This window comes from Salvelinus fontinalis, chromosome 32, assembly GCF_029448725.1.
Source record: "Salvelinus fontinalis isolate EN_2023a chromosome 32, ASM2944872v1, whole genome shotgun sequence".
In the NCBI taxonomy this organism is placed as follows: Eukaryota; Metazoa; Chordata; class Actinopteri; order Salmoniformes; family Salmonidae; genus Salvelinus; species Salvelinus fontinalis.
Window position 1 is genome coordinate 44,300,181 of NC_074696.1, and position 144,179 is coordinate 44,444,359.

Here is a 144,179-nt window from a genome sequence, read left to right on the forward strand (position 1 = left end):
CTGGGCCATGTACTGCGTTCCTCACTGAGTTCCGTGAATTCCTATCGGACCTTGTAGTCATGGCAGATAATATTCTAAGTTTTGGTGATATAGAACCCCAAAATGTGATCATATTTCTCCAGTGCTATCCTCTCTACACCTGCTTCCTTTTTAGGCAAGGGCTGATTTTAAGGTTTTACTGCTAACCTACTAAGCATTACATGGGCTTGTTCCTACCTATCTCTCCGATTTGGTCCTGCCGTACATACCTACACTGTGGTCACAAAACGCAGGCGTCCTTATTGTCCATCGAATTTCGAAACAAACTGGAAGCAGGGAAGCAGGGCTTTCTCCATTTTCATTGAATGGTCTGCCTATCCATGTGAGAGAAGCAGACTCGGTCTCGACCTTTAAGTCTTTATTGAAGACTCATCTCTTCAGTAGGTCCTATGATTGAGTGTAATCTGGCCCAGGGTGTGAAGGTAAACGGGAAGGCACTGGAGCGATAAACCGCCCTTGCTGTCTCTGCCTGGCCTGTTTCCCTCTCTCCACCGAGATTCTCTGGCTCTAACCCTATTACAGGGACTGAGTCCCTGGCTTACTGGTGCTCTTCCATCCCGTCACTAGGAGGGGTGTGTCACTTGAGTGGGCTGAGTCACTGACGTGATCTTCCTATCCAGGTTTGGCGACACCCCCTCGGGTTTGTGCCGTGCGGGAGATCTTTGTGGGCTATACTCGGCCTTGTCTCAGGACAGTAAGTTGGTGGTTTGACGATATCCCTCTAGTGGTGTGGGGGCTGTGCTTTGGCAAAGTGGGTGGAGTTATATCCTGCCTATATCCTGCCTGGTTGGCCCTGTGCGGGGGTATCGTGAGACGAGGCCACAGTGTCTCCCAACCCCTCCTGTCTCAGTCTTCAGTATTTATGCTGCAATAGTTTGTGTCGGGGGGCTAGGGTCAGTCTGTAATATCTGGAGTATTTCTCCTGTCTTATCCGGTGTCCTGTGTGAATTTAAGTATGCTCCCTCTAATTCTCTCTCCCTTTCACTCCCGGAGGACCTGAGCCCTGGGACCATGCCTCAGGACTACCTGGCCTGATGACTCCTTGCTGTCCCCAGTCCACCTGGTCGTCCACCTGGTCGTGCTGCTGCTCCAGTTTCAACTGTTCTGCCTGGGGCTATGGAACACTGACCTGTTCACCGGACGTGCTACCTTGTCCCGGACCTGCTGTTTTCGACTCTCTCTCTCTACCTCACCTGCTGTCTCTAACTCTGAATGCTCGGCTATGAAAAGCTGACCTGTCGCTGACCTGTTGCACCCTCTACAACCACTGTGATTATTATTATTATTTGACCCTGCTGGTCATTTATGAAGGTTTGAACATCTTGGCCATGTACTGTTATAATCTCAACCCGGCACAGCCAAAAGAGGACTGGCCACTCCTCATAGCCTGGTTCCTCTCTAGGTTTCTTCCTAGGTTCCGGCCTTTCTAGGGAGTTTTTCCATGCCACCGTGCTTTTATATCTGCATTGCTTGCTGTTTGGGGTTTTAGGCTGGGTTTCTGTATAGCACTTTGTGACATCGGCTGATGTAAAAAGGGCTTTATAAATAAATGTAATTGATTTTTAGAACGTTCTTGGAATGTTGTGTCATGGTCCCCTTGTGATTTTGTCTTGTTCCCGATTCGTCCTGCGGACGTCCCCAATGATGTTTAAAGGTGTTCTTGGGATGTTGTATCAGGGTCCCCTTGAGGTTTGTCTAGTTCCCAGTTTGTCCTTGGGGACATCTCCAAGGATGTTTTTTGTACGTTCTTGCAATGCTGTGTCATGGTCCCCTTGCGATTTTGTCTAGATCCCAGTTTGTTCAGGGAACATGCCAAGGACGTGTTTAGGCCGTTCTTGGAATATTGTGACATGATCCCCTGGAGGTTTTGTCTAGTTCCCGGTTTGTTCCGGGGACATCCCAAGGAATTGTTTTTAGGCCGTTCTTGGGATATTGTGACATGATCCCCTGGAGGTTCTGTCTAGTTCCCGGTTTGTTGTGGCAATGTCCTCAAGGGTGTATTTAATACATTATTGGGATGTTGTATCATGGTCCCCTGGAGGATTTGACTAGTTCCGTTTTTTCACTGAGAACATCACAGGGACATAAAAAAAATCATATTGATGTAATGGCTTTCGTCGGTAGAAGGAGAGGAGGACCAAAGCGCAGCGTGGTGCGTATCCATAATTTATTAGAATACTTCTCAATATGAACAAAAACAATAAACAGATGATAAACCAACGGAGCTACAGTCCCGAACTAGTGAACACAGAAAAAAACAGGAACACACAAACAGGAACAATCACCCACAAACCAACAGTGAAAACAGGCTACCTTAATATGGTTCCCAATCAGAGACAATGCAAAACACCTGCCTCTGATTGAGAACCATATCAGGCCAATTGACAAACCTCAACATAGAAACACATAACATAGACTGCCCACCCCAACTCACGCCCTGACCATACTAACTAAAGACAAAAACAAAGGAAAATAAAGGTCAGAACGTGACAATTGAATATTAAACCATACAATATACCTGCAGTGAAGCCGCTCTACATTTAAATTACATTCAGTCATCTAGGAGACTCCGATCCAGAGCAATCGACAGGAGTAACCAGGGTTAGCACCCCGCCCAAGGGCACATTGACAGACCTCCCACCAAGTCAAATCGGGGACTTGAACCAGCGACCTGCTGGCCCAAGCTCTCAACCGGGATGTAACAGTGTTCCCCCTCAATGTCATTCAAACATCCTTTTTTTGTTAATTTTGATATTATTTTGACTTTTATATTTCACTGTCATTCTATTCACTCCTACTTGTCTCCAGTTCCACATCCCAACCCTCAGTTTCCCTCAGCCCATCCCACCTATCTCTGCTGGTCACGCTTCGGATTCGGATTTCTACCCGCTATATATCAACTACACTGTGGCGTTTAACATACACTTTGAATCTATCTATTTGAATAGAATCCACAGATAGCAAATTGAAGATACAGTGTATACGGAAAGTATTCAGACCCCTTGACTTTTTTCCCATTTTGTGATGTTGCAGCCTTATTCTAAAATGGATTACATTGTTTTGTCTTACCTCATCAATCTACACACAATACCACATGATGACAAAGCAAACATTTGTTAAAAATAAAAAACTGAAATATTACATTTACATTAGTATTCAGACCCTTTACTCAGTACTTTGTTGAAGCACCTTTGGCAGCGATTACAGCCTCAAGTCTTCTTGGGTATGACGCTACAATCTTGGCACACCTATATTTGGGGTGTTTCTGCCATTCTTCTCATCAGATTATCTCAAGCTCTGTGAGGTTATATGGGAAGCATCGCTGCACAGCTATTGTCAGGTCTCTCCAGAGATGTTCGATCGGGCTCAAGTCCGGGCTCTGGCGGGACTACTCTAGGACATTCAGAGACTTGTGCCGAAGCAACTGCTGCGTTGTCTTGGCTGTGTGCTTCGAGTCGTTGTCCTGTTGGAAGGTGAACCTTTGCCCCCTGTCTGAGGTCCTGAGTGCTCTGGATCATCAAGGATCTCTTTGTACTTTGCTCCGTTCATCTTTCGCTCGATCCTGACTAGTCTCCAGTCCCTGCCGCTGAAAAACATCCCCACAGCATAATGCTCCCACCACCAGGCTTCACCGTAGTGATTGTGCTAGGTTTCCTCCAGACGTGACGCTTGGCATTTAGGTCAAAGAGTTCTATCTTGGTTTCATCAGACCAGAGAATCTTGTTTCTCATGGTCTGAGAGTCCTTTAGGTGCCTTTTGGCAAACTCCAAATGGGCTATCATGTGACTTTCACTGAGGAGAGGCTTCCGTCTGGCCACTCTACCATAAAGGCCTGATTGGTGGAGTGCTGCAGAGGCGGTTGTCCTTCTGGAAGGTTCTCCCATCTCCACATAGGAACTCTGTGACCCTTCTCCCCCGATTGCTCAGTTTGGCCGAGCGGCCAGCTCTAGGAAGAGTCTTGGTGGTTCCAAACTTCTTCCATTTATGAATGATGGAGGCCACTGTGTTCTTGGGGACATTCAATGCTGCTGACAGTTTTTGTTACCATTTCCCAGACCTGTGACTCGACACAATCCTGTCTCGGATTTCTTTGGACAAATCCTTCAACCTCATGGCTTGGTTTTTGCTCTGGCGTGCACTGTCAACTGTGTGATCTTATTTTGACAGGTGTGTGCCTTTCCAAACCATGTCCAATCAGTTGAATTTACCACAGGTGGAGTCCAGTCAAGTTGTAGAAACATCTCAAGGATGATCAATGGAAACAATATGCACCTGCGTTCAATATCGGGTCGCATAGCAAAGGGTCTGAATACTTATACATTTACAACAATAAAAAATAAAAACCTGTCGTCGCTTTGTCATTATGGGGTATTGTGTGTCGATCGATTAAGAAAAAAAGTTATTTAATCCATTTTAGAATAAGGCTGTAATGTAACAAAATGTGGAAAAAGTAAAGAGGTCTGAATACTTTCCAAATGCACTGTATCTACCCCCATCACTCCAGTATCCCTGCACATTGTAAATATGGTATTGGAACTGACCCTGTATATAGTATGCTTGCCTACTTATTGTGTTCTTCATTATTTCTTCTTATTTCTTGTTTCTTTTTTTATAGTATTATATTGTTATTGATTATTGCATTGTTGGGTTTTGAGTTTGCAAGACAGGCATTTCAATGTACTTGTGCATGTGACATTAAAACGTAAAACTTTAAACTTCGCCCTCCGTGACCCCTTGAACACATCAACCTATATCACCAGCGACAAGTTCATCTCTCCATCTAGTGCAGAGGTGTCAATGCACAGGTCAGGCAAATCCATTCTCCAAAAACAAATTATATCTATTTATTGGTAGCAGTTCTGAACACAGGCCCACAGCCCATTTGTTCCAGCTTTACTCAAACAGCCACTCAACAAATACAGAACAAAAGTCACTAAGGGAATACAGATAGCCTGCGTCCATGTCACAGTAAATGGGCTGTACAGATACCTCTTAATGTTTTTATCGCCACACAAATGAAGTCTCTGGTAACGGACACAGCTGAGGTGAGTAGTAGTACTTCTCAACTTTGTCATCCAGGAGAGAGGTACAGTCTCATTCTGAACGTCGCATAATTCATAAATCTGCACAAACCCGGGGTCTCCCTAAATCATTCCGTACCACACCAATTGAGTTGATTATTTACTAACAAGCTAAATTATAATATAAAGGTACACAAACACACAGTCTAGGCTATTGATTAGAACTTAGTACAATGAAACAGGTCCCTTGCGGACCAACACAATATGACAAGGGTTACACAAGATGGGGATTTAGAAAGAGAGTGCACTAGAGAAAAGCACACTTGCATACATGTATAAACTATGCTTAGTTTAGCCCTAACACCTTGCCCCAAACTGCTGCTCTTATGGGTCAGAATTATAATGATGTAATTACTTGTTGAAGGTCTCTGTTCGGGTATCTCTTCGTGGACCAAGTTCTGCCTTCTCCTCTGATGGTGGCACCTCGGTTACCGGGTGTAACTCTCTGATTGTCCACACGATGTCAGTGTCCTTTCTCTTAGTGGTCTGTTTCCTTGCCCTTGATCTGTAAGAGGGGTCTTCTGAGGACAGCTAATCAGCCGTGTAGATGGTTCCAGCGTGGGAATGAAAGCAGTGTAGACACACAATTCCTTTGGATAGAATAACCGGGTGGTCATGCTTGAATTCACCTTCTTAGATACAGATACTCAACTGTAGCGTTGATCGTTAAGGGGTTTCTTTGTCTTCGACATCGTGTTACGTTTTGGGGTGTGCGACTATCTTAGATCACGCTGCAGCTGTGGTCCGTGTGAGTCTGTATGTAAATTCTTAACTCACATGTTTTATACCCCAGGGTAGAAATGACAAGTTTATGACAAGTTGTCTGGGGCTTGTTACGAGGCAAGGCATCAGGATTTTACTCTGATCCAGTTTAGACAACTAAATTCACAGTTCATCTGTACAAAAACATTCTCTTTGATCTGGACATTTTCCACACACCGCACAGTATGTAAACATCATGTACATATTAGGAAAACATATGAAAAGTTACAATGTTTTCGTTATCACGGCATCATTTCACTTTTAATAACATAACAAAAACAATATTCATTTTCATATTCCATCTGTTGTTGTTGCCACCATTTTGGCTGATGAAAAATATTGTCCCAAAGTCCATTTATTGCATATTACCATTCTGAGGTAGATTCTCCATAGGGCCCACACAAACATTCAAATCCTCCACACTGAGAGGACAAAGGATTTTGTCTGCTGCCTTAAGATTTACATTGGGGATGAGGTGTCATAACACCCCCACCCCCCCAATCAATCCTCTATACCTCTTCTCCTCTGGTGGGAGTAAGAGATGTCTCTGTAGGACTGTGATCCACTGTATCCTGACCCGAACAGGCCAGTCATGACAACATTTATTTAAACCAATTTAACCAAAGAGCAGGTGAACAAGATTTAGCAAAGTTTAGGATGAGAGTGATAAAGACTTTGATGTTGTCTGGCACACCCTGGAAATGTGGGATTGTTGCCAACAGCAAATAAACTTCCCCTAATGTATCCTGGAGAGGAAGAGAGCATTTGGCAGTGGAGGGATCACTCAAATGATGTAAAAGGGACGCAGTATTCTAACACACAGATAACAAGTTCTATCCCTGATGTTACCTGACATGGACATCGATTCAGAGGCAAACTATGTGAAAGTGTCTAGGAGTCATGTATAGGCAATACCACACAACATGAGAAAGAGACACCTTGAGAGCATCATGCCAAACCGGAAGTGTAAAGAAGGGGGTTTCCTTGAAAGACGGGGAAGGAGAGGAGGGTCTCAGCTGAGGTCCAAGCATTCTGATAGGTTCTGCTCAGTTGTCCCTCAAACAGGCCTGTAGGTGCATCAGCCAGCCTACATACCATCTGAGTGAGTGAGCTGTAAGGATGGCAGAGAGAGATCAATAATCAATACTGTTCTAGTGTCAGATTGTCTCAGCACGGTAGGGTACAACAGGGTTAGAGAGATATCCACACTTATGGTCATGGGCCAGACTTTTTGCTTCTCGTCAGGGTGTTGGAGGAAGTAGTGTAGGACCATGAGATCTTCTGGATAGGGCTGAGTGACTGGACTGTGTGAATGGCCCTGTGAATGAGAGAGAGGGAGAGTACGCTTGGGGGGATTCATGCAATGAAGTAGTATCAGACTTTCCCTGTATCATTGATCATCAGCCCCCCTGAAAGGTTGTAGGTATACGCTCAGAAAAGTTTGTTTGCCAATTGTTGTAGCAATTCACGTAGTATCCTCACCATTATGGCTTTTCTACATCTGCCTTTCAGTAAGCAGGAAAGGAGGTTTGTGAATTATACAATAAAAGGCAATAAAAGGCTGATGTAACTGGATGAAGTTCATGAAGATCTACCCAGATGCCATACTGTGTCCTCTCCTGCGAGCATTCTGAACCTCCCCACACACACACACACAAATCAGCATTGACTGTAGCTTAACTGGATATTGTTGTATTGAATGTGTAAGAAATAGCTATGCGAAGTGCCAGATAGGTAACCATTTACAGTAACTGCAGTTCATTATTAGCCTACTCAGTCAATAAGCACCAGCCAGTCGATCGATCTAGATAGCTAGCTAAGTTAGCTACAGAAAGGAATGTAGAAATCTCACCTTTCTGCAACAGGTACCTCTGGCCGGGCCACTTCATCTTGTAGCAGGTTGAGGGACTAACGTTAACTTACTTCAAATAGGCAAGTCAGTTAGGAACAAATTATTTTTTACAATGATGGCCTACCCCAGCCAAACCCTAACCTAGACAACGCTGGGCCAATTGTGCACCACCCATTGGGACTCCCAATCACAGCCGGTTGTGATACAGCCTGGAATAGAACCAGGGTCTGTAGTAACACCTCTAGCTCTGAGATGCAGTGCCTTAGACAGCTGCACCACTCGGGAGCCCCTAAACATTTGTCTGTGTTTCTGTGTTGCTTTCTCAAATGAACATGACCTTTTTGTCCAGTTGTGAGCTCTCCAATCGGTTTTATTTGATTGTCACTGTCTCAGGACATCAGCCATGTGAACCCATTTTGCAGTTTACCATAATGCAGCCATATGTAGCCATAGGCCTACAGTATGATGACATAACTGGCCTAATTGCCATGAGCAATCAATGTGCCCCTTATCATTGTACATCTGAAGCAAAGAATAGCTAAGCCCACACATTTACATATTGATGAGCTAGCTATACAGTATGTTCTCAATACAAACGTTTTACCAGCAGATAATGCATATGAGGCTAACCATAAGCCACATTTTCTACCTGATTTTTCTGACATGAAATTATTCAGTGTAAATCAGTGTAAATCAGTGTAAATGTTTATGGATATTTCCTTTCATCTCGGCAAGGTCAAACATGAGAGAATTCATCATTTTATAATTTTTCTAGTTGAAAGCCAAAAAGAAAATGGAGTATCAACTTGTTTTCTCATTTATGGTTGACAAATTAGGCATAGAGTAACAAATAACAAAATGTATCAATTTTTTTTCTTCTTTTTGTTCATACCTGGAAGTATTTGCCCCCTAATATAATATTCAAGTTGCATAGCGGGTGTGTTTACAGTCTGGGTTGAGCTGCAATATGAGCAGACAAAGATTAGACATTTGTGTGACAGGAAGATAAAAATAGTAATGTTAGCTAAGATTCCTAACCTATCATGACGTTAGCATGCCAATAGAACGAACTCAACAACAACGTTAGCCGGCTAACGTTACTGCTAACTAGGGCTACTGCCTATAGTCATGCTAGCTAGTGGAAGTAAGTTAGTCCCCCATGCTAACTAGTAGTAGGTACATAGTTGAAGGTTAAATAAAAATTAGAGACAGATTCCATTCACATCTTTTTATTGCAGAATTGTGATCTGTGATGAATGAACATTGACACTAGTTCATCTTGAATAAATGTTTAAGTTAACAATTAAAACAAATTTAAACACTTCACTTAAATGAATCAAAATGTAACTAATCAATATAATTTCCAAACCTATTCACATCTGAGAAACAGGCTTAATTTTATTACAATTAGACAGCCCTGTCTATTGTCTCTTCATAGTTTTCCTTTCTAGGGACTAAAACTGGAAAATATTTTAATAATGTCATCCCACAACCTGCCCTATATAACTAGTACACCTACTTTCTTTTCTGACAGCTGGGGCAGAAAATCCTTTCACCCTCTTCCATTGCTACAAATGCATTTGGAGCATGAGTTTTTAATTTACAATGATAAATTGTCACGATCGTGTGGAGGATTGACGGACCAATACGCAGCACTTGGAAAATAAGCCATCTTCTTTTATTTTAAAAGATGACGAAAAATAAACACGAAACACTTAATACAAAAACAAAACAAGAAAACGATCGTGAAGCTAAAACAACGATGTGCACACACTGGCTACAAACGTATCACATAGACAATTACCCACAACCAATGAGAGCCTATGGCTACCCTAAATAAGGCTCCCAATCAGAGACAACCGAAATCAGCTGTCTCTAATTGGGAACTCATTCAGGTAACCATAGACTCTCCTAGACAACTAAACATACATAGACAACACTAGAAACATGTACTCCACACAAACCCATATACTATACACAACCCCTTTACCATAAACAACACCCAAAACCAACAAAACATAAACATTCCCCATGTCACCCCCTGACCTAACTAAAAAAAGAAAACAAAGAATATTAAGGCCAGGGCGTGACATAACCCCCCCCTTGAGGCGCGAACTCCGGGCGCACCATACACAGTCTAGGGGAGGGTCTGGGTGGGCTTCCCTCCACGGTGGCGGCTCCGGCTCTGGTCGTGGTCCCCACTTCACCACAGTCCCTAACCACCTCCTTATCTTCTTCAGAATGACCCCTCTCCACATTAACCCCATTGCATTAAGGGGCAGTTCTGGACTAAGGGGCAGCTCCGGACTAAGGGGCAGTACCAGGGTAAGGGGCAGTACCAGGGTAAGGGGCAGTACCAGGGTCAGGGGCAGTACCAGGGTAAGGGGCAGTACCAGGGTAAGGGGCAGCACCAGGGTAAGGGGCAGCACCAGGATAAGGGGCAGCTCCGGACTGAAGAATGGCAGCTCCGGACTGAGGGACTGCAGCTCCGGACTGAGGGACTGCAGCTCCGGACTGAGGGATGACCCATGGCTGGCTGACGGATCTGGCTGCTCATGGCTAGCTGACTGATCTGGCTGCTCATGGCTAGCTGACGGATCTGGCTGCTCATGGCTAGCTGACGGATCTGGCTGCTCATGGCTAGCTGACGGATCTGGCTGCTCATGGCTAGCTGACGGATCTGGCTGCTCATGGCTAGCTGACGGATCTGGCTGCTCATGGCTGGCTGACGGATCTGGCTGCTCATGGCTAGCTGACGGATCTGGCTGCTCATGGCTGGCTGACGGATCTGGCTGCTCATGGCTAGCTGACGGATCTGGCTGCTCATGGCTAGCTGACGGATCTGGCTGCTCATGGCTAGCTGACGGATCTGGCTGCTCATGGCTAGCTGACGGATCTGGCTGCTCATGGCTGGCTGACTGATCTGGCTGCTCCTGTCTGGTTGGCGGCTCTGGCAGATCCTGTCTGGTTGGCGGCTCTGGCAGATCCTGTCTGGTTGGCGGCTCTGGCAGATCCTGTCTGGTTGGCGGCTCTGGCAGATCCTGTCTGACGGACGGCTCTAGCGGCTCCTGTCTGACGGACGGCTCTAGCGGCTCCTGTCTGGCGGACGGCTCAGTAGGCTCATGGCAGACGGGCGGCTTTGCAGGCTCATGGCAGACGGGCGGCTTTACAGGCTCATGGCAGACGGATGGCTCAGATGGCGCTGGGGAGACGGATGGCTCAGATGGCGCTGGGGAGACGGATGGCTCAGATGGCGCTGGGGAGACGGATGGCTCAGATGGCGCTGGGGAGACGGGCAGTTCAGTCATCGCTGTGCAGACGGCAGACTCCTGCCGACTGAGGCGCACTGTAGGCCTGGTGCGTGGTGCCGGGACTGGTGGCACCGGGCTGGGGACACGCATCTCAGGGTTAGTGCGGGGGGAAGGAACAGGGCATACTGGACCCTGGGAGCGCACATTAGGCCTAGTGCGTGGTGCCGGAACTGGTGGTACCGGGCTGGGGACACGCATCTCAGGGCTAGTGCGGGGAGCAGGAACAGGGCATACTGGACCCTGGAGACGCACATTAGGCCTAGTGCGTGGGGCCGGAACTGGTGGTACCGGACTGGGGACACGCATCTCAGGGCTAATGCGGGGAGCAGCAACAGGGCACACTGGACTCTCAAGGCGTACTATAGGCCTTGTGCGTGGTACCGGTACTGGTGGTACCGGGCTGAGGACCCGCACATCAGGGCGAGTACGGGGAGAAGGAACAGTGCGTACAGGACTCTGGAAACACACAGAGGGCTTGGTGCGTGGTGTAGGCACTGGTGGTAATGGGCTGGAAACACGCACCTCAAAGCTAGTGCGGGGAGCAGGAACAGTGCGTAAAGGGCTCTGGAGACGCACCTTAGACCTAGTGCTTGGTGCCGGAACTAGTGGTACAGGGCTGGGGACATGCATCTCAGGATGAGTGAAAAAAGTAGGAACAGGACACACCGGGTTGTGACGGTGTACTGGAGACCTGGTGTGTATAGCCGGCATCAAATCTTCCGGAACTTTAACACGAGTTTCAGGCTGAGTACGAGGAACTGACACAGGTGGCATCGGACAGCTAATACGCTCCTCAGGAAGAATGCATTGCATACTCTGCCAAACCAACAGCTCTCTCTCTTCACTCTCCTCCAATTTCGTCAACAACTCTTCGAATGTCTCATAATCTCCCCTTCGTTCACTCTCCTCCAATCTGTCCAATAACTCCTCGACACACTCAGACTCACCCCTCAACTTCGCCGACTGCTCCAAGTGCCCCCCTCCAAAAATTTTTTTGTGCTGTCTCTTGGGCTTCCTCCCGTGTCGCCGTGCTGCCTCTATCTCTGCCTTGGGGCAGTGATATTCCCCTGGCTGTGACCAGGGTCCTCTCCCGTCTAGAATTTCCTCCCATCTCCAGAAATCCTGTGTAGGTAGGTCCTGTTTCCGCCTTCCATGCCGCTTGGTCCTATGGTGGGTAATTCTGTCACGATCGTGTGGAGGATTGACGGACCAATACGCAGCACTTGGAAAATAAGCCATCTTCTTTTATTTTAAAAGATGACGAAAAATAAACACGAAACACTTAATACAAAAACAAAACAAGAAAACGATCGTGAAGCTAAAACAACGATGTGCACACACTGGCTACAAACGTATCACATAGACAATTACCCACAACCAATGAGAGCCTATGGCTACCCTAAATAAGGCTCCCAATCAGAGACAACCGAAATCAGCTGTCTCTAATTGGGAACTCATTCAGGTAACCATAGACTCTCCTAGACAACTAAACATACATAGACAACACTAGAAACATGTACTCCACACAAACCCATATACTATACACAACCCCTTTACCATAAACAACACCCAAAACCAACAAAACATAAACATTCCCCATGTCACCCCCTGACCTAACTAAAAAAAGAAAACAAAGAATATTAAGGCCAGGGCGTGACATAAATAGGCCTACATCAACAACAAGCTAACATGACGTTAACTAGCTGATACATTGTTTTAACATTTTCAAAATGTATTTACTTGAATAGGTTCAGGCCTACACCCACAAGGCGAACAATCTTCTGGAGCAAAGAGTTGTCAAGCAGAGGCACCACTTCTGGTCAAAGCCTGCTGGAGAAGGACTTCCATCTCCAGCAGGCCCTGAACCATTGGCCACAGGCCCTGGACCATAGGCCCTGGACCTTTGCCTTTAATGGCCAGAACTGGTAACTGATAAGTTAGGGAAAAAGGTGCCTTTTAGAGAATAGTACCTGTAATGCAGTACAGAAGTTGTAACGGAAGTGCCCACGCACTAAACAGACTCAGAAGAACACAGTCTCAGAAGAAGACGAGACTTAAGTCTCGTGTAGCCTGAAATTAAGCTTAAGAAGACAATTAGTGAGGCCCATCGCAGGAGATGAAAAGCAGATACAGGGAGTGAACCATTTAATACAGACGGACAAGCAACGGAACAGGGACAGCGTCTGGCCATAGACACGACACAACAAACAATGCTACTACAGGGAACAACAGAGGAGCAGACATATATGCAGGGACAATCAACAAAGTGAGGGAGTCCAGGTGAGTCCAATGAGCGCAGCTGCGCGTAATGATGGTAACAGGTGCTTATGATGACGGGTAGCCTGGCGCCCTTGAGTCCCAGGGAGGGGGAGCGGGAGCAAGCGTGACACAATTAGATCACAGCCTCTGCAACTCAAACAAGCCAACAGAAGAGCAACAAGCATAATGACACTAACTCATGACCAAATGAGCAACCCCAACTCAACAAGAAAGGACACACAGCCATCTTCTTCCTTTGTTCTCGTCCATGCGGCCTGAACAATCAAGAAGCCACAACAGACGTTGATCACAGACATATTATAACATCATTTAATGTTCAGGATCTCCAGGTCTTCAATTCTTGTCTTTCATTCATTTTTCTACCTTTTGATGATCATTCTCATTATGTTTAAATATTTAGATTAGCGTTGATTGTATAAATCGATTGTTTGTCTTTTTATTCTACACTGTCACCACCTATGAATCGACTATAATTGAGAATTTCAATAAGCATTTTTCTACAGCTGGCCATGCTTTCCACCTGGCTACCCCTACCCCGGTCAACAGTACTGCACCTCCCACAGCTACTCGCCCAAAACTCCTCCATTTCTCCTTCTCCCAAATCCAGTCAGCTGATGTTCTGAAAGAGCTGCAAAATCTGGACCCCTACAAATCAGCCGGGCTAGATAATCTGGACCCTTTCTTTCTAAAATTATCTGCTGAAATTGTTGCCACCCCTATTACTAGCCTGTTCAACCTCTTTTTCGTGTTGTCTGAGATTCCCAAAGATTGGAAAGCAGCTGCGGTCATCCCCCTCTTCAAAGGGGGGGACACTCTTGACCCAAACTGCTACAGACCTATATCTATCCTACCCTGCCTTTCTAAGGTCTTCGAAAGCCAAGTCAACAAACAGATTTCCGCTATGCAATCTGGTTTCAGAGCTGGTCATGGGTGCACCTCAGCCACGCTCAAGGTCCTAAACGCCATCGATAAGAAACAATACTGTGCAGCCGTATTCAGTAACCTGGCCAAGGCTTTCGACTCTGTCAATCACCACATCCTCATCGGCAGACTCGACAGCCTTGGTTTCTCAAATGATTACCTCGCCTGGTTCACCAACTACTTCTCTGATAGAGTTCAGTGTGTCAAATCGGAGGGTCTGTTGTCCAGGCCTCTGGCAGTCTCTATGGGGGTGCCACAGGGTTCAATTCTTGGACCGACTCTCTTCTCTGTATACATCAATGATGTCGCTCTTGCTGCAGGTGAGTCTCTGATCCACCTCTACGCAGGCGTCACCATTCTGTATACTTCTGGCGCTTCTTTGGACACTGTTAACAACCCTCCAGGCGAGCTTCAATGCCATACAACTCTCCTTCCGTGGCTTCCAATTGCTCTTAAATACAATTAAAACTAAATGCATGCTTGTCAACCGATCACTGCCTGCACCTGCCCGCCTGTCCAACATCACTACTCTGGACGGCTCTGACTTAGAATATGTGGACAACTACAAATACCTAGGTATCTGGTTAGACTGTAAACTCTCCTTCCAGACTCACATCAAACATCTCCAATCCAAAGTTAAATCTAGAATTGGCTTCCTACTCCACAACAAAGCATCCTTCACTCATGCTGCCAAACATACCCTTGTAAAATTGACCATCCTACCAATCCTCGACTTCGGTGATGTCATTTACAAAATAGCCTCCAATACCCTACTCAATAAATTGGATGCAGTCTATCACAGTGCCATCCGTTTTGTCACCAAAGCCCCATATACTACCCACCACTGCGACCTGTACGCTCTCGTTGGCTGGCCCTCGCTTCATACTCGTTGCCAAACCCACTGGCTCCAGGTCATCTACAAGACCCTGCTAGGTAAAGTCCCCCCTTATCTCAGCTCGCTGGTGACCATAGCAGCACCCACCTGTAGCACGCGCTCCAGCAGGTATATCTCTCTAGTCACCCCCAAAACCAATTCTTCCTTGGGCCGCCTCTCCTTCCAGTTCTCTGCTGCCAATGACTGGAACGAACTACAAAATCTCTGAAACTGGAAACACTTCTCCCTCACTAGCTTTAAGCACCAGCTGTCAGAGCAGCTCACAGATCACTGCACCTGTACATAGCCCATCTATAATTTAGCCCAAACAACTAACTCTTTCCCTACTGTATTTATTTATTTTCCTCCTTTGCACCCCATTATTTCTCTCTACTTTGCACATTCTTCCACTGCAAATCAACCATTCCAGTGTTTTACTTGCTATATTGTATTTACTTCGCCACCATGGCCTTTTTTTTGCCTTCACCTCCCTTATCTCACCTCACTTGCTCACATTGTATATAGACTTATTTTTCTACTGTATTATTGACTGTATGTTTGTTTTACGCCATGTGTAACTCTGTGTTGTTGTATGTGTCGAACTGCTTTGCTTTATCTTGGCCAGGTCGCAATTGTAAATGAGAACTTGTTCTCAACTTGCCTACCTGGTTAAATAAAGGTAAAATAAAAAAATACAAAATAAAAGAAATCCTGGTAAAGAACTCCAATTCATTCTCAAAGAATTCATACCTTGAGATGAATCAATTTATTACTATTATTATAATTGTAGTCAGAGTTATTACTAAATAACTAATAAGTCAGGTCTTCTTAGAAGACCATTTTGTCCAATAACAGTAACTGGTACCCCGTTAATAAGTGTACATACTACACTAATTTACACCTTTCAAAACGTAGTCCTTTAGACTGAGTCAGATAATTCACAGAAAGACTGAGACGAGTATCACTTGTATAACATGAGGGAAATTAGGCTTTCAAAACTAACAAAAGATTCGCAGTCACCAAACATATTCTCGCATCCACATGCAAAGGAAAAAACAGATGTCAGATTATCAGTCCTGACAATATTAAGAATGGATGTATTGTACAAACTAGAGCCCTTGCCGTGGTACCTATTAAGACAAAAATCTAGTCTGAGTTCTGGTCAAATACACATTTACGGTATAGTAACCAGGGATAGAAATTAAGCAAGTGATTTTCAGCACCGATTTTGGACCCGGGCTAATATGATTTTGGTTGGTTTACAAGCCCAGCTGGCCAGCGCCCAAAATCCTGAAGTTACATAATTGAAAGTAACCTTACTGTAGCATCTCTAGACCACTTAGTTTCCTCCAGTTGTTGGTTAAAGAAATCCAGGCTGATGTGACATACGGGGATACGGTATATCTATAGGATACCTGGAAGATTATGGCTGTGATGGTTGTCTGGTGGTACCCATCTTAATCAGCCTCTGGCGCTGTATCTTTCTGCTTATCGGTCTTGTTATTCTTCAGAACCTTGTGCAGCCATTCTGTAATGTTGGCTGACGGAGGGGTGAGAGTGTAAACTGGCGCACAACACAACCTTGTTCATCTTTAATAACTATAATAATAATCACAGACAGATAAAGTATAGAAATGAGAGAACCATGTACAGTATGTGCTGTACTGTGGACGTTCACAAATACAGCAACGCACGGACGCACGCACACACACAACAATGCCTGAATCTTCATTTTACACACAAATAAACTCACAAACAGTCACGAGCACAGACTATTCATACCCATTCTATCAGAGGGTCCCTGGTTTGAGCCCAAGTTGGGGCAGGGAAAGGGACGAATGCAACCCGTTCACAGTACATACAGAAGCACACACCCATTCACGGAAAATCAAAGAGAATATCTATACATTTATCAGTGGTTCCCATTTAAACAAACAATACATTTCTGAGACAGAATTTAGACCCCTTCACTTTTTCCACATTTTGTTACATTACAGCTTTATTTAAAAAAAACCATGCAATTATTTTTCCCCCTCATCAATCTACACACAATACCCCATAATGACAAAGCAAAAACAGTTTTTTTTGTTAATGTATTAAAAACAAAAAACTGAAAAACCTTATATACATAAGTATTCAGACTCTTTGCTAGGAGACTCTAAATTGACAGCAGGTGCATCTTTGTTTCCATTGATCGTCCTTGAGATGTTTCCTCTGGGGTAAATTCAATTGTTTGAACATGATTTGGAAAGGCACACACCTGTCTGTATAAGGTCCCACAATGTACAGTGCATGTCAGAGCAAAGACCATGGCATGAGGTTGAAGGAATTGTCCATAGTGCTCCGAGACAGGATTGTGTCAAGGCACAGATCTGGGGAAGGGTATCAAAAAATGTTGGCAGCATTGAATGACCCCAAGAACACAGTGGCCTCCATCATTCTAAAATGGAAGAAGTTTGTACCCATCAAGACTCTTCCTAGAGCTGGCCGTCTGAGAAAACTGAGCAATCGGGGGAGAAGGACCTTGGTCAGGGAGGTCACCAAGAACCCAATGGTCACTCTGACAGAGTTCCCGAGAACCTTCCAGAAGGACAACCATCTCTGCAGCACTCCACCAATCAGACCTTTATGGTAAATCAAATCAAGTTTATTTTATATAGCCCTTCGTACATCAGCTAATATCTCAAAGTGCTGTACAGAAACCCAGCCTAAAACCCCAAACAGCAAGCAATGCAGATGTAGAAGCACGGTGGCTAGGAAAAACTCCCTAGAAAGGCCAAAACATAGGAAGAAACCTAAAGAGGAACCAGGCTATGAGGGGTGGTCAGTCCTCTTCTGGCTGTGCCGGGTGTAGATTATAACAGAACATGGCTAAGATGTTCAAATGTTCATAAATGACCAGCATGGTCAAATAATAATCAGGAGTAAATGTCAGTTGGCTTTTCATAGCTGATCATTATGAGTATCTCTACCGCTCCTGCGGTCTCTAGAGAGTTGAAAACAGCAGGTCTGGGACAGGTAGCACGTCCGGTGGACAGGTCAGGGTTCCATAGCCGCAGGCAGAACAGTTGAAACTGGAACAGCAGCAAGGCCAGGTGGACTGGGGACAGCAAGGAGTCATCATGCCCGGTAGTCCTGATGCATGGTCCTAGGGCTCAGGTCCTCCGAGAGAGAGAGAGAGAGAGAGAGAGAGAAGGAGAGAATTAGAGAGAGCATATTTAAATTCACACAGGACACCGGATAAGACAGGAGAAGTACTCCAGATATAACCAACTGACCCTAGCCCCCCAACACATAAACTACTGCAGCATAAATACTGGAGGCTGAGACAGGAGGGGTCAGGAGACACTGTGGCCCCATCCGATGATACCCCCGGACAGGGCCAAACAGGAAGGATATAACCCCACCCACTTTGCCAAAGCACAGCCCCTGCACCACTAGAGGGATATCTTCAACCACCAACTTACAATCCTGAGACAAGGCCGAGTATAGCCCACAAAGATCTCCACCACAGCACAAACCAAGGGGGGAGGCACCAACCCAGACAGGAAGATCACGTCAGTAACTCAACCCACTCAAGTGACGCACCCCTCCTAGGGACGGCATGAAAGAGCACCAGTAAGCCAGTGACTCAGCCCCTGTAATAGGGTTAGAGGCAAAGAATCCCAGTGGCGAGAGGGGAACCGGCCAGGCAGAGACAGCAAGGGTGGTTCGTTGCTCCAGAGCCTTTCTGTTCACCTTCACACTCCTGGGCCAGACTACATTCAATCATATGACCTACTGAAGAGATAAGTCTTCAGTAAAGACTTAAAGGTTGAGACCGAGTCTGCGTCTCTCACATGGGTAGGCAGACCATTCCATAAAAATGGAGATCTATAGGAGAAAGCCCTGCCTCCAGCTGTTTGTTAGAAATTCTAGGGACAATTGGGAGGCCTGCGTCTTGTGACCGTAGCATACGTGTAGGTATGTACGGCAGGACCAACTCGGAAAGATAGGTAGGAGCAAGCCCATGTAACGCTTTATAGGTTAACAGTAAAACCTTGAAATCAGCCCTTGCCTTAACAGGAAGCCAGTGTAGGGAAGCTAGCACTGGAGTAATATGATCAAATTTCTTGGTTCTAGTCAGGATTCTAGCAGCTGTATTTAGCACTAACTGAAGTTTATTTAGTGCTTTATCCGGGTAGCCGGAAAGTAGAGCATTGCAGTAGTCTAACCTAGAAGAAACAAAAGCATGGATACATTTTTCTGCTTGTTACGTATGTTACGTAGATGGAAAAAAGCTGTCCTTGAAACAGTCTTGATATGTTCGTCAAAAGAGAGATCAGGGCCCAGAGTAACGCCGAGGTCCTTCACAGTTTTATTTGAGACGACTGTACAACCATCAAGATTAATTGTCAGATTCAACAGAAGATGTCTTTGTTTCTTGGGACCTAGAACAAGCATCTCTGTTTTGTCCGTTTTCAGCCATCCACTTCCTTATGTCTGAAACACAGGCTTCTAGCGAGGGCAATTTTGGGGTTTCACCATGTTTCATTGAAATGTACAGCTGTGTGTCATCCGCATAGCAGTGAAAGTTAACATTATGTTTTCGAATGACATCACCAAGAGGTAAAATATATAGTGAAAACAATAGTGGTCCTAAAACGGAACCTTGAGGAACACCGAAATGTACAGTTGATTTGTCAGAGGACAAACCATTCACAGAGACAAACTGATATCTTTCCGACAGATAAGATCTAAACCAGGCCAGAACTTGTTCGTGTAGACCAATTTGGGTTTCCAGTCTCTCCAAAAGAATGTGGTGATCGATGTTATCAAAGGCAGCACTAAGGTCTAGTAGCACGAGGACAGATACAGAGCCTCGGCCTGACGCCATTAAAAGGTAATTTACCACCTTCACAAGTGCAGTCTCAGTGCTATGATGGGGTCTAAAACCAGACTGAAGCATTTCGTATACATTGTTTGTCTTCAGGAAGGCAGTGAGTTGCTTTTTCAGCTTTTTCTAACATTTTTGAGAGGAATGGAAGATTCGATATAGGCCGATAGTTCTTTATATTTTCTGGGTCAAGGTTTGGCTTTTTCAAAAGAGGCTTTATTACTGCCACTTTCAGTGAGTTTGGTACACATCCGGTGGATAGAGAGCCGTTTATTATGTTCAACATAGGAGGGCCAAGCACATGAAGCAGCTCTTTCAGTAGTTTAGTTGGAATAGGATCCAGTATGCAGCTTGAAGGTTTAGAGGCCATGATTATTAGTGGCCAGATGGAAGCCATTCCTCAGTAAAAAGGCACATGACAGCCCACTTGGAGCTTGCCAAAAGGCACCTAAAGGACTCTCAGACGATGAGAAACAAGATTGAACTCTTTGGCCTGAATGCCAAGCGTCACATCGGGAGGAAACCTGCCACCATCCCTACGGTGAAGCATGGTGGTGGCAGCATCATGCTGTGTGGATGTTTTTCAGCGGCAAAGACTGGGAGACTAGTCAGGATCGAGGCAAAGATGAACAGAGTAAAGTACAGAGATATCCTTGTTGAAAACCTTCTCCAGAGTGCTCAGGACCTCAGACTGGGGCTAAGGTTCACCTTCCAACAGGACAACGACCCTAAGCACACAGACAAGACAGCGCAGGAGTGGCTTCGGGACAAGTCTCTGGATGTCTTTGAGTGGCCCAGCCAGAGCCCGGACTTGAACCCGAACTAACATCCCTGGAGACACCTGAAAATAGCTGTTCAGTGACGCTCCCCATATAACCTGACAGAGCTTGAAAGGATTTGCAGAGAAAAATTGGAGAAACTCCCCAAATACAGGTGTGCCAAGCTGGTGTAAATGTGATATTAATGTTTTTTGTTTTTAATACATTTGCAAAAAAAAATCAAAAAACTTGTTTTTGCTTTGTCATTATGGGGTATTGTGTGTTGATTGATGAGGGAAAAACACTATTTAATCAATTTTAAAATAAGGCTGTAAGGTAACAAAATGTGGAAAAGGTGAAGGTTTCTGAATACATTCCGACTGTATTTGTTTACAACCTAGGATGATAGAAATGTATGATTGGACTGGTGCCCAGAAATCGCTAATGCAGCATGAGTCACAGAGAGGGCAGTGCAGACATACTTTTGTATTACTTGAGGACCCAGGTGAGGAGGGACACAATCTTGTTGGCCGTCAGGTCCTCTGCAGCCAGTTCCTGCACCCTCATGGACACAGTGTAATGAGTTGGGAAGCACTGCACTCACTGTGGCCTCCAGCTTGCCCGTGTACTATCCACAGTTGCTTGGCCAGGTCGTCCAACAGGTCATGCACCGTGCCAAAGTAGTTTCGATTGAGGTTCTTGTTGTGCGTGTTTATTGCTGTCCATGCGGAAGTGATCGTACATTAGGTAATTCCATGAGCACTCCAGGTTCATCAGCTTGTGGTGGCCCTCCAGCAGTTCGGCTTGCTCAAACATAAACGGAGTGTCGGCACTGCACAGGAAGGGAGGAGAAATATTAATACACAAATAGATTGGAACTGTACAGTGTCACATCAAATGCAATGCAAGCCAACAATAGGTTCCCAATCAAGTGACATGTAATGCTGCAGCTGAACATACCTGAAAATATTTTCTTCAGGTTCTACATGGCTGAGGCTAGCTGACTGTGTTCCATCCCAGCATATTTTACGTCCTTCGGGTTCTCAATATTGTTGATGCTTTGCCTCCATTCATTGCTGACTTCTGCCAGGAAGTTCTGGACGTCCTTCATGTCCACCACGGCATTGTGGAATTGACTAAAGCCTCAAAAGGGAGTGACGGAGGCCCGTCTAACTGTGAGTGGATTGCAGCCTGGAGAGTGGGGACAGACAAGTGTAAATGGTTTATCTAGAGGTTGAATCAAAGTGCAGTACAGGGTCACAGAATGCAGCCAATGTCAAAGCTAAAGAAATGATTTTCTACCTTCAGTCGTGCTTCTACTAAAACTCCCGATCTAACTGGGTGATCAATAAATCATGGGATTTATGTCACTTACTAGGTCTTAGCAGGTGAATGATTCATTTTCTAATGACTATGCTAGCTAGCTGTGGCTCCATACAGAATCAAGCTAAAATTAGCTAACTAGCTAGATTAAAATATAAGATAGCTTGACAAAAGTCTGATCATGCAAAATTGGCATGCGCTGGTGTACAGATGCAAATATTAATTTACCGTTTCGCAAAGGAAATTACAAATTAGTTTTTTTTCATGTTCACATGTTCACATCAGTTACAGTTTTAGAATGCGTTTACAACTGCAGATTATTCTTTCATGTTCACAACTCATCAGTTACACACTTGAAAATTGTGTTTACAACTATAAATATATCTTACACTCTCAAATCATTGACTATAGTTACATACACACAATAATGGGATTATTGTGGATAGTTAGATTAACATAATAGTTTGATTAAAACGTGTGCGTGCGCCATCGCGCGCAAGTTGATTTTGTCCACCCACACCAGACGCGATCAGGACACGGAGGTTCAAATATCAAAACAAGCTCTGAACCAATTATATTCATTTGGGGACAGGTCGAAAAGCATTAAACATTTATGGCAATTTAGCAAGCTAGCTTGCTGTTGCTAGCTAGTTTTTACTGGGAGATAAACATTGGGTTGTTGTTATTTTACCTGAAATCCACAAGGACCTCCACTCCGATAATTAATCAACAGATAAAATGGTCAACCAAGTTAGTTTCTAGTAATCTCTCCTCCTTCCTTCAGGCTTCTTCTTCATCTTCATCTTCTTCTTCTTCTTCGGACTGTATATGGCGGTTGGCAACCAACCTTAAGGTGCATTACCACAACCGACTGGAGTGTGGACCTCAGTTCATCTTTCAATCACCCACGTGAGTATATGCTCCTAAAAACCAAATGGGGAGATGGGAGAGGCAGGAGATGCAGCGCATCGAGTATCACAAATAGAATCAAGTTTTATTTCAGCGCCTGGCTACGCAGACGAGCAGTGCGGGTGCAATGATTGAATAACATGTATGTGTACATTTATTTTGCAACGCACGCGACGTGTCCGGTCTGGTCAACATGTTAATAATCCTGTTTACACATCTGAATTTGCTACCTGATGGCCCTCTGACAAATGCAGAAAATTGGCATTCGAAATAAACGTCCGACCATATTATTTTAAAGTTTGTATGTGAAAACGACCTTTAAAATACATACATTCAATTGTTCCAAATTCCCTTAACTCATGCTAAAGAGGGAGGCTGCCTCGGTTGGTGCTAGCACAAGTGCAGATCAAATACGGAATGCTGATTAAGGTGTATACATGTCTTAATAATTTGAAAGATTGCTCACGGGCCTCATTTATCAATCATGCGTAGGTACAAATCTGTGTGTAAACCACGTGTAGAATCCTTTCCATGCAAAATGTGAGATTTCTATTAACATTTGCTTGACAGTGCATACATTTTACGCCCAGCCATGACCATGCATACGCACAGTGCCAAGTGGTGTAATAAAGGAACCGCTTGTCAAGCCTATAGGTAAAATATACAGTGTCTTCAAAAAGTATTCACACCCCTTCACTTTTTACACATTTTGTTGTGTTACAAAGTGGAATTTAAATGGATTTAATTGTAATTTTTTGGTCAATGATCTACATAAAATACCCTGTAATGGCGGCAGGTAGCCTAGAGGTTAGAGTGTTGGGCCAGTAACCGAAAGGTTGCTAGATCGAATCCCAGAGCTGACAAGGTAAATTCTGTCTTTATGCCCCTGAACAAGGCAGTTAACCCACTGATCCTAGGCTGTCATTGTAAATAAGAATTTGTTCTTAACTGACTTGCCTAGTTAAATTAAGGTAAAAAAGTGGAAGGAAAAATGTATGGAAAATAAAACACTAATATCTCTTGATTAGATAACTATTCAACCCCCTTAGTCAATACATGTTAGAATCACCTTTTGCGGTGATTACAGCTGAGAGGCTTTCTGGTTAAGTCGTTATGAGCTTTGCACACCTGGATTGTACAATATTTGCCCTTAAGTTTGGGAAAGGCGTGCCGCTAGCGGGACACCTAGACAACATCCGGTGAAATTGCAGAGCGCCAAATTCAAATTAAATTACTATAAAAATTGTACTTTCATAAAATCACAAGTGTAATACATCGCAATAAAGCTTAACTTGTTGTTAATCCAGCCACGTCAGATTTCAAAAAGGCTTTACGGCGAAAGCAAACCATGCGATTATCTGAGGACAGCGCCCCGCATACAAACACATGAAAAACATATTTCAACCAGGCAGGTGCGACACGAAAGTCAGAAATAGCGATATAAAAAATGCTTTACCTTTGATGATCTTCTTCTGTTGGCACTCCAAAAGGTCCCAGTTACATCACAAATGGTCCTTTTGTTCGATAATGTCCTTCTTTATATCCATAAAAACCCAAAATAAAACATACTTTGCGCGCTTCAGTCAATTATCCATCCAGTTTCCCTCCATCAAAATGCATACAAAATGAATCCCAAACGTTACTAATAAACTTTGCCAAACAAGTCAAACAACGTTTATAATCAAACCTTAGGTATCCCAATACACAAATAAACGATAAAATTTAAGACGGAGAATTGAATGTTCATTACCGGAGATAAATAAGAAAGAACGCGCTTTCTTCCATGCGCTTGGACACACTACAGCCAAAATGGGAGCCACCTAGAATTAGTTTTTCTCCAAAAACCAGCCTGACATCTATTGGAAGCCCTAGGAACTGAAAATCTGGGAGGGCTTATAATTATAGTACTAGCCATTGAAAATAGTGGTAAGCTGAATTTTTTTTTTTGGGGGGGGTGGTTTGTCCTCGGGGTCTCGCCTGCCATATCAGTTCTGTTATATTCACAGACATAATTGTAACAGTTTTAGAAACTTTAGAATGCATATCCTAGCTTCTGGGCCTGAGTAACAGGCAGTTTACTTTAGGCACGCTTTTCATCCGGATGTGAAAATACTGCCCCCTATCCCTAGTTCTTTTCTAAATTCTTCAAGCTCTGTCTATGTAAGGACAGACGCTGGGAGACGAGAAGCAAGTACAGGGAGTGAAGATTTAAAGGATAAATGGACATGAAACAATGATGGGCAGCCTGGCGCCCTTGAGTGCCAGAGAGGAGGAGCGGGTGCAGGCGTGATAGTCTAGTTGGTTGTTGATCATTGCTAGACAGCTATTTTCAAGTCTCGCCATATTTTAACTAGGCCACTCAGGAACATTCAATGTAGTCTTGGTAAGAAACTACAGTGTATATTTGGCCTTGTGTTTTAGGTCATTGTCCTGCTGAAAGGTGAATTTGTCTCCCAGTGTCTGGTGGAAAACAGACAATCAAGTTTTCCACAATTTTGTCTGTGCTTAGTTTTATTCCGTTTATTTTTATTCCCAAAAATTCCCTAGTCCTTTCCGATGACAAGCAAACCCATAACATGATGCAGCCGCCACCATGTTTGGTACTCGGTGATGTGTTTGCATTTGCATTTGCATTTGCCCCAAACATAGTGCTTTGTGTGCAGGACAAAAAGTGTATTTCTTTGCCACATTTTTGCAGTGTTACTTTAGTGCCTTATTGCAAACAGGATGCATGTTTTGGAATATTTTTTATTCTGTACAGGCTTCTGTCACACTTGCTTCATCCCCTTGTCAGCACTACTGTTGTTTCCGTTTCCCCTGTGCAGACGCTGTCCGTATTCTGTTCCTGTCCGTGGTTATTAAATGTTCACTCCCTGTACCTGCTTCTCGTCTCCAGGCTCCCATCCCACGTCATGCCTCAGCCAGCTCATCAGGCTCCCACCCCACGTCATGCTTCAGCCGGCTCATCAGGCTCCCACGCCTCAACCGGCTCGTCGGGCTCCCACTCCTCAGAGGGATCGTCAGGCTTTCACGCCTCAGCCGGATCGTCAGACTCCCACGCCTCAGCCGGCTCGCCAGGATCCCATGCCTCTGCCGGCTTGTCGGGCTTCTACGCCCCCCAGCTGGCTTGTCCAGCGCCCATGCCTCGGCCGGCCCGTCAGGCTCGCCCAGGTGGGACGCCGGGTGGCGCCGCTAGAGGGGAGTACTGTCACGCCTGCTCACGGTCTCCCTCTTCGGCGCTCGAGGGCGCCAGGCTGCCTTTTATTACGCACACCAGTCACCATCATTACACGCATCAGCGCTCATTGGACTCCTTCACGTTTTAATTGCCTTCCCTATATCTGTCTGTTTCCTCTGTTTCATCCCCGTGTCAGCATTATTGTCGTTTCCGTTTCCCCTGTCCAGATGCTGTCCGTATTCTGTTCATATCCGTGGTTATTAAATGTTCACTCCCTGTACCTGCTTCTCGTCTCCAGTGTCGATTCTTAGAGGCTTCCTTATTTTCACTCTGTCATTTATGTTAGTATTGTGGAATAACTACAATGTTGTTGATCCATCCTCACCTATCTCTTATCACAGCCATTAAACTCTGTAACTGTTTTAAAATCACCATTGGCCTCATGGTGAAATCCTTGAGTGGTTTCCTTCTTCTCCGGCAACTGAGTTACGAAAGGTGCCTGTATATTTGTAGTGACTGGACGTATTGATACACCTGCCAAAGTGTAAATAATAAATGCACCATGCTCAAAGGGATTCAATGTCCGTTTTGTTTTTTTACCCATTTACCAATAAGTACCCTACTTTGTGAACCAATGGAAAACCTCCTTGGCTTTGTGGTTGAATATGTGCTTGAAATTCACTGCTCGACTGAGGGACCTTACAGATAATTGAATGTGTGGGGTACAGAGAAGGGGTATGTCACGACTTCCGCCGAGGTCGGGTCCTCTCCTTGTTCGGGCGGCGCTCGGCGTCGCCGGTCTTCTAGCCATCAATCACTTGTTGTGTATTTAACCCTCTTTTCCCCCCATGTCTTTGTGTGGGATTGTTTATTGTAAGTGCTTGTGCAAGTGTTGATTGGTGCACGACGGGTTTTTGTACCCATATCTTGTTATTTTTATGCCATTGGTTTTGCTATTAAACTGCTCCGGCTATTACCAAGTTCTGCTCTCCTGCGTCTGACTTCCCTGCCACCGGTTACGCACCCCTTACAGGGTAGTAATTTAAAAATCATGTTAAACACTATTGCATGCAGAGTGAGTCCTTGCAACTTTTTATGTGACTTGTTAAGCACATTTCTACTCCTGAACTTATTTAGCCTTACCATAAGAAAAGGGTTGACAAGACATTTCAGATTTTAATTTCTAATTAATTTGTATACATTTCTTAAACATAACTCCACTTTGACATTATGGGGTATTGTGTGTAGATCAGTGACACAAAATGTAAATGTAATCGATTTTAAATTCAGGGTGTAACACAACTAAATGTGGAAAAAGTCAAGGGATTTGAATACTTTCTGAAGGCACTGTATGTTCAAAATGTGTGAAATTGTGTGAGTTATATATATATTTTTCTTTTTTCGATTGAATTGTTTTTCCATTGTGAATCCCTTTGTGAATTTGTGTAACATATCTTGACAGGCTATATAATATAATGTAACCCAGGGGCACAACTTTCACTGGGGACGGGGACAATTGCCCTTATTTTAGCGCCCCAAAAACGTAATACTTCCAGATCAAATGTAATGTCAATACCATTGTAAAGCACAATTTCTCCCCTTTCCAACAGAATCAATTACATGACCTAAACGCTGCCCGTTTCTGCATAATTCAAGCAGGCAATGAGCCCCGTCGGGTCTTTTTAAAAATGGCGGGTGGGGAAGCGAAACTAATGTGTGATAGTGAGAAGGAGAGATGTTGTGAGGGCAAAATGCTTTTTTTCACTCGATCTGTCCAACTTATCACCTTATCACCTCTAAAATGTTAATAAAACACTATAAAGAGTTTATGTAATGTGTCATTACATACCTATTTGAAGGTTTGTGTCGAATTTGAATCGGGTTTTTAGGGCGGTGCTAAAGTGATCTTAGAAGTAAACAGCGTCTTTGAGAATGATGATCGCATGCAATGATGACGCAAAAAATGACTAGGTATCTCCCCCTACCCCCGTCACTGTCCATTTCTTGTTTTTAACCTGTTTGGGCTGAAGGGGCAGTATTGAGTAGCCAGATAAAAGGTGCCCATTTCAAACGGCCTCGTACTCAATTATTGCTCGTACAATATGCATATTATTATTACTATTGGATAGAAAACACTCTCTAGTTTCTAAAACCGTTTGAATTATATCTGTGAGAAAACTCGCCTCCCTGCGGACCTGGCATCCTTTCACTCCCTCCTCTCTACATTCGCCTCTTCTGTCTCTGCTGCTAAAGCCAATTTCTACCACTCTAAATTCCAAGCATCTGCCTCTAACCCTAGGAAGCTCTTTGCCACCTTCTCCTCCCTCCTGAATCCTCCTCCCCCTCCTCCCCCTCCTCCCTCTCTGCTGATGACTTCGTCAACCATTTTGAAAAGAAGGTCGACGACATCCGATCCTCGTTTGCTAAGTCAAACGACACCGCTGGTTCTGCTCACACTGCCCTACCCTGTGCTTTGACCTCTTTCTCCCCTCTCTCTCCAGATGAAATCTCGCGTCTTGTGACGGCCGGCCGCCCAACAACCTGCCCGCTTGACCCTATCCCCTCCTCTCTTCTCCAGACCATTTCCGGAGACCTTCTCCCTTACCTCACCTCGCTCATCAACTCATCCTTGACCGCTGGCTACGTCCCTTCCGTCTTCAAGAGAGCGAGAGTTGCACCCCTTCTGAAAAAACCTACACTCGATCCCTCCGATGTCAACAACTACAGACCAGTATCCCTTCTTTCTTTTCTCTCCAAAACTCTTGAACGTGCCGTCCTTGGCCAGCTCTCCTGCTATCTCTCTCAGAATGACCTTCTTGATCCAAATCAGTCAGGTTTCAAGACTAGTCATTCAACTGAGACTGCTCTTCTCTGTGTCACGGAGGCGCTCCGCACTGCTAAAGCTAACTCTCTCTCCTCTGCTCTCATCCTTCTAGACCTATCGGCTGCCTTTGATACTGTGAACCATCAGATCCTCCTCTCCACCCTCTCCGAGCTGGGCATCTCCGGCGCGGCCCACGCTTGGATTGCGTCCTACCTGACAGGTCGCTCCTACCAGGTGGCGTGGCGAGAATCTGTCTCCGCACCACGTGCTCTCACCACTGGTGTCCCCCAGGGCTCTGTTCTAGGCCCTCTCCTATTCTCGCTATACACCAAGTCACTTGGCTCTGTCATATCCTCACATGGTCTCTCCTATCATTGCTATGCAGACGACACACAATTAATCTTCTCCTTTCCCCCCTCTGATAACCAGGTGGTGAATCGCATCTCTGCATGTCTGGCAGACATATCAGTGTGGATGACGGATCACCACCTCAAGCTGAACCTCGGCAAAACGGAGCTGCTCTTCCTCCCGGGGAAGGACTGCCCGTTCCATGATCTCGCCATCACGGTTGACAACTCCATTGTGTCCTCCTCCCAGAGTGCTAAGAACCTTGGCGTGATCCTGGACAACACCCTGTCGTTCTCAACTAACATCAAGGCGGTGACCCGTTCCTGTAGGTTCATGCTCTACAACATTCGCAGAGTACGACCCTGCCTCACGCAGGAAGCGGCGCAGGTCCTAATCCAGGCACTTGTCATCTCCCGTCTGGATTACTGCAACTCGCTGTTGGCTGGGCTCCCTGCCTGTGCCATTAAACCCCTACAACTCATCCAGAACGCCGCAGCCCGTCTGGTGTTCAACTTTCCCAAGTTCTCTCACGTCACCCCGCTCCTCCGCTCTCTCCACTGGCTTCCAGTTGAAGCTCGCATCCGCTACAAGACCATGGTGCTTGCCTACGGAGCTGTGAGGGGAACGGCACCTCCGTACCTTCAGGCTCTGATCAGGCCCTACACCCAAACAAGGGCACTGCGTTCATCCACCTCTGGCCTGCTCGCCTCCCTGCCTCTGAGGAAGTACAGTTCCCGCTCAGCCCAGTCAAAACTGTTCGCTGCTCTGGCACCCCAATGGTGGAACAAACTCCCTCCCGACGCCAGGTCAGCGGAGTCAATCACCACCTTCCGGAGACACCTGAAACCCCACCTCTTTAAGGAATACCTAGGATAGGATAAAGTAATCCTTCTAACCCCCCCCCCTTAAAAGAGTTAGATGCACTATTGTAAAGTGGTTGTTCCACTGGATATCATAAGGTGAATGCACCAATTTGTAAGTCGCTCTGGATAAGAGCGTCTGCTAAATGACTTAAATGTAAATGTAAACAGAACTCATTTGGCACAAACTTCCTGACCAGGAAGTGGAAAGTCTGAAATTGGGGCTCTGTTCTACTTCCTGCCTATAAATGGGCATGATACGTAAGAGTATACGTGCACTTCATAGACCTTCCCCTGGATGTCAAGAGGCGGTGAGAGAAGAAATTTAGTGATTATCTTGGTCTGAAGTGGAATACAGGCTCTTTGTATGACGTGTCCGCCCATTTCCTGTTTTCTGGAGGCTCGAAAGGGGACTTGGATTTGCCTTCTGTTTAGCTGCCGTTATAGGCGACTAATATCTCCGGCTTTGATTTTATTTGATACATGTGACCATATCATCGTAAAGTATGTTTTTTCAATATAGTTTCATCAGATTATTTAAAATTTTTCGGGAGTTTTGCCGTGTTCCGTTCTCTTCCGTTTGTTGACATAGAAAGATTCGCTCCACTTGGCAAGTGCGCTTTCTAATTCAAGAGGGAAAATGAACATTCTAAATCCAAACAACGATTGTTCTTGACAAAGTACACCTTGTCCAACATTCTGATGGAAGATCACCAAAAGTAAGAAACATTTTATGATGCTATTTCATATATCTGTCGTGCATGTGAACTAGTCGTCGGCGCCCAACGTTTGGGTACTCAGCTATACCGAAGCTGGATGTCGTAATTAAGTTATTTTTTTTTATTCTAACACTGCGATTTCATTAAGAACTAATGGATCTATAATTTCCTATACAACATGTATTTTTTAGTTATGTTTATGAATAGCTATTTGGTCAGAATATGTGTGGCTTGTCTTTCTGGCTATTGTGGTAAGCTAATATAACGCTATATTGTGTTTTCGCTGTAAAACACTTAATAAATCGGAAATATTGGCTGGAATCACAAGATGCCTGTCTTTCATTTGCTGTACACTATGTATTTTTTAGAAATGTTTTATGATGAGTAATTAGGTATTTAACGTTGGTGCCTGTAATTATTATGGCTGCTTTCGGTGCAATTTCTGATTGTAGCTGCAATGTAAACTATGATTTATACCTGAAATATGCACATTTTTCGAACAAAACATAGATTTATTGTATAACATGTTATCAGACTGTCATCTGATGAAGTTGTTTGTTGGTTAGTTTGGTTGGTTCTTGGTTAGTTAGGTTGGCTTTGTGCATGCTACCTGTGCTGTGAAAAATGTCTGTCCTTTTTTTGTATTTGGTGGTGAGCTAACATAAATATATGTGCTGTTTTCGCTGTAAAACATTTTAAAAATCGGACATGTTGGCTGGGTTCACAAGATGTGTACCTTTCATTTGCTGTATTGGACTTGTTAATGTGTGAAAGTTAAATATTTAAAAAATATATATTTTGAATTTCGCGCCCTGCACTTGAAGTGGCTGTTGTCATAAGTGTACCGGCACCGCCCTGCAGCCATAAGAAGTTAAACGATGAGAGAAGTGCTACACCTGGTGGAGAGAGATTGTAAGACAGAAATAGTTGCTTTATGCGTGCTGTACGTTATGACATGACACGTCACGATGTAACGGAGGGTCCGTTTTTCAACTTTTCTCCACTACTATAGACCCATTACCATGTCGATCAACGCTTGAAGAAAAACCTAGTTCACACCCCCGATTTTGAAGTCAACACAGTCGCTACAGTCCCATTAGTTTTCTTTGTAGCCTCGTTTGAATGTTGCGGTTAGGCACATTTGTACAGAATGGGGTGAGTTTACGTTACTGTAACTGTTATTGCAGCTTTCTGTTTGTATGTAACGTTAGCTTGCACTTTAATGGCATCCCTCGAGGAGATTTTCTTTTATCTTTCTAACCAGGAGAAGTACTATGAAGACACCACGGATCTCGACAAGAGGCGCAACATTCCGAGAAATTCACAATTCAGTGTAACGTTAAGCAGTTAACTTCTATTAGATAACTGGACTGATTTAGCTATGTACAACCATTTTTCAACAGCATTTTCAATCTAACGTTGGCTGCTGAGGAGAGGATGGCTCATAATATGGATTAAATGGAATGGTATCAAACGCGTGGTTTCCATGTGGTTGATGCCATACAATTGACTCCATTCCAGCCATTATTATGAGCTGTCCTCCTCTCCCCTCACCCCCCCCCCACCCCCCCCTGACATGTCTGTCATATTGAGGTATCTAGCTATAAGTTAAACCTGATCAATCAAATGGAAAGGTGTAAGCAATTATGGTAATTACAAATGCCCTTAACTAGGTGTCTTTGCTAGACAGACACGGGGAGGATGAAAGTGAGAGACAGACAGACAGACAGACAGACAGACAGACAGAGAGAGAGAGGGAGAGAGAGAGAGAGAGAGAGAGAGAGAGAGAGAGAGAGAGAGAGAGAGAGAGAGAGAGAGAGCAAAAAACAGCAGTGCAAATGTACTTAGACTTGAATATTTCAACAACTCTTCTTCCAACTTGTTAGGCAATCACATCTACCTACGGGGGAAGGATGGCCAGCCACACAGGAGGGTGAATTTTACTAAGGAGGAGAAGGAGGCCATGCTGACCGAGATGCATGCTGGCCATTTCGGAGTGAAGAGCATGATTTCCAAAATCAACCTATGCTTCTTCTGACGGGGAATTGTCAAGGAGGTGTACACCTGGGAAAGTGAAATAACCATTTGTTTATTAATCACATTCTATTATATATGACATATTATGATTTCAATGAATGTCATATTAGAGAGCACACAATGTTTGAATGTGTTCCTTTTTGCGAAAAGTTCAGTACCCTATCTAGCCTGCCAGAAGTTTGAGAGGGAGCAGACTGTGGCGCCGGAGTTGAAGCTAATCAAAGTTATTTCACCATGGCACATGATCTGTAAGTGTCCAAATTCAAATTTTGCCCTGATAAGTTGTTTTGTAATGGTTGCTTTATTTGACCACAGCAAGTAAAAATTATAGTGTGTGTCCTTACGAATATGAAAATCTGCATATGGTATGACACAGATATGTGTATGAATAAAGTAATCCAGGAATGGCAACAGCTGGTGTCTGACAGCGACCGATCACTTTACCAAGTGGGTGGAGGCAAAACCCATTAAGGTCAGTAAAAGAAGAGTACGTGCTTAACTCTAATATCCCTTCTGTAACCAGTTAAAAAAGGTGCTTGGAACCAAAAATAGATTTTTGTTTCGTATGATACCCATCAAGGATGAGACTAACAAGGCCACCTCCAAGGCCATGGTGGACATCTTCAACACCTGCCCCCCAGGAGGTATCCCATCCACCAGAACCATTGAGTTCAGATCAGTCTGATTCGCTGTACTCTGAGTCAGAGGGGGACCAGCTTGAGGTAGGCTATACCTTCCAAAAGTGATGAAAAGTACATATCTCCCATTTATAACACTGCACTAATCCATTACATTTTCTCACAGTAAAGTGTAACCTGTGTGTTTGCTTGTTTACGTATCTGTTTCCTACCCTGTTCCCTTTACCTTTGCTCCTGTTCCAGGAACTAGGGGTTCTGCCCAACACCCAGACGTGGATCCAACTGATGTCAACCATTACCAACCACCCTCCAACTTTTCATTACATAATCTACAGCTACTGTTGTTGTTATGTTGTCATTATATGCTAAGAAAGTTTTCTTGCTCTATCATACCGGGCACATAATATGTGAGATACACAGATTAACTAAAAACACTGCACTGCAAACACTCAGAACAGAGAGAGCAGCAGTGCCTGGACTTTGCAGTCTCTCTCTTCAAGTCCCCCTTCTGAGACTGGCTGTCTGTTGAGAACAAGTGACAGGCAGAGCCTCGCAACCACCTCTATATTCCAAACACCAGAATTCATTATTTTAGTCCATGATTGCCATGTGAGTGCACAAAAAAGTCTGTTAAAATAAACGAATGACACAATTGTACCAAAAACTATCAAAGTTCATGTATTGAAATCTTAAATATTGCCAGGTTGGTTTTCACAGATGTTTCACAAGGTGTTCGTTATTGTAAGTTATCTTTTGTTTGTATTTATTTGCTCCACATTATTCATTGTTGTATCCTAGGACCTACAATAGATACATATATATTCAACTACAAGGGTGTACTAATGAGCTATGCGAGATAGAAAAAACAAATCATAAAATGACCACTGAAATTAGATTACAATAGATACATAGAGTGGGGCAAAAAAGTATTTAGTCAGCCACCAATTGTGCAACTTCTCCCACTTAAAAAGATGAGAGGCCTGTAATTTTCATCATAGGTACACTTCAACTATGACAGACAAAATGAGAAAAAAAAATCCAGAAAATCACATTGTAGGATTTTTTATGAATTTATTTGCAACTTATGGTGGAAAATAAGTATTTGGTCACCTACAAACAAGCAAGATTTCTGCAAATTCACCTAATGAACCACATATGGTAAAAATCATCCCTTTAAAGCGCGTGGGGAATATACAACGTCGCAACCCACAACTGCTAAGAGAAAAAAAGAGACTGAAATAGAAGTGCTAGTGTCAGAGATTGAGTACAACCAAAAGCATTTATTTGGCTCAAGCTACAAAAACAACGCTACAAAGAGATGATGAGGTAACGTTAGTTGCTTTAAGACAAATGAGTAGGCAACAGTCACCGATAAACCATCCATCCTCAACAGCTCCCTCCTGTAGGCATATATGCCAACATTGCTGTTCTGCAGAATGAACAAGTCCTGCGTACCACCTGGCTACCACGATACATCTCATTATTGTAATCTTGTTTAGAATATTCGATGAAGGTTGTTGACTTCAACTGCCTGTATTCATTAGACAGAGACGCTATGCTACTAGCCTCATGTCATGAATTTGCATAGTCAAATCGAGGCAACTTGGATATTAAGGGTTTTCTCCCACCCAGTCTCTCAACTAGCAGTGATTTGCCAAGCCCGTAAGATCCAGTGTCACGTGATATGGGTCAAGAGTTCACACAAAGACTTCATTTCATTGGACACTTTGGGTAAGCAACGGTTGAAGCTAACTAGCTAGCTTACGTATAAATGTTTACATAGATTTTGCCTTGGATTTTAGTGTGCAATCCCAAATTATATAAATACATTTGCATGAAAGCCGAATGCAACAATATAGCTAATGCAATTTCATAATTTTTGCGGAAATGTATGCTTTAGTTCCAGTTTGAATTCCCCCCTCCCTGTTTTCTGCATTGCCTGGCTAAATATATAACGTTATTTGTTTTCTTATATTTGTAGTTTTTCTGGGTGGTTATCAATGCATTTTTCTGTTCTGTAAAACGTATATCTGGTGGCAAAGGCTAAGCCCGCCAGCCTTCCTAGCTAGCTAGCATGTTAAATAATCATTAATCAAGTTCCTCAATCATTTGATCCACGGCGCATTTTGTTGGTTGTTGCTGGCTACGTTACCTAATTTAACGTTAGTTATCGAAACATACACACAGGTTCACATTGGCTTGCTATTAGTTGCCAATTAACATTAGAAAAATAAGACAATGCTGAAAATATGAATTTATTCCCACATCCGATGATGTCTATATTTTTGTTACAGCCCTATGTAAACTTGTGTTTGCATTGCTGGGTGGATTCAGACGTCAATGGAGTTGGGTAATGTTATGTTGGACATAGAGCAGGTCGTTCTGGGGGAAGAGGTGATGACCAGTGCCACAGCGTCCACCATCAAGCCACAGACTGTTCCTGCTATCCAACCCTGTAAGCACACATTTGTGTATATATATATATTTTTATATATATACATATTTTTTCACCTTTTATTTAACAAGTTCTCATTTGAAACTGCGACCTGGCCAAGATAAAGCAAAGCAGTGGGACAAAAAAACAACACAGTTACACATGGGATAAACAAAAGAACAGTCAATAACACAATAGAAAAATCTATATACAGTGTGCAAATGGAGTAAGGAGGTAAGGCAATAAATAGGCCAATAGTAGCGAAGTAATTACAATTTAGCAAATTAACACTGGAGTGATATATGTGCAGATGATGATGTGCAAGTAGAAATACTGGTGTGCAAAAAAGTAAATTAAAACAATATGGGGATGAGGTAGGTAGTTGGATGGGCTATTTACAGATGGGCTGTGTACAGCTGCAGCGATCGGTAAGATGCTCGGATAGCTGATGCTTAAAGCTAGTGAGGGAGATATACGTTTCCAACTTCAGCGATTTTTATTTTATTATTATTTTTATTTATTTTTATAAATTCGTTCCAGTCATTGGCAGCAGAGAACTGGAAGGAAAAGCGGTCAAAGGAGGAATTGGCTTTGGGGGTGACCAGTGAAATATACCTGCTGGAGGGCGTGCTACGGGTGGGTGTTGTTATGATGACCAGTGAGCTGAGATAAGGAGGAGCTTTAGCTAGCAAAGACTTATAGATGACCTGGAGCCAGTGGGTCTGGCGACAAATATGTAGCAAGGGCCAGCCGACAAGAGCATACAGATCGCAGTGGTGGGTGGTATATGGGGCTTTGGTAAAAAAAACGGATGGCACTGTGATAGACTGCATCCAGTTGTCTGAGTAGAGTGTTGGAGGCTATTTTGTAAATGACATCGCCAAAGTCAAAGATCGGTAGGATAGTCAGTTTTACGAGGGTATGTTTGGCAACATAAGTGAAGGAGGCTTTGTTGCGAAATAGGAAGCTGATTCTAGATTTAATATTGGATTGGAGATGCTTAATATGAGTATGGAAGGAGAGTTTACAGTCTAGCCAGACACCTAGAATATGTGGACAACTACAAATACCTAAGTCAGAACTGTCCAGAGTAGTGATGCTAATTGGGCGGTCGGGTGCAGGCAGCGATCGGTTGAAGAGCATGCATTTAGTTTTACTTGCGTTTAAGAGCAGATGGAGGCCACGGAAGGAGTATGGCATTGAAGCTTGTTTGGAGGTTTGTTAACACTGTCCAAAGAAGTGCCAGATGTGTACAGAATGGTGTCGTCTGCGTAGAAGTGGATCAAGGAATCACCCGCAGCATGAGCGACATCATTGATATATACAGAGAAGAGTCGGCCCGAGAATTGAACCCCGTGGTACCCCCGTAGACTGCCAGAGGTCCGAACAACAGGCCCTCCGATTTGACAACCTGAACTCTATCAGAGAAGTAGTTGGTGAACCAGGCGAGGCAGTCATTTGAGAAACCAAGGCTGTTGAGTTTGCCGATAAGAATACGGTGATTGACAGAGTCGAAAGCTTTGGCCAGGTCGATGAAGATGGCTGCACAGTACTGTCTTTTATCAATGATATCGTTTAGTACCTTGAGCGTTACCAGCTCGGAAACCAGATTGCACAGCGGAGAAGGTACGGTGGGATTCGAAATGGTCAGTGATCTGTTTGTTAACTTGGCTTTCGAAGACTTTAGAAAGGCAGGGCAGGATGGATATAGTTCTGTAACAGTTTGTGTCTAGAGTGTCTCCCCCTTTGAAGAGGGGGATGACCGCGGCAGCTTTCCAATCTTTATGAATCTCGGACGATACGAAAGAGAGGTTGAACAGACTTGTAATAGGGGTTGCAACAATGGCGGCGAATTATTTTAGAAAGCGAGGGTCCAGATTGTCTAGCCCTGCTGATTTGTACGGGTCCAGGTTTTGCAGCTCTTTCAGAACATCAGCTATCTGGATTTGGGTGAAGGAGAAGCTGGGGAGGCTTGGGCAAGTCACTGCGGGGGGTGCGGAGCTGTTGGCCGGGGTTGGGGTAGCCAGGAGGAAAGCATGGCCAGCCGTAGAGAAATGCTTATTGAAATTCTCGATTATAGTGGATTTATCGTTGGTGAGTGTTTCCTAGCCTCAGTGCAGTGTGCAGCTGGGAGGAGGTGCTCTTATTCTCCATGGACTTTACAGTGTCCCAGAACTTTTTGGAGGTAGAGCTACAGGATGCAAATTTCTGTTTGATTTCTGCAAAATGCTAGCCTTTGCTTTCCTAACTGACTGTGTGTATTAGTTCCTGACATCCCTGAAAAGTTGCATATCGCAGGGACTATTCGATGCTAGTGCAGTCCGCCACAGGGTGTTTTTGTGCTGGACGAGGGCAGTCAGGTCTGGAGTTAACCAAGGGCTATATCTGTTCTTAGTTCTACATTTTTTGAAAGGGGCATGCTTATTTAAGATGGTGAGGAAATTACTTTTAAAGAACAACCAAGCTTCCTCTACTGACGGGATGAGGTCAATATCCTTCCAGGATACCCGGGCCAGGTCGATTTAAAGGCCTGCTCACAGAAGTGTTTTAGGGAGCGTTTGATAGTGATTACAGATAGTTGTTAATGTGTTTGAATTTCAAGTGCAGTATCTCCTCTCCTTTTATTGCAGATCAGCATGACAGCCTACAGTGTTTTCAATGCTTCATTACATTTTGTAATGCCAAGGCCAAGGAGAGGCACATGAGAAAGAGCCATCGTGAGGAATACAAGCAGTCACTCCAACAGGTATGGAATGGATAAAAGAAATGCAAGATGCATTGCAGGAGTAGGGTGAAATTGCCCCTAGATGCTGATCTTGGGTAATTTTTTTGATTTTCTTTAGTAATGGTTAAGTTTAAAATTCAATCAAATTTCAATCAAATGTATTTATAAAGCCCTTCTTACATCAGCTTTTGTCACAAAGTGCTGTACAGAAACCCACCCTAAAACCCCAGACAGTAAGCAATGCAGGTGTAGAAGCATGGTGGCTGGGAAAAACTCCCTAGAAAGGCCAGAACCTAGGAAGAAACCTAGAGATGAACCAGGCTATGAGGGGTGGCCAGTCCTCTTCTGGCTGTGCCGGGTGGAGATTATAACAGAACATGGCCAAGATGTTCAAATGTTCATAAATGACCAGCAGGGTCAAATAGTAATTGTGGAGGGCAGGGGAGCTGATCGTAAATCTGTATGGTGTACCTATGGGAAACTTCACCCCGGAGCTGCAAAGCACACAGCTTAACAGCAGGATGCTGTAGCCCTATATGCACAGCATATATAATGATGTACATTACCTCTAACACTTAATTATTTGCTGTTTTGTGTTATTTTGCAGACCGATACGCTGTTCACCTGTTATGTGTGCGATCGTACCTTCTCCTCCTCTGAGGAGCTGACACAGCACCAGACCTCACACAGCCTGGAAGACAAGCCCTTCCGCTGCGCCCACTGCCAGGGAAGCTTCCGGACCTTCTCTGAGGTGAGACAACGGTCTTTCAATGAAAGTAGTAAAGTCTTTTGTCTCTAATGACTTTTAGTTGTGTGAAAGGACCCCAGTAATCTCAGTTAACCCAGAACTAAAATCGTTCCAAATTTGGTCAGATGCTCGAATAGGTTTTGGGGGTAAACGTGTAAGAAGTTGAGATTTCCGGTTTGCGACGTCTCCACCCTCGCAAAAGGAAACTCTTAGCCAAAGCCCTCCCTTCTGATATTTTCACCTGTGTTTATCATCCATCAAAGCAAAGTCATTTAACCCTTTTATACCCGTACTCGGGTTGAAAATGGCAGATTTGGGCACTGATAAGCTATAAATGACGTCAGAGCTCAGGCTCTGCGCTTCACAGTGCTGTATGGCTTTTGACTGACAGCCGTTCTGAACTTCAGCACCGCATGCGGCAAGAAGTTGCCCCCGTCCTTCCTGCTAATTGGGTAACTTTTGCTGTTTTTTTTTTTGTTGTTTGAGGGAATTCTATATATATGAAAAAGACTCAATGTATTTTGAAAGATGAGACATTGAAGATTAAAATAAATACCACTTTGATGTCATACAAGCCCAAAAGTCCAAATGTGCATATCACATTTCCATATCACAAAACTCATGTCATATACAGTGTCATTGTTTATAATCACTCTTTTATGTACAGTTACAAGATGACATGGTGTCAACCTGGGTTGTTCTGAACAGAATGAGCCTATGTTTGTCTATTGTGAAGAAAATTCACTGCAGAACACGCATCTGAAGGCACTCATGACTCCTTTCTAAGCGCACCAAAATTCTGATCTGTTTTGCTGAATTGCCTTGTGAAAACCTAACACTTATAACTTAGCTAGTCATGGGGCGGCAGGTAGCCTAGTGGTTAGAGCGTTGGGCCAGTAACCGAAAGGTTGCCTGATCGAATCCCCGAGCTGACAAGGTAAAAATCTGTCGTTCTGCCCCTGAACAAGGTAGGCCGTCATTGTAAATAATAATTTGTTCTTAACTGACTTGTATAGTTAAATAAAGGTTACATAAAAAAATACATGTTGGAACAACCTTTCAAACAACCTTTCAAATGATGCCCACCTGACCCAGATTACGATTTAAAATGGGCCGTTTGTGGATTATGTAAACAAAAGTAATTGTGCGATGGTGGGGATGCAGGGCTGTTCCAAACAACTACAAGTGTGCTCAGCTCAAGCACCTTATATTTGAAGACTTTTCTTTAGCCTTGTGCACACTGCTCCAATAAGTTTTGTTTTTCAAATTCCGTTTTAGATTACTGACTGTCCAAACAGCAAGTTACAAGTGACCAAATCAGACGTATGTGTTCAGGCATCAGTCATTTGCTGTCATGGCTACACTTGTTGTCATAGTACAGTGGTGTAGGCAGATTGGTGGTGGTGCTCATGCTTCCTATCACTCAGAAGTTATGTAGCAACAATGCCTGCCATGGAACTTTTCCCGGTTGCTTTGAATGTTCAAAATTATAGTGTAAGAACACTTTTTAAAGCTTCAAATGATAAGATGATACAACTTTCAGAAGGAGTCATTTTTGGCTAGTCACAGCAGTCAGCTATAGCTAGGTAGCTGTTCAGCTTTCTAGCACATTCACTAATTTTGTTTGTAAACAATTAACAAGCTAGTTAGCTACAACCTCCATGTTCTTGTCAAACTCAACAGAGTAGCTAGCAAGCAACAAGAAATGCCAAATGAGTCCAAAAACCACTTGACTGCAAATAAATCAGATTTGACCGTTTAGTCACAAGTCGCATGGCCAGGTATCGGATTTGTATCTGACTTCAAACCACCTATGAAGGTGGTTTGAAATGTGGCCTTTAGCTTTTTCAGACTGCAGGAAAAATAACAGATTTGAATCGGATATGCAAAAAAATTGGATTTGAGTCTCTTCAAACGGCTTGAAATGACTTAGGAACTGTGCACATTTAGGTGTGTGGCCACCTGGAGACTGCAGTTGTTGTTCCTCATTCAAACCATTGTAAATGCAGGAATATTCTTATGTTACTGAATGTATCCCGAGTATTTTCAGATTTTGTTATTAACAAATGCAGTGAAAAGTACATTAAATGTAAAATGCACATAAAATCAAGTGTAATGTTTGGATTTAGTCTTGAACTGTTATCAGCTTTGGTCTAATAATTTCCCTATATAACTTTTTACATCTCTTCTGTAAGAAACATTTGAATTTAGCCCTGTCCATATAGACCAATTCCCATGATTGTCAAGAGTTAAGCACTGCCTTCGCCCAATCCTGATGCGTCCAAATAACCAGTGACGAAAACACAAGATCCAGAATGTATTAGTGCTTCTCATTATCTCACGCATCCCATAGAATGCAGACAGATCTACGTTACCAGTTATGTTTACATAGTCTCTCCATTAGATATTAGGACCCCAGCAATATTAGCTGTGGTCATGGCATCAGCTAATGGGAATCCCAATAAAGATAAAGAACCAGTGGCTAGGCAGGTGCTCTGTAGTGCATCTGCCTTCTGTTGTCCAATGGGGACCAAGTCACCAAGTTTGTTTCCTCAAGATGCCCTAAGCCTCTTATAATTTTGTTTCTGTCTCTCATAGTTGACAGTCCACCGGCGACAGCTGTGCAAGGAGCGGCAGTGTGTGTGCAAGGAATGTGGCATGGTATTCCGGGGCCCAAACCAGTTACGCACCCACCGCCTCACCCAGCACCCCCAGCCACTGGAAGAGGAGGATGATGACACCAAGACTCACCGTTGTGGCAAGTGTGGCCGTGGGTTTGAGGCGGAGGTGGATCTTGTGCTGCATCAGGAGAACTTTGCGGGTGATCAGCATTGCGATGCAAAGGTCCCGGCCAAAAAACGTGGCCGACCTCCCAAGAAAGTGGCTGAGGCAGCAAACGGAGAGAAGAGCGGAGAATCTGAGGAGGGGGGAGACGAGTCTGTGGCAAAAAGAGGGAAAGGCCTGGGGCGACCCCCTAAGGAGGAGCTCCAAATTCCCTGTTCTGAAGCTGAGTGTGACCTCACCTTCTCCTCTGTTGCCCTTCTCCGGGCCCACAAGAAGAAGAAGCACGGGCGGCCGCCTCAACCTCGCAAGGCTCACCCCTGCTCTGAGTGTGAAGAGGGCTATGCCCGGCTGGAGCAGCTCAAAGCCCACATGGCCAGGGCTCACAGCTCTGGCCGACACAACTGCCCCACCTGCGGCAAGAGCTTTAGTCGGGAGAGCAACCTAAAGGCACACCAGAAGACCCACACTGAGGGAGAAGAGGCAACAGACAAAGAAAAGAGATAATCTCGGGAAAGGGAATATCATCATGAAAATGTAATGGATGGTTTAGGGGTTTGAAAATATAATTTTGGGTAAAACAGGCTTTGATGTGGGTGGGTTTTTTATGTTCAAGATGGGGGTATGGAATATGTGACATACCATACACAAAAGCACTCAGTTGGATCATTAGATTGTTCGTGGTTATTTTAAAGGGCTTTTAGAAAAAAAACAAAATGTACTGTGTATAAAACCCTTTATACAGATGTGTACATAATTGTGAATTACAACTGCCACCCAGAGTGGGAATCTATTTGTTTCCATATTGCCAACACCTTTAAAAAATTATAATTCTGTATTCATATTATGGATGTAGAGCTAGTCTAACGATTTGCCTCAAATGTGAGAAGTTTTTGTAACTTATAGTATTGATTTTAGTAGGTAATCAATGGGTTTTATGGTGTACCATTCCACTCATAATTTAGTTGTTCCTGTCAAGGCATCTTCTGATCATGTAAATTTATATTGGTCTGGGGAATCCATTGTTCCGTAAAGGATGTCATTGTTGTATTCAGGTGATCTTGTACTTTTTTTCATCCACAATGAAATAGTAATGGCATTAAACTAAGGAGTGATTTCAATTGCAGCCTGTAATCAATGTGAATTTAAGGTTACGGGAAATGTCACCCTGAAATGAATGGAAACTATAAGCACTGAATGATTGTATGGTGCTTATCTTTTCCATTCATTTGGGTTTGTTGTGGCAGAAGGAGCTAGTGAGGAGGAAATCTAAAGGCTTGTGGCAGGACAATATGAGGAGAGATCAAGGAGGTAGAAAGACAAAGGGATAGAGAATAACAGCCTCAAAGGCAAACGCTTGTAGTGGAGAAGGGGAGTAAGGATGAGAATAACACCTTGACCGAGCTAAAGCGTAAGCTGGAGCTTAACCTGGCTAATTGGAGAGGAGATGGGCTAAGGGGGAATGGGTCAAGGCCAGCCTGGAGATGTAGAGGAGCAGCAAAGAAATAGGAGAAATAGGGATGGTGCTGCTGAAGGAGATGATGTTTTGGAGAAGTCACTATACAAAAATACTCCATGAATATTGGCAGGTGGTGAGTCAAATGAAAATGAGCATCATGGAGAAGGAGTGCAGAGAGAGATGGATAGACAGATTTTTTTGTGGGTATTTTATATCATTGCTGTGCTCACCGCTTATAGTTGTCATTTCAAATAAGAATCTGTGGTTACCTACACAATTTTATACTGAACAAAAATATAAACTCAACATGCACCAATTTCAAAGATTTTACTGAGTTACAGTTCATATGAGGAAATCAGTCAATTTAAATATATTAATTTGGTCTTAATCTATGGATTTCACATGACTGGGAATACAGATATGCATCTGTTGGTCACAGATAACTTTAAAAATATGGGCCTCATGATCTTGTCACTGTATTTTTGTGCATTCAAATTGCCATCGATAAAACGCAATTGTGTTTGTCTGTAGCTTATGCCTTGCCATACCATAACCCCACCGCCACCATGCGGCACTGTTCACGACGTTGACATCAGCAAACCGCTCACATAACGTCATACACGTCTGCGGTTGTGAGGCCGGTTGGACGTACTGCCAAATTCTCTAAAACAACGGAGGTGGCTTATGTTAGAGAAATTAACATTACATTCGCTTATGTTAGAGAAATTAACATTACATTCTCTGGCAACAGCTCTGGTGGACATTCCTGCAGTCAGCATGCCAATTGCACGGCCCCCCAAAACTTGAGACATCTGTGTTGTCTGACAAAACTGCACGTTTGATAGTGGCCTTTTATTGTCCCCAGCACAAGGTGCACCTGTGTAATGATAATGCTGTTTAATCATCTTGATATATCATACCTGTTAGGTGGATGGACTATCTTGGCAGGAGAAGGATAAATGGTCACCAACAGGGATGTAAACTAATGTGTGCACAACATTTGAGAGAAATAAGCATTTTATGCATATGGAACATTTCTGGGATCTTTTACTTTAGCTCATGTAACGAACACCTTACATGTTGCGTTTATATTTTTGTTCAGTGTATAAACATACTGTAATGAAACAGGCAGGGAGCGTGTCTCGAACCCTCGACCTCCTAGCCCGAGGTCCGGCGCGCTATCGACTGTGCCGCAAAAGCATGCTCGAGCGGCAGAGTCGATTTCCGCGCTTATAAACACAGTGTCGTTACACTACTCCCTCCTTTCAAAGAGCGCGTCCTCGCGCTAGCTTGCGACTTTACGTCTTACAGGAACGCGCTCACCGGCCAAGCACACGCACTGTCGTGGATGCGAGGTCCGATCACTTCCGACACCAATGTAATGAAACAGGCAGGGAGCAGGTCTCGAACCCTCGACCTTCTAGCCCGAGGTCCGGCGCGCTATCGACTGTGCCGCAAAAGCATGCTCCAGCGGCAGAGTCGATTTCCGCGCTTATAAACCCAGGGTCGTTACAATACATATTATGGTCAATAGGAGAGGAACAAGTGGGCAGAAGGGAAAAAGGCTCAAAGTTACAAACATTTACTGAAGAATAACATTTTTAGATATTATTTTACTATAATTTATGTTTATTTGATTTCATTTTAATTATTTTCTATTCATTGAAATATAAAACACGAATAAAACAATCTGTCTATGTATGTACTCATTCACATTCACAAACACTCGAAAGGACGCTCAGAATTATGAAATACAACAAACTCGTTTTCCCATGATGCAACGGTATTTCCTTCCTATCTCGCGCCTTTCCATCTTGTTTTACCACAAAGCAACAGCGTACCACCACCGTCGTTGTTGTTGTAGTAGCAGCAGCAAGTGAATAATGGCGGCATCGGGAGGGGGATTAACATATCCTGCTAATGTGACTGGCTTTAACACTCCGGTCGTGGCCCGGTCTCGTTTCCCGGGCCGGCCATGGACATCTCGTAGTCGGCCACGGTCTGAGAAACGTCCGCAGCGGGGACGATTGGACACGGAAGGTGGAGAGGTAATCACTGGAGGCCCGAGGCCAATCAACATTGAACTAACGTTGTGCGAGGACCCGTCACTGCTACGCTTACTCGGGATTGCTGAGAAACATAGGCGCCAGAGCGACGCGGGTTTCTACTCAAGCGGGAGTGAGGTGAGTTTCCAAGCCATGCACTGCGTACCAGCCCCACACCACAGACCCAATTAAAACGTGCATGTTCCACAGCCCTTTCTGTAATATTGGTGATATTGAGAACCAAGTGTTCGCGATAACGTTCATTCCTGGGCTAGTAAACGTTAGCTAGCTATGTAGCTGTATCTAAATTATGCAATTGTTGAAACTTAAACGCTTGCTAACGTTAGCTACGTTAGCCACTAACGTTACTCAGTGGCAAGTTGACAAACTAGTCGATAACATTGTGACAACATATCCATGGTTGACAATCTCCTAGACTGACTAACTTTACCTTTGCCAGGATCTTCGACAATCGTTTACTTTAAGCGGTGAAATGTGCTGTACCCAACGTCACCTTGGCTGGATACAAGCTTGTTGTCTGCTTGCCTGGAAACCCGGCGTTGAATTATGTCTGGCAGAAATGAGAGTTTGAATCTGTAAAGTTTCTTCCCATGACACCTACAAGCCAGAATGTTGAATGCAATTACATTTTAGCGTACTAGTTGTCCGTGCGGTTTGTCCTTTTGGTGGTAGGATTGTGAGACTATCCACAGGAAAGCATAATTAAATAAAATTGTTAAAGGGCTGGTAGTGTGTTCAGATTTACAGTGTATTCGTAAAGTAGTCAGACCCCTTGACCTTTCCACGTTTTGTTACGTTACAGGCTTATTCTAAAATTGATTCAATTGTTACCATCAATCTACACACAATACCCCATATTGACAAAGCAAAAAGCATTCAATGTGAGCGCTCACATTTTTCAAAATGTTTTTTAGAAAAGGATAGATTTGGAGTTAGATAAACTTAATTAACCTGCGAGAGTAGTGCTACCAAAGTTTCCTTTTTCCAAGCATTAGAGGGTGCTCTAGTAAACAAACAGCAGAGACCTGAGGACACCATCTAACCTGGAACTGAGTGAGTAGTGTTTGGTCTGATGCTATTTTGAAAGCCAAAAATAAAAATAAAGTACATTACAATGACATATTTTACTTTATGGGGACTGAATGCTGAGTTAAAGCTGTCAGGCTTGCTAGGACAGACCAGATGCAACTTCAGTTAGCACTGAGGTGTGAAGTGAAAGGTGTTTAGGCCCAACAAGTGTCAGGAGTCTTTGAAGCCCCCTCCTTCTGTTCAAATACTATCCACAGGCATTTAATACAAGAAATATGCCTTCAGATATAAGAGCTTCTCCCAAGTGGGTGTGACACTTGCTCCCGTTGCCTGCTGCACTGCTGCTTGGATTATACCTGGTGATCTGTTCACTGTCTGCCCTGGCCTGTCTCCCCCTGTCTAGTACAGGTACCTCCACCACACTCCCTCTCCCGAGCTTTCGCTCGCCTCCAGCACACACACACTTTTGGGGTGAGTGACTCTGAACTTACAATGGCTAGCCCCAAGTTGTGTTGTTCATATTTATATATATATATATATATATATATATATATGTATATGTATATGTATATGTATATATGTATATATGTATATATATATATGTATGTATGTATGTATGTATGTATGTATGTATGTATGTATATATATATATATATGTATATATATATGTATATATATATATATGTCACTCGCTCAGACTTGGAGTAGTTGAAACACTGTGTGTGTGTGTATATATATATATATATATATTATATAAAAGCTTGTTAATTTTGACTACGAACTTTATTTACCCAACCGTGGGACAGGCTGTTTGTTCTAGAGGTCGACCGATTATGATTTTAACGCCGATACCGATTATTGGAGGACCAAAAAAGCAGATACCGATTATTGGAGGACCAAAAAAGCCGATACCGATTAATCTGACGATTTTTTTTATTTATAATTTTAATTGTATATTTATTTGTAATAATGACAATTACAACAATACTGAATGAACACTTATTTTAACCTAATATAATACATCAATAAAATCAATTTAGCCTCAAATAAATAATGAAACAGGTTCCATTTGGTTTAAATAATGCAAAAACACAGTGTTGGAGAAGAAAGTAAAAGTGCAATATGTGCCATGTAAAAAAGCTAATGTTTAAGTTCCTTGCTCAGAACATGAGAACATATGGAAGCTGGTGGTTCCTTTTAACATGAGTCTTCAATATTCCCAGGTAAGAAGTTTTAGGTTGTAGTTATTTATAGGAATTATAGGACTATTTCTCTCTATAGGATTTGTATTTCATATACCTTTGACTATTGGATGTTCTTATAGGCACTTTAGTATTGCCAGTGTAACAGTATAGCTTCCGTCCCTCTCCTCGCCCCTACCTGGGCTCGAACCAGAAACACATCGACAACAGCCACCCTCAAAGCAGCGTTACCCATGCAGAGCAAGGGGAACAACTACTCCAAGTCTGAGCGAGTGACGTTTGAAACGCTATTAGCGCGCACCCCGCTAACTAGCTAGCCATTTCACATCGGTTACACCAGCCTAATCTCGGGAGATGATAGGCTTGAAGTCATAAACAGCGCAATAGCTGCTGGCAAAAGCACGAAAGTGCTGTTTGAATGAATGCTTACGAGCCTGCTGCTGCCTACCATCTCTGTCAGACTGCTCTATCAAATCATAGACTTAATTATAACATACAGAAATACGAGCCTTTGGTCATTAAAATGGTAGAATCCGGAAACTATCATTTCGAAAACAAGACGTTTATTCTTTCAGTGAAATACGGAACCGTTCCGTATTTTATCTAACGGATGACATCCCTAAGTCTAAATATTGCTGTTACATTGTACAACCTTCAATGTTATGTCATACTTATGTACAATTCTGGCAAATTAATTACGGCCTTTGTTAGGAATAAATGGACTTCACACAGTTTGCAATGAGCCAGGCGGCCCAAACTGCTGCATATACCCTGACTGCTTGCACGGAACGCAAGAGAAGTGACACAATTTCCCTAATTATAAGAAATTCATGTTAGCAGGCAATATTAACTAAATATGCAGGTTTAAAAATATATACTTGTTTATTGATTTTAAAGAAAGGCATTGATGTTTATGGTTAGGTATTTTGGTGCAACGACAGTGCTTTTTTTTTTGCTAATGCGCTTGTTAAATCATCACCCGTTTGGCGAAGTAGGCGCATCGATTATATGCAACGCAGGACACGCTAGATAAACTAGTAATATCATCAACCATGTGTAGTTAACTAGTGATTATGTTAAAATTGATTGTCTTTTATAAGATACATTTAATGCTAGCTAGCAACTTACCTTGGCTTCTTGCTGCCCTCGCGTAACAGGTAGTCAGCCTGCCACGCAGGCTCCTTGTGGAGTGCAATGGTTAGAGCGTTGGACTAGTAACCGGAAGGTTGCAAAAACGAATCCCCGAGCTGACAAGGTAAAAGTCTGTCGTTCTGCCCCTGAACAAGGCAGTTAACCCACCGTTCATAGGCCGTCATTGAAAATAAGAATGTGTTCTTAACTGACTTGCCTAGTTAAATAAAGGTGTAAAATATATATATATATTTTTTTAATCTGCAAATCGGTGTTCAAAAATACCGATTGTTATAAACTTGAAATCGGCTCTAATTAATCGGCCATTCCGATTAATCGGTCGACCTCTAGTTTGTTCCCTCACTCGGGACTCTGACTCTATGGGTTACACAGACTTTTGGCCTCCCATTCTATTCTAACCACCGCTTGCTGGCTTTGTATTTATGTTACCTGATGAAATTGCTGTACAATATGATCTTGTTGCCATCTGATTGCACATTTATATTTCATAAATCAGCACTGCAGAGCTCTGCCTTTCCTATGCCGTGCCTTGATTGTATTACTGTTGATATCTGGAAATGTGCATGTTCACCCTGGCCCATCTACTGTTGCTAGCCCCAAATCAGAGCACAAGTCAGAAATATGCTTCACTGATTTCTGCTCTCATACAAGCCTGAGTTTTCTGCATTTTAACACCAAGGTTATTACCTAAAATGGATCAGTTGAAAGTGTGGTTTCACAGCTCCAATCCAGATGTGCTGGTCATTACTGAGACGTGGTTAAGGAAGAGTGTTTTGAATACTGATGTTAACCTTTCTGATGATTATAACCTTTTTCGGTGAGACCGATCTTCCAAAGGTGGGGGAGTGGCAGTCTTTTACCAAGGGTCACCTTCAGTGCTCGGTTGTCCCCTTCAAGTCTGTCCCCAAACAATTTGGTTTGCTGGTTTTAAGTATTAAACTTTCAAATTGCTCTTTGTTGATTGTTGCTGGGTACTATCGTCCTCCATCAGGACCAGCCTGTACCCTACTTACCCTAAGCGCTTTCCTGGCCCCTTACACGAAGTCTGAATTTGTCCTGCTAGGTGACCTAAACTGGGACATGCTTAAACCACCTGACAAAGTCCTAAAGCAATGGGACTCCCTAAATCTTTCTCAGATTATTACCAATCCCACAAGGTATGACTCCAAACACCCAGAAAAAGCTGCTCTCCTCGATGTTAACCTCACAAATAATCCTGATAGGTATCAGTCTGGCGTTTTCTGTAATGACCTTAGGGATCACTGTTTTACAACATGTGTTTGTAATTGCCCCTCAGTGAAACAACCTGTCCTGATTTGTCATAGATGCTTGTTGAACATTAATGAACAAGCCTTCCTTCATGAACTGGACTCTGTAAAATGGTATAGAATCTGCTTGATGCCCTCTGTCGAAGTCGCTTGGACCTTCTTTTTTGATATTTTAAGTGGTATTGTTAACAAACACACCCCCATAAAGAAAATTCGAATTAAAAACAGGTTCAGCCCTTGGTTCGACCATGATCTTGCAGAGTTGCTCCACTTCAAGAATTGCATTGGCGTGGCGAAAGGCTCGGCACACGCATACTCAGGCTGATTGGCTACCGTTCAGGCAAATGAGAAATAAGTGCGCTCAGGCTTTCCGGAAGGCCAAAGTTAGTTACTTTAAGGAGCCGTTCTCTCTCTGTGGGTCTAACCCAGGGGTGTCAAACTCATTTCGCATCGTGGGCCACATACGGCCTAGGGAGATGTCAAGTGGGCAGGACCATTAAAATTATACCATACTCTGCTATAAATAACCAAAATATCATGTCTTTCCTTTGTTTTGGTGTAAAGAAGCACAAGAACATTAGGAAAATATTGAAATTTAATGAACTATCCTTTTACAAAACATTTCATGAAACACCTCATATTTCCTTAGACAAATGTGCAATTTACTTTTATCATTCACAAATATGCATTGCAACTGATCCCACTGATTGTACAAAGGCACAAAACTTTAATTGGTACTGAAAAATATAGTAATGCACTTTAAGATTAAATGAGACTTTTAAAGAAAGGAATTTTTAAACCACTTACACATACGCATATAAAATCTAAATGTAATCCCTGCGTACACCTTACAAACTAAGGAGAGTGATTTTAAATGTGTAATGAAGAAAGTGTTCAATGCCTCCTGGTGCAAAATACAGTGAAATGTCCAGAAACGATCTCCTCCATTAAGGGCTTGTACTTTGTCTTTGAACTTTGTCGCGACACCTGCTTTCTTTCTGACCATGGATGGCGCGCCGTCTGTAGCCAGGCTGACAGCGCGGGACCAGTCCACTCCAACTCTGTCCAATGCAGCAACGACAGAGCCGAAAATGTCCTCAGCTGTTGTGGTGTCCATCATCACCAACTCAAGAAACTCTTCAGTAACAGTCAATGTCTCATCAACTCCTCGAATAAATATGGCCAGTTGGGCCACGTCTGTGATGTCAGTGCTCTCGTCAATTGCCACGGAAAATGCAATAAATGACTTGACTCTCTGTTTCAATTGACTGTCTAAATCTGCCGATAGTTCCGAAATCCTCTCTGTTATAGTATTCCTCGTCAGGCTAATATTGGCAAAAGCTTGTCGCTTCTCGGGACATACAAGTTCAGCCGCCTTCATCATGCATCGTTTAACAAAGTCACCGTCGGAATACGGCTTCGATGCTAATGCTATTTCGCTAGCAATTAGGTAGCTGGCTTTTATCGCTGCTTCACTGACTTCTCGGCTCTGGATGAAAGTTGACTGCTGTTTCCTCAGACCCGCCAGCAATTCGTTAATCTTATCTCTTCTCAGTTGTCCTTGCAAGCCGTCATATTTCTCGCTGTGATGAGTCTCGTAGTGGCGTCGAATATTATATTCCTTCAATACCGAAACTTGTTGCAAACACACCAAGCACGAAGGTTTTCCGTGCATCTCTGTAAATAAATAGGACGTGGTCCATTTTTCTTTGAAAATTCTACACTCCTTATCTAATTTTCTCCGTTTGGATAACGACATTTTGGCTAATGAGGGTGTAGCGGAGAGGTAGAGACCAAGGTATTAACAACGTCGTAACAAGCAGCAGATGGCGCATTGATACCGTTTGCTGTTTTCAGTCTGTCTCAGTGATGCGGCTTGTCTTCTACTCTGATGGAAAGAGTGCGCCCCTTAGCGGATAATCCATGAATTGCAGCGAATTAAAAATATTAATTCCATGTCTTTTATGCATTTTTTCCACTTTCAAATTATCCTGCGGGCCTGATCGAACCTCCTTGGGGGCCGGTTCCGGCCCGCGGGCCGTATGTTTGACACCCCTGGTCTAACCCCAAGAAGTTCTGCGAAACTGTTAAAGACCAGGAGAATAAACCCTCCTCACAGCTGCCCATGTTCCTTAATGTTGATGATGTGGTTGTTACTGACAAGAAGCACATGGCTGAGCTCATTAATCACCACTTCATTAAGTCAGAATTCCTATTTGACTCTGCCATGCCTCGTTGCCCGTCCAACATTTCCTCATCTCCCAACCCTTCTAATGCGACTATCCCCGATGCTTCTCCTGAAACTCCAAAAAAACATCTGGGTCAGATGCTTTAGACCCTTTAAGGTTGTTGCCTCTTATCATCGCCAAGCCTATCTCTGACCTTTTTAACCTGTCTCTCCTCTCTGGGGAGGTTCCCATTGCTTGGAAGGCAGCCACGATTTGTCCTTTTATTTAAATGGAGAGATCAACTTGATCCTAACTGTTATAGGCCTATTTCTATTTTGCCCTGTTTATCAAAAGTGTTGGAAAACTTGTCAATAATCAACCGACTGGCTTTCTTGATGTCTATAGTATTCTCTCTGGTATGCAGTCTGCTTTCTGCTCAGGTTGTGGATGTGTCACTGCTACTTTAAAGGTCTTCAATGATGTCACCATTGCCCTTGATTCTTAGCACTGTTGTGTTGCTTTTTTTATTGACTTGGCCAAAGCTTTTGATATGGTAGACCGTTCCATTCTTGTGGGCCGGCTAAGGAGTATTGGTGTCTCTGAAGGGTCATTGACCTGATTTGCTAACTACCTCAGAGTGCAGTGTATAAAGTCAGAAAATCTGCTTTCTCAGCCACTGCCTGTCACCTAGGGAGTACACCAAGGCTCGATCCTAGGCCTCACGCTCTTCTCAATTTACATCAACAACATAGCTCAGGAAGCTCTCTCGTCCATTTATATGCAGATGATGGCGTTATACTCAGCTGGCCTCTCCTCGGATTTTGTGTTAAATGCTCAACAACAAAGCTTTCTTAGTGTCCAACAAGCTTTCTCTACCCTTAACCTTGTTCTGAACACCTCTAAAACAAAGGTCATGTGGATTGGTAAGAAGAATGCCCCCCTCCCCACAGGTGTGATTACTACCTCTGAGGGTTTAGAGCTTGAGGTAGTCACTTCATACAAGTACTTGGGAGTATGGCTAGACGGTACACTGTCCTTCTCTCAGCACATATCAAAGCTGCAGGCAAAAGTTACATCTAAACTTGGTTTCCTCTATTGTAATTTCTCCTTTTTCATCCCAGCTGCCAAACTTACCTTGATTAAGATGACCATCCTACCCATGCTAGATTACGGAGACGTAATTTATAGATTGGCAGGTAAGGGTGTTCTCGAGCGGCTAGATGTTCTTTACCCTTCGGCCATCAGATTTGCCACCAATGCTCCTTATAGGACACATCATTGCACTCTATACTCCTCTGTAAACTGGTCATCTCTGTATACCTGTCACAAGACCCATTGGTTGATGCTTATTTATAAAACCCTTTAGGCCTCACTCCCCCCTATCTGAGATATCTACTGCAGCCCTCATCCTCCACATACAACACCCGTTCTGCCAGTCACATTCTGTTAACTTCTCTGGGATATGTGGGACGGTAGCGTCCCACCTAACCAACAGCCAGTGAAATTGTAGGGCGCCAAATTCAAAACAGAAATCCCATAATTTAAATTCCTCAAACATACAAGTTTTATACATCATTTTAAAGATAAACTTCTCGTTAATCCAGCCACAGTGGCTGATTTCAAAAAGGATTTACGGTGAAAGCACACCTTCCGATTATGTTAGGTCAGTACATAGCCACAGAAAAACAGCCATTTTTCCATCCAAAGAGAGGAGTAACAAAAAGCAGAAATAGAGATAAAATGAACCACTAACCTTTGATGATCTATATCAGATGACACTCATAGGACTTCATGTTACACAATACATGTATGTTTTGTTCGGTAGAGTTCATATTTATATCCAAAAATCTGAGTTTAGGCGGGACGCTACTGTCTCACTTGGCCAAAAGCCAGAGAAAATGCAGCGCGCCAAATTTCAAATAAATTACTATAAAAATCAAACTTTCATTAAATCACACATGAAAGATACCAAATTAAAGCTACACTGGTTGTGAATCCAGCCAACATGTCAGAATTCAAATAGGCTTTTCGGCGAAAGCAAACAATGCTATTATCTGAGGATAGCAATAGAGTAAACAAAGAGAGAGAAGCTTATTTCAACCCTGCAGGCGCGACACAAAACGCAGAAATAAAAAATATAATTCATGCTTTACCTTTTGATGAGCTTCTGTTGTTGGCACTCCAATATGTCCCATAAACATCACAAATGGTCCTTTTGTTCGATTAATTCCGTCAATATATATCCAAAATGTCAATTTATTTGGCGCGTTTAATCCAGACTAACACTGGTTCCAACTTGCTCAACGTGGCTACAAAATATCTCAAAGGTTACCTGTAAACTTTGCCAAAACATTTCAAACTACTTTTGTAATACAACTTTAGATATTTTTTTATGTAAATAATCGATAAAATTGAAGACGGGATGATCTGTGTTCAATACAGGATTAAAAGAAACTGTAGCTTGCTTTCTGGTCACGCGCCTCTAACAAACAGGACACTCCAAGTGACACTTGTTCAAGATGGCCGTACTTCTTCATTACACAAAGGAAAAAACAACCAATTTCTAAAGACTGTTAACATCCAGTGGAAGCGGTAGGAACTGCAAGAAGGTCCCTTAAAAATCCGGATTCCCAATGAAAACCCATTGAAGAGTGACCTCAAAAAAATAATAATTCTGAATGGTTTGTCCTCTGGGTTTCACCTGCTAAATAAGTTCTGTTATACTCAGACATGATTCAAACGATTTTAGAAACTTCAGACTGTTTTCTATCCAAATCTACTAACAATATGCATATCTTAGCTGGCAGTTGAATTTGGGTACGCTTTTCATCCAAACGTGAAAACGCTGCCCCCTATCTTAGAGAAGTTAACTGACTTGCCTAGTTAAATATAGGATAAATAAATGTGTAAAAAAAATCGGCGAAATCGGTGTCCAAAAATACAGATTATCGATTGTTATGAAAACTTGAAATCGGTCCTAATTAATCGTCCATTCCGATTTAATCGGTCGACCTCTAGTTTGGAGGCTACTATGGTGTTGAATGCTGAGCTATACTCAATTAACAGCATTCTTACATAGGTATTCCCCTTGTCCAAATGGGTTAGGGCAGTGTGGTTGTGATTGCGTTGTCTGTGGACCTATTGGGATGTTAGGCAAATTGGAGTGGGTCTGGAGTGTCGGGTAAGGTGGAGGTGATATGGTCCTTGACTAGTCTCTCAAAGCACTTCATGATGATGGAAGTGAGTGCTACGGGGCGATAGTCGTTTAGCTCAGTTACCTTAGCTTTCTTGGGAACAGGAACAATGGTGGCCCTCTTGAAGCATGTGGGAACAGCAGACTGGGATAGGGATTGATTGAATATGTCTAAACACACCAGCCAGCTGGTCTGCGCATGCTCTGAGGATGTGGCTAGGGATGCCGTCTGGGCAGCATTGCGAGGGTTAACACGTTTTAAATGTTTTACTCACGTTGGCTGTGGTGGAGAGCCCGCAGGTTTTGGTAGAGGGCCGTGTCGGTGGCACTGTATTGTCCTCAAAGCGAGCAAAGAAGCTCTTTAGTTTGTCTGGGAGCAAGACATTGTGGTCTTGCTCCTACTCCTACCTTGTCACAACACAGCGGATTGGCTCAAATGCATGAAGAAGGAAAGAAATTCCACAAATTAACTTTTAACGAGGCACACCTGTTAATTGAAATGCATTCCAGGTGACAACCGCATGAAGCTTGTTGAGAGAATGCCAAGAGTGACGCTGTCATCAAGGCAAAGGGTGGCTACTTTGAAGAACCTCAAATATATTTTGATATAACACTTTTTTTTGGTTACAACATGAGTTCATGTGTTATTTCATAGTTTTGATGTCTATACTGTACATAGTTTTGATGTCTACAATGTAGAATATAGTACATTCCTAAAAACCCTTCAATGAGTAGTTGTGTCCAAACCTTTGACTGGTACTGTATATAAGTGCTTTCGGAAAGTATTCAGACCCCTTGACTTTTTCAACATTTTGTTAGTTTACTTTTTTTTTTTTTATATATACATTTGCTAAAATATCAATGTTTTCGCTTTGTCATTATGGGATAATTATATGTAGATACCTATGGATTTTTTTTTAAATTTTATCGATTTTAGAATAAAGTCTGTTACGTAACAAAATGTGGAAAAAGTCAAGGGGTCTGAATACTTTCCGAAGGCAGTGTGTGTGTCTTTTTCCCCCCTATGTCCCTGGTGTATAACATTAGACCCAATTAATTTTGGTAGCTCTCGTGGTCGACCCCAAAACAAATTGTTTTGCCACACGATTCATGGTTGACCCTATACAGTCAATGGGTGAATCGGCTGCTGTCTTTAACTGAAAAGGAAATCTATAAAAAGTAAATAAACTAAGTATAATGTAAAACAACATTCTATTGCTTTAATGATTAATGTTTCCATCTGACTCCATTCCTCACTTAAACCTCATGTAAAGTGATGTGCTCTAAAATGCATGTCTTGTTTGTCTCTTTACAAGCAGACTCTCTCTCTACTCTCAGCTCATCATATGGACTGTCCCCACCTTCCCCCACCGTTTGCCAAATAAATCTGAAGGTTGGAACCCTGAGCCTGAGCTGACAAAAAAAATATTTTTGATTCTTCAAAGTAGCCACCCGTTGCCTTGATGACAGCTTTGCACTTGCACACTCTTGGCATTCTCTCAACCAGCATCACCTGGAATGCTTTTCCAACAGTCTTGAAGGAGTTCCCACAAATGCTGATCACTGCTTTTTATTTTTTTTAAATGAGAAACACTTGAATGGACACCTACTCAATCTTTTGACTGGTACCGTACATGTAAGGGATAAACACTGATGCTTCGTACATTATCTGGAAATAATGATGACTTGGTACTGCCCGAATGTATATACGGAATGGAGACATTTATCCTGCTTAAGCCACGATTGCCAAAGAAAGAAAACAAGCACACATTTACTGTTAATCTTAATTAAAACGTGATTGTTAACATTATTGATAAGTTAATTCGTGATTATATTTAATCCACCTGAACTTGGTTGTTAGGTTGCTAGAGAAGTTAGGTGGTTGAGAAGTGGACTTGTTATTCATTGTATTTGTTTGTTTGATTGCTATGCAAGCTGGCAATGTTCTTATCGCTTGCTTGCTTGCTTGCTTGCTTGCTAGCAGTCGCGTCAACTCTGCAGATGGAATAACATTGAAGTAGTTGCATTTGCGTTTTTATAAGCTGCTTTCTTGTGAAATGTATTTGGATGCATCCATGCTACATCCATACATAGTGCCTGTTGATGGATGACACCCACACAAAGTACATTTCATCAATTTTAAAAATAAGTTTGTGACTGAATGTATTTTTTGTTTGCCTTTCATAGTTCGGTTGATAGCTTCTATTACTACAGTACCTCCATTAAATATAAAATTACTACCTACATTTTAATATTTTTTTAGTAGTCGTGGGGGAGGGGGTAGAATTGCATGAATTTTGGCCATTGCTGGGCTGATTCTCACTTGTGCTACCTTGTTTACAGAGGGAGGGAACTGATCCTAGATCAGCACTCCTCTGAGATGCTTTCTGAATAGTAAAGTAAAAATAACTGTTTTGTCTTACCCGTGTGTATGGTCTGATATACCACGGCTCGCAGCCAATCAGCATTCGGGGCTCGAACCACCCAGTTTATAAGTAGCTTTATACACTCTCAGTAATGCCTCTTGCATATCACCCAGATCTTTGATCTGTCTATTTTCCTCTTCTAAATCTTGTCTGTTTTAACTCCCAGTAAAAAAAATGTAGTCTCTGGCCCCGATATCGTTTTTTTTGTCACACAGCTTGCCCTGTCGGCTAGTGAGCTGGTTGTAGTTTACTCAGTAGAGAATGTTTTGGGGCCTTGATATTTTTTATATTTCTCTTTTTCCTACACATCCTCAACTTCCGGTAATGCTGTAGAATAGAATTCAGATCTGTATTTTCTGTTGAAGTGGAGTTTGATCAATGATCACACTTTGCATTTGTACTAGCCTAGACCTAATTGAAATGACACATGTCCGTTTGCAGTTATCCCCCACTACATTGTGAATCCTGATCTCTCCAACCAGTTCAGTGTGATGGTTTATAAACAGATATCATCTGGGCTGCTGTCCATGGTTTCATCTAATCCCAACCCTGTGATTTTAAGATCGATTAGGGCTAAACATTTCATTATTAACTGTAAAGAAATATACATTGGTTGATTTATTAGGCCTTATGTGGTATACCTGCTAAGTATTCGTGTAGCCTATGGTGGTTGTTAGGGTCAGTATTACATTTTTTTGTTAAACACATTCCTACCCTGTGTTCCTGTGTTAGGATGAGGATTTCTCTGGATTTGGGACGGAATACCGGCCTACACTCTCAGCACGCAATATCTCTACAAGTAAGTAGGCTAATGAGGAACAGTAATGTGAGATCATCTGTGCTCAGGAATTATCACATTTCCTAGCAGAAATATGCAGTAGCCTTCATATTTGCTATGTATTGCTTTGGTAGCATACCTGATAATATGCATGATCAAGTTATTGTCTGACATTAGTCTATTCCTATCAACACATGTTTCCCTCTCTCGTTTCTAGACTGTCCTTTCCAAACATCATTATTGAAGCCAAAAAAGCCTCCCCTAGCTCCAGAACCTACAGCAAAGCTTAAGAAAAGTGGAGGCAAGGTCTCTGAAGAAGAGGTTGGAGAGGGTCGGGAAGAAAATGCTGTGAAACCCAAAATAATTACCAAACTGGCAGCCCAAAAGAAATCCATCAGTTCGGGGGTTAAGTCTACAGGAAAGCAGGCTATTGGGACAAAGGCCTCAAAAAGCAAGGGCAGTGCAAAATCAGATGGCTCTGACTTGAAAATGGGATGGAAAGCGGTGGAATCGTCTTCAACAGACAGAAAGGGGAACAGGCAGGAACAAACAACTAAGGGAGGCTCAGGGTCCAGCACAGCCCGACCACAAACCAGCAGAAACAAGCAGGGTAAACTGGTGTGGACCCTGACAGTGGTCAAGGGCAAAGGGAAGACTTCCAAGGTCAAAAAGGCTGGGGAGATAACAACAGACAAAGTTAAGCCACAGAGGTCTGGGAAGAGAAGAAAAGGATCCCAGCAAGGGGTTAAGGTTGAAGCTCAGTCTAGAAATGGACAGAAGACCACGAATCCCCACATCGCCTCTCAAGGAGTAGCACTGTCTCCTAAACCTGTGAATAAGCAGCAGAGGAAGAGGGTGTCCAGGGGAACTGGGGATTCCACTGAGGTTGGAGCTGAGCTGGGTCAGGAGCCATCAATACCCCTGGAAAGAAAGAAACCAGCACCATATACGCGTAAGTCCATATTTGGCTTCAGGAGGAAGCCCAGTAATGTGCACAAGCTTAGTCTGCCAGATTCTGTCGTGAAACGCTTCCGTCGTAAGGTTGTCTTCGACACCTACGTGCCAGAGTCGCTTCCAACCCCAGTGAAGCAGGTGGGACAGGAGGCGCAGTGGGAGAGAACCGGGACAGAGGGCAAACCTCTCCTGTCCCCTGGAGAGATCCAGCAAGGAGGCAGAAGTAACATCTCCTTGCCTGTGGTGAGCGCCAGGTCTTCACGTGTCATCAAGGCACCCAAGAGGTTCCTCCATGACGAGATCATATCCTTGCCGAGGGGCTCCCCGAAAAAAAAGTGCCAATACAAGGTGGAGGAGGATGCCATGAGCTTATCCTTTTATGATTCAGACAATGATGACATGGACAACTCGTCTCGAACTCAAGGTCAAAATGAGTTCAAACCTGAAGTTGACGGCTCAACTGGTAAAAAAACACATAAGACCAGCCTTTCCTCAAGCCCAGGCTCATCCCACCTCGAGGTCTACGAGAGACTCAAGAAGCTGACTCTCAGCCTGGCCCAGAAGAAGAAGAAAGGCCTTAGTGCTGCTGATCGTGAAACCACAGAAGAAGCCCAGGACTACCTAAGTTTGACCTCGCCGGTTAGGAAGAGGGGGAGGACCGATCTGAAGATGGAGGACCTCAACTCTCCTGGGGTTGTGAGGAAACTGGCGGTGATAGTCAGTGACGCTGCATCTCAAGCTGCTTCATCTGAGACTCTGGAGGAGGCAGCAAATGACACAAAAAATGTCCAAGGTAAGGCCCTAACTGTGCTCAGTTAAATGTATTAGTTCCTAAAGATCCATTAAGCAAACATCTATTTTCTTATTCCAGAAAATGATTTGGACTGTGATTTAAAGTAGAATTCTTAGATGTTGACATGCAAATACAGTTCATTCGGAAAAAATTCAGACCCCTTCACCTTTTCCACATTTTGTTACTTTACAGTATTATTCTAAAATTGATTAAATAAAAAAAATCCTCATCAATCTACACGGAATACCCCATAATGACCAAGTGAAAACAGTTTTTTTAAAGCAAATTTTATAAAATGTAGGTACCATATTTAAAAAACAGGTAGCATATTTACGTAAGTATTCAGACAACGCAGGACTGTCTTCGGGACAAGTCTCAATGTCCTTGAGTGGGCCAGCCAGAGCCCGGTCTTGATCCCCATCTAACATATCTGGAGAGACCTGAAAATAGCGGTGCAGTGACGCTCCCCATCCAACCTGACAGAGCTTGAGAGGATCTGCAAAGAAGAATGGGAGAAACTCCCCAGATACAGGTGTTCCAAGCTTGTAGCGTCATACCCTAAAAGACTCGAGGCTGCAATCGCTACCAAAGGTCCTTCAACAAAGTACAAAGTAAAGGGTCTGATTACTTATGTAAATGGTATATTTCAGTTTTGCAAACATTTAAAAAAAAAACTTTGCTTTGTCGTTATGAGGTATTGTGTGTAGATTGATGAGGGGGAAAAACAATTTAATCCATTGTAGAATAAGGCTCTAATGTAAAAATGTGGAAAAAGTCAAGGGGACTGAATTCTACATATTCCCATAGGATGGAGCTGTATAGCTTGCAGTGTAGCTTGTCAGAGGGCTCTGATAAAAAGTAGTGCACAATATAGGGAATAAGTTGCCATTTGCAGGTTTGATGTCAGCCTTTGCAAATTAGTCACTTGCCTGATTCTTCTCCCCAGGGGTGGAGGCTGCTGCTGATGGGGATTACGAAGGAGAAAGCCAGGCTGATGATGGGGTGGTGGTGGAACCGGAGGGCACCAGCCATCGGAGCAACCTCACCAGCATCAACAAGAGGATGTTCCATCTGCTGAAGAAGGCCAAGGTCCAACTCATTAAGATCGACCAGCTGAAGAGAGCTAGGCTGCAGCTTGTGAAGATCGACCAAGAAAAACCAATAAAGTCATCACAGGTGAGAATCTGTGACTTTGATTTAGCCTGTCTGTGTCGCAAATGGCACCCTATTCCCTAAATTGTGCCCTATGGGCTCTGGTCAAAAGTAGTGCACAACTTAGGGTGTCGTTCCAGATGCAGCCATTGATTCACCCTGAATAAGCAGGGTTGTTGCCATAGGAACTGTAATCTGGGCCCTAACCAATTACAAAGTCAATAGGCATTCAATGGAAAACCACTCACATAAAAAAGAAATCACACTTCCTGGATGGATTTCTTCTGTTTTTGCCCTCCATATCAGTTCTGTTATACTCGCAGACATTATTTGAACAGTTTTAGAAACTTCAGAGTGTTTTCTATCCAATTCTACCAAGTATATGCATATCCTACCTTCTGGGCCTGAGTAACAGGCAGTTTACTTTGGGCACGTCATTCATCTGAATTTCTGAATACTGCACCCTGTCACTAAAAAGTTAAACATCTCCAATCCAAAATTAAATATAGAATCGGTTTCCTATTTCGCAACAAAGCATCCTTCACTCATGCTGCCAAACATACCCTCGTAAAACTGACCATCCTACCGATCCTCAATTTTGGCGATGTCATTTACAAAATAGCCTCCAACACTCTACTCAGCTCTCGTTGGCTGGCCCTCGCTTCATACTCGTCGCCAAACCCGCTGGCTCCAGGTCATCTACAAGTCTCTGCTAGGTAAAGCCCCGCCTTATCTCATCTCACTGGTCACCATAGCAGCACCCACCCGTAGCACGCGCTCCAGCAGGTATATCTCACTGGTCACCCCCAAAGCCAATTCTTCCTTTGGCTGCCTTTCCTTCCAGTTCTCTGCTGCCAATGACTGGAATGAATTGCAAAAATCTCTGAAGCTGGAGACTCAGATCTCCCTCGATAGCTTTAAGCACCAGCTGTCAGAGCAGCTTACAGATCACTGCACTTGTACATAGTCCATCCAACTACCTCATCCCCATACTGTATTTATTTATTTTTCCTTCTCCTTTGCACCCCAGTATCTCTACTTGCACATTCATCTTCTGCACGTCTACCATTCCAGTGTTTCATTGCTATATTGTAATTACTTCGCCACCACGGCCTATTTATTGCCTTAACTCCCTTATCCTACCTCATTTTGCACACACTGTATATAGACTTTTGCTACTGTATTATTGACTGTATGTTTGTTTATTCCATGTGTAAATGAGAACTTGTTCTCAACTAGTCTACCTGGTTAAATAAAGGTGAAATAAATAAATAACTAACACAACTCTGCATTCAGGATAAAAAGTGAATGTCTTTGCCAAATGTTTTTGCAGTTCAGTGCCTTATTGCAAATAGGATGCATGTTTTAGGAAATGTACTTAGTCTCTACATGCTTCCTCCTTTTCACGCTGTCATTTAGGTTAGTATTGTGGAGTACCTACAATGTTAATTCATCCTCTATTTTCTCCGATCACAGACATGAAACTATAACTGTTTTGGTCACTATTGGCCTCATGGTGAAATCCCTGAGCGGTCTCCATTCTGTCCACCAACTGAGTTAGGGAAGGACGCTTTTATCTTTGTAGTGACTGGATGTATTGATTACACCAGCCAAAATGTAATTAATAACTTCACCATGCTCAAAGGAATATTCAATGTCAGATTTGTATTTTGTTTTTACCCATCTACCAATAGATGGCCTTGCTTTAAAAAAATATTATTAACCCATCCCTCTTCAGAGGACAAAAGTAGTTTTGTTTTTACTGTTTTTTAGTTATATAAACTCAGCAAAAAAAAGAAACGTCCTCTCACTGTCAACTGTGTTTATTTTCAGCAAACTTAACATGTGTAAATATTTGTATGAACATAACAAGCTTCATCAACTGAGAGACATAAACTGAACAAGTTTCACAGATGTGACTAACAGAAATTGAATAATGTGTCCCTGAACAAAGGGGGAGGCGGTGTGGTCAAAATCAAAAGTAAGTCAGTATCTGGTGTGGCCACCAGCTGCATTAAGTACTGCAGTGCATCTCTTCTTCATGGACTGCACCAGATTTGCCAGTTCTTGCTGTGAGATGTTACCCCACTCTTCCACCAAGGTCCGGGAACTTGCAGGTACATTTCTGTACAGCTCTTCGCTGGCTGTGGCAGAACACTGACATTCCTGTCTTGCAGGAAATCACGCACAGAACAAGCAGTATGGCTGGTGGCATTGTCATGCTATAGGGTCATGTCAGGATGAGCCTGCAGGAAGGGTACCACATGAGGTACCACATGAGGGAGGAGGATGTCTTCCCTGTAACGCACAGCATTGAGATTGCCTGCAATGACAACAAGCTCAGTTCGATGATGCTGTGACACACCCGCTCCAGAGTACAGGACTCGGTGAAACGCTCATTCCTTTGACGATAAACGCGAATCCAAACATCATCCCCGGTGAGACAAAACCGCGGCTCGTCAGTGAAGAGCACTTTTTGCCAGTCCTGTCTGGTCCATCTACAGTGGGTTTGTGCCCATAGGCGACGTCTGGTGAGGACCTGCCTTTACAACAGGCCTTACAAGCCCTCAGTCCAGCCTCTCTCAACCTATTGCCGACAGTCTGAACACTGATGGAGGGATTGTGCATCCCTGGTGTAACTTGGGCAGTTGTTGTTGCCATCCTGTACCTGTCTCGCTGGTGTGATGTTTGGATGTACCGATCCTTACACGTGGTCTGACACTGCGAGGACGATCAGCTGTCCGTCCTGTCTCCCTCTAGCGCTGTCTAAGGCATGTCACAGTACGGACATGGCAATTTATTGCCCTGGCCACATCTGCAGTCCTCATGCCTCCTTGCAGCATGCCTAAGGCACGTTCACGCAGATGAGCATGGACTCTGGGCATCTTTCTTTTGCTGTTTTTCAGAGTCAGTAGAAAGGCCTCTTTTTATTTGCCTACCATCTGTAAGCTGTTAGTGTCTAAACGACCGTTCCACAGGTGCATGTTCAATAATTGTTTATGGTTCATTGAGGGGGTTCCATGTAGTGAACCACCCCCCCCCCCCCCCAATGTCGTAGTCTTAAAATCAAAATGCTCCCTGGTATGATGTTCTTAAAACAATTCCATATAGCTTAGCAGTACCCCCCTCCTCCCCCGGAGTGAGTCCATGCAACTTATTATGTGACTTGTTAAGCACATTTTTACTGTTGAACTTATTTAGGTTTGCCAAAACAAAGAGGTTGAATACTTATTGATTGAAGACATTAAAGACCCCCCCCCCCCCTCAAAAAACATTAAAAATAATAACTACACTTTGACATTATAGGTTTGTGTGTGTGTAGGCCAGTGACAAATCTAATTGTAATCAATACAAAATCCAGCCTGTAACAACAAAGTGGAAAAAGTCAAGGGGTGTGAACTTTCTGAAGGCACTGTAGAATCATGAGAATCGCTGCTGCTACTCTCTGTTTATCCTATATGCCAAGTCACTTTAACTATACATTCATGTACATACTACCTCAATTGGGCCGACCAACCAGTGCTCCCGCACATTGGCTAACCGGGCTATCTGCACTGTGTCCTACCCACCAACCGCCAACCCCTCTTTTACGCTACTGCTACTCTCTGTTCATCATATTTGCATAGTCACTTTAACCATATCTGCATGTACATACTACCTCAATCAGCCTGACTAACCTGTCTATGTAGCCTCGCTACTGTATATAGCCTGTCTTTCTACTGTTGTTATATTTCTTTACCTACCTATTGTTCACCTAATACCTTTTTTGCACTATTGGTTAGAGCCTGTAAGTAAGCATTTCACTGTAAGGTCTACACCTGTTGTGTTCAGTGCACGTGACAAACTTTGATTTGCCATATCGTATCAGCACCTAAGTATCGTGAGCTTCCTGGGAATTCCCAGCCTAAGTTATTAGTCTGTTTTATTACTATGGCACTGAAAGGTCATAGTTTAATTGTTACACCCTTGTCTCTTTCAGCTCCTGTCTGGATCGGTAAAGCTTGGTCCCAGAGATTTAGGAGGGGGAAGGAGGAGGAGGAGGAGGAGGAGGAGGCTCGGCTCTGCTCAGGTGAGCCTGTGTTTCCTGACCGTGGCTGTGTTTTTTTTTCTAGCCGCCTGTGTCGCTCTCATTCTTTGTCTCTGTTTGATGCTTATGTATTGTTGATGTTTATAGTACAGTGTTTTATTTTTAATTGCATCCACATTTTACCAGGTAAGTTGACTGAACACATTCTCATTTACAGCAACGACCTGGGTAATAGTTACAGGGGAGATGAATGAGCCAATTGGACCCACACGACTTAAGTATAATGGCACCGGTGTGGATGGTTGCAGTTTTATTGTCTCTTAACCAACCGTGCTATTTTGTCAGTTTTTTCGCTTTGTTTAACTTATTTAGTACGTATTGTTGCTGCTACCGTCTCTTATGACCGAAATGAGCTTCTGGACATCAGAACAGCGATTGCTCACCTCGAATTGAACAAATCATTTTTCTTTAATGAGTCAGTTGGGAAGGATATATTCCAAACACCCGTGCAGCCCCTCATCCCTATCATTCGCTGGAGAAAGAAACAGAGATCTCGCGGGAAAGAGATCTGGGTGCCTTGTGAGGATCAGGCGACGAGTGGCTTATCTGCCTTTGCCATCTGTACTGTTAGCTTTCGTTCAATCTGGAAAATAAATGGGACGAACTGAAAGCACGTGTATCCTACCAACGGCACATTAAAAACTGTAATATCTTATGTTTCACAGTCTTGTGCTGAACGATGACATTAATAACTTACAGCTGGCAAGTTATACACTCTGCTGTTCTATCGGCAGGATAGAACAGCAGCCTCTGGTAAGACACGGGGCGGGGGCCTGTGCATATTTGTAAACAGCAGCTGTTGCACGATATCTAAGGAAGTCTCAAGTTTTTGCTCGCCTGAGGTAGTATCTCATGATAAGCTGTAGACCACACTATCTAGAGTTTATCTGTAATTTTTTGTAGCTGTCTACATACTACCATAGACCGATGCTGGCACTAAGACTGCACTCAATGAGCTGTATTCCGCCATAAGCAAACAGGAAAACGCAAATCGAGGCGGCGCTCCTAGTGACCGGAGACTTTAATGCAGGGAAACTTAAATCCGTTTTACCTCATTTCTATCAGCATGTTAAATGTGCAACCAGAAGGGAAAAACTTTAGACCACCTTTACTCCACACACAGAGATGCGTATAAAGCTCTCCCTCGCCCTCCATTTGGCAAATCTGACCATTAATTCTATCCTCCTGATTCCTGCTTACAAGCAAAAATGAAAGCAGCAAGCACCAGTGACTCAGGTCTATAAAAAAAGTGGTCAGATGAAGTAGATGCTAAACTACATGACTGTTTTGCTATCAGACTGGAATGTGTTGCGGGATTCTTCCAATGGCATTGAGCAGTACACCACATCAGTCACTGGCTTCATCAATAAGTGCATCGATGACGTCGTCCCCACTGACTGTTTGTACATACCCCAACCAGAAGCCATGGATTACAGGCAACATTCGCACTGAGCTAAAGGCTAGAGCTTCCGCTTTCAAGGAGCGGGACTCTAACCCGGAAGCTTATAAGAAATCCTGCTATGCCCTCCGATGACCCATCAAACAGGCAAAGCCTCAATACAGGACTAAGATCAAATTGTACTGCTCCGACGCACGTCGGATGTGGCAGGTCTTGCAAACTATTAGAATACAAAGGGAAGCACAACCGAGAGCTGCCCTGTGACACGAGCCTACCAGATGAGCTAAATAACTTCTATGCTGGCTTTGAGGCAAGTAACAATGAAACATGCATGAGAGCACACGGTTTCCCGAAAGAGCTGATGATCACGATCTCCGTGAGTAAGACCTTTAAACAGGTCAACATTCACAAGGCCGCAGGGCCAGACAGATTACCAGGGTCTGTACTCTGATCATGCACTGACCAACTGGCAAGTGTCTTCACTGACATGTTCAACCGCTCCCTGTCCGAGTCTGTAATACCAACATGTTTCAAGCAGACCACCATAGTCCCTGTGCCCAATAACACTAAGGTAACCTGCCTAAATGACTATCGACCCGTAGCACTCACGTCTGCCATGCCGTCTGCCATGAAATGCTTTGAAAGGCTGGTCATGGCTTAAATCAACACCGTTCTCCGAGAAACCCTAGACCCACTCCAGTTTGCATACTGCCCCAACAGATCCACAGATGATGCGATCTCTATTACACTCCACACTGCCCTTTCCCACCTGGACAAAAGGAACACCTATGCTATTCATTGACAACAGCTCAGCATTCAACACTATTTGTGCCCTCAAAGCTCTTCACTAAGCTAAGGACCCTGGGACTAAACACATCCCTCTGCAACTCAATCCTGGACTTCCTGACGGGCCGCCCCCAGGTGGTGAGGGTAGGCAACAACACATCCGCCACGCTAATCCTCAACACAAGGGCCCCTCGGGTGCATGCTCAGTCCCTTCCCGTACTCCCTGTTCATTAATGACTGCATGGACAGGCACGACTCCAACACCATTAAGTTTTCCAATGACACAGCAGTGGTAGGTCTGATCATCGACAACGATGAGACAGCCTATAGGGAGGTGGTCAGAGGCCTGACCGTGTGGTGCAAGGACCACAACCTTTCCCTCTGTGATGGAGACGATTGTGGACTGCAGGAAAAGGACCAAGCACACCCCTATTCTCATCGACGGGGCTGTAGTGGAGCAGGTTTAGAGCTTCATGGTCCTTGGCGTCCACATCACCAACAAAGTAACATGATCCAAGCACACCAAGACAGTCATGAAGAGGGCACGACAAAACCTATTCCCTCTCACGAGACTGAAAAGATTTGGTATGGGTCCTCAGATCCTCAAATGGTTTTAGAGCTGCACCATCAAGAGCATCCTGACGGGTTGCAATCACTGCCTGGTATGGCAACTACTCGGCATCCGACCGCAAGGCACTACAGAGGGTAGTGCGTACGGCCCAGTACATCACCAGTGCCAAGCTTCCTGCCATCCACAACTTTTATACCAAGTGGTGTCAGAGGAAGGCCCTAAAAATTGTCAGACTCCAGCCACCCTAGTCATAGACTTTTCTCTCTGCTACCGCACGGCAAGTGGTACCGGAGCGCCAAGTCTAGTTCCAAAAGGCTTCTAAACAGCTTCTACCCCCAAGCCATAAGACTCCTGAACATCTAATCAAATGGCTACCCAGACTATTTGCAATGAATTAGGCTTAGGCTATTTGTGCTGTGGCTGTGTTTAGGGTGGCATTTCTTTACGGTAGTTTAATTATAATATATGACAATGTTCCTGTTCCCATAGGACCAACTCCCTGGCGGCCCACGCATCAAGCACGTCTGTCGGGCAGCAGCGGTGGCGTTGGGGCAACCCCGTGCCATGGTGCCTGACGATATCCCCCGGCTTAGCGCTCTGCCCCTCCATGAGCGAGAGGGCATCACCACCTCACCAGCTGTAGAAGGTAACCTTTGTTTATGAAGCACGCTGATAAGAACGGTAGTTACCTCTTATGTTTTCTTGATTTTTTTTTTTAGCTTTGTCGATTTCAGGTATGTGACGTTAGCGCAGTGACCTATGTTTGCAAAGTCATTTAAGATAATTTTTTGGGATCTCGCTCTGTTTTTAGACATTGCGGATGACCCCTCTGACTGCACAGTCAGGCACAAGATGAGACAGAAGCACAAGTACAGCAAGCAGCGGAAGTTCAAGCGGAACTATAACGAGGTTGGTCCCGGGGGCCGCGCCACCCGCTGTAGGAACTGCCAGGGCTGCCTGCGTGAGGGTGACTGCAGCACCTGCCTCAACTGCCTAGACAAGCCCAAGTTTGGAGGGCCCAACACCAGACGCCAGTGCTGTGTGTAAGTGACTGTACCTAGAGTTGTGGCCGCTGCTCTCACTTTTCATCCGCTCATGGACACACACTCAGGCGCGCACACACGGTTTTTCATTTCTATAATCGGCTCTAGTTGTCTTGTGCACAAATTGAACACGGCACCTATTTTTAAATGGTGATGATAAATATGTCCCTGTGCCACCAGGTTAAAACGATGTGTTCGGATTGAGGCAAGGAAAGTAAAGCGCGGCATCAAGCCATTCACAGGTTTGTTGTGTTCTTATGTTCAATACGTCTGTAATATTTTGCATTTGTAATTTAGCAGACGCTCTTATGCAATTATTGCATTCTTCTTAAGATAGCTAGGTGAGACCACAACATATCACAATCGTATCAAGTACGTTTCCCCTCAAAGTATTTATCAGCAATGTCATGTGCTGGTAGGAAAATACATGCGCCTTTTTCTTGGGAGTGGGGCGTCGGGGGTGCCGTGAGTTATTTAAGGTACTTTTCAAGAGGTAGGGTTTCAGATGTTTTCAGAAGATGGGCAAGGGCCTTACTGTTCTGATTTTAGGGGGAAGCTTGTTCCTCCATTGGGGTGCCAGGACACAGAAGAGCTTTGACTGGGCTGAGCGGGAGCTGCACTCCCGTAGGGGTGGGAGGGCCAAGAGACCAGAGATGGCGGAACGGAGTGGTCGGGATGAGAGAGGTTAAGGAGGGGCATTTCCCCTTGCTGCTCCGTAGGCAAGCACCAGGGTCTTGAAGAGGGTGGATCATTTACTAATGAATAACGCCACTTGTTTGAATTTGCTGTTACTACCAAAAACATTGACACCGTTAACCGAAAGCCACACTAGAACACTGGCCTGCCTCATGGCCCAAATATTCAGCCAGTGTTTTTTTTTTAGCTTTAACAATGGGCTTCTCTTTGTCGTGCAGTCCTTTCGAGGCGGCGGCGCCAGACGTCAGCTAATGGCCTTCAGTTCAACAATGATGTGTCGGCGTGCTGGGGAGAGGCAGAGGAGATGTCGGCCCCTGCAACCCTTGGAGACTGCCTGAGGCTTTCCGCCAGGAAGCAGCCGAGGCGGAACGTGACGCCACGCTCCTACAGCAGCCTGCTGAAGTCTGACTCGGACGAGGACACAGGCGGCGAAGGCGTGGTCAATAGTCCTGTGAAGAATTCTGACGCTCCCAGCAGCCAAGGTAACGCCGTACACCGGGATAGGAGCCGTACTGTATGGATGAAAGTATAGGTCGATGCACATTCGGGCTTCTCCTTTTGAGTTGGACCACAACAAGATCCATTGAACTCCATCCTTGAAATGGAGTAATTTGACAGGTAGAGTTGAAGGATGTAAAGCCATTAGCCAAGCAGATCAGAAGATTAGTGGTGGATGTTGAAGTCCATAGTAATTGAGATTAAGGATTACAGTGATTGAGGATAGAAGTGCAGGTCATTTTTCTGAGTCGTTTTAGGGTATTGGTTTGAGTGGAGACTTTGTTATTCATTTTTATGCTTTAAAACCCCTTTGCTCTCTGACAGATGCTGCATCCTCTGACCTCCTAGCTTCTGAGGATGGCCCAGTGCCCAGTGAAGTTGTAAGGCGCCGCAGACCTGGTCCACCCAAAAGACTGCTGGGCCGATGCAGAGCCGACAAGGTAATGTCTCGTATAACTCTGTTCTCATGTTGGAAAATCTTACCCCTTTCACATTCATCCCTGATGCATGCATTACACCTTAAATTCCTGCTCCTCTGGAATCTTCCTTCATGTTTTTCTGGAACTTAATCGAATATTTTATAGTCCATAGATGCCGTGACTCTTTCCATGTTTCTCTTGACTGGCATGACCTATGATTTCTTTCTCGCTCTCTTTAACAACGTTTGACTACTGTTGGTGATTGGACCTCTTTCTTTTCCTCTGATTAGACTTGGCATGCCTTAACTCTGATCAGGCTTTTCTTAACCCTCTCTTAACTCTTCTCCGTCACTTCTCTTAACACTTTATTCTCAAAGCCAAAGGCAGTTTTGGTGGGTCTTCTTCTCCTTCTTTCCTCTGCCTTGGCCCGCCGCGTAGCATGTGACCGTGGTCGTGCTGTAATGCTGGTCCCCCACTCAATGGCTTAAGCAGTCCCCCCCCCCCCCCTTCACATGCACAGGGGAGCGTCTCAGAAGAGCACCGCCCAGGGCTGTTGGTTACAGAGGGCCACCTAACAAGGAGCCCCAGCGATTCCTGCCCTCCCAGGATCTCACTGCTGCGGTTACGGCGGCGCCTGCAGGTTCAGCTGCAGCGACTGCCCCCGTGTGTGGTGCAGTCGCTCATGCAGAGGGACGAGGAGTCGGATGACGAGTCTTCGCAGGAAGAGGAGATGACTGTTGTTAAAGAGGGAGAGCAACAACACAATCCCAGAATTGATCCCCACTATGTCCTTCATTCCCAGAATGCCGTGGAAAACACGTCAACTAACATCCTCACTGCGCTAACCAACAGACTCCCCCAAAGGGGCCACTTGAAGACCGGGACGCACAGGATCCGTGTGGACTTTAAGGTGTGTATCTCTCTCTCACACACTCACTCTTTCACTCCATCTCACTCCCATATAAACTTTCTTAAAAATGTGAAATTGTTTATTTTCTTATTAACTCATTGCCAACTGTCTTTCTCCTTTTCTTTGTCTGTCATATACTCTTAATGAATGACTGCAAAATCAAAGTTTATTTACTCACACTAACTTATTGTGTTTCTCTCCCAGGAGGACTGTGCCATCCAGAACGTGTGGTTGATGGGCGGTCTGAGTATCCTCACCTCTGTCCCCGTCACGCCTCAGCCTGTCTGTCTGCTCTGTGCCAGCAAAGGACACCATGAGGTAATCATGGAGAGGCATCCACAGATTATTCAGTGCCTGTGTTTGCAGTATTATCATTCGAATAATCACATTTCATTGTAGATAAGTATTACTCTGACCGTTTTGAGGGAAAGAAATGAACTAGGAAGCACACAGGAGACTCCATAGGTTTACTGAATAGCTACACTGGGTTGTATGTAAAACAGTAGGTTTAGTGCAATATGGTGTAATCCTGATTTTGAGAGTTGACTGCCTTCTGCCACCTTACCTCAGATGATCTACTGCCAGGTGTGCTGCGAACCCTTCCACAGCTTCTGCCTCTGGCCCGAAGAGCGCCCCCACGAGAAGAACAAGGAGAACTGGTGCTGCCGCCGCTGCAAGTTCTGCCACGTGTGCGGCCGTAAGAGCAAGAACAACAAGGTGTGTATGGTCAGCAGGATCTGAGGTTAAGTAGTCTAGTGTTTTGTTTTTTTTCACCCCCACTTTCACATTCTAAGTGTACTATTACTTCCTTTAGCCTGTGTTGCAGTGCAGGAGGTGTCAGAACTGCTACCACCCCTCCTGTCTGGGACCCACCTACCCAAAGCCCATCAACTGTAAGATGCCCTGGGTAAGTACCAGGAATTTAACATCTATTACTGTTTAGCTTCTCTTCTCCCCATTCTGATTTACGACTGTTTTTCACTGTAATGTGGGTCAATACCATACAATGCAAGTGTATTGTCCAGTTTGCATAAGTGCCTTGCTCAAGGGCACAACCATAGTGGATTCCAGTAATGATCTGAAACCAGCAATCCTCAGTTCTCAGACAGTTAATTTCCCATCTTTCTTCGCCCGGCCTGGGACAACCAGCGACCTTAAAGTTCTGGTCCATCTCTCTAACTTCTGGGCTACCTGCCCCCGTGTCCCAGGTGTGTATGACGTGTATCCGGTGTAAGAGCTGTGGAGTGACCCCAGGGAAGACCTGGGACATGGCCTGGAACCACGAGCAGGACCTATGTCCCGACTGCAGCACCCTCCACAGCAAAGGTAGGACCTCAGTGAGTCACACAGACACATCACAAGTCAACCAAGGCAAGGTATACACACTCCAGGAACAGGACAATTTTAAATCGAGAGGCCGCCTGGATCTTTAATTTAAGGACCCTTGGCCCCTCAGTCTCAACGTAGACTTTGAACTGAAGCCATTCTTGTGACTATTGTGTTTTTGCTCTCCATTGTAAATAATGTTTGTAGGCCTATGTAGCCAAATTGTATCTATGATCATATCGTATCCATTTATGCTTTTTATATGTTCTATTTAGATTTACAGATAATTTAATGAAATCAAGCGTGACTGTCGAAACGTTGGATAATAAATGATTGCATCTGAGCTCCTAGAGTGTGCTGGCGCTCTTTCTTTTTAAGAGTAAGGACCCACAACTGATTATGAATAGTATGTGTGTGGGTCTGTGTAATGTATTTACACACTGCGCTGTATGTGGATTCTTGTGTTCCCGTCAGTGTGTCACTGCCTGTTGAACGTGAGGGAGAGCATGTTAAAAAAAAAAAAAAAAAGCGTATTAGAAAGGGTGACCCGACCAAGGCTGGGTCTGAGGAACTATTTTGCGTAGCAGCCAGCTAGCTGCCTATTAAGCTATCAAGGTTTTCTTGAGGGCTTGAATGCAGCCCGTGATGCCGTTACCCATTGTGCCTGGGACTGCGGATTGTCCCGAGTTTGTGGCTGTCTTGATCCCCGCAGTTTGAAAACAAAACAATCTTCCCTGTGACCTCCCTTGTCTGGAGCTGCGAGGATAAACAGAGTATCCTAAGTGTTTTGTCCATTACTGGTGGATTCAACTAATAAAAGAATGGATGACCTGACCAGAGAGGTCCAGGACCTGAAGAATAGTTTGCAGTTCTCCCATGGTCAGCTCGATAGAAACAGGAGAATGGCAAGATGACAACAATCTAAGTCATTGAGAGAGGACATTAGTTCTGTGTGAATCCATAATAACAATGACGGAGAAATGACAATCAAGTGACAATCAAGGCTGAACAACATGGTTGAGGACGGAATAGCAGAATCTCCACATGAGACCTGGATGGAGTCTGAGAACAAGGTGAACGAAATGATCTCTGAGAAATTGAAGATGTATCAAATAAAAATGTATTTGTCACATACACGTGTTTATCAGATGTTATTTCGGGTTTCAGACATCACCGGCAACAACGTCGCCTATGGGCACAAATCCACCATAGCTGGACCAGACAAGACTGGTAAAAAGTGCTCTTCACTGACGAGTCGCGGTTTTGTCTCACCATGGATGATGTTTGGATTCACGTTTATCGTCGAAGGAATGAGCGTTACACCGAGTCCTGTACTCTGGAGCGGGATTGATTTGGAGGTGGAGGGTCCGTCATGGTCTGGGGCTGTGTGTCACAGCATCATCGAACTGAGCTTGTCATTGCAGGCAATCTCAATGATGTGCGTTACAGGGAAGACATCCTCCTCCCTCATGTGGTACCTTTCCTGCAGGCTCATCCTGACATGACCCTATAGCATGACAATGCCACCAGCCATACTGCTCATTCTGTGCGTGATTTCCTACAAGACATGAATGTCAGTGTTCTGCCACAGCCAGCGAAGAGCCCGGATCTCAATCCCATTGAGCACGTCTGGAGCTGTTGGATCGGGGGGTGGGGGCTAGGACCATTCCCCCCAGAAATGTCCAGAAACTTGCAGGTGGAAGATTGGGGCAACATCTCACGGCAAGAACTGGAAAATCTGGTGCAGTCCATGAGGAGATTCACTGCAGTACTTAACCTCTCTAGACGGGAGCGTCCCACCTCTTCAACAGCCAGTGAAACTGCAGGGCACCAAATTCAAAACAGAAATCTCATAATTAAAATTCCTGAAACATACATGTATTTTACACAATTTTAAAGATACACTTGTTGTAAATCCAGCCACAGTGTCCGATTTCAAAAAGGCTTTACGACGAAAGCAAACCAAACGATTGTTAGGTGAGTGCCTATTTACAGAATAACACAGCCATTTTTCCAGCCAAAGAGGATTCACAAAAAGCAGAAATATAGATAAAATGAATCACTAACCTTTGATGATCTTCATCAGATGACACTCCATAGGACTTCATGCTACACAATACATGTATGTTTTGTTTGGTAAAGTTCATATTTATATCCAAAAATCTGAGTTTTTACATTGGTGCCTTACGTTCAGAAGTTCCAAAACATCCTTTGATTTTGCAGAGAGCCACATCAATTTACAGGAATACTCATAATAAACATTGCTAAAAGACACAACTGTTATGCATGGAATTTTAGATGCACTTCTCCTTAATGCAACCGCTGTGTCAGATTTCAAAAAAGCTTTACGGAAAAAGCAAACCATGCAATAATCTGAGTCGGCGCTCAGAGCCCAATCAAGACACAAATATATCCGCCATATTATGCAGTCAACATAAGTCAGAAATAACATTCTAAACATTCACTTACCTTTGATCTTCATCAGAAGGCACTCCCAGGAATCCCAGTTCCACAATAAATGTTTGTTTTGTTCGATAATGTCCATTTATGTCCAAATTCCTCCTTGTTGTTCTAGCGTTCAGTACACTTTCCAAACTCGCGCAAGTCCAGCGGAAAGTACGGACGAAAAGTATTTTTTTTATATATTACAGTCTGTAAAAACATGACAAACGAAGTATTGAATCAATCTTTAGGATGTTTTTAACATTATTCAATAATGTTCCAACCGGCGTATTCCTTTAGTCTTTAGAATTGTGATTGAACAGAGCTCGCTCTCACATGAACGCACATGGTCAGCTCATGTTCAGGTCATGATAGACCTTACTCATTCCCCTCTCCTTCGGCCCCACTTCACAGTAGAAGCATCAGACAAGGTTCTAAAGACTGTTGACATCTAGTGGAAGCCTTAGGAAGTGCAACATTACCATATCCCACTGTATCTTCAATAGGAGCTGAGTTGAAAATCGACCAGCCTCAGATTTCCCACTTCCTGGTTGGATTTTTTCTCAGGTTTTTTGCCTGCCATATGAGTTCTGTTATACTCAGACATCATTCAAACAGTTTTAGAAACTTCAGTGTTTTCTATCCAAATCTACTAATAATATGCATATTCTAGCTTTTATGGCTTTGTAGCAGGCCGTTTACTCTCGGCATGCTTTTTTCATCCGGAATTGAAAATCCTGCCCCCTACCCCAAAGAACTTAACAAGAAATTTGGAGTGGTTGAAAAATTACTTTTAATGACTCTGACCTAAGTGCATGTAAACTTCCGACTTCAACTGTACATTCCTCCTACCATTAACCATTAACTTCTGGTGTAGAAACCAGGCCAAGGCACTCAATAGGGCTCCCGAGTGGCACAGCGGTCTAAGGCACTGCATCTCAGTGCAAGAGGTGTTCGACCCTTGTTCGATTCCAGGCTGTCACACATCCGGCCGTGATTGGCAGTTCTATAGGGCGGCGCACAATTGGCCCAGCGTCGTCCGGGTTTGGACAGAGTAGGCCGTCCTTGTAAATAAGAATTTGTTCTTAACTGACTTGCCTAGTTAAATAAAGGTTACAATTTCAATAGATTCCCTGATAATTAAGACTCAGACTCATCAATACTTATGTAAATGTACTTTTTCAGTTTTTTTTGTTATTTTTATACGTTTGCGAACATTTCTAAACTTTTTTACTTTGTCTTTTTTTAAATGTTGTTTTTAATACATTTTAGAATAAGGCTGTAATGTAACAATGTGGAAAAAGTAAAGTGGTCTTAATACTTTCCGAAAGCACTGTATAGGTTGATTTTATTTAAACTTTTTTTTCTTTTTCGTTAGGTCGAAAGACCAGATGACTCTGTCAACCCCCTACTGACATTTTTGAAATGTATTTAATCATTGATTACTTTAGGACATCTGATTTTGTTTCTTATTTGTTTTACAAGGGAACTTCTGCACCATCTGCTCCAAGTGTTACGAGGAGAAGGACCACAACAGCCAGATGATGGAGTGCTCCAGGTGTAGCCACTGGGTACATTCTAAATGTGAAGGACTCTCTGGTGAGTGACACTAATGTTTCAGCTTTAAAACTTTCTTTATCAAGGGGATGTACAACAGGGGTGGCCGACACTCATTAGTGTTACTGGGTATGCAGGCTTTTGCTCTCGCCCTATACAAACGCCTTATCCAGCTAATCAAGGTTCCAGGGAGCATCTCATTGGTAGAATCAGGTGTGTTGGATATAAGAGCTGGAACCAATTCCTGCAAGAGGGTAGTTCTCCAGGCGAAGGGGTGACCACCCCTGTTAGCAGTATGTGTAGGGGACGATGCCACCTCAAATATTTCACCTTATTTCACCTTTATTTAACTGGGCAAGTCAGTTAAAAACAAATTCTTATTTACAATGACGGCATGTGCTGGCCTAACCTGGACGACGCTGGGCCAATTGTTCAGGCGGGCCCTAACTTAAGGGATCAGAACAACTATCTCACTATAAACCCACTCCATTACATTGAAATTCTGCTTCTCTTCTGTCTCCCAGATGACCTGTATGAGATCATGTCCAGCCTGCCAGAGAGCGTAGTATATTCCTGTACACGCTGCAGCCAATCACAGCCCAGATTCTGGAAGGAGGCGCTGAAGGAAAGGCTGCGGGCGGGGCTAGAGAATGTGCTGACCAACCTCCTCTCTGACTCCTCCGCCCAGCACCTGATTACCTGCAGAGAGGTAATGTCTGCCGCCAGCACAGTAAAGACGTCAAGTAGTCACGAGTCAGATACTCGTAACATACTCTCTCACTTTCCTAACATGGCTTTTCTCTATATCCAAAATCAAGTATAAAAATATTTAACTTTTACATGTTTAGACTGTCTTGTGGATTGTATATCGCTGACCCTCTGACGGCGGTCTCCATTTTACGGTACTATGCTGTTCTTTTGTTTTCTGCAGTGTGAGGAATCCACGGAACTAAATGCTTTCAGGGACCAACAGCACCCCATCTGTGACCTACATGCCGTGGGTCAAAAATGTACAGGCGGCCAGTACACTTCACTGGTGAGAGACCCCAGTCCTTTATAAACATTTGAATTATGTCACATGAAAACTATATTAAGACCTAGAGGTTGGTAATTTTGCTTTCATGGCATCAATGTTCCACTGTGACTCACGTAGCTCTTTTCAGACCACAATCCGCTCACTTTATATACATTTTGGTCATTTAGCAGATGCTCTTATAGATGTTCTAATGGGAGGGAAGACTCCATACAGTAAATTTAATCTCACATATATTGTACAACAATACATCCGTCTCCTAAACTTGACACCTGTTTTTCCTGCTCTTGTCTACCAATCAGAAATCATTCCATGAGGATGTTGTCATGGTGATGAGGAAGTGGCTAAAGGAGGAGGAGTCTCTCCCTGAGGACCTGAGGCCCACCTGTTTGGCCAGGTCTCACTACCTGAAGGTTAGTAGAAAGACCTTTCCTCCATTAATGCTATAGACATTTGTTATGGGCCATACTGCGTCATATCTCTACATTATATAAATATTTGTATATTTACTCTGATATTTTAGTATAGTCCGCATAAAAAAATACTTTCTGGGCTCTTATGTTATTTTATTAATTGCCTCAATTAATAAAACCGAATAAAATAACTCTAAAATAATATTTTTGTTTATGAACTCCTTGCATATTGCCTCTCTTTAACGATGTATAAAGATCACACACTTGAGTGTGTTCGGAAAGTATTCAGACCCCTTCCCTTTTCCAAAATGTTACTTTACAGCCTTATTCTAAAATGTATTAAATACATTTACAATACCACATAATGACAAAGCGAAAACAGGTTTTTAGATTAAAAAGTAAATAAAAAATGTACCTAAGTATTCAGATCCTTTGCTATGAGGCTCGAAATTGAGCTCAGGGTGCATCCTGTCTCCATTGATCATCCTTGATGTTTCTACAACTTGATTGGTGTCCACATGTGATAAATTAAATTGATTGGACATGATTTGGAAAGGCACACCTGTCTATGTAAGGTCCCACTGTTGACAGTGCATGTCAGAAGCAAAAACCATGCCATGAGGTCGGAGGAATTGTCCGTAAAGCTCAGAGACAGGATCGTGTCGCGGCACAGATCTGGGGAAGGCTACCAAACATTTCTGCAGCTTTGAAGGTCCCAAAGAATACAGTGGCCTCCATCATTCTTAAATAGAAGAAGTTTGGCACCACCAACGATCTTCCTAGATCTGGCTACCTGCCCAAACTGAGCAATTGGGGGAGAAGGGCCTACAAGATCAAGATCCCGAAGGTCACTCTGACAGAGCTCCAGAGTTCCTCTGTGGAGATGGGAGAACCTTCCAGAAGGACAACCATCTCTGCAGCACTCCACCAATCAGGGCTTTGTGGTAGAGTGGCCAGACAGAAGCCACTCCTCAGTGAAAGGCACATGAGTGCCCGCTTGGAGTTTGCCAAAAGGCACCTAAAGGACTCTGTCCATGAGAAACAAGATTCTCTGATCTGATGAAACCAAGATTCAACTCTTTGGCCTGAATGCAAAGGGTCACGTCTAGAGGAAACCTGGCACCATCCCTACAGTGAAGCATGGTGGTGGCAGCATCATGCTGTGGGGATGTTTGTCAGCGGCGGAGACTAGTTAAGTACAGCGCAATCCTTGATGAAAACCTGCTCCAGAGCACTCAGGACCTCAGACTGGGGCGAAGGTTCACCTTCCAACAGGATAACAACCCTAAGTACACAGCCAAGACAACGCAGGAGTGGCTTTGGGACAAGTCTCTGAACGTCCTTGAGTGGCGTAGCCAGAGCCCGGACTTGAAACCGATTGAACATCTCTGGAGAGACCTGAAAATGGCTGTGCAGCGATGTTCCCCAGCCAACCTGACAGCTTGAGAGGATCTGCAGAGAAGAATGGGAGAAATTCCTGAAATACAGTTGTGCCAAACTTAGTGTCATACCCAAGAAAGGGAAAGGAAAGGGGGATACCTAGTCAGTTGTACAACTGAATGCATTCAACTGAAATGTGTCTTCCGCATTTAATTCAACCCCTCTCAATCAAAGACTCAAGACTGTAATCTCCGCCAAAGGTGCTTCAACAAAGTACTGAGTAAAAGGTCTGAATACTTATGTAAATGTGATATTTAAGTTTTATTTATTTATATATTTCTAAAAAACACTTTTTGCTTTGTCATTATGGGGTATTTTGTATAGATTGAGGAGGAAAAAACAATTTAATGAATTTTCGAATAATGCTTTAACGTAACAAAATGTGGGAAGAGTCAAGGTGTCTGAATACTCTCAGAATGCACTGTATCTGTCCTTTCAGTTGCTGGAGGAGACTTTCAGTTGGTTTCATAGCCAGGATCAGAAAATGTGGGACCCAATCTCCAAAGATTTCCCAAGGTAAATGGATACACTATGTGTAGACCGTATGACGGTGTATGTTATCGATTTTGACCGGTTTTTGATATTGTTGTTCTTACTCACATTTCCGCCAAGAAGACAAAAGGGAATCTCCCTGAACGAACCAACTATGACAATAAATAGTTTTGCCTTCAGAAAGATAAAGCAGGCATAGAATACTTATTTTTGAAAAGCTAGCAAAGAATACGTCAAAAAAAGCAACTCCTTGGCCTGAATGGAAAGCAAAGGCTTGCTTTTTCAAACAGAAATTTGCATCCTGTAGCACAAACTCCAAAAAGTTCTGGGACATTGTACATTGGACATTGAGTATAAGAGCACCTCCTCCCACTGCACTGAGGCTAGGAAACACTGTCACCACTGATAAATCTGCGATTATCGAGTATTTCAATAAGCATTTTTCTACGGCTGGCCTTGCTTTCCACCTGGCTACCCCTACCCCGGTTCAACAGCTCTGCACCCCCCACAGCAACTTGCCCTAGCCTCACCATTTCTCCTTCACCCAAATCCAGATAGCTGCAAAATCTGCACCCCTACAAATCAGCTGGGCTAGACAATCTGGACCCTCTCCTTCTAAAATGATCCGCTGTAATTTTTGCAACCCCTATTACTAGCCTGTTCAACCTCTTTCGTATCGTCTGAGATCCCCAGAGATTGGAAAGCTGCTGTGGTAATCCCCATCTTCAAAGGGGAAGACACTAGACCCAAACTGTTACAGACCTATATCTATCCTACCCTGCCTTTTCTAAGGTCTTCAAAGGCCAAGTTAACAAACAGATCACCGACCATTTCGAATCCCACCGTACCTTCTCCACTATGCAATCTGGTTTCCGAGCTGGTCATGGTCATGCACCTCAGCCACGCTCAAGGTCCTAAACGATATCATAATTGCCATCGACAATAGTCAATACTGTGACTCTGTCAATCACCGCTTTCTTATCGGCAGACTCAACAGCCTTGGTTTCTCAAATGACTGCCTCGCCTGGTTCACCACCTACTTCTCTGATCGAGTTCAGTGTGTCAAATCAGAGGGCCTGTTGTCCGGACCTTTGGCAGTCTCTATGGGGGTGCCACAGGGTTCAGTTCTCAGGCCGACTCTTTTCTCTGTATACATCAATGATGTCGCTCTTGCGGCTGGTGATTCTCTGATCCACCTCTACGCAGACGACACAATTCTGTATACTTCTGGCCCTTCTTTGGACACTGTTAAATAACCTGCAGATAAGCTTCAATGCCATACAACTCTCCTTCCGTGGCCTCCAACTGGTCTTAAATACAAGTAAAACTAAATGCATGCTCTTCAACCGATCGCCGCCCGCCCGCCTAGCATCACTACTCTGGACAGTTCTGACTTAGAATATGTGGACAACTACAAATACCTAGGTGTCTGGATAGACTGTAAACGCTCCTTCCAGACTCATATTAAGCATCTCCAGTACAAAATTAAATCTAGAATCAGCTTCCTATTTTGCCACAAAGCTTCCTTCACTCATGCTGCCAAACATACTCTCATAAAACTGACTATCCTACCGATCCTTGACTTCGGCGATGTCATTTACAAAATAGCCTCCAACACTCTACTCAGACTGCATCCCATTTGCTATCACAGTGCCATCCGTTTTGTCACCAAAGCCCCATATACTACCCACCACTGCGACCTGTATGCTCTCGTTGGCTGGCCCTCGCTTCATATTCGTCGCCAAACCCGCTGGCTCCAGGTCATCTATAAGTCCTTGCTAGGTAAAGTCCCGCCTTATCTCAGCTCACTGGTCACCATAGCAGCACCCACCCGTAGCACGAGCTCCAGCAGGTATATCTCATTGGTCACCCCCAAAGCCAATTCCTCCTTTGGCTGCCTTTCCTTTCAGTTCTCTGCTGCCAATGACTGGAACGAACTGCAAAAATCACTGAAGCTGGAGATCTCCCTCACTAACTTTAAGCATCAGCTATCAGAGCAGCTTACAGATCATTGCACATGTACATAGCCCATCTGTAAATAGCCCATCCAACTACCTCATCCCATATTGTTATTTATTTTATATTTTTTCATTTTTTTTGTTCCTTTGCACCCCAGTATCTACTTGCACATCTATCACTCCAGTGTTAATTTGCGAAATTGTAATTTTTCGCCACTACGGCCTATTTATTGCATTTCCTCTCTAATCTTACTTGATTTGCACACACTGTATATAGACTTTTCTATTGTGTTATTGACTGTACATTTATTTATTCCATGTGTAACTCTGTTTGTCACACTGCTTTGCTTTATCTTGGCCAGGTCGCAGTTGTAAATGAGAACTTGTTCTCAACTGGCTTACCTGGTTAAATAAATACAATTTAAAAGGCTCTGTTGCTGAACAGGTCTCCCCCCTTTTTCTTCTGTCTCAGTGGTATGCTCCCTGAGGCAGTTCTTCCACCCTCTAAGGAGCACAGCTATGCACAGTGGCTGGAGAGGACATACCAAGTTACCAGGGGCTCGGGGTGCCTCCAGCAGGAGAACAGCATCCCTTCCCTGTACTCAGTCACCACCCATCAGTCCCGGGCTCTGGAGAGACTCCCACTCAAATCCCAAGGTATGGAGTCTTTGGCTGTGTCTCAAATAGGGGGTCTGGTCATAGGCATAGGGCTCTGGTCAACAGTAGTGCATTATATTATATATCTATCACTTCCTCTGTAAGCCTATGTCCTGTCTCAAAGCAGACTTAGATTTAACCCCATTCACCGGCACAAGAAGATGTTTGTTGTGCGTAAAGTTATTGAGTACAAGGACTGATGGTGATCTAGCTTTTTACGTCATCCTAACAATGTGAATCAATTCAATGATTAATGAATGTGTTTGGTCTATCTTGAGTAGGTACACATTGTGCTCTAACCGGGGCCCTGGAACTCGACTGGACCAAAGATGAGAGGCAGTGTGCACTCTGCCAACAATGTGGAGACGCCACACCCAACGTGAGTTTCCCACCCACCTCTGTACTGATCCCACCCAGTAATTGTATTGATAAGGAGGCGGGACACCATTGTGTTGGCTTCAGAAACATCTTTACTAAGATAAAACCATAAATAGAGCATTATGGGTACTGTAGTACAGTGTTTCTCAACTTCGGTCCTTGAGTATCTCAAACAGAACGTAACTTGATGACTATAACTACTGTTCCATGAAGAAGGGAGACAAGGTACAACACACTATGGGGGAGTCGCACTCTCGTTACTTCGGTTGAAGGATCCACAACCGCCTGAAATCCACACCTTGCTGGAAGCTCCGCCTTCCACAGGTGATAAGCGTGAGGCTCGGATTCATTCCTTCACTCAGCGCAGGAACGGGCAGTGTGGGGCTAAACAGAAGTTGTATCTCGTTTCCCTCCTTCAGGGAACAGTAGTTATAGTCATAAAGTTATGTTCCCTTTCATTCAGTCAACTTCAGTACAACATACTATGGGGATATATAATCACACCCCTAGCTGAGCCCAACGGATACTAAATTAAACTGCCCGTGCCAGACCACCCAGACCTGACCCCGCCAGATGCGGCAGTCTGGGTATCGTGCACACTTTCCCCGTCCCAGCCGTAAGCACACTGGGCTGCACTGGGAGCAGTGACATCCAAGCAATAAAACATCACAAAAGTATGTGGTGAAGCCCAACTCGCTGCAGCACAAATGAATCCTACACTCAACCATTTAAACAACGCCCAAGATGCTGCCGGACCCCTGGCAGCATGTTTAGCCATGACCAAAGTCATGAGCAGGGAGATTTTGTAGTGGAGGATCAGGGCCAAGTGCCATGTGGGCGCAATTGGTTTAGAGACCAGTCTGAGACAACCGCACAACCAGGGTCCTGGATCTGACATAGAGGCTTCTCGGATTACCTGCGTCTGGAGACGGGAGGTTATTCCCTTCCTCAAAACGGGCTCTAAGGCCCCAGAAACAGTCGACCTGATGACGTCGTTGAAGTGTGGGGGATGCGCAAAAGTTGTAGCCTGTACCCCGACGTCACTGTTCGCATGATCCATGCACACCATTGTTTGGAGCCGACAGCGAGCCTCCCGTCAAGTGCCATCTGAAGGAGCTGGATGCCACCATATGGACTGGGAGTGATTGGTTCATTGTACTTTTTCATAGTTACCGGTGCCACAATCTTTCAGCCAAGCTGGAAAAGGGACAGACAGCTCTGAAAAATGGACCCCTTCTGTGGTAACAGACGGGGCAATTGGTAATTGAATGTAATTTCCAGGAATGCTACAGGCAGGAATCAGCAATGAATCCCAGTGATGAGCCTTCTTGTGGACTGAGAGCGAGTCGCCCAACTTATTACTCTCACCTTGGGGAGATTGATATACCCCTTGAACCCTGTGAACACCAAGGAAAGCGGGGTAACAGAGGAGGCTTTAAACATGGACAAGCTTCCAAGCTAAATTGTTCTTCTGTGAGATTATAGCCTGGATGAAGCCCTGCCACTTATGGACATGGGGCTCCAGTAAAGTCTAGCACCCCGTTTTGCTGTAACCAAACGTGGGGGGCACTGACGCCACAGTAATATGTTTGTGGTGGGGCTCACCGGTCGATCAGACCCGTGCTAAGATCCCTCGCTCTGGGGGTTACCCGAGCCAAGTGCTCGGCGGCTGCTTCCTCATCTGAGGTGCCTGCATGCCCCGCTTCCTCCACTCCCTCCAACTCCAAGAATTTGAAATGGGAATATGATTGCCGTATCACTGGCGGAAAGCTAATAAGCTTTATTTGCCGGAAGTTATGCATGCTAACTGAATTTAGCCATGCTAAGGCTTCTAGTTTAAGCTAGGCTAGCTAGCCTCTGACTGCAACACGGTCGGTTTAGAATAACCAAGCAACTTAATGCTGGCTACGTACACTAAACAGGAGGGTTACCCAAGCAATTCCACCATTAGGAAGCTGGAATGGCTAAAATCATATCTAAATTTATTTGTCACAGACATGGTTAGCAGATGTTAATGCGAGTGTAGCGAAATGCTTGTGCTTCTAGTTCTGACAGTGCAGTAATATCTAACAAGTAATCTTAACAATTCCCCAACAACTACCTAATACACACAAATCTAAAGGGGTGAATGAGAATATGTACATGTAAGTATATGGATGAGTGATGACCGAGAGGTGCAATAGATGGTATAAAATACAGTATATACATGTGATATGAGTAATGTAAGATATGTGAACATCATTATTTAGAGTGCATTGTATAAAGTGACTAGTGATCCATTTATTAAAGTGGCCAGTGATTGGGTCTCAATGTAGGGAGCAGCCTCTCTGAGTTAGTGATTGCTGTTTAGCAGTCTGATGGCTTTGAGATAGAAGCTGTTTTTCAGTCTCTCGGTCTTAACTTTGATGCACCTGTACTGACCTCGCCTTCTGGATGGTAGTAACTAGCTCGCTTTTACAAGTTAGCTAACCTGGCTAGCACGCTATGCAGCGCTTGTAAGCTAGCCTGGTCTCGAGTCGTAGGACTCACTGAGGTGGAACCCGGACACTTCTGAGAAGAGAGGCAAGCGGTGCTTAACCAAGGCAACAGACAGAACCTGGTCATCCTCTCTCTTCAAGTAGCCTCCTATAACTGGCAACAGAGCGCACAGGAGCCGGGAGACATTTGACCCGCCCAACGACCCAACCCATCTCCGTGTCCCGCAACTCCGACTTTGTCGAGGTACGGGCAGCCGGGAGAGGAAGTCATCTGAAACACCAAGCCCCAGCCGTCCCCTAGTCTCGCACACAAACTGATTAGAGCGAGGGCGGCCTGAGCATGCGCCAAGACACAAGACAACAAACCTGGATAGCTATTAATTAATTGGGGGCGTGGTCGCGAATCCAAACCCACCTTGTCGTTTCGGTCTCGTTAGCTATCTTACCTATTGCTGAAGTCAGGCCAAGCAATTAGAAGAATAACTCATTGTTTGTACTGTTCTCATAAGTTTCCTAATCATAAACCACAGCACACAACGTCCCGGGGGTGAGCACGCTCTGCAACCTAAGGGACAGTTAAGTTGGCGCAACATAAGACAGTCTCGTGTTCCAATTGTTTGTTTTAGTACTGTGAAATGTACCTGTTCACACCAAGGTGAAGAGTGGAATAATTGAAAGAATGAATCCGAGTCTCACGCTTATCACACGTGGAAGGAGGGGCTTCCAGCGAGCCGTGTATTTCATTGGCCTTGTCGAGCATGATTGTAGATCCTTCAACCGAAGTCGTGAGTGTGCGACTCCTCGATAGTGTGTTGTACCGAAGATGACTGACAAAGAGAAAGTATTTTTGTTGTGGCCATACACCCAATTCAATTAGTGAACTAATCAACAAGCACATGACTAGATGAGTTTGTTATTCTTTTCGGCTAAACCAAAAATGTATTCTGTTTGGGGTACTCAAGGATCGGAGTTGTGAAACACTTCTGTAATACATTATACCCACAGTAATGATATTAGCAGCTATTCAGACATCCCAGAATGTTGTCTCAGGTCCACTCTAAATCTGAATTTCCTCGTTTTTATTAAAGGACGCAGGCAGGATGCTGTTCCTGGGGCAGAACGAGTGGGCCCACGTCAACTGCTGCCTGTGGTCCGCTGAGGTGTACGAAGATAACGGAGCTCTACTCCAAGTACACAGTGCTGTCTCCAGGGGGCGCCACATGGTAAGAATGCATTGAACATCACCATAGATGCGCCTCAAATGGCACCCTGTTTCCTATAAAGTGCACTACTTTTGACCAGGGCCCATAGTGGACTATGTAGGGAATAGGGTGGTATTTGGGACACTTCCCACATATCAAAGCTGGAGTACATCCTTTCCCAATAGACTTTGTATTCAGGCATAGGTGTGCAGTTTCCTGTTTTTAACATTGCCGTAAAATAATAGCAGCTTTATTGTTCCAAAGATAGAATTGTTTTGTCAAGTCTGCTATGCCCATTTAGTTCAGTGAGTTTTCTGCTAGTCGTTCTCATTCTGTTTTCTTTTCTCTTCCTCATTGTACATATCTTCCCTACAGCGCTGTGAGCGTTGTGGCCAGGCGGGGGCGACGGTTGGCTGCTGTCTCTCGTCCTGTCAGAGTAACTACCACTTCATGTGCGCCCGCGCCCGCAACTGTGTCTTCCAGGAGGACAGGAAGGTCTTCTGCTCAAGGCACCGCGACCTCGTCAGTGAGAAGGTGAACTTTTAGAAATGGGCTGAGGCGCACACAAACAGAAACGGTCATCTATCCAACAGTGCGCACCACCACTTTCACTGTGACTTGTCAGCGGCATCCAAACTTATGTCTCAGGATTTGCATTCCCGTTTCCCCTCTCCAGATGGTGTCTGAGAATGGGTTTGAAGTTCTCCGGCGGGTCTACGTGGACTTCGAAGGGATCAGCCTCCGTAGGAAGTTTCTGACTGGCCTGGAGCCAGAGTCTATAAATATGACCATTGGTGAGTATGTGTACATCCCCAATGGCACCCTATTCCCTATGTAGTGCACTGCTTTTAACCCTTTACACTCTTGGGAATGAGCCTATATGGATAGGGCTAAATTGAAATGTTTTTTTACAGAAGAAATGTGGAAAGCATATGCATACCCATGGTAGCAATTAAAAGGGAACAGTTAGGAGATTGTGGGAAGATGAGGAGGACACAGCAGTTCACCTGACACAAGACTGAGTCTAAACATGACGCTGATTTTATGTACAGTTTACATTTACTGTGCCTTCCAATGCATTTGTTGAAATGAAATCTGAAAATACTCTGGATACATTCAGTAACAATATTATCGGAAAATTTGGGGTAGGTGCATCATTAAAAAAAATGGCAAAGGTTTGAGAGGTCAAACTGGTGTATCCAAGTGGCCACACAGCTCTCCAAAGTATGCACAGTAAGTAAATTCAATGCACTTTTATGACTCAAAGAAGAGTCTCCAACTGTAAGGTGCTTTTTTGAGCTCTCCTAGCTGTGCCGTTGATGAACTCGAGCAAGCACACTTATAGTTGTTTTGTTTGGAACACAGCCCTGCAACTCAATATTAGGTAAATGTTCTTCATGTTTTGTACACAGTGCATGTCACTCTACTATCCAAAATAGTAGGAAACTTGACATATGGTATTGAGAAACTTGTCGACAAAGAAATAGCTTATTCCAAGCAAACTCTGGGACAGTCGTGGGACGATAGATCCACATTGATTTGATTTTAAATTCATACAACCAGTAGGCTTAGGTTACATAAAAAATAAATATTCAAAAGCAAGGAGTTTGATGCAACAGATCAGAAAGTTTAGCTTAAGATGTTGATCAACTATTTCAAATCAAATTCTGTCACATGTGCCCTGAATACAACAGGTGTAGCAGACCTTAGAGAAATGCTTACTTACAATCCCTCAACCAACAATGCTTTAAGAAGTTAAATAGAAAATGTAAAGTTGAATAATTAAACAGCAGTAGTAAAATAACAAGAGAGGCTATATGCAGGGGGTACCGGTACAGAATCAATGTGCAGGGGGCACCGGTTATTGAGGTAATATGTACATGTATGTAGAGTTAAAGTGACTATGCATAGATTATAAACAGAGTTGCAGCAGCGCAAAAGAGCCCTTTGATTAGCTGTTCAGGAGTCCTATGGCTTGGGGGTAGAAGCTGTTAAGAAACCTTTTGGACCTAGACTTGGCGTTCCGCTACCGCTTGCCGTGCGGTAGAAGATTGTTGAAACATCATAAAATACCTGATTACTTCTTATCCCTTGCACAAATAGCCTACAGCTGTGTCTGTACTAGCTGTGTCTGTCGACCAATTATGACTTTTCAACACCGATACCAATTACGAAACGTTTATTCTTTCAGTGAAATACGGAACCGTTCCCTATTTTATCTAACAGGTGGCATCACTAAGTCTGAATATTGCTGTTACATTGCACAACCTTCAATGTTATGTCATAATTATGTAAAATTCTGCCAAATGAATGACGGTCTTTGTTAGGAAGAAATGGTCTTCACACAGTTCACAACAAGCCAGACGGCCCAAACTGCTGCATATACCGTGACTCTGCTTGCACAGAACGCAAGAGAAGTGACACAATTTCCCTAGTTAATATAGCCTGCTAGTATAAATGTATTTTAACTAAATTTAGGTTTAAAAATATATAGTTGTGTATTGATTTTAAGAAAGGCATTGATGTTTATGGTTACGTACACATTGGTGCAACGACAGTGCATTTTTTTGCGCATGTTAAATCATCACCCATTTGGCAAAGTAGGTTGTGATTCGGTGATAAATTAACAGGCACTGCATTGATTATATGACATGCAGGACAAGCGAGTAATATCATCAACCATGTGTAGTTAACTAGTGATTATGTTAAGAATTATTGTTTTTTTATAAGTTAAGTTTAATGCTAGCTAGCAACTTACCTTGGCTCCTTGCTGCACTCGCGTAACAGGTGGTCAGTCTGTCACACAGTCTCCTCGTTGAGTGCAATGTAATCGGCCATAATCGGCGTTCAAAAATGCTGATTACCGATTTGTTATGAAAATTTGAAATCGGCCCTAATTAATCGGCCATGCCGATTAATTGGTCGACCTCTAGTCTGTACTGAACTCACTGGCGCTGGAAACTCTGAGGGGCCCAGAATATTTTTTACAATGTTGCAAGTTTGCTAGCTTCGGCAGGACAAAATTGATAGTTGATAAATTGTTTCAAGTTCTTTGGCTAGGCATGTCCTGTCTGCAATGTGGTTTATAAGATATTTTCTACCTGCAGGCTGCAATGTTTTTATTTGTTGGCTTTATGTAGGCTATTTTTACATGGTTAGCAATAGAAGTTACTTTTAGATTTGCATCATCGTCATTTAGATTTAGAACCACATGACAATGATGATTTTGAGATACAAAGACTATTATAAATTAAATGAAACTGTTCCACGAAAATGTGCATATGAAAATCATAACTGGCACTCAGATTGTTAGAAATGGTAAGATAAATTGCAGAGGCTGGCTCTACCCACTAAGTAACACACAGGGGACAGGTTCTTACGTAGGACGGCGGACGTAAAGGTAACGTAAAGGTAATGGCGGACTGAACGAAGTTATGTAGAGCACCTCAAGATAAAACATAATATTCGAAATATCTGCTAAATTAGACTAAAATATTAGCACTAAATAATCTGGTGGGTGATAACCTTCAATCTGGATAATAACACAAAACAAATCCTAAGATTAGAGACATTTATCGACAAATATTACGAAAACAAGCAACACCCAAACATGACGGAGAGTAAGACAGGGGAACCGATTCAAAAACGAAAACGTGACTCCTCAACCGACACGGATGATTTAATATTCTCACCACCGGCAATGGTAAAGGTCGAAACCGATCTGTTAAAATCAATAAATGACAAACTGGGTATACTTGAATTAGTTAGTAAAGATATAAAAGAGTTGAAGGCAAGCCTAGAGATGAGTGATGAAAAAGCTGCGACATTGGAGAAGGAAACACGCGCTAAAAGGGACAGTCAATAAAATTGAAACCGAAATGAATGAAATTAAAAAGGAGAACACCGTTCTGAAGGAATGCTTACTAGACATACAAACTAGATCCATGAGAGAGAATTTGGTACTTACAGGTATCCAAGAGAAAGAAGGAGAGGTTCCTGAATCTGTAGTTAGAGAGTTCCTTTTTGCAGCGCTTCAGATTCCACGCGAAGTTATCGATAAGATCCAACCTGAACGTGTACACCGCCTCGGACAGAGAGGGCAGAGGTACGAACGCCCAATCGTTGCCAAATTTGCTTCATTTAAAGATAAAATAATGGTTAAAAGCCTGGGTAAAAGACTTGCTGGGACCAAAATTGGCATGAATGATCAGTTTCCGAAAGAAATTGCAGAACGGCGCAAAGTTCTGTATCCAATTTTCAAAGAAAATAGATTAAAAGCGAAACGAGTAGCTCTCGTCGTTGATAAACTATATATTGATAACCAGTTGTTCAGAGACACAAAGACTACTCCATGGTCATTTTAAAAATTACAAAGTTCTCATAGATGAGGAAAATAAACACAATTCAAGCCCGGTTATTGATTGTAACAATACAATACAAAATATAGCTTTTCTATAAATCTTCATATATAACTAATTGAACACAAGCACTATTTCTACATAGTGAAAATAAAAACTAAGTAAACAGAAGGCACAGTATGTGTGGATGGTGTGGTGTGTGTTTATTTTTATTTGTTATGTTTGGAAAGTTGAGTGAGTGAGTAATGAAATAGTTGCATATCCCAGAGCCAGTGTATTGCTGTGGGCCGGGTATGAGAGGGCTTTCAATGTTGTTCAGATGATGGATATACTTTTATAATGAATTATACGTCTTATTTATTTATTGTCCTATCATGGGGAACTACATTTTTAAAATAAATTATATCTAATTATTTATTATCCTATTTTAATGGTACGGTCCATGGCCCTATACCCTAGACACCCACATGAATGGCCCAGATACTAAGGAGAAGTCCCTAACTGTTTTATGTGCATGCTGTAAGCGGTCTGTATGCAGCCAAAATGAGGTCAGAGACCAAGAGCAGCACTGCCCCCTCAAGATTCTGAGCCTGCTTGGCAGGGTTGGTCCTGCAAAGCCAAAGCCCCCTAAAGGGAGAGCATAATAAACAAGGAAATTCTCAAAGCTGCTAATGAGAACCTTGACGACCTTGCACCTAGCCGGTGGGGATTCCGGTGGGGTGCCCCCACCCAGGCAGTGGCAGTGCTGGCAACACTAGCTGCAGTAACCCATGGGGAGGGGGTCACACTCGGACATTCAGAGAGGGGGTATATTATTGTGGCCCTGGTGGCACGAAATCAAGTCGGACTGCATGGAGATGCTTGGGAACATGGTCAAAATGGATGACCGTATTGTGGGTGTTTCAGGAAGAAGGTGTACATTTGACCTCCATCATTTAGGATGTGACAATGGTAAATAAATCTCTACATTTATGCTCATTTTTTGCGCGGTCTTGCAGGCCTTCTCATGCAGCTGCAAGTACATTTGTAAATCATGATCCATCTTGAGTTGGGCTCTGGGATGGTGCAATTGTTGAGAGGGTGAGCTTATGGTTGTGTGGGGGTAAGGGCTGAATGTGTGTGGGTGTATGTGTGTATCCCACAACTGTTGCGAAGGAAGAAGTAAAAGATGTTAGGGACTATAGAGGATGATTCACAGCAATATGTAATAAAAATAGAGGTGAGGGCGATGGAAATGCATTTGGCAATGGATCTGCTTCGGTTCGGTGGATGGCGCTGTGTGCGCTTTTCGAAGGATGGATCCCAGTCGGTCCGGGGCTGTGCGATGCGGGGGGTCGGGGGTGGTCTGCCGGTCATTGGGATGACAACCCAACTCGAGATGGGGGCTTTTGGCGGGTGGAATAGTGGGGACCAATTGGAGGTTTGCTTAGTGGAGATGCAAATGTCATGGTACAACTATATAGACACTCAATCATTATGTTACTTTTTAATAGGACGTTTACAAACATATATTTTGATAAAAATAATTGAAAGGTGTGTCTCATTATGGTAAGTGGTGAAATAAGTATAGCCAGTTACAATTGTAATGGCTTAGCAGATAATAAGAAAAGACGATCAGTATTTACCTGGCTAAAAGAGAAGGATTATAATATCTACTGTTTACAGGAAACCCATTCGACAGTTTTAGATGAAGTTTTGTGGAAAAAGAACTGGGGGGGGCGAAATATTTCTCCCATGGGCAAAGAAATTCAAAAGGGGTGATGGTTTTAATTAATAATAACTTTGATCCAAATGTGCAACTTGTCCAAACAGATCCTCAAGGTAGATGGATTATTTTAAATATGTTATTGGACAATAAACATATATGGCTTATTAAGCTATACGGTCCGAATAATGATGATCCAAGCTTCTTTGACAATATATATAAGAATGTATCAACTCTACAAGCAACACTAGACTCTATTATTATAGTGGGAGATTTTAATACGGTCTTAAATACCTCTATGGACCGGAAAGGAAATCACACTACAAACTATCACCCTCAGGCACTTAAGGAAATCAGGAATGTCATGGATATATTGGAATTAGTGGATATATGGAGACTTAAATACCCTGACCTAGTGAGATATACTTGGCGGAGGCTTAATCAAGCTAGTCGCCTTGACTACTTTCTTATATCATTCTCTCTGGCACCAAAAGTTAAAAAGTGTTTGATAGGGGACAGAATGCGGTCGGACCATCACATAATTGGCATATATATTACTCTTACAGAATTTCCACGTGGGCGAGGATATTGGAAATTTAATCAAAGCCTACTAGATGATAAATTGTTTAGAACTAGGACAGAAGAATTTATAACTGACTTTTTTAGACATAACATAGGTACAGCAGATCCCCATATTGTATGGGACACTTAAGTGTGGCTTTAGAGGCCATGCAATTCAGTACTCATCTATAAAACAAAAGAAATTTAGATCAAAAGAGTCCATATTAACAAAGGAAATTGAAGGACTAACAGTACAGTTAGATAACAATAAAAACGGTACCATAGAGGCACAGAATAATTTAGAGGAAAAACAAAAAGAAATGGAGGAACTTATTCAAGAAAGATCCAGTGTAATATATTACAAAAATAAAGCGAACTGGATGGAATATGGGGGAAAATGCACCAAATTCTTTTTCAATCTTCAATATAGAAATGCTACCAAAAAAAACGTATTAAAACTTGTTACAAATGATGGAGTCACGCATGATTCACCAAATGATATTTTGAAAGAGGAAGTAAAGTACTTTAAGAATATATTTTCGTTTCAGGCTCCTCCATCTCCACTAACTGAAACTAATTGTATGGATTTTTTCCCTAATAATAATGTAAAATTAACATCTGTACAGAAAGACTCATGTGAAGGCCTAATTACAGAGGAGGAACTACTTGATGCAATTGGGGCCTTTAAGGATGGGAAAACTCCAGGACTGGATGGCATACCAGTGGAAGTATACAAACATTTTTTTGATATACTCAAAGGACCATTATTAGCTTGTTTTAACCACTCCTATATAATATAACTCCTATATGATAGATTATCAGACACGCAACAAGAAGGTGTGATATCATTATTACTGAAACAGGACCCAAGTGGTATATTATAAAGATCCAGTCCATTTAAAAAATTGGAGACCTCTTACACTTCAGTGTTGTGATGCAAAAATCCTAGCAAAATGCTTGGCGCATAGAATAAAAAAAGTTTTGTCAGATATTATTCATCCTAATCAGACAGGTTTTTTACATGGACGAAACATTGGAGATAATATAAGGCAAGTACTGGAAACAATAGAACATTATGAAATATCGGGGACACCAGGCCTGGTTTTCATAGCTGATTTTGAAAAGGCTTTTGATAAAGTACGACTGGAGTTTATATATAAATGCCTAGAATATTTCAATTTTGGGGAATCTCTTATAAAATGGGTAAAAATTATGTATAGTAACCCTAGGTGTAAAATAGTAAATAATGGCTACATCTCAGAAAGTTTTAAACTATCTAGAGGAGTAAAACAAGGTTGTCCACTATCGGCATATCTATTTATTATTGCCATCGAAATGTTAGCTGTTAAAATGAGATCAAACATTAATATTAAGGGATTAGAAATCCAGGGCCTAAAAACTAAGGTGTCATTGTACGCTGATTCATGTTTTCTTTTAAAACCACAACTAGAATCTCTCCACGGCCTCTTAGAGGATCTAGATATATTTGCTATCCTCTCTGGATTAAAACCAAATTATGATAAATGTACCATATTACGTATTGGATCACTAAAAAATACACATTTTACATTGCCATGTAGTTTACCAATTAAATGGTCTGACGGTGATGTGGACATACTCGGTATACAAATCCCAAAAGAAAGAAATGATCTCACTCCAATAAATTTTTATAGAAAGTTAGCAAAAATAGATAAGATCTTGCTACCATGGAAAGGAAAATACCTGTCTATTTGTGGGAAAATCACCCTGATTAACTCTTTAGTCACATCACAGTTTACCTATTTGCTTATGGTTTTGCCTACACCTAGTGACCTGCTTTTTAAATTATATGAACAAAAAATATTCAATTTTATTTGGAACGGCAAGCCAGATAAAATTAAAAGGGCCTATTTATATAACGAATATGAATTCGGAGGGCAGAAATTATTAAATATTAAAGCATTAGACCTCTCACTAAAGGCATCAGTCATACAAAAGTTATACTTAAATCCAAACTGGTTCTCTAGTAGATTGGTACGAATGTCTCATCCTATGTTCAAGAAGGGCCTTTTTCCCTTTATTCAGATTACACCTGCTCACTTTCGGTTGCTTGAAAAGGAAATAATCTCCAAAATATCTTTATTTTTTAAGCAAGCCTTAGAAAGTTGGTTGCAATTTCAGTTTAATCCACCTGAAAGGACGGAACAAATAGTACAACAAATCTTGTGGTTAAATTCAAATATAGTAATTGATAAAAAAACTGTATTTATCGAAGAAATGTTTAAAAAAGGTATAATTTTTGTGAATGATATCATAAATAGGACTGGTGGAGTAATGTCACACATGCAGCTAACGCAGACATATGGAAATGTCTGCTCTACCCAAAATTACAACCAATTAATTGCAGCATTACCACAAAAATGGAAGAGGCAGGTGGAAGGGGATAAAAGTAAGGAACTTGTATGTCGGCCTTATATTAAAGAACATAAATGGTTAAAGAAAAGTGTGATAAATAAAAACATATACCAATTTCATTTAAGGACCAAAAAACTTACAGCTGTGCCATATAAATTGCAAAATAGTTGAAGAGATTTTCGATGTACCCATTCCATGGCACATGGTGTATGAATTGATACGCAAAACAACGCCGGATTCAAAACTTCGAATTTTTCAATTTAAATTATTGTACAAAATTCTTGCAACTAATAGAATGTTATATATATGGGGGATACAATCTTCCCAGCTCTGTAGATTCTGCTGTGAGGAGGCAGTCATTAGACCATTTATTTTGGTATTGTCCGCATGTAGCTCGTTTTTGGTCACAGGTCCAGGAATGGTTGAAGAATTGCAACATTTGCGTAGAACTAACGCTACAGATAGCAATACTGGGGGATTTGAAAAGCCATAGTCAATCAATCAATAATATAATAATTATTTTAGCAAAAATGTTTATTTTTAATTTACAATCCGTGGAAGCTATGAGAATAGGAAGATTCAAATCTTTTGTGAAGCATCACAGCACAGTTGAAAAATATATGGCAAATAAAAATCCGAAATGGATGATGTTGGAAGATAGATGGGAAAGGTTGAGTGGAGCTGAAGGGTGGGACTAATAACAAGATAAACAATGTAGGGCATACGGGATCTGTGAAATGTGTATAGGTGCGGAGCTATTGTGAATTAGCACAGTTACAAGTGGAAATCAAACTGGATGGACAACAGAAATAGAGGAAGGACTAAGAACAAACAAGAGAGAACTATTATAAAGTAGACTGTGTCTGTAAAATGTGTATAAGATGTATAAATTGAAGGTAAAAACAGAAATGTTTATCAGTTAACTCCAATTGGGGGATCGGTGGTAGGGTTTGCGGGGAATAATAATAAAGGTATACTCTTTAAAAAAGTATGTATGTCTATGTAGGTATGTGTATGTATATATGTGTATATGTATGCATACGTGAATGGATATTTATATTTACCCCAAAAAATATGGGGGATTGGAAATGATGCAGACAATTACATTGGAAGCAACATTCTTTCCGCAATATTAAGCTGATCCACCCCCCCCCCACCCCCCCCAAAAAAAAAAAAAAAAAAAAGATAAATTGCCTCTCGAAAGGAAAAAGTTTGCCTACCCTTGGTGTAGCCTATTACCGGCAACTTCAAGAACGAAATGGCAGAATCTGCGAAGGCCGGCAGCGGGAGGCGGAAGATCAAAGTTTTTTTCCCCTTCTGATTACGTTATCTTGATCTCTGGCTCCCTTGAGTAATTTTTGTGTCTTAATTATTTAATAAAACAGTGTTTTAAAGCATCAGACAAGCTCAGTACATATTGATTTTATTAAAACACATAGGCGTCTATATATTAAAAAATACACGTTTTTAAAACTTCTACCAATCGATTGGTCGACTACTTTTGGTCGACCAATATTTAAAAAAAAATGTTGGACAGCCCTAATATATGTTTTCAAAATGCGTACTGCCTCCAGCTCATTGCAAATGAGCGGCAGGTAGCCTAGTGGTTAGAGCGTTGGGCCAGTAACCAAAAGGTTGCTAGATCGAATCCCTGAGCTGACAAGGTAAAAATCTGTCGTTCTGCCCCTGAACAAGGCAGGTAACCTACTGTTCCTAGGCCGTCATTGTAAAGAAGAATTTGTTCTTAACTGACTTGCCTAGTTAAATGAAGGTCACACACACACTGACCAAAAGGTTAATTTGCTGGCATTTACTTATGTCCCCATTACCAGTAAAACATAATCAAAACCTATTTCTTTCACTTACTTGCTGTGCTGTTTTGTGGTTAATTTGTTCACTTGTTATATTCTCAACCAGGATTTCTATGGAACGCCGTTTAGGTCTTTGCATGTCAAAAAGGATACACGTCAAATAACACTATTTGACGTGTCAAATGAGCTTGTTGACCAATCAGGACCTGAATATGACTGCACGTCACATAATAATTTAACGAGTTCATACATTTTTACATAGTTATTACACATTGATTACACTATCACTTGTATTTCATGTCACAACGATTCATCGATACGTATGCTATGATGCTGGTAAAGTTGTCTCGCGCACCTACAGTGCTGGTCATAAAAGAAAGCTAGCTAGCTCATGGATGCAAATAATGTTCTTCCCCAATAACATAGCAAACGACTATCCAGGTGTCCTCATCTAAAATAACCCTATTTTTAAGACAGTTCTCTTTTATTTAATGGTGGCCGGAACTATCTATGTGAAGCTAGCCACAATAAGGATTAGCCACGTCAGTGGACTTTGCGGTTAGCCTTCAAATTAACAGTATGGCACAATTCTACTATTTGTATTCATTTGCATCACTGTCAATGACATACTTTTATTTTGAGGGCAAACCACAAATTCCAATATTATGCCTAATCTTTATTGTGGCTAGTTTCACAACACATAACCCGGTCTGGTCGAGGCACACTAGCCAGATGAACCTAGCTGGCTGCTTATAACGTTAGCTTTGGGCAACAGGGTTAAGTAAACTGGCTAGCTATTTATGTTCTTGATATTGAACTTTAGTTCATTAGGTCGAACAACAAGTGGCTACCTAGCTAATACTTACAAGAGTTCCTAAATCATTGCTAAGAATAATGAAAATGGTTGCAGGTTCTACTGGTCATTGTTTTCAGGCTGGTTGTATAGGTGCTAGCTAGGTACCAAGCTTAAGCTAGCTACCCCAGAAGTTGTGGTCGAACAAATTATGCTTTATTACCAACGCGGTATTGTAAACACATCGTTCGTGGCCGGTGTTTGCAGACTTTTTTATACAGCTTTGACAGTGCTACTGTAACACGCAAAGACCCAAACGGCGTTCCATAGTATGTATGTCGTGAAGCTATTAGCAGTGACGCTACTGTGTAACTCCGGTAGGGCAACATCTGAAAAATAGCGCACTTGGTAGTGTGTACCGGTGCTCGACCAGTCGGCGAAAGCCAACATCACCCACGGCAGAATCGTTGATTGTCAAGGGTAATGAATTCCGTTATCTTGGCTTTAATGGATTAAGCCTTTAAGTTGTCTCACTGACATTTTCTTGCTTTTTCAAATGACTGCTCGACTTGTTGACTGCTCGATCCACACAGGAGACATTTTGGGCTAGGTTAGGAATGCTGTGTTGCACGTGGAGCGCAAAACTTGTGGCGTCATTACGTCATGTACCTACATTATATAGGTATGCACGGTAGCTTTGACATCGGTTTTTACCATCAGCGTTAAACTAGACATCGGGCCGATACCGATGTTAGCATTTTTAGCTAATATTGTCCGATTACGATATATTGTGCATCCCTAGTTAATTTGCAAGATTTAGTGGAATTAAATTGGCGAGTGTACTTAAGTACTTATGTATCTTATCACAGGCGTCGAGCACACAGATACAGAGCCTTTGAGTGGAACATCTGTCAGAAAGCGTGAGAAACCTCTACAACAGCATCTCAAACAGCAAATGCATAGGTAACGGAAGGCAGGCTTCATCAATGCGTCACACACCTGTATTTAACTAGGCAAGTCAGTTAAGAACAAATTCTTATTTACAATGACGGCCCAGACGACGCTGGGCCAATTGTGCGCCGCTCTATGGGACTTCCATAGAGACTTCCATGTGATAAAGCCTGGATTCGATCCAGGGACTGTAGTGACACCTCTTGCACTTAGATGCAGTGCCTTAGACCGCTGCGTGTGTGTGAACTATTTAACTGTACTAGAATGCTTAAGGCCGCTAAAATTTTAAATGTTGGTATCGGCCACAAATGTCATATCGGTGCGTCACTAAAATTAACCTATAGACCGATTTTTTTTTTATTTTTTTTTTTTTTTTTTTTTTTTTTTTTTTTTTTTTTTTTTTTTATTATTTTTGAATGCATGCCCAGTCAAATATTTTTCCATCGACTGGTAATAGGCTAAAAAGCATTATTTCGCAATGGGATTTTTCTTCTCCCAGACAATTGGCAGAGACAATTTTATTTATTGTCTTTTCTAACGGCCAAAAGCCGGTTATTAACAGCTAACGGAAACACTGGTGCCATCCCACAATTACTGTTTATGCAAACGGAAAATGGTCCATTATAAATCGCAATCTGGGTCAGGTGGGCATCATTTGAAACCCTGTTCTATTGCAGATATAACTAGCTAAATTATAAAATACGATTTTAGTGTTAGGCTTTCACAAAAAAATTCGGTGAAGCATATTGTAATTTTGGTGCGCATACAATGAAGTCATGGGTGCCAATTTTTTTTCGCAATTCAACAAACGTGCTCATTCTTTTCAGGACAACCCAGGGTATAACGCCATCTCATCTTCTAACTGTACATCAAACATGGTGATCGTAAACGTTGATGCTATATTTTCATGAGTTTTATGATATGGATTTTTTTTTTTTTATCCTCTTTCAAAATAAAACTGTCGTTCTGCCCCTGAACAAGGCAGTTAACCCACTGTTCCTAGGCCGTCATTGAAAATAAGAATTTGTTCTTAACTGACTTTCATAGTTAAATAAAATCTAGCCCTCTTAATTTACAGCATTTCCCTCACTCAACCAACAAGAAATGCGCAAACCGTCTTGTCGCATTCGGTGCTCAAGTTCAGAGCGGGTATCAGTCAAAACAAATACAGAGCTGTGAAGCGGAGACCCTGAGCTCTCATGTAGCATGTTACTGTACAGTCACTGCATTCCAAATTAGGCACTTTCAACCCATATACGTGTACACGTTTAAATGCTTAACAAAACCCCCAGGCACTGGTCAAATAGTGCATTACACAGGCTTTGTCCCAAATGGCACCCTATTCCCTGGGTCGAGGGGCTTTTGATTTGGAAGGTGTGACCCATATACTCTAAAAGTTTGGCCAGTAAGGGATTTACAGTATTTTACCACCATCAATCATTCCCCCTTTTTACTCGTGAAAAACCATCCATCTGTTTCCTTCTATATCCAGGTTCACTTCAGATCAACAGGCTGGGTGTGCTGACTGAACAATCAGCACATGATGCAAGGTTGTATCCTGTGGGCTACCAGTAAGTGACCAATAATCCTCTTGTGACCCAGACATCGACAGTATCCATTTTAGATTCTTCTTGTTTTGAATATTCGATTTGTGAATAATGTGGTCGGGGTTGTCATTGTATTGTTATTATAAGATTGGCAGTATAAAACTGCGGTTATTTTGTAGGAGAACTTCCCTGGAGTTCGTATTGAAATTCTATTGGGTTTATCTTTTACTTTACTCACCTTTTTGTCATTCTCCTCCCTCCCTGTTTTCCTCCGTCCAGGTGCTCTCGGCTGTACTGGAGCACAGTGGACCCTCGGCGGCGCTGTAAGTACACCTGTAATGTGACGGAGGTGTACTCTCCACTCCCGGAGAAGCCAGGGGAACCACATTGGTGGGAGCAGGAGGAGAACCGAACCATAGCTCACAGCTTCTACAAAGGTCAGCAAACCCACCTCACCTGCCCCTATCTGGTAGTAGGGTGGGCACTTCAATGGATAACCTTGATGTCCCATATGTTATATTTGTTTCTTCTTTTCAATTGAAATAATTAAGAGGGATAAGTATAACAACATAATTAACTACATTGGAATTGTACAATTTACTCGAATCTACTAATTCTGAGTCTTCAAAGTAAATAATGTTCCTTTCTTATTCCTTGACCAGAAATGGAAATTCCAGAGACTGTGATGAGTCCTCTGCCCATTCAGGTATCTCCCAGCACCACTTCATCCCCCCTGAAACAGGAGTTTGGGGCCAAAACCCCTAGTTACTCACAAACCAGGAGACCAGCAGGAGGAACATCTCGACCTCTTCCCTCTCCAGGTAACATTGACATTGAGTTAGATATCGATACCAGTTTAATATCTAGTGTCAGTTAACAGTGAGATATCTCTGCTTATTTGAGTAACGTTTTTACTTGCAATGAGTGATATGTTGTCTTACCTAGTTCCCTTAAATTTAAAGCACTGACTGTAAGTCGCTTAGGATAAGAGCGTCTGCTAAACGACATTAACGTAAAATGTTAATATCACTCTGTTCCGTCATGACACTATCTGGTGATCCTTTAATCTCTAGGGAGTGCCATGACCAAATCCCACCACATCCTGACTCTCAGGGATCTGGGCGATGCCTGTCAGCCGCGTCGCCTGTCTCGGGGCCGCCACTCCGGGGACTCCTCTTCCCCCACCGATAGCCCCGCGGGACCAATGATGCTCCGTTCAGGGGGCACCCTCCACCCCAGGTTCCTACCCTTCAGCTCCCCTCCCAGAACCAGCGAAAACCTCCTGAATTCCCCTCAGAGAGTACAACCTCGCGCTGGCTCCTCCAGCTGGCGCTACCCTCTCTTGTCCCCCTCCAGTGTTACCTCCCCTCTATCTCTGCGGCCTGGCGCCATCGGCATCCCACCCTCCAACCTCCCTCTGGCCCTCCGCCACTCCTCCAGGATCAGGCACTCATTCAAAATCACAACTCCAGTGTCCACTGAGGTGCCACAAGACTTCTTAGCGTCATCTGAGCCAGAGGTGGCAGTGGTGGTGCCCTCAAACGGGATCACATTGACAGCAAATAATATGGATGAAGACCCAGACGTCGGCCCCCTGACGTCGGATCAGGACTTGCCCTTCGACGTGGCGGACGCAGACGTGGCGGTGGCCTCTGTGCTAAACGCCAAGCTGGAGTTTGACGAGGCCTTGCTGAATGAGACTGTGGCGCTTCACTGTGGAGGTTCCCAGACAGGTGGAGGCGATATGGAGGAGTTGGAGGAGGCATTAGAGGAGGAGACCCAGAGCCAGACTCGGGGTGGGGACAACATGGATGCCAACATGGCTCCACTATTCACCAAAGTAATGGCTACTAAAGAGGTCCTGGAGAACAGTTCCTCAGACGAAGACATGGATCACTACTTGAAGTTATCTCGTACGTTGCTGGTGTGCAAAGTCTCAAAGGACTCAGGGCAGGCAAGTCTCCCTCTCCCCACACCAGCTCCTACGTCTCAGTCCATCTCCCAGCTTGACGGAGCGGATAACGGCTCTGAGAGTGACTCAAGTGATTCTACCTGCGATGAGGAAGAAACTCAGGAAGAGGGGAAGAATGGGGAACCCGTATTTGAAACCTGTGACCCAAATAATGACATGTCTATTGAAGAGGAGGTTTTGATGGAGTCTGAGCAAATGGAATCCCAGAAAGAGGTTCTTCTGGACCCCAGCAGTGGCCATTTTGCTTCGGATGACGACAGCATCATAGAGTACCTGGCTAATAATAAAAAAGTAGTGCTTGATGATAGCGACAGCTCTGGCTCCTCTACAGATTCTCTCATTGGAGTGGACGACGAGATGGGAGACCCAGACTTTGAGCCGGAACCCAAACCCAACCCCAAATCAATTCCCGTGAAAACCATCATGGAACGCCCTCGTCCTGTGAACATGAAAACTATTCCACGTAAACCCACACCAACGCAGAGAAAAATCATCAGGGTGTCCCTACCCTCTGGACCTGCTCTGCCTCTGAATGTAGCCTTCTCTTCTCCACCCATCGCTGTTCGAACCATTCCAAGGACAGTCACCTCCACCGCCTCCCCGACCCCATTTGTAATGAATGGCATGAACTCTATAGCCTTACAGACAGGGGCCACTACGGGGAGAGCTATCGCTATCCGCCTTGCCACACCAAGACAAGCAGCTCAGCAGCAGCTGACTGCCACTATTCAGTCTGCCTCCAACTCAGCCATGTCTCCACAGGTTCTGCTAGTCAACCGTCAAGGTCAAATTCTGATGAAAGATCCAAAGACTAACACCTTCCAGACTGTCAGCACCAGCTCCCCTTCCTACAGCCGCATCAGCCAGATAGCCAAGATTATCCACAACAGTGGTGCACTGCCCCGCGCGATTCCCCAGATGGTGGTCGTACCCGCTACATCTACACCCTCGCCACTGACAGCCATCTTCCATAGTTCAAATCTCATCACCAGTAACAGAAACACCACCACACCAACCACCATCTCTAACAGAAACAACACCACACCAGCAACCACCACCAATCTCCTGATCAGGACCCCACAGAGTTTGCATGATGGGCGAGTGCTGGTCCGAGCCATGCCTATGACGCATGGAGCGAAACAAGTGAGGGTCAAGTGCGTCTCTGTGCCCAGCTCTCCAGTGATGACAGGCAACCAGGCCCAAGCTATCTTAGACAGAGCCATGGCTACTCATCGCGAGCCCTCTCGGATACGGCCTAATATCCTCAGGGCGAGAGCGTCCCAGCTGAGCCCATCCCACATCCAGGTCCACCCGTTCCTCAACAAGCTTCAGTCCCCTCTAGACATTTCAGACACACCTGGTCAGATGCTCCGCCACGAGCCGGCCACCGTACCCGAGTCTCAGGTCCGTGTCAAAAGAGTGTCCTTTGTCGCAGAGCGTCCCGGCAAGAAGAAATGTAAAACTGATTTCCTCCCGCAGTCACCCTCTAGTGACCTTGAGGACCTAGATGGCAGCAGGTAAGGCAGAGTACAATATGAGATAATGGAATAACATTTTTTTATTTTACTTTTAATGTTGTAACTTTGACTGCACTACACATTTTGGGATAATAAAGATTGATTTGAAAGACTGTCACTCTTTTTCTCATATAGAAATTGTGGCGTTAGAACTAAAGCCCCAACAATGAAAGACGTGCTGGATCTGGACCAGGAGAAAGTTGAGCCCAAGGTCATCCTACCAACAGAACCTGAGAAGATCAGGTTAGTTTCTTCTCAAACACGACCACAGCAAGATGGATGCCAGAAATACGCACTGCAAGGTACATTTTTGAATGCATAAGTACGGAGCCCCTTAGGGGTCATGGTGAAGACATTTTTTTTAACAGGAAGGCTAATCCATTCCCTTTTTTTTATTTTTTACATTCCCTAAAATATAAAAAGTAATTCCCTCATATAAAACATTGTTCCCTGAATAGAAAAAGTAGTTCCCTCAATTGTATTAGTTCCCTCGGATCTCTAGGCTTACAAGAATGGCATTCCTAATGTAGGCCTACCCGGTCCCATTCCCACTTGGCCGATAACATATTGCAGCCTTATTGTAAGTATTTAGTTAATTACATGCTTCAAATGGTGATGATCACTGACCATTCAATAGCTTAGTTTCAGTGTTTTCATATGCCTATAAGGGCAAATAATAGCGTTTAAAACCTCTTAATCTGGCTAAGTAAGTTCAATAGCCTGAAAAGCCAGAAGCCTCGCAAGCAGTCATAATTGAATGATGCATGTTTATAATGCAAACTCCTATTCATACACTTGGACAACATGAACAGTTGCCCGTTTTGAGTGCCTCTCATCCCTGCGACCCTGTTTTTTACCCGGCTTCCTGCATATAGTTTGGGCTATACATCCACTATAACATGGCACCAGCCAAGTTCTTGGATGTGTTTTTGACTTAACATGTGACTCATCGGAGGCAGCTCCATGATCTTAGCTGTTCTATAGCCTGTCTATACTCCAGTTCGTTAGCTACCTATCCTAGCCTGGTAATTAGCTAATATCCAGGTGAACGTAGTGTCATCGCAACAAAGCGAATAGCGGTCAGTTTTTGTTATGAACATAGAGCCAGAGCCTCTTTAAACCATCATGGTTGGCTAAGTCACACGCAGCAGCATGCTTCTGAAATTCTGGGAAATGGTTGCAGAGAGACAGAATGACGATTCTGAGGACTATTACATTTTAATTTAATTTTACCTTTATTTAACTAGGCAAGTCAGTTAGGAACAAAATCTTATTTTCAATGACGGCCTAGGAACAGTGCCTTGTTCAGGGGCAGAACGACATATGTACCTTGTCAGCTCGGTGACTCGATCTTGCAACCTTTCGGTTACTAGTCCAACGCTCTAAAAACTAGGCTACGCTGCCGCCCCAACATTATTGAGGGAACAAATTCAAGCAATGGATTAATGCAATTGAGTGATCTACTTTTTATATTGAGGGGACTAATGAAAAAACTGAAGGAACTGATTAGCCTGGCTGTTTTTTTTCTCTCTCCACCATAACCCCATAAGGGGCTCCGTACATACAGTGCATTCCGGCAAGTATTCAGACCCCTTTTTCCCACATTTTGTTACGTTACAGCCTTATTCTAAAATGTATTAAATAAAAATATTTCATCAATCTACACACACTACCCCATAATGACAAAGCGAAAACAGTTTTTTTGTTTTAACAAATGTATTAAAAATAAAGAACTGATACCTTATTCACATAAGTATTCAGACACTTTGCTATGACATTGGAAATTGAGCTCAGGTGCATCCTGTTTCCATTGATCATCCTTAACTTCTACAGGATCGGTGGGTCCCCCGCAGGACGGTTGAGCTAACGTAGGCTAATGTGATTAGAATGAGGTTGTAAGTTAAAAGAACATTTCCCAGGACATACACATATCTGATTTTGGCAGAAAGCTTAAATTCTTGTTAATCTAACTGCACTGTCCAATTGCAGTAGCTATTACAGTGAAAGAATACCATGCTATTATTTTAGAGTGCACAGTTATGAACTTAAATGTATTAATAAACCAATTAGGCACATTTGGGCAGTCTTAATACAACATTTGGAAATAAATGTAATGGTTCATTGGCGCAGTCTAAAACTTTGCACATACACCGCTGCCATCTAGTTGCCAAAATCTAAATTGTGCCTGGCCTGGAATAATACATTATGGCCTTTCTCTTGCATTTCAAAGATTATGGTACAAAAAATATATACAAAAAACGCATGTATTTTCTTTGTATTATCTTTGACCAGATCTAATGTTTTATATTCTCCTACATTAATTTAACATTTCCACAAATGTCAAAGTGTTTCCTTTCAAATGGTATCAAGAATATGCATATCCTTGCTTCAGGTCCTGAGCTACAGGCAGTTAGATTTGGGTATGTCATTTTAGGCAAAAATTTAAAAAAGGGGGTGTATCCTAAACTTCTCTAGGGTATGTGGGACGGTAGCGTCTCACCTCACAACAGCCAGTGAAACTGCAGGGCGCCAAATTCAAAACAACAGAAATCCCATAATTTAAATTCCTCAAACATACAAGTATTTTACACCATTTTAAAGATACACTTTTTGTAAATCCAGCCAGTGTCCGATTTCAAAAAGGTTTTACGACGAAAGCACACCAAACGATTATGTTAGGTCAGAGCCAAGTCACAGAAAGACAGCCATTTTTCCAGCCAAAGAGAAGAGTAACAAAAAGCAGAAATAGAGTTAAAATGAATCACTAACCTTTGATCTTCATCAGATGACACTCATAGGACTTCATGTTACACAATACATGTATGTTTTGTTCGGTAAAGTTCATATTTATATCCCAAAATCTGAGTTTAGGCGGGACGCTACTGTCTCACTTGGCCAAAAGCCAGAGAAAATGCAGAGCGCCAAATTCAATTAAATTACTATAAAAATCAAACTTTCATTAAATCACACATGAAAGATACCAAATGAAAGCTACACTGGTTGTGAATCCAGCCAACATGTCAAAATTCAAATAGGCTTTTCGGCGAAAGCAAACGATGCTGTTATCTGAGTTAGCACCATAGTAAACAAAGACAGAAGCATATTTCAACCCTGCAGGCGCGACACAAAACGCAGAAATAAAAATATAATTCATGCCTTTGACGGGCTTCTGTTGTTGGCACTCCAATATGTCCCATAAACATCACAAATGGTCCCTTTGTTCGATTTAATTCCGTCGATATATATCCAAAATGTCAATTTATTTGGCGCGTTTAATCCAGAATAACACCGGTTCCAACTTGTGAAACGTGACTACAAAATATCTCAAAAGTTACCTGTAAACTTTGCCAAAACATTTCAAACTACTTTTGTAATACAACTTTAGGTATTTTTTTTACGTAAATAATCGATACAATTGAAGACGGGATGATCTGTGTTCAATACAGGATTAAAACAAACTGTAGCTAGCTTTCTGGTCACGCCCCTCTAACAAACAGTACACTTCAAGTGACCCTCGTTCAAGATGGCCGTACTTCTTCATTACTCAAAGGAAATAACCTCAACCAATTTCTAAAGACTGTTGACATCCAGTGGAATAGGTAAGAACTGCAAGAAGGTCCCTTAGAAATCTGGATTCCATATGAAAACACATTGAAAAGAGTGACCTCAACAACACAAAAATCTGAATGGTTTGTCCTCTGGGTTTCGCCTGCTAAATAAGTTCTGTTATACTCACAGACATGATTCAAACAGTTTTATAAACTTCAGAGTGTTTTCTATCCAAATCTACGCATCTTATCTTCTGGGGATGAGTAGCTGGCAGTTTAATTTGGGCATGCTTTTCATCCAAAATTCCGAATGCTGCCCCCTACCTTAGAAGTTAAGAGGTTTTTACGATGTTTCTACAACTTGATTGGAGTCTACCTGTGTTAAATTTGACATGATTTGGAAAGGGTTACACCTGTCTAAGGTCCCACAGTTGACCGTGCATGTCAGAACAGAAACAAAGCCATAAGGTTGAACGAATTGTCCGTTAGAGCCCCGAGACAGGATCGTGTCAAAGCACAGTTCTGGGGAAGGGTACCAAAACATCTCTGCAGCATTGAAGGCCCCCAAGAACACAGTGGCCTCCATTCTTAAATGGAAGAAGTTTGGAGCCACCAAGACTCTTCCTAGAGCTGGCCAAACTGAGCAATCGGGAGAGAAAGGCCTTGGTCAGGAAGGTGACCAAGAACCCGATGGTCACTCTGACAGAGCTCCAAAGTCTGTGGAGATGGGAGAACCTTCCAGAAGGACAACTCTGCAGCACTCCACCAATAAGGCCTTTTATAGTAGAGTGGCCAGACATAAGCCAATAAAAGGCACATGGCAGCCTGCTTGGAGTTTTCCAAAAAGGCACCTAAAGACTCTGACCATGAGAAACAAGATTCTCTGGTCTGGTGAAACCAAGACGTTTAGCCTAAATGCCAAGCATCATGTCTGGAGGAAGCCTGGCATGCTGGAGGCAGCATCATGCTGTGGGGATGTTTTTCTGTGGCAGGGACTGGGAAACTAGTCAGGATTTAGGGGAGAAAAAAACGGAGCAAAGTACAGAGATCCTTGATGGAAACCTGCTCCAGAGCACTCAGGACCTCAGACTGGGCGCGAAGGTTCACCTTCCAACAGGACAACGGCCCTAAGCACACAGCCAAGACAACGCAGGAGTGGCTTCGGGACAAGTCTCAATGTACTTGTGGCCAAGCCAGAGCCCGGATTTGAACCCGATCGAACATCTCTGGAGAGACCTGAAAATATCTGTGCAGTGACGCTCCCCCATCCAAACTGACAGCTTGAAAGGATCTGCAGAGAAGAATGGGAGGAACTCCCCAAGTAGCTTCCTACCCAAGAAGACTCAAGGTTGTAATCGCTGCCAAAGGTGCTTCAACAAAGTACTAAGTAAAGGGTCTGAATACTTATGTAAATGTGATATTTATTTGTAAGAAATTTGCGAAAATATCGGTCTGTTTTTGCTTTGTCGTTAGGGGGTATTGTGTGTAGATTGCTGAGATTTTTATTTATTTAATCCATTTTAGAATAAAGTCAACGGGGTCTGAATACTGTGGGGTTTTTATTTTTTTTAAACGAATGCCTTTCGACCTCAGTCAGTCCTCCTTCACATTTTCTTTTTTGGAATGACAACCCAGATGAACACCCCTTTCCTACATAAGGGATGCATGTGGCAGCTTCCTTTTGATTGACGAGGATTTTCATAGGGAAAATGGACAGTCCCTTAATGCACATTTTGTGGGACTAAAGGTCGAAAATGGTAATGCAGTGTAAGGAAAAATACAACCAGACATTTATCTATCATAGTTTATCATACAACGTCCATTTCATGATGCTAAAACGTGTTTTAAATTATTTTTTAAAAATGTAGTTATAGATCCAGTTGAGGCGTGTTAAGGCGGGTATCGGAGCTCTACGTGATTTCTGTGACTTTCTGTACTCACAAACACAGCCAAGATGGAGTGGCACAGTGTGGCGTGTAGACACACAGAGCCTGCAATAGTTACTGGCGTTAGAACGATCTCAGAATCATCAGACCTAAAGGTCTTCAACTTTATAAACCTGTTCTAGAGCTTAAGTCGGTAGTGCACGGTGAGTTGTGTCTCTAGAAGGTTCTCAGGCCGAGAAACAGCCTTGTCCATTTGCAATATCTTCAATTAATTTAACGTTGCGAAAATGACAACATTTCAAGTCCCAGAATCACAAGATTAGGTGCATCGAAACCGCCTCGGCCCATAGAGACGGACACTACAGGTTTCTGTCCTATAGCTCTTTCAGGAACCCCGTAGCAACGGCAGAAAAAATTGCATTTTCAGCACTAATTAAGGTCGCTGTTTGGGCTCCTAATGACCTATCAAGACGAAATTCGGGGTCGCCTCAGCTAGGCCTACACATAATATCAGAACTGGACCCACAGCTAGAACGTAACTACGTGTTTTACGTTTTTTATGGTTTTAACAGAAGGCGCTGTGAATTTTGGGCCGGATCTGAAATATGCGATAGTTGGCTTCTAAACGATTTGGACAAAGTGGGTTTGGTGTCAAGTATGTATCAGTTTGGTGTCAGTATGATATCTTATTGACTGATGGATGGCTGACTTTTGTCCATTTCCAATAAGTTTAAACAGTTATGAACCATCACCAAATGGACAGACTGAAATCAACACTGAAAGTGTTGGTAAATGGCATCACCGTAGTCTCTAGGCCATGCCGAGTTCAACGAGGTGCCCCACTTGTGACTGTAGTTCGCTCGGCCTGACCGCAGCGACCGTGCAAATAGTAGGCCCGAAATGAACCCTGACCAGTAGTTATTTAGACATGCTTTTGACATTACGGCCTCTGGATCACACAGACGCTGTTTTCGACTGGGGTCATCGGGTGGGACAGAGTTGTTCTAGCTGCGCTCGCCGGTTCATGTAATTTGACACATCCAAGTTTCTCCCTAAGGATAACATGGGTTTACAGGTTATTCTAACTCTACTTCTGTGCAGGCAATTTTCTAAATTTCTTTGCCACATGTGCAGGGTCACCTGTACCTCTACAGATATCAACATGAAAATATTGAATAGTCCCCTTCATATCCTAAAGGGGAAGTATGCATTTTACCATCAAATAGGGCTGAAATCAACAAATGGGCAGGCTGAAATCATCACAGAAAGGGAAACATATGTCATCACCATAGTCTCTAGGCCGTGCCGAGTTCAACGAGGTGCTCCACTTGACCGTAGCTCACGCGGTCTGACCTCCGTGACCGTGCAAAAAAGTAGGCCCAAAATTAAGCCTGACCTAAATTTGAGGTGCTTTTGGGTTACAGTGGCAGAACCGTTGAGACTGGAAATACAATTCAACCACAGGAATGTTCCTAAGGTCCTCCCAATCTGTGCAAGCCTAACCTTGACCATGTGTAATTAACCCTTAACAGTGAAAACAGGGGGTATTTCAGTTGACCTTGATATCTCTCCCCATAGCAATACATTGCCTGCTGCCCTAACTTCAACCTGATGCCCATGTGGATTATGGTTGCCATATCAAACTGTCTTCAATGACAACCCATCAGGCCACTCTAAGGATTACCTGTGTTGATTTTGATTTCACTCCCTGCAGTTAGTGAAAAACACTGCATTCAACCCTCTGTAAATCATTCAGTTCTTAATGTAAAGACTTGACACTCAGGATTCTGTATAAGGGTGTCCCAATGAGAATATGTTTACTCTCAGCTTCCTGTGACAACCGGAAGTGCCTTACATTTGGGTCATAGGGGCAGTGTCTATTTCCAATAAGTTTAAACAGTGATTTACCATCACCAAATGGACAGGCTGAAATCAACACCAACGAGCGATGGAGAGCAACCACTATCGCTGCTCGGCCATCCCGAGTTCAGCGAACCAGACAATTGGGCATTTCAGCAATATATTAGAGCAGGTTCGATTCATGATGGTCAATGCCCATTGTAATGTATTTGCTAATGGACAGTATCCAAGGCACTTAATACATTGCCAATCTTAACATGTTATACTGCAGTTGGACAGTGTCCATTGCCAATATATTGCTATTGGATAGTGTCCATTACACATGCTATATTGTCAGTGTGAACATACTCTTCTGCAAGTTGACAGTGTCCGTTGTCAATGTATATCCATAAGGATGTTGAATCAACACCAACGAGAAATTCTGACTTCCTTTGATCAAACATGACAAATATACCTTCTAGGTTGATTCAAGGCTTAACATAGTGATATATCATTTGGTCAGTATATAGGCCATCTCGACATTATATATATATATAGGCCATCTCGACATGGTTCACTGACTTTTGGGTTCGGAAGCCGACTTCCCATGATCATATATGGCAAATGGACATAACATCCTGATTTAGTACTTTCAATACCTATATATGCCATTTGGACATGGTTCTGTGACTTCTGGGTTCAGAACACGACTTCCTATGATCGGATTTGTCAAATGGACAAAACATAGGCCTTATGACAACTCGCATAAAATAAGACAAATCTATGTCCATACGGTTCCTATATATGTATAATTGACAAAAATCTAAACACTTTTTACAAGGTTTTAATATTTTGTCAAATTTAAGATTTCACCCTTGAGACCTGACTTTCAGGTGGCGCTAAACCACCTTTTGGATTTTTGGTTTATAACACCCGGCATTTGACATGTTCCACTTGCAATATATTTTTGACCAACAGCCGCCCAATTGAGTGGTATTTACGATTGTGTGTATGGTTGGCCCAATGCCAATAAGATCCCATTCATTTTTGTCCTTTTCATGGGGGTCTTCCCTTAGAAGCCTTCAGTGGAATAGGGATAACTAAATTCTTAATTAATATAACACCATGTTTGTGTGTCCGGTCGTATAGACCACCTCCCATACCTCAGATGGCACGTCAGCCCAACCGCACTCTACGTCCACCCAGCAGCAGCACCACTCATAGTAGCAGTAACATCCATGGGAAAACCCACGTCTGGGTCAGTGCCCGCCATGGAGATCTCTCTGACTGGGGCCCCTACTCAGGTGGGCAACATTGTATACATTCAGCATTGAGTGGTTTTACTCTTAAAACAAACAAAAACATACCAAACCAATATTTGAAATTTATTCTAAATGTTAATAAATATTTCTCATAAAAAAAAAATATTAACCTTCCTATCTTAACACACTTCGAACCTCTCAGGTTTCAGCTCTGACGAGGACACGTTGCCACCTAAACAGGACAAGACCAGGTTTGCCCACAGGAACCAGCCCCACCTGCGCTTTGAGATCACCAGCGACGACGGCTTCCATGTACAGGCAGACACCATAGAGGGTAAGAATCTCAGCCTAACCACAGAAAAGCTATACTGTGCCTTGCAAAAGTATTAATCCCCCTTAGCAGTTTTCCTATTTTGTTGCATTACAACATGTAATTTAAATCGATTTTTATTTGGATTTCATGTAATGGACATACACACAATAGTCCAAATTGGTGAAATGAAAATAATTACTTCTTTCAAAACATTCATATAAAATTAACTTCTTATGGCTACAATCCCATTAACGGGATGATATGACAACTGCCAGTGAAAGTGCACGGCGCCAAATTCAAACAGAAATCTCATAATTAAAATTCCTCAAACATACATGTGTCTTATACCATTTTAAAGGTAATCTTGTTGTTAATCCCACCAAAGTGTCCGATTTTCAAATAAGCTTTTCAGCGAAAGCACCACAAACAATTATGTTAGGTCACCACCAACCACCAGCCATTTTTCCAGCCAAAGAGAGGAGTCACAAAAAGCGCAAATAGAGATAAAATTAATCACTAACCTTTGATGATCATCAGATGACACTCATAGGACTTCATGTTACACAATACATATGTCTTGTTCGATTAAGTTCATATTATATCCAAAAACCTCAGTTTCCATTAGCGCTATGTTCAGAAATACCTCCAAAATATGCGCGTTCACGAAAAGCTGACAAAATGTCCAAAAGTTCCGTAACAGTCCGTAGAAACATGTCAAACGATGTATTGAATCAATCTTTAGAATGGTTTTTAACAAAGATCTTGAGTAACGTACCAACCGGAGAATTACATTGACTTCAGATGAGCGATGGAACAGAGTGAACGTGCATGGTCAGGTCATGGCAGACCTGACTAATTCCCCACTCATTCGGCCCCCCTTCACAGTAGAGGCATCAGACAAGGTTCTACAGACTGTTGACATCTGTAGAAAGTGCAAACTCATCCATATCTCGCTGTGATTTCAATAGGATCTTGGTTGAAAATCGACCAGCCTCAGAATTCCAACTTCCCGTTTGGATTTTTTCTCTGGTTTTTGCCTGCCATATGAGTTCTGTTATACTCACAGACATAATTCAAACAGTTTTAGAAACTTCAGAGTGTTTTAAATCCAATACTAATAATAATATGCATATATTAGCAACTATGACTGAGAAGCAGGCCGTTTACTCTGGTCACCTCTGTGCACCTTTCATCCAAGCTACTCAATACTGCCCCTGCAGCCATAAGAAGTTAACGGAAAAGTGGTGCGTGCATATGTATTCACCGCTTTGCTATGAAGCCCTTAAATAAGATCTAGTGCAACCAATTACTTTCAGAAGTCACCAATTAGTTAGATTGCACACAGGTGGACTTTCAGTGTCACATGATCTCAGTGTATATATACACCGGTTCTGAAAGGCCCCAGAGTCTGCAACACCACCCAAGCAAGCGGCACCATGAAGACCAAGGAGCTCTCCAAACAGGTCAGGGACAAAGTTGTGGAGCAGTACAGATCAGGGTTGGGTTATAAAAAAAAAGTATCCAAAACTTTGAACATCCCACGGAGCACCATTTTTAAATCCATTATTAAAAAATGGAAAGAATATGGCACCACAACACACCTGCCAAGAGAAGGCCGCGCACCAAAATTCACGGACCAGGCAAGGAGGGCATTAAGCAGAGAGGCAACAAAGAGCTGCAAAGCTCCACAGCGGAGATTGGAGTATCTGTCCATAGGACCACTTTAAGCCGTACACTCCACAGAGCTGGGCTTTACGGAAGAGTGTCCAGAAAAAAAACGTTGCTTAAAGAAAAAAATAAGCAAACTCGTTTGATGTTCCCCAAAAGGCATGTGGAAGACTCCCCAAACATATGGAAGAAGGTACTCTGGCCAGTTGAGACTAAAATTGAGATTTTTGGCCATCAAGGAAAACACTATATATGGTGCAAACCCAACACCTCATCACCCCGAGAACACCATCCCCACAGCATGATGCTGCCACCACCATGCTTCACTGTGGGGATGGTGGTTTTCATCGGCAGGGGCTGGGAAACTGGTCAGAATTGAAGGAATGATGTATGGCACTAAATACAAGGAAATTCTTGAGGGAAACCTGTGTCTTCCAGAGATTTGAGACTGGCACAGAGGTTCACCTTCCAGCAGGACAATGACCCTAAGCATACTGCTAAAGCAACACTCGAGTGGTTTAAAGGGAAACATTTAAATGTCTTGTAATGGCCTAGTCAAAGCACAGACCTAAGGGGCGGCAGGGTAGCCTAGTGGTCAGAGCGTTTGACTGGTAAGCGAAAGGTTGCAAGTTCAAATCCCCGAGCTGACAAGGTACAAATCTGTCGTTCTGCCCCTTAACAGGCAGTGTTCCTAGGACGTCATTGAAAATACGAATTTGTTCTTAACTGACTTGCCTAGTTAAATAAAGGTAAAATAAAAATCCACAAATCCAAGATTGCTGTATACCAGCGGAACCCATCCAACTTGAAAGAGCTGGAGCGGTTTTGCCTTGAAGAATGGGCAAAAATGCCAGTGGCTAGATGTGCCAAGCTTATAGAGACATATACCCCAAGAGACTTGCAGCTGTAATTGCTGCAAAAGGTGGCTCTACAAAATATTGGGAGGGTGAATAGTTATGCACACTCAAGTTCTGTTTTTTGTCTTATTTCTTGTTTGTTTCACCCCCCAAAAATGTTGCATCTTCAAAGTGTTGTGTAAATCAAATGATACAACCCCCCAAAAAATACATTTGAATTCCAGGTTGTAAGGCAACAAAATAGGAAAAATTCCAAGGGGGGTAAATACATTCGCAAGCCACTGTAGCTATTCCTATTTGAATGTAAAAGCATTTTCTATGCAGAATCTGTTGAACTGGCTTTTAAGTCCAGGACTAGGCTTAATGTGTGCCCAGTAAACCGACCCGATGTAGTATAGCATTTTATTTTGTTATTCATATCCTCCTTTTTTCTCTCTTCTCGCTCCCTCAGTGGCGTGGCGAGCGGTGATCGACGGCGTCCTGGAGGCCCGAGCAGGGTTCCATCTGAAGGCGTTGCCCCTGGGCGGGGTGATCGGGGCACGGGTTCTGGGCCTGCTCCACGACGCTGTCATCTTCCTACTGGAGCAGCTGCAGGGTGCCGCCAGCTGTAAACAACACCGCTTCCGCTTCCACCACTCCGACAGCCCTGACGACGAGCTGCCCATCAACCCCAGCGGTTGCGCCCGCGCTGAGGTCTACTCGCGGTAAGAACCAAGCACTGATGTCTGTGGTTAAAATAGGCATGTTGATGTCTGTGCCATCTTGCTATAAGATCTCCATATCTCTCTTATTGGAATGTAGAGGTGATTTTCATTTTTAAGCTTATGTAATTGAATCTGAATTTCTATTTTTTTGTAACCTGAATTCTACATCCCCTATATTTAGAACATTAAATTACTGTAGCTATGACTAACTCCCTCTGTCCCCTCACAGGAAGTCAACCTTCGACATGTTCAACTTCTTGGCGTCTCAACACAGACAGCTGCCTGACATCATGTCGACGCCATGTGACGAGGAGGACGATGACGTCCTACTGAAATCCACCAGGTTAGACAACTCCACAATTACCATTGAGCTAATGCTGTAATTTAATTGTATTCTGTTTTTTTTTTCTGAGAGAAATATTGTTCTAACCTACAATATTCTCCATGTTCCCATCTCATAGACGAGCCACCAGCACAGAGCTTCCCATGGCCATGCGCTTCAGGCACCTGGAGAAGACCTCAAAGGAAGCAGTGGGGGTTTACAGGTCACTAAGAAACTATTTTTAAATGTTCTAATATTATTATGATTAGTTTGTTTTGTTGGGGGAAAAATACTTCATACTTACTATTTTTCTCTTTCACTGTTTAAAAAAAATATTTTCCTTATCCTAGGTCTGAAATTCACGGACGTGGTCTGTTCTGCAAGAGGAACATTGAGGCAGGGGAGATGGTGATCGAGTACGCAGGCAATGTCATCCGTGCTGTTCTCACAGACAAGAGGGAGAAATACTATGACAGCAAGGTTGGTCAACAAAATCACCGGAGTGAATACTGTCTTATAAGCAGTTTACAGAAACGGGTTGTGCTGCGGATGTTTAGGTTGAATACAAAGGAAAATACAGCAATGCATCTCATTTTAGAAAATACAGCAATGCATTTCATTTCAGAAAATACAGCTATGCATCTCATTTCATTCAATAACTAAATATATTTTGACATTTGCGATGGTACATTTTAATCTGAGCACTTAGATTTTGAACATGCATTCATGTGTGGATTTTAGTGTCGCGTTGGTTGTGTATTTATTGTTTTTTATAGCTAGCACAAAAAAAAGTCCCCTTTGGCGGATTAATAAAGTACTATTTTATCTTTGTCTTCTAAAACCCTCTCATTTCCTTGTCAGGGCATCGGCTGTTACATGTTCCGCATTGATGACTTTGATGTAGTTGACGCCACCATGCACGGCAATGCCGCCCGTTTCATCAACCACTCATGCGAGCCCAACTGCTACTCGCGCGTCATCCTCGTCGACAGCCACAAGCACATCGTCATCTTCGCCCTGCGTAAGATCTACCGCGGCGAGGAGCTCACCTACGACTACAAGTTCCCCATCGAGGACGACAGCAGCAAGCTGCGTTGCAACTGTGCCACCAGGCGCTGCCGCCGCTTCCTCAACTAGAAGACCAACCTGAACAGACACCACGTTGGAGTACTTGAATTCTTAGAGGGAGACTGGGAGACGCAATGATGTGGTCATAAGGGTGGCGTTACCGATAAGTACTGATGAATTGGACACTCCTCCGTAGATAGTTTAATTTAAAGACGGACTGATATGACGCTTTTTAATTTAAAGACAGACTGATGGACATTTTGTGGATATATCCCAGAGCAGGTTTTCCTAAACTCGATGTCTACCGCTACAGGCATCTATTCTAGGCCTTCAAAGAAACCCAGTTGATTCAGGCCTCAGGACTTTAGGCCACTGGTGACATTACACCATCTCATGGGCCACTCGCTTGGTTTGTCTACGTTCTTGAATCAGTTGCCAATGGCCTCTGCTGAAAATGAAGGTAAATATTCCACAGTTGTGGTGCTTATCACTTAGACCAGAGGTGGGGTTGATTATGTACTTCATTTCAGTTTGTCATCATTCAGATTACTCTGTTTTTACGAGGAATTCCATGTTATTGTACTGTAGCTATGACAGTACAAGGCTACACTCGAGTCGAGTCAAACTATTTTAGCACCTTATTTTCAATGGCCATAAGCGTGAGCGTTGCTGTATATAAAATAAAAAAAGCCTGTTGTATTTTTTTATTTTTTTTCCCGTTGACCCTAGCCACCTCCAGTATACATTTTAGAGCAGCTATATTTTAATTGCCCATGTCGATATTATGGAGACCGTTATAACAGAATATGTCCCAAATGACACCCTGTTCCATACATAGTGCACTACTTTAGAACAGGGCCAATGGGGAACGGGGTGACATTTTGGACATGGCCAGAGACTCTTATGAGCAGGTTCAGGTTGTTGTTCCTTTTGTTGTACTTATATGAAGGTGCTGTTCAACTAAAAGATACTTTCACTTCTGGTTTTAATAAAGGTAAACTCGGCGAAGTGCCGTTGCTATGCTACGATCACCACCGCAGATATTGAGATGAGCGAGATGCAGGACTTGGATTTCACACAGTCACACACCGTATGTGCGTAACGGGTTAGATTCACGCTGTTACAGCGTGGTAGCCAGGGCACGAGAACAGCGGCGACGTTGAGGCTCGCGCTTCAACGCTCTTAGTTGGAAATTGACCCACTATGCTGTTTACTTTCTGCAACGCCGTCATATCGCTGAGTCTACCTTTTAAACTGGTTCTCCACTCATTTCTCCCCTGTACTTGAAATTAGAATTTAATTACTGTGAAAACATATCTTGTTGCACCCTTCTAGAAAGAAATAATGAAAGATGTTTTTAGTCTGCCAGGGATACTTTTTTTCACTATTTTTGTGCCGTTTTGTTCTTGATTATCCAGACTTTAATACTGGTACTGATACTGATAAAAACTGCTTTGATAAGTCAACTCCCTCCCTAACATTTTACAACCCAATTTGTATATGTATTAATGTATATTGGTATACATGTATAATCAAAAAGCTAATGAAAAAGTGATGTTGTCAAATATTAACCTGGTTTATATTTGGTACTGAACACCCACTAATTTTAAACGGGCATAAAGATTACAGTTAAATACCTGGTCGTAGCCTATGCTCAAATTGTCGTCCTTTATCTTTATCTGTGTGGCCCTCTTCTACTTACCTAACAGTGACCAATCCTCTCCCCTGTCTCTCACGGGTGTATTACCTCAGTGGCTCACCATGACATAAACAAGAGAAGATCATGTTTGGGCTCTGTTACAATAACTAGTTCAGCCAGTGCTTGGGGTATTGGAACTCTTTTTCTGTTTGTTCTGGCCCAAGTCAAGCACTGACTGTAGTAAACCACGGCCAATAGATTGTTTCATTCTAAGTGGTATGCTCGTATGGACATTGTAACTTGCTCTTGGTTTCCAACTCATGCTGTGCAACCCCATTTTAGGGCACTGAGCTGGCAGTGGATGCAACAAAGGACACAATCTACATGTTTCGGGTTTGGAGGGGTCTCTGCCCCAGAGTACTGAATAAATGCAGTGTGTTGCCGTAGGACTGTTTATTTCACTGCGTATTGAATGAACATTGTTCTGTAAAGCGAACTTTGTCTGTACATAGTTGTATAAAAAAATTCTAAAGCTGTATTTTTTTCTAAGCACTTTTTTTATTTATGATATACTTGGCTTAATAAAGATGTTGAAATGTTTGAAGAAATGCTGGTGAGGGATTTGATTTTTGATTTGATTTTGATTCGATTAAATATCTATTACATATACACGCACATATGTATATATATGTATACACAGTGGGGCAAGAAAGTATTTAGTCAGCCACCAATTGTGCAAGTTCTCCCACTTAAAAAGATGAGAGAGGCCTGTAATTTTCATCACAGGTGCACTTCAACTATGAGACAAAAGGAGAAAAAAAAATCCCGGAAATCACATTGTAGGAACATTTTTGAATTTATTTGCAAATTATGGTGGAAAATAAGTATTTGGTCAATAAAAAAAAGTTTATCTCAATACTTTGTTATATACCCTTTGTTGGCAATGACAGAGGTCAAACGTTTTCTGTAAGTCTTCACAAGGTTTTCACACACTGTTGCTGGTATTTTGGCCCATGCCTCCATGCAGATCTCCTCTAGAGCAGTGATGTTTTGGGGCTGTTGTTGGGCAACACGGACTTTCAACTCCCTCCAAAGATTTTCAATGAGGTTGAGATCTGGAGACTGGCTAGGCCACTCCAGGACCTTGGAATGCTTCTTACGAAGCCACTCCTTCGTTGCCCAGGCGGTGTGTTTGGGATCATTGTCATGCTGGAAGACCCAGCCACGACCCATCTTCAATGCTCTTACTGAGGGAAGGAGGTTGTTGGCCAAGATCTCGAGATACATGGCCCCATCCATCCTCCCCTCAATACGGTGCAGTCGTCCTGTCCCCTTTGCAGAAAAGCATCCCCAAAGAATGATGTTTCCACCTCTATGCTTGACGGTTGGGATGATGTTCTTGGGGTTGTACTCATCTTTCTTCCTCCTCCAAACACGGCGAGTGGAGTTTAGACCAAAAAGCTCTCTTTTTTTCTCATCAGACCACATGACCTTCTCCCATTCCTCCTCTGGATCATCCAGATGGTCATTGGCAAACTTCAGATGGGCCTGGACATGCGCTGGCTTGAGCAGGGGGACCTTGCGTGCGCTGCAGGATTTTAATCCATGACGGCGTAGTGTGTTACTAATGGTTTTCTTTGAGACTGTGGTCCCAGCTCTCTTCAGGTCATTGACCAGGTCCTGCCGTGTAGGTCTGGGCTGATCCCTCACCTTCCTCATGATCATTGATGCCCCACGAGGTGAGATCTTGCATGGAGCCCCAGACCGAGGGTGATTGACCGTCATCTTGAACTTCTTCCATTTTCTAATAATTGCGCCAACAGTTGTTGCCTTCTCACCAAGCTGCTTGCCTATTGTCCTGTAGCCCATCCCAGCCTTGTGCAGGTCTACAATTTTTATCCCTGATGTCCTTACACAGCTCTCTGGTCTTGGCCATTGTGGAGAGGTTGGAGTCTGTGGACAGGTGTCTTTTATACAGGTAACGAGTTCAAACAGGTGCAGTTAATACAGGTATTGAGTGGAGAACAGGAGGGCTCCTTAAAGAAAAACTAACAGGTCTGTGAGAGCCGGAATTCTTACTGGTTGGTAGGTGATCAAATACTTATGTCATGCAATAAAATGCAAATGAATTACTTAAAAATCATACAATGGGATTTTCTGGATTTTTGTTTTAGATTCCGTCTCTCACAGTTGAAGTGTACCTATGATAAAAATTAGAGACCTCTACATGCTTTGTAAGTAGGAAACACTGCCGATTTTGCAGGTTATCAAATATTTGTTCTCCCCACTGTACGTATACAGTGTATTCAGACCCCTTTTTCCACATTGTTACATTACAGCCTTATTCTGAAATGGATTAAATAAATAATCATGACTGAACATGTTTAATAGTTTGTCTAACCTATTATTCTACAATGTAGAAAATAGTAAAATAAAGAAATCCTGGAATGAGTGTGTCCAAACTTGACTGATACTGTATATGCAATACCAGTCAAGTTTGGACACACCAAGATGTTTTTGCAAATATATACAAAGAAAATAAAAATCACATTTACATAAGTATTCAGACCCTAGTCTACTCAGTACTTTGTTGAAGCACCTTTGGCAGCAATTCCAGCCTTGAGTCTTGTTGGGTATGATGCTACAAGCTTGGCACACCTGTATTTGTGGAGTTTCTCTCATTCGTCTCAAGCTCTGTCGGGTTGGATGGGGAGCATTGCTGCACAGCTATTTTCAGGTATTTCCAGAGATGTTCGATCGGGATCTGGCTGGGCCACTCAAGGACATTCAGAAACATTGCACTCCACGAGGAGACTGCGTGGCAGGATGACTATCTGTTATGCGAGTGCAGCAAGGAGCCACGGTAAGGTGCTAGCTAGCATTAAACTTATCTTATAAAAAAACAATATCTTAACATAATCACTAGTTAACTACACATGGTTGATTATATTACTAGTTTATCTAGCTTGTCCTGCGTTGCATATAATCAATGCGGTGCCTGTTAATTTATCATTGAATCACAGCCTACTTCGCCAAACGGGAGATTTAACAAGAGCATTTGCGAAACAAGCACTGTCGTTGCACCAATGTGTACCTAACCATAAACATCCATGCCTTTCTTAAAATCAATACACAAGTATATATTTTTAAACCTGCGTAGTTAGTTAATATTGCCTGCTAACATGAATTTCTTTTAACTAGGGAAATTGTGGCACTTCTCTCGCGATCTGTGCAACAGAGTCGGTATATGCAGCAGTTTGGGCCGCCTGGCTCGTTGCAAACTGTGTGAAGACCATTTCTTCCTAACAAAGACAGCCAACTTCGCCATACGGGGGATGATTTAACAAAAGCACATTTGTGAAAAAGCACAAACGTTGCAAGAATGTACCTAACCATAAACATCAATGCCTTTCTTAAAATCAATACACAGAAGTATATTTTTTTAAACCTGCATATTTAGTTAAAAGAAATTCATGTTAGCAGGCAATATTAACTAGGCAAATTGTGTCACTTCTCTTGCGTTTATTGCACGCAGAGTCAGGGTATATACAACAGTTTGGGCCGCCTGGCTCGTTGCGAACTAATTTGCCAGAATTTTACATAATTATGACATAACATTGAAGGTTGTGCAATGTAACAGCAATATTTAGACTTAGGGATGCCACCCGTTAGATAAAATACGGAACCGTACCGTATTTCACTGAAAGAATAAACATTTTTGAAATGATAGTTTCTGGATTTGACCATATTAATGATCTAAGGCTCGTATTTCTGTGTGTCATTATATTATAATTAAGTCTATGATTTGATCGCGCAGTCTGACTGAGCGGTGGTAGGCAGCAGCAGGCTCGTAAGCATTCATTCAAACAGCACTTTCCTGCATTTGCCAGCAGCTTTTCGCTGTGCTTCAAGCATTGCGCTGTTTATGACTTCAAGCCTATCAACTCCCGAGATTAGGCTGGCAATACTAAAGCACCTATTAGAACATCCAATAGTCAAAGGTATATGAAATACAAATGATATAGAGAGAAATAGTCCTATAATTCCTATAATAACTACAACCTAAAACTTCTTACCTGGGAATATTGAAGACTCATGTTAAAAGGAACCACCAGCTTTCATATGTTCTCATGTTCTGAGCAAGGAACTTAAACGTTAGCTTTTTTACATGGCACATATTGCACTTTTACTTTCTTCAACACTTTGTTTTTGTATTATTTACACAAAATTGAACATGTTTCATTATTTGAGACTAAATAGATTTTATTGATGTATTAAATTAAGTTAAAATAAAAGTGTATTGTTGTAATTGTCATTATTACAAATATGTATATATATATATATATATATATATATATATAAAAATCGTCATCGGCTTTTTTTGGTCCTCCAGTAATCGGTATAGGTGATGAAAAATCATAATCGGTCGACCTCTATGTTGTACCCACTGTGACTATTAAAACCTACCCTAACCAGAAACTGTGGATAGATGGCTGCATTCGCGCAAAACTGAATGCTCAAACAAATGTCAGTATAGAGAGAAAGTGGAGTCGCAATTCAGGGTCTACAGACAATCACGGACAACAAAAGGAAAACTAGCCATGTCACGGACACTGATGTCTTGTATCCAGAAAAACTAAACACCTTTGCCCACTTTGAGGAGAATACAGTGCCACCGACGTGGCCCGCTACCTAGTACTGTGGGCTCTCCTTCTCCGTGCCGACGTAACTAATACATTTAAACGTGTTAACCCTCGCAAGGCTGCCGGCCCAGACGGCCGCGTCCTCAGAGCATGCGCAGACCAGCTGGCTTGTGTGTTTACGGACATATTCAATCTCCCACTATCCCAGTCTGCTGTCCCCACATGATTCAAGATGGCCACCATTGTTCCTGTACGCAAGATTGAAAAAGTTAACTGAACTAAATGACTACCGCCCCGTAGCACTCACTTCTGTCATCATGAAGTGCTTTGAGAGACTAGTCAAGGATCATATCACCTCCACCTTACCTGTCACCCTAGTGTCACCCTAGACCCACTTCTATTTGCTTAAAAGATCAAGGACAACAACCACCCGAGCCACTGCCTGTTTACTTCGCTACCCTCCAGAAGGCAAGGTCAGTACAGGTGCATCAAAGCTGGGACCAAGAGACTGAAAAACAGCTTCTATCTCAAGGCCATCAAACTATTAAACAGCCATCAGATCAAATTGTATGACCAATTTATGCAGAAATCCAGGTATTTCCAAAGGATTCACACACTTTTTCTTACCACTGTATATACTGTATTCTATCTATTGCATCTTAACCTATACCACTCGGTCGTTGCTCATCCATATATTTATATATTCTTACTCCATTCCTTTACTTAGATCTGTGTGTATTTGTTAGATATTGCTGCACTGTCGGCACTAGAAGCACAAGTATTTCGCTACACTCGCAATAACATCTGTTTGGTTAAATTTGTATGTGACCAATAAGACTAGATTTGACCACCTGCATTGTCTTGGCTGTGTCTGAGAGTCTAGGTGCCTTTTGGCAAACTCCAGACGGATTGGCTTCCGTCTGGCAACTACCATAAAGGCCTGATTGGTGGAGTGCTGCAGAGATGGGAGAACCTTCCAGAAGGACAACCATCTCCACAAAGGAACTTGAGTTCTGTCAGAGTGACCATTGGGTTCTTGGTCACGTCCCTGACCAAGGCCCTTCTCCCCCGTTCGCTCAGTGTGGTTCCAAACGTCTTCCATTTAAGAATGATGGAGGCCACTGTGTTCTTGGAGACCTTCAATGCTGCAGAAATTCTTTTGTACCCTTCCCCAGATCTGTGCCTCGACGCAATTCTGTCTCGGAGCTCGACGGACCATTCCGTCAACCTCATGGCTTGGTTTTTGCTCTGACATGCACTGTCAACTGTGGGACCTTATATAGACAGGTGTGCCTTTTCAAATCATGGCCAATCAATTGAATTGACCACAGGTGGACTCCAAGTTGTTGAAACATATCAAGGATGATCAATAGAAACAGGATGCACCTGAGCTCAATTTCGGGTCTCATAGCAAATGGTCTGAATAGTTATGTAAATAAGTTTGTCTTTTTATTTTTAATACATTTGGAGAAAAAAAATTAAAACCTGTTTTTGCTTCCGAGTATTGGGTGTTGATTGCTGAGGATTTTTATTTATTTAATACATTTTAGAATAAGGCTGTAATGTAACAAAATTTGGAAAAAGTCAAGGGGTCTGAATACTTTCCGAAGGCACTATATGTAGCAGAGTTGAAGAAACTGACAGAGCACTGCCATTTAGGAGAAAACCTAAATTACATATTAAGGGATATATTTGTTTGTGGACATTCAGAAACGTTTGCTCACAGAATCAAACCTCACTTTTTCAAAGGCTGTTGAAATTGCTGTTGCTATGGAAATCGCCCCAAAGATGCAATTGTGTTGCAAAGGAAAAGAAATGCTGACCTATCACAAACTTACCTAAACAAGTATTCACGCAGCCGACAGCGTGTGGCCGTAAAAAACAGGTGTGACAGAGATGGTCACGGAGCAGAGAACTGGCGTTTCAAAGACAAAATTCAAAGAGCATGCAGAGCAAAATTCAGTCACAACAGGAAAACTGAGAAATGTAAAGGGTCTGGGAATGCACTGGCAGAGAACAGTGGCAGTGATTCAAATGAACAATTAATTGGTACAACGGAGTTAAACGCAGTGACTTCTCGTAGCATATGGGTGACACCAGAAATTGAAGGTACACCCTTCAAAATGGAGCTGGACACAGGATCTGCAGTGCCTGTAATTTCCACGACTGTCTACAATGAGCACTTCAAGGCTATCAATCTGAAGGAAACAAATGTGTTGCTGAAGACATACTCCGGAGAGAGATTGCGCCCAATTGGGGCTTGGCAGGTCAGAGTGATTTATGGGGAGCAAACGCAGCAGTTACAGCTGTATGTGGTGCCTGGAACTGGTCCTCCCATTATTTGGCAGGAAATGGCTGTCCAAAATAAAGCTGAACTGGTGTGACTTCAAAATGCTTCACAAGTCCCAGCCTAAAGAGAAAGGCACAGACCAAACACTGGAACACTTGCTGAAGAAATACAAAACTGTTTTCAGTGATCAGTTGGGAACAGTAAAAGGCTTCACAGCCAAACTCGTACTGAGAGATGACACAACCACAAAATTCTGCAAAGCCAGATCTGTTCCATACTCGTTGAGAGCAAAGGTGGAAGCGGAAATCGATCGCTTGCAGGATACAGGGATCCTGACGAAAGTGGACAGAAGCGAATGGGCCACACCCATTGTTCCTATTGTAAAGACAGATGGGTCTGTTAGAATGTGGAGGGACTTCAAGGTAACTGTGAATTCAATGTTGCATGTGGACCAATACCCCTTGCCATGTCTGGAGGACATCTTTGCTGCACTAGCTGGTGGGAAACACTTCAGTAAAATCGATCTGAAACAGGCTTACCTGCAGCTACCGATTGAAGAGAGCTCTAAACAGTACCTGACAATAAACACACACAAAGGTCTATTCCGGCTATTTACATGCCCATTTTGTACAACAATTGAATTGGGGCTTATGATATGCCCAGCCTTGGTACTAATGATGATGTTATGCAACATGCTGTAACGGGCTTGATAACGGTAACATTGTAGTGAAGTAGCATTAACGTTAGTTTTAAAGTGCCTTATAGGCATTGATATTTACCAGTTTATTTATGCTTACTAAATATTGGTGGGTCAAGTTGTCCTTTGTCATCATAGGGGTTATGGAGATGGCCAAACTGCTGGGGCATCATCTCGCATATCTTCTGAGTGATAGGACCCTCCGGCTCTGGTCTGAAATAGCCCCCGCCTCTCCTCTGCCGCATCCTTTTAGGCTTTCGCTTTTAAAAACATTCCTTCGCGCTTTTATCCGATTTGGGTCCCTCTTCTCTTTAATCCGGGTCGATCCATTACATTTGTCGCATAAAATGACCCAGGTGTCTTCCTGCTTTTTGCCAGTCGTGTTGTCTGTCTTTTTATCCTCCAGCACGTTACAAAATTCCTCCATCAGCTCCGACAATATTATATTTTTTTTAACTGAGAAATTTGAACTTCTTTGATGTGCCATGATCAGGTACAAATAATAAATGGATAAATGACGTTAAGTAATGACAATAATGAATAATATTGTATGCTAGCTAGCTTGGTTTATAAATTAGCTAGCTACAGTGGCTAATGTTAGCTAACAAATTAGTTTTCTGTCTAGTACTGGCAAATAACGGATTTTATTTCAAATCAGCCAACCCATGAGAACCTTTCACGATGGTGTTGCAGTAGTTCTAACGTTACATTGTTATTATTTTATCAAGGAACAGCAACTTTGTGGCCTCATTTGTCAAGTAGGCTACCTACTTCGTTTCAACCCACAAAATAACGAATATATTGGTGTAACATGTCACTAATCATAGTTTAAAACCGTTAATCATAGATTTACTGATCAAGATTTAAAATTAAGTGGTGCAACACATCTCTGATTAATTAAAAACCTAGATTTACAATACCTAGATCAGCTCTAATCCTAGATTAATTTAAACAATGTTGGTGCAACCCACGACTGTTCAAGTTCCAATCAAAGATGCAAAATAACTACAAGTTCTGAGAAATGTTTTGCTTGTGGTTGGTAAAAGTAACTCTCATTGTATAAGAGAAGGAATGTTATGCTCTGTTAATTACGGAGATGCCCCCTTTAAGAACGGAGCGCCATTGGTCATGTACAGTGTTACTCTATGTTATTCTTGTACTAACTAGCTTTAGTAAATGTGAAGCTCCAGTTCACTTCCGTGTATTCGGAGTCTTTCTTATTAAATAAATTAGTAATAAGAGCTAAGACACTACAAAGATGAAGAACTATGTCACCCTCTCACTCTGGCAGTGGTGAAAAGTACTTACCCCAAAAAACTACTTTAGTATTTTTAATTATCTGTACTTTACTTCCCTATTTATAATTTTGACAAATTTTACTTTTACTCCACTACATTCCTAAACAAAATAATGTACTTTTTACTCCTTACATTTTCCCTGACACCCAAAGTACTAGTTACATTTTGAATGCTTAGCAGGACAGGAAAATTGTCTAGTTCACGCACTTATCAAGAGTACATCCCCGGTCATCCCTACTGCCTCTGATCTGGCAGACTCACTAAACACAAATGCTTTGTTTGTAAATAATGTCTGAGTGTTGAAGTGTGCCCCTGGCTATCCGTTAATTAAAACATCTAGATAATTGTGCCGCTTGCTTAAAATATAAGCAATTTCAAATGATTTATACTTTTGATATTTTACCGATTACATTTACTTTTGATACTTAAGTTATGTTTAAAACCAAATACTCTTAGACTTTTGCTCAAGTAGTATTTTACTGGGTGACATCCACTTTTACGTGAGTATTTTTTTGTATGACAATTGGGTACATTTTCCACCACTGCTCTCTGGCCCGGTGCAAGAGCCTGCCATGCTGAGGTCTTATCTAATCTGCCCAGTGCCACAGGGTCGGAAATTACTCTGCGCATGTGTGAGCTCCAAGACCCGTCTCAGAGGCTTCTCGAAGCTCGCCCATGACAGTGCAACAACCACTTTAACGAAGGCCGCTATGGAAGCGCTACAGTATCATGAGCATATGAAAACTATGTTTACCAATGAAACAATGACACCTATGGCAACGGGCAAAATGCTACATACTACAAACAATATGCCAAGCAATACTGGCAACTCCAACAAGAAAGAATAATAATAGCGGTACAATAGAACATATGGCTACAAACCTATCAAAGTTATTAAGTCATTTGGGGCAATTGTAAAAAGAAACCCAATACACCCCCCCATGCAATTTACATTTCAATGCACACACCACATTCAGGTATTCTTGTTACTGTCCATATTAAAAATAATCCTCAAATGTGTGTCTTCTTTCTTCGGACAACGATAACACTCTGACCTGAGTGGGCGGGTGCAGTGTCCAGATGCGTCTTTGCAAGCGCTCTGATTGGGAATGTCAGGGCTATGATGGGTGACGGATAACTAAGGTAGGCTAAACAGCCAAACTAATGGGACTCAAGGTAAACTGAAGGGACTGTGAGGGAAATTTAAGTAGAGGGGGGGGGGGGGGGGGGACATGCTGTCAACAATTTAAGACAACCCTGTCTGTTTTGCCCCATAGTTGCACATGCATCGGTTTTGTTTCTAAATAATGAAGTCGTCTTATGTGAGAATATCACTTTTTAAATCACTGAATTTGAGTCAGTGAACACACACAATTACTTCAGGTGTCTAGGTACATTTACTCTAGAATCTATAGTGTATCCTTTACATTTGGAATGTCATACAGGAGATAACAATGTGACTTTCTAGAAACACTACTTGGACGCCTATTGGTTCAATTCTACACCCGTATTGCATTAGGTAATCATGCCCTATTCGCAGGCAGAATCGGTTTTTAACAGCACCTTGAAAAAGTGGAGAGCAAAGGAATGGAGTGGTACAGTTTATAAAGATGGCTTGGTTGTAGCCTTGGTTGTGTGAGTGCCAACGGACAAACACAAACATGGAAGGCCCTGAGTCTTTGTACTTAAGAAAAACAAATAGCTCTACAGGAAAGTGGACTGATTTACAGCACAGTAGGTCTATCCTCGTTATCTAAATTGTTTTAAAATTCTGCTTTGTTCATGGATCCATCCGTTTATGGCTCTTATTATCTACTGTATGTAAGTATGATCATGCTTAACCACACACCTGTTTGTTTCAGTTGCTACCCCGGTGGAGGAGAGCGATGAGAAGGTTATCGTAGGGTATGAGTGCCCGGCCCACTCCATGCCCTTCTAAGTGTCTCTGAACGCTGGCTACCACTTCTGCTGTGGCTCCCTGATCTCCAGCCAGTGGGTGGTGTCTGCTGCCCACTGCCACAAGTCGTAAGTGCTGACCGGGCTTTATTAAACTGATGTAGGCTTATTTAGGCTCGTGGCAGTGTAGACCAATTAAAGTGTTAAACCCTTGGGGTTTTAGCCTTTAATTGGGGCCCAGAGTTTAGCCTATTACAAGTAGGACCCACAGTCTTTCCTGTTAAAATAATCATATGGTCAGGAAAGACTCCCTGTAAAAGGTGATGTAATACAGGTAGGTCAGGCAGAGTAAACGTACTGTTCACTACCGAGTTTTGAGGGAGCGTGCATTTGGCATGCTGACTGCAGGAATGACCACCAGAGCTGTTGCCAGACAATTGAATGTTCATTTCTCTACCATAAGCTGCCTCCAACGTCGTTTTAGAGAATTTGTCAGTGCTTACATTTACATTTAAGTCATTTAGCAGACGCTCTTATCCAGAGCGACTTACAAGTTGGTGCATTCACCTTATGATATCCAGTGGAACAACCACTTTACAATAGTGCATCTAACTCTTTTAAGGGGGGGGGGGGGGGGTTAGAAGGATTACTTTATCCTATCCTAGGTATTCCTTAAAGAGGTGGTGTTTCAGGTGTTTCCGGAAGGTGGTGATTGACTCCGCTGACCTGGCGTCGTGGGGGAGTTTGTTCCACCATTGGGGTGCCAGAGCAGCGAACAGTTTTGACTGGGCTGAGCGGGAGCTGTACTTCCTCAGAGGTAGGGAGGCGAGCAGGCCAGAGGTGGATGAACGCAGTGCCCTTGTTTGGGTGTAGGGCCTGATCAGAGCCTGAAGGTACGGAGGTGCCGTTCCCCTCACAGCTCCGTAGGCAAGCACCATGGTCTTGTAGCGGATGCGAGCTTCAACTGGAAGCCAGTGGAGAGAGCGGAGGAGCGGGGTGACGTGAGAGAACTTGGGAAGGTTGAACACCAGACGGGCTGCGGCGTTCTGGATGAGTTGTAGGGGTTTAATGGCACAGGCAGGGAGCCCAGCCAACAGCGAGTTGCAGTAGTCCAGACGGGAGATGACAAGTGCCTGGATTAGGACCTGCGCCGCTTCCTGTGTGAGGCAGGGTCGTACTCTGCGAATGTTGTAGAGCATGAACCTACAGGAACGGGTCACCGCCTTGATGTTAGTTGAGAACGACAGCGTGTTGTCCAGGATCACGCCAAGGTTCTTAGCACTCTGGGAGGAGGACACAATGGAGTTGTCAACCGTGATGGCGAGATCATGGAACGGGCAGTCCTTCCCCGGGAGGAAGAGCAGCTCCGTCTTGCCGAGGTTCAGCTTGAGGTGGTGATCCGTCATCCACACTGATATGTCTGCCAGACATGCAGAGATGCGATTCGCCACCTGGTTATCAGAAGGGGGAAAGGAGAAGATTAATTGTGTGTCGTCTGCATAGCAATGATAGGAGAGACCATGTGAGGATATGACAGAGCCAAGTGACTTGGTGTATAGCGAGAATAGGAGAGGGCCTAGAACAGAGCCCTGGGGGACACCAGTGGTGAGAGCACGTGGTGCGAAGACAGATTCTCGCCACGCCACCTGGTAGGAGCGACCTGTCAGGTAGGACGCAATCCAAGCGTGGGCCGCGCCGGAGATGCCCAACTCGGAGAGGGTGGAGAGGAGGATCTGATGGTTCACTGTATCAAAGGCAGCCGATAGGTCTAGAAGGATGAGAGCAGAGGAGAGAGAGTTAGCTTTAGCAGTGCGGAGCGCCTCCGTGACACAGAGAAGAGCAGTCTCAGTTGAATGACTAGTCTTGAAACCTGACTGATTTGGATCAAGAAGGTCATTCTGAGAGAGATAGCAGGAGAGCTGGCCAAGAACGGCACGTTCAAGAGTTTTGGAGAGAAAAGAAAGAAGGGATACTGGTTTGTAGTTGTTGACATCGGAGGGATCGAGTGTAGGTTTTTTCAGCAGGGGTGCAACTCTCGCTCTCTTGAAGGCGGAAGGGACGTAGCCAGCGGTCAAGGATGAGTTGATGAGCGAGGTGAGGTAAGGGAGAAGGTCTCCGGAAATGGCCTGGAGAAGAGAGGAGGGGATAGGGTCAAGCGGGCAGGTTGTTGGGCGGCCGGCCGTCACAAGACGCGAGATTTCATCTGGAGAGAGAGGGGAGAAAGAGGTCAAAGCACAGGGTAGGGCAGTGTGAGCAGAACCAGCGATGTCGTTTGACTTAGCAAACGAGGATCGGATGTCGTCGACCTTCTTTTCAAAATGGTTGACGAAGTCATCCGCAGAGAGGGAGGGGGAGGGGGAGGAGGATTCAGGAGGGAGGAGAAGGTGGCAAAGAGCTTCCTAGGGTTAGAGGCAGATGCTTGGAATTTAGAGTGGTAGAAAGTGGCTTTAGCAGCAGAGACAGAAGAGGAGAATGTAGAGAGGAGGGAGTGAAAGGATGCCAGGTCCGCAGGGAGGCGAGTTTTCCTCCATTTCCGCTCGGCTGCCCGGAGCCCTGTTCTGTGAGCTCGCAATGAGTCGTCGAGCCACGGAGCAGGAGGGGAGGACCGAGCCGGCCTGGAGGATAGGGGACATAGAGAGTTAAAGGATGCAGAAAGGGAGGAGAGGAGGGTTGAGGAGGCAGAATCAGGAGATAGGTTGGAGAAGGTTTGAGCAGAGGGAAGAGATGATAGGATGGAAGAGGAGAGAGTAGCGGGGGAGAGAGAGCGAAGGTTGGGACGGCGCGATACCATCCGAGTAGGGGCAGTGTGGGAAGTGTTGGATGAGAGCGAGAGGGAAAAGGATACAAGGTAGTGGTCGGAGACTTGGAGGGGAGTTGCAATGAGATTAGTGGAAGAACAGCATCTAGTAAAGATGAGGTCAAGCGTATTGCCTGCCTTGTGAGTAGGGGGGGAAGGTGAGAGGGTGAGGTCAAAAGAGGAGAGGAGTGGAAAGAAGGAGGCAGAGAGGAATGAGTCAAAGGTAGACGTGGGGAGGTTAAAGTCACCCAGTACTGTGAGAGGTGAGCCATCCTCAGGAAAGGAACTTATCAAGGCGTCAAGCTCATTGATGAACTCTCCAAGGGAACCTGGGGGGCGATAAATGATAAGGATGTTAAGCTTGAAAGGGCTGGTAACTGTGACAGCATGGAATTCAAAGGAGGCAATAGACAGATGGGTCATGGGAGAAAGAGAGAATGTCCACTTGGGAGAGATGAGGATCCCAGTGCCACCACCCCGCTGACCAGAAGCTCTCGGGGTGTGCGAGAACACGTGGGCAGACGAGGAGAGAGCAGTAGGAGTAGCAGTGTTATCTGTGGTAATCCATGTTTCCGTCAGTGCCAAGAAGTCGATGGACTGGAGGGAAGCATAGGCTGAGATGAACTCTGCCTTGTTGGCCGCAGATCGGCAGTTCCAGAGGCTGCCGGAGACCTGGAACTCCACGTGGGTCGTGCGCGCTGGGACCACCAGGTTAGAGTGGCGGCGGCCACGCGGTGTGAAGCGTTTGTATGGTCTGTGCAGAGAGGAGAGAAGAGGGATAGACAGACACATAGTTGACAGGCTACAGAAGAGGCTACGCTAATGCAAAGGAGATTGGAATGACAAGTGGACTACACGTCTCGAATGTTCAGAAAGTTAAGCTACGTTGCAAAAAATCTTATTGACTAAAATGATAGTGCTGCTGGCTGGTGGAGTAGGCTAGCTAGCAGTGGCTGCGTTGTTGACTTAGTTTGAAAGTGTAGCTGGCTAGGTAGCCTCGGTAACTGGCTAGGTAACCTTGACAATTACTCTAAACTACACAATTATCTTGGATACAAAGACAGCAAAGACAACTATGTAGCTAGCTAACACTACACTAATCAAGTCGTTCCGTTGTAATGTAATAGTTTCTACAGTGCTGCAATTCGGTAGACGGTAGACGCTGGCTAGCTGCTGGCTTGCTAGCAGTGTTGCCTACGTTAGGTTGAAAATAGCTGGCTAGCTAACCTCGGTAATTACGATAATTACTCTAAACTACACAATTACCTTGGATACAAAGACAGCAACGACAACTATGTAGCTAGCTAACACTACACTAATCAAGTCGTTCCGTTGTAATGTAGAAACTAATGTAATAGTTTCTACAGTGCTGCTATTCGGTAGACGGTAGACGTTGGCTAGCTGCTGGCTAGCTAGCAGTGTTGACTAGGACGAAAATAGCTGACTAGCTAACCTCGGTAATTACGATAATTACTCTAAACCACACAATTATCTTTGATACAAAGACGGCTATGTAGCTAGCTAAGATCAGACAAGTCAAACCGTTGTACTGTAATGAAATGTAATACTACCTGCGGAGCGAAATGCGACCACTCGCTCCACCAGTGCTGCTAGCACCAGTGCTGCTAGCTTCCAACCGGGCCTCACAACCGCAGACAACGTGTATGGCGTCGTGTGGGGGATCGACGTGTATGACGGCGTGTTCCAGTTCCCGCCAATTCCAGCAACTTCGCATAGCCATTGAAGTGGAATGGGACATCATTTTACAGGCCACAGTCAACAGCTTGATCGACTCTATGCGAAGGAGATGTGTCGCGTTGCATGAGGCAAATGGTGGTCCCACCAGATACTGAATGGTTTTCTGATCCACGCCCCTACTTTTTGGGGGGGTATCTGTGCCCAACAGATGCATATCTGTATTCTTAGTTATGTGAAATCCATAGATTAGGGCCTAAGGAATTTATTTCAATTGACTGATTTCCTTATATTAACCTTTGAAATTGTTGCATGTTTTGCGTTTATATTTTTGTTCAGTATAATTACATTATGCAGTAACTCTGTGGTAGTTGAACTATTGGCTGCTGCTAGGTAGGTGTAATAAAATGTTTACTTGAACTCTACAGCCATGTCCAGACTGTGGCCCTGCCCTCCCGCTACCCCCAGGCCGTCGACAACTGCCTGGTGTCCGGCTGGGGCAACACCATCCCCAACGGAAGTGAGAGGCTGGGAGCTAAAGGTAGAATTTGGACCTAAGCATAAACCTAGGCTGCAACTAGTCAACCCTTAAACTTAAAACTATTAGGCAAATACTAAATAATCTGATTCTGTATTAGTGGTTAGGGGCACTTTTTACAGTACCCATACCTCTATTCCAGGGTAAATAGGGCACAAACTGCAGAGGAAATGAGAGGGGAGTGGGATTTGATGTTGTATTGAGTTAATAAGTGCTTTTTTAAATTAAAGCAAAGTAACTTGAGTATGCTTTATTTTTTTACATGATACATAACATTTCAAATGCAAACGGTCTAGGGCTGACTTGAAAGCACACAACACAGAATACTGTATGTTGAATGAGAGGCTGTGTGAGTGTGGCATAGCACATTCCTTGATTTATTTCTGCTTTGCCAGACAGCTTCCCTACTAAACTGCAGTGCCTGAGACAGCCCATCATCGATCACAGACTCTGCGAGAATGAGAATCTGTTCACAGAGAACATGGCCCGCATTCACGGAGGAGTCAGCAGCTGTCACGTTAGTCGACATAAACCACTGAGAAAATGGGGGTTGAGAATGATACCGAAATAAGACTGTTTGACTATACTATCAAGTTCCTGCTTTCATTCTTCATCCCCTCTTTCCCACTTGTATTGATAAAATTCTCTAACCATCTACGCATCTTCTCAACACTCTCCTTTAGATCTTGCTAGAGTTACAGTATTCTGTCTCCTGTCTCCTGGGAATAATCACTTTAATTCTGACCTTTGTATCTTTCTGTGTTCGTGTCTATGTGTGAGTGTGCGCGAGGTGATTCTGGTGGCCCCCTGGTGTGTAATGGTCAGCTGTAGGGTGTGGTGTCCTGGGGTTACGAGTGTGCCCAGGAGGGACACCCTAGTCTCTACGCCCACGTTTGCCAATACAACATCTGGATCAGCGATATTATGAGCAACAACTAAACACACACACACACACACACACACACACACACACACACACACACACACACACACACACACACACACACACACACACACACACACACACACACACACAAGCCAGTGGAGGTCTGCTGAGGGGAGGACAGCTCAACATATTGGCTGGAATGGAGTAAGTGGAATGGTATCAAACACGAGTTTGATCCTATTCCATTCACTCCATTCCAGGCATTATTATTAAGCCTGGTGACATACACAGTGTTGAACACACACACAACTGTACAGTAATGCTCACACACTCATTCAAGGTCACACTACAATTTTTTAGGTTAGGGTTAATTTTAGGCATTAACCCCCCGAAATCTTAAGGTTAGGTATTAACTCCCCCCAAAAATGTGTTGTTTTATTTTTAAACATTTTATTTAAGCTTTATTTAACTAGGCAAGTCAGTTAAGAACAAATTCTTATTTACAATGACGGCCTAGGAACAATGGGTTAACTGCCTTGTTCAGGGGCAGAACAACAGATTTTTACCTTGTCAGCTTGGGGATTAGATCAAACAACCTTTTCGGTTACTGGCCCAAGGCTCTAACCACTTGGCTACCTGCCGCCCCAGGTTAAGGTAATGGTTTCTGGATAGGCTTACTTTTTTTTTACTATTAAAAAAACGTTCTATCGCTAAACAGCCCTAAACCATTTCCCATGCAATGTCAATGCGGTTTCTAAACTAACCCCTGTGTAATATAATTCTGTCCACTGGTTGGTTTTGTGGCGCTAGTCTGATTTCCCATAGGGAACACTGTAAACAGGTAGAGGTGCATATTTCCTAACCTGGTAGAAGTCACTGAGCTAGCAAGCTAATGTTAGCTAGTGAGTCACAGAAATGTACGTTCAGCATGTTTATTATTTCAGTCCAGTTGGAGTTATCTTACTGTAATAGCATGGCATAACATAATTTATTTAGTTTTTGAACAAAAGCAGACTGGTGTGATGAGCGAAGTCGATCCGGTGAAATACGAGCACTTATTTCAGAGAGCACTCCATAAGCCACGCCCCAGTGGGCAGAGGTATGGAGCCAGATAGCTGCCAAAAGGTTGAACGTACGTATCGTTAAGATTGTAAGAAAATCCATACGTAAATTGTTAGGATCGTAAGAAAAGCAATGCGTGATACATGTAACATAACCGTTAAATTCGATCTGTGAACTTATAAACCCTATATTACAACTATGAATGAACATTTACACGTTCAATTCTAACTTTACATTTCCCTTTTCCCGGTCACAGTTCTTTTTTATACATACAAACTTTTGTCAGGAATGCGGCATCTGCAAAGGAATGAACTGAACATAGCTATTTGAAGTTAGCGAGTCAATCAAGTAACTCTAGCCCAGAGTTGCTTTGCAGCTTCTGGTTTCATTTCCAAAATAAAAGTCGAGCGCTTGTTTTAGAATAACAGTAACTACGTTACACCAGTAGATGGCGTAGTATAGGCTTGGGCCTTCAGCAAATGACTTGTGTGAGAATTATACTATAAAGACACAGATAAACCTTGTCTAGAATAACCGCCTGAGCTGCAAAATAGAAAGTAAATATGATTTAGGCTAGGCCTATTCCACTATGTTATTTAATGGCCATTTAATTGCATCATTTATTTTTATAACCGCGTTGGGCTACTATGGTGATCATGTAACCTAATGAATTACATTTTTCCAGTATTTGGGAGCACGGACTGTAGGCCTTATATTAGGCATTTTGACTGTTGTATTTGCGAATTCCACTCTGTATGTAGGCTTGTTATAGCCATTTGCGTTGCAAAACCCTATTACGCAGAGGCTATATCAATATCAAGAAATGAGACAAAACAAAATATTGATTATATCTTGGCTATAACCTGTCCTGAGCTAAATAGCCAACGGGTGCCAAATGATCAAGACTATCTATAGCCTATTCTTATTGCCAGATTTGTTCTCCCTAACCGCCACTGCATGTGCTTCTTCAACTATTTTGTTTTAAATGTATTTAGATGCCTGTGAGCTAGGGTCTCTTTTTAAGAGGATATTATAAATATAATTTAAAAAATCACAAATAGAGTTCTAAAATTATTCCACAAGACACCAGTACCCAAAATGATAGCCTAAATTGCAATTCCTACAAGTTGAAGGCCTATTTTTTTACTTGGATAGGCAAAAAAAACATTGGAGAATTAAGATAATTTCAATAAACAAATGGATAAGACTGTTCTATTCTCTTTGATTTAGTTCCTATTTCAACTCAGACAAATGACAGAATGGATGACACACTGACTGACTGAACTGAATGAAGGATGAATTAAATGTTCAAATATGTTTGAATGATGAGTTGTACGCATCATGCATGCTCTACACTTTAGTAGGCAAATAGGCTTACATTAGGGTATAATGACTCTATGGTTGCATGCCTCCAGAAGAGCATCTTCTGAGGCTGAGGGGTGCTTTTCCGAAGGCGCATGGTGATGTGGTGCTGCATGGAGATCACAAGCTCTTCAACTGGGCAGCAGTGTCGCGATGGAGGGAGTAGCCTATATGGAGACTACCTAAGACCACTGCAACAGAGTTATTGTAAAGGGTGCGAATAAGCTTATGCCAGACCTCTACCTTGTTAATTTCAAAGTCCATATGTTCATGACCCTATTCATATAAACCATGTCAAATTATTTTCAATTAACACCTCCTACAGAATATGCTTTAGCAAGATTTTGAGTGATGAATTAAATGTCAAAATATTCTAGAATTTCTTTTTTTGAGTGTCAAAGACTCCAGTGGTCATACATAATTCATAGATTCACATGAGATCTATTATTATTATTCTGTTTTTCATTATTCCTGGTATACTACTGGTTATGACTGCAGACAGAGCCCAGAGAATGGGATGGTGCAATATTGAATTAGTCATATTTTGATAAGGTGTATGCACTGGGATGTCCACGTCACCTAGAGATATGCCCATGCTGTAGAGATACACCTAGCAGACTGAAACGTCCCTGTTGTAGGCATAAGTTAGTTTTATCTCGACTTGCGCTGGCAAACAAATCCACTACATTTCCGGTTTCCCTCACTTCCGTTTCTTTTATACTGTGTTATGCTTGTTTGTGTAGGACTCCTCCTCCTGGTGTACTTTTTTGTTTGTTGGTGAGATGAAACTGCCAAAAATCTGAGAGGTATTATTGTACGTCAGAATTGCAACACAAGATTTGTTCAAGCCTAAAATATTAGTTCGTAATCGTAACATGGTGTTTGTATGTTCACAGATGACATTTCATGTTTCTTACGATCCTAATGATACAGTATGTTCAGCTATTTGGCTCCAAAAAAAAACACATTTTACAGTGGGTCCAACATGGTTCTCTGTAGCCTAGTTATGCTAATACAGTTGAAGTCATTAAAACTTGTTTTTCAACCACTCCACACATTTCTTGTTAACAAATTATAGCTTTCACTTAATCAGAATTCCAGTGGGTCAGAAGTTTACATACACTTAATTGACTGTGCCTTTAAACGGCTTAGAAAATTCCAGAAAATGATGTCATGGACTTAGAAGCTTCTGATAGGCTAATTAACATAATTTGAGTCAATTGGAGGTGTACCTGTGGATGTATTTCAAGGCCTACCTTCAAACTCAGTGCCTCTTTGCTTGACATCATGGGAAAAGCAGAAGAAATCAGCCAAGAAAAATAACTGTAGACCTCCACAAGTCTGGTTCATCCTTGGGAGCAATTTCCAAACGCCTGAAGGTACCACGTTCATCTGTGCAAACAATAGTACGCAAGTATAAACACCATGGGACCACGCAGCTGTCATACCGCTCAGGAAGGAGACATGTTCTGTCTCCTAGAGATGAATGTACTTTGGTGCGAAAAGTGTAAATCAATCCCAGAACAACAGCAAAGGACCTTGGGAAGATGCTGGAGGAAACGGGTACAGAATTATCTATAGCCACAGTAAAACAAGTCCTATATCGACATAACCTGAAAGGCCGCTCAGCAAGGAAGAAGCCACTGCTCCAAAACTGCCATTAAAAAAGCCAGGTTTTCAACTGCACATGGGGACAAAGATCGTACTTTTTGGAGAAATGTCTTCTGGTCTGATGAAACAAAAATAGAACTGTTTGGCCATAATGACCATCGTTATATTTGGAGGGAAAAGGGGGAGGCTAGCAAGCCGAAGAACACCATCCCAACCATGAAGCACAGGGGTGGTAGCATCATGTTGTGGGGGTACTTTACTTGAGGAGGGACTGGTGCACTTCACAAAATAGATGGCATCATGAGGCAGGAAAATTATGTGGATATATTGAAGCAACATCTCAAGACATCAGTCAGGAAGTTAAAGCTTGGTCGCAAATGGGTCTTCCAAATGGACAATGACCCCAAGCATACTTCCAAAGTTGTGGCAAAATGGCTTAAGGACAACAAAGTCAGGGTATTGGAGTGGCCATCACAAAGCCCTGACCACAAACCTATAGAAAATTTGTGGGCGGAAAAGAAAAAGTGTGTGCGAGCAAGGAGGCCTACAAACCCGACTCAGTTACACCAGCTCTGTCAGGAAGAATGGGACAAAATTCACTTATTGTGGAAAGCTTGTGGAAGGCTACCCGAATCGTTTGACCCAAGTTAAACAATTTAAAGGCAATGCTAGCAAATATTAATTGAGTGTATGTCAACTTCTGACCCACTGGGAATGTTATGAAAGAAATAAAAGCTTAAATAAATAATTCTGTCTACTATTATTCTGACATTTCAGAGTCTTAAAATGAAATGGTGATCCTAACTGACCTAATACAGGGAATTTTTACTTGGATTAAATGTCAGGAATTGTGAGAAACTGAGTTTAAATGTATTTGGCAGTGTATGTAAACTTCCGACTTCAACTGTATATTTGAGACAAGTGTATTGCAGTTAATTTTGTCTTTGACTCAATAAGTAAAATATCTTTGAATAGTAACAGGGGAACAACAACGAGTCCCAAGACAGTTCGCAATAGAACATTCCAGAGGGGGCATCTTTTACAAGGCTACCTAAATTATTGGGATCATCTGGTTACCACAAGTCTTTGGAATACATTGCTCATTGACAAAACAGACCGTGGAACGCCTTTTCACATGAAGAACCACGGTGGGTCTATGTAAATTATGTGATTTTATTGGAGACAGGTTTATAGCAGTGAATGTCATCAATTAATTTACTCTCCTAGTATTTCTAAGTACAACCCATATGAGCCAGGGAAACTTTATGAAACTATCCCTTTATGATAGAACATTCAGATTTGTCTGCTTGACTGTGGGGCTTTTTACTGGAATTATTAGGATTTTCTTGTGATCACAACAAAACTACATATTTTGTTCAAATATGTAATTAAATTGTGTTTTCTTTGAAAAGATGGCCCTGGATGAGAAGAGAACATTCCGTTTTCTGCCTGATTGTTGTGCTGTTTACCGCAATTTTGTGGATTATTGTGACCAGAACAAAACTACTTATTTTACTCAACTAGAGATTGAAATAAATTGTTTCTTTAAAAAAAAAAATGGCCTGACTGAGATGGACTGTTTCCTCACCTTATTCTCCTTGTGGTTACCCATGGTTGTTGGTTATTTACCAGGTAACTAGAATATAAAAATATTAAAGGAATGAAACAATAGACTCCTTACTCAACTATAGATTGAAATAAATGGGGTTTCTTTAAAAAGATGGCTGACGTAAAAAATACATTAAGGGGAAAGGATCCAATGACACGGAGGCTGATTATCTTTCTGCACATCTCTTTATTTACAATGCTGGCTGCTATGGTTAGCACAAATGCAGGATATTAAATGCTACCTAAATTGAAAAGTAACATAAGTAGGCCCACAGTATCACAGCGAGATCAAACAGGTATATGTGTTAGTCAGAATATCCAGTGTCCACAGCGACACTATTGGTTATTCAACAACACCACACACAACTGCAATGCAACTAATTAATCTCATTGGTACATGAGTGTTCAGTCTGTTGAATATTTAATAAATGAAAATATGGATTTCTTGGCTGAATGAAGGTTTTATTAAAACTTCAAAAAGGGGACACAAACACAATAAAGGGTGTTTATCAAATAAAGTAATTTGTTTGCTTAACTGGGGAAATGGGATGGATAAATGGTTTACAATAGGTAGCGTGGGGCTCATGGCTACATAGAGCCATGACTACATGGAACTCTATTCCACATCAAGCAACTTACGCAAGCAGTAAAATCACGTATTTGTTATTTATTTAATGTTTATTCAACTTTTATTTGTTTAACCTTTATTTAATATACCACACCCCTTTGTGCCTTATTGCTTAATTATACAATGGATGGGTCTAATCCTGGACGCTGATTGGTTAAAACCGCATCCAGCTGGTGTGTATTTCACACGTTACCACCGGCTAAAGCTATGGCGTTGCAATTCCTATTTACCAGTGGCGTGTATTCATGGAGAGGGAAGCCAAAAATAATTGACCATTAAAAAAACAAAATAATTTATCTTTTGTCTCTCTGTGTTTCATAATTTTTCTTCAATTCACAGGAGAAAGCATCAGCGAGAGCGAAACAGCGCCCCTCTGTCTCTCTACATGTAGGCCATCTATCTGATGCTGTCTGGTCCAAACGAGTATAACATTGCTGCCGCCCGTAGCATTGAAGGCAAGGGAAGCCAGTGAGCATCTGGCCTCCCTTGACAAAAAAAGTATAAAAAAGCGAGCTCAAATGTGAATGGTCCTGGCGCACAAAAAAAAGTGTCAAGGGAAAAGCCACCTTGGATGTGGGGTCACTCCTATCAAATCCCATTGAGAGCATGCAGTGCCTTCGGAAAGTAGTCAGACCCCTTGACTTTTTCCACATTTTGTTAGGTTACAGCCTTTTTCTAAAATGTATTAAATTGTTTTTTTCAATTTAATCTATACACAATACCTCATATTCACAAAGCAAAAACAGGTTTG

At 43.0% G+C, this 144,179-nt stretch overlaps 2 protein-coding genes and 1 long non-coding RNA gene across 5 annotated transcripts; all 3 read left to right on the forward strand.

The window, feature by feature from the left end:
- The first annotated feature begins 29,216 nt into the window (after positions 1-29,216).
- LOC129831443 (uncharacterized) lies at positions 29,217-34,289 on the forward strand. Its single transcript, XR_008755721.1, has 5 exons — positions 29,217-32,248; positions 32,802-33,200; positions 33,347-33,424; positions 33,533-33,674; positions 33,834-34,289. It is a non-coding gene; the product is annotated as an uncharacterized LOC129831443 (long non-coding RNA).
- Positions 34,290-35,221: 932 nt separating this feature from the next.
- LOC129831442 (zinc finger protein 717-like) lies at positions 35,222-43,399 on the forward strand. Its single transcript, XM_055894837.1, has 5 exons — positions 35,222-35,321; positions 35,885-36,045; positions 38,655-38,770; positions 39,357-39,500; positions 42,096-43,399. Exons 2-5 carry the CDS (start codon positions 35,931-35,933, stop codon positions 42,783-42,785), a joined length of 1,065 nt encoding a protein of 354 aa, XP_055750812.1. The 5' UTR covers positions 35,222-35,321; positions 35,885-35,930; the 3' UTR covers positions 42,786-43,399.
- Positions 43,400-45,540: 2,141 nt separating this feature from the next.
- LOC129831444 (histone-lysine N-methyltransferase 2B-like) lies at positions 45,541-121,025 on the forward strand. 3 transcript variants are annotated; one of them, XM_055894838.1, is made up of 38 exons: positions 45,541-45,920; positions 47,241-47,303; positions 58,974-59,040; positions 59,237-60,766; positions 61,713-61,942; positions 65,898-65,987; positions 69,251-69,407; positions 69,573-69,804; positions 69,985-70,046; positions 70,719-70,982; positions 71,323-71,438; positions 71,938-72,327; positions 72,532-72,645; positions 72,898-73,044; positions 73,142-73,234; positions 73,536-73,653; positions 77,581-77,694; positions 78,177-78,361; positions 78,584-78,688; positions 78,988-79,098; positions 80,978-81,054; positions 83,461-83,645; positions 83,927-84,024; positions 87,589-87,723; positions 88,078-88,236; positions 88,379-88,496; positions 101,768-101,846; positions 102,102-102,259; positions 102,485-102,643; positions 102,896-105,311; positions 105,447-105,554; positions 113,734-113,888; positions 114,049-114,180; positions 117,136-117,388; positions 117,618-117,731; positions 117,850-117,933; positions 118,061-118,190; positions 118,572-121,025. In XM_055894838.1, exons 1-38 carry the CDS (start codon positions 45,621-45,623, stop codon positions 118,845-118,847), a joined length of 9,324 nt encoding a protein of 3,107 aa, XP_055750813.1. In that variant the 5' UTR covers positions 45,541-45,620; the 3' UTR covers positions 118,848-121,025. The 3 variants fall into 3 exon arrangements, with proteins under 3 accessions (XP_055750813.1, XP_055750815.1, XP_055750814.1); XM_055894840.1 differs by having other exon boundaries at positions 72,220-72,327; XM_055894839.1 differs by lacking the exon at positions 47,241-47,303.
- The last annotated feature ends 23,154 nt before the right edge of the window (positions 121,026-144,179 follow it).

Excerpts from the sequence above, each read along its gene's own strand:
- LOC129831444 (XM_055894838.1), top strand. The coding sequence starts at position 45,621 with ATGGCGGCATCGGGAGGGGGATTAACATATCCTGCTAATGTGACTGGC. Across the intron at positions 45,921-47,240 it reads TCTACTCAAGCGGGAGTGAG|GTACCTCCACCACACTCCCT; the intron begins GTGAGTTTCCAA and ends TGTCTAGTACAG. Across the intron at positions 105,312-105,446 it reads GAGGACCTAGATGGCAGCAG|AAATTGTGGCGTTAGAACTA; the intron begins GTAAGGCAGAGT and ends TTTCTCATATAG.
- LOC129831442 (XM_055894837.1), top strand. The coding sequence starts at position 35,931 with ATGGAGTTGGGTAATGTTATGTTGGACATAGAGCAGGTCGTTCTGGGG. Across the intron at positions 36,046-38,654 it reads TGTTCCTGCTATCCAACCCT|ATCAGCATGACAGCCTACAG; the intron begins GTAAGCACACAT and ends CTTTTATTGCAG. Across the intron at positions 38,771-39,356 it reads ACAAGCAGTCACTCCAACAG|ACCGATACGCTGTTCACCTG; the intron begins GTATGGAATGGA and ends GTTATTTTGCAG.